This window comes from Sminthopsis crassicaudata, chromosome 6 (genome assembly GCF_048593235.1).
Source record: "Sminthopsis crassicaudata isolate SCR6 chromosome 6, ASM4859323v1, whole genome shotgun sequence".
Lineage (NCBI taxonomy): Eukaryota > Metazoa > Chordata > Mammalia > Dasyuromorphia > Dasyuridae > Sminthopsis > Sminthopsis crassicaudata.
This window is the reverse complement of record NC_133622.1, coordinates 122,626,169-122,770,347: the sequence shown is the minus strand read 5'-3', so window position 1 is coordinate 122,770,347 and position 144,179 is coordinate 122,626,169. Positions and strand designations below refer to the sequence as shown.

The following is a 144,179-nucleotide window of genomic DNA, read 5'->3' as shown; positions in this document are numbered from 1 at the left end:
CAGAAGTGAGTGCAAGGGACAATGTTGTAAAAATTACCCATGCAACTCTTGATCTGTTGCCTGAGCATCAGCCTAGTCAAGTTCAAAAAGTCTCATTGCCAGTAGATTGACCATCAGATAATGGATATTTTTTTTGCCTTATAGCAACTTATGGGAGCACCCATTAAGTTATGGATGAGTTTTGAAATTTGTCAATGGAAGATGCATTCACACTGACAAAATCACTCATTCTGTGTTATACTAGTAAGGGCTGCAATGAATACCAGGAATATATTGCCAGATACCTAGGGAATAGAGCATATGTGGGGCTGGAGAGGCTTCCACTAATTCCCTATATATTATTGTTTCTTGAAAATAAAACCATCCTGTTATGTGTCAAGGAAAAATTCCTAGTTCCATGTAGAACCATGTTTTCTCTAGTTCTTGTCATTTTTCTTCCTTGTACTATTTGTGACCTTTTTCAGCTTTTGTCTCTATATTATATGCTCCTGAAATCTAGAGAAGTATAAAAGTTACATATCATAATCTTAATGTGAAAAAATTTAGCATGAGATGTTCTTTATAAATATCTGATGCACAAGAAATGAAAGGAATTGGTGCAGATACGTAAAGCTTAAAAGCTGTAAGCCAATAGCTGTCTGCTCAAGAGATGTGAACAAGCAATTTCCAAAAGAATAAATATAAACTATCAGCAGCCATTTGATTACTAATAATGAGAACATTTAGATTAAAACTTTTCTGAAACTTCATATCTTGCTATTTGACAAAGATAACAATAGTAATGTTAAAAAGATTATGTGGGGGAAAGCCCCCTAAAGTAATGGTAGTGTAGTTGTGAATTGGTCCAACCAGCCATTCTGGAAAACAATTTGGAACCAGGATAGAAAAAATCTTATTATACTCTGCATAATTTTTGACCCAGTAATCACTATTTTGATATTGTCCAAGGAAGTAAAAAACAAAAAGGAATAATCCCAGATGCATAAATAATGGTATGGCTATAGTTTTTGTGGGAACAAAAATAATCATATCAATCTGGGTACCCACAAATTGGGGAATGGCTAATAAATTTTTTATGTAAATGTAATGAAATATTATGTTGTATAAGAAATTGCACAACCAACTTGGAATGATTTTCTTGAACTGATACAGAATGAAGTTAGCAGAAGGAAAAGAAAACTTTGATTAATGACTATATTAATATAAAGGAAAACAACTTCAACAGACACTGGAAGTCTGATCAGTGCAATGCAGAATACTGTCTTTGAAACATACCTCCTCCAAGGATGTTATAAACCCTATGTATAAAATAAGACCTGTATTGTCAGATATGGCTGATGTGTCATTTTGTTTTGTTTTACTATGCTTATTTGTTACAATGGGAGTGGTAATTTGGGGCAGGAGAGGGATAATTGAGAAGTGACAGCAATGTAAAAAATATCAATAAAGCATATATTTAAAAACAAACAAAAAAATTACCCATGCATATGCTCTGTCGATAAAAAACTATAATAAATAAATAAATAAATAAATAAATAAATAAATAAATAAATAAATAAATAAATAAATAAATAAATGAATAGATTATCCTTTCTTTAAGGACAGAATTGATTTTAGAAGTGACCTTCAGTATTTCATCAAAAATAATGAGCTTCAAGTTTTATCTGAGGAAATTCTTTCTCTTATACCTATAAATGTGCATGGGCTTCCTTAGATTAAAAAAAAATGGGGGACTTGGTCTGACCTTGACCCCATCTTGCTATCATTATATGCTTCTAGTTTCTTTCATTTCCATTCTTTTAACAAGAATAGTCTACAACTTCCACTTCCATTTTTTCACCAAGTACTTACTTTAATCCCCTCCAATTCCATCCTATCCATCATCACTGGATTAATCTTACTAACACATGGCTTTCATTATGGCACTCCTCTCCTGAGAAATCTTTTGACTCCTAGTTGCTTATAGGATGGAATACAAAATCCTTATCCTGAATTTCAAGACCTTCACAACTTGCTCTTAACTTTTCCCCTCAACCACAAATATTAACATGTATTCTATTTATTTTAGTCTGCTAATATTGTTTTTTGTGATTTCATATTACACTATGTTATATATCTACACCAGGTGTCATAACATGTATTTAGGGCAGCTAGGTGGCACAGTGAATATAGTGTTGGTCCTGGAGTCAAAAAGATTTAAGTTCAAATTTAGCCTTACTAGCTATGTGACCCTGGACAAGTCACTTAACCCTATTTACCTCAGTTTCTTCATTTATAAAATGATCTAGAGAAGGGAATCCAATCAAATGAAATCCAATTATCCTTGCCAAAAGAACCCCAAGCAGCATCACAAAGAGTTGGACACAATTGAAACTATTGTGTGTTCATGTATATACATATCTATACATTTTTACATATGTGTATACACAATATATACAATAATACATACACTTATATACACACAATATTGTATATAATTATAAACATACATTTAAATGTATGTATGTAAATATATGTTTACATATATACATAAATGTACTTGTATGTGTGTGTTTATGTGTATAGTCATTGGATGGAGCACTGGATCTGAATTAGAAAGATATTGGACTTTATTGTATATGTACACCAGGCATCATAATGTATGCATATGACAGCTAGGTGGTACAGTGGATAGAATGCTGGAGAGGGAGTCAGGAAGACAAGTTCAAATTTGGTTTTAGATACTCACTAGTTCAATCAGTTATTGGCTACATGATGTTGGGCAAATCACTTACCCTCTGTCTGCCTCAATTTCTTCCTTCTGTGATCGTTGTGAAATGAAAATGAACTAAAGGACTTTGTAAATCTTAAAACACTATATAAATTTTAGCTATTACTACTACTACTGCTGCTGCTATTACTACTTTTATTATCATGGTACTTCCTGTCCGGCAAAAGCAAAACCTCTAACAAGTTCTTTACTTGCCTTAGAAATAATTTCATCCTTTAAAAAGTAAAATAATCAATAAGGAGAAATTGTATTTTTTTTAATTCATTTTTCCAAATTATCCCCTCCCTCCCTCCACTCCCTCCCCCCGATGACAGGTAATCCCATACATTTTACATGTGTTACAATATAACCTACATACAATATATGTGTGTAAATACCATTTTCTTGTTGCACATTAAGTATTAGCTTCCGAAGGTATAAGCAACCTGGGTAGATAGACAGTAGTGCTAACAATTTACATTCACTTCCCAGTGTTCCTTCTCTGGGTGTAGTTATTTCTGTCCATCATTGATCAACTGGAAGTGAGTTGTATCTTCTTTATGTTGAAGATATCCACTTCCATCAGAATACCTCTTCATACAGTATTGAAGTGTACAGCGATCTTCTGGTTCTGTTCTTTTCACTCAGCATCAGTTGATGTAAGTCTCTCCAAGCCTCTCTGTATTCCTCCTGCTGGTCATTTCTTACAGAGCAATAATATTCCATAACCTTCATATACCATAATTTACCCAACCATTCTCTAATTGATGGACATCCATTCACCTTCCAGTTTCTAGCTACAACAAAAAGAGCTGCCACAAACATTTTGGTACATACAGGTCGCTTTCCGCTCTTTAGTATTTCTTTGGGATATAATCCCAATAACAGCAATGCTGGGTCAAAGGGTATTTCACAGTTTGATAACTTTTTGGGCATAGTTCCAAATTGCTCTCCAGAATGGCTGGATTCTTTCACAACTCCACCAACAATGTATCAGTGTCCCAGTTTTCCCACATCCCTTCCAACATTCATCATTATTTGTTCCTGTCATCTTAGCCAATCTAACAGGTGTGTAGTGGTATCTCAGAGTTGTCTTAATTTGCATTTCTCTGATCAGTAGTGATTTGGAATACTCTTTCATATGAGTGGATATAGTTTCAATTTCATCATCTGAGAATTGTCTGTTCATATCCCTTGACTATTTATCAATTGGAGAATGGTTTGGTTTCCTATAAATTAGGGTCAGTTCTCTATATATTTTGGAAATGAGACCTTTGTCAGAACCTTTACTTTTAAAAATATTTTCCCAATTTATTACTTCCCTTCTAATCTTGTTTGCATTAGTATTGTTTGTACAGAAACTTTTTAATTTGATGTAATCAAAATCTTCTATTTTGTGATCAATAATGATCTCTAGTTCTCCTCTGGTCATAAATTCCTTTCTCCTCCACAGGTCTGAGAGGTAGACTATTTTCTGTTTCTCTAATCTATTTATTATCTCATTCTTTATGCCTAAATCATGGACCCATTTTGATCTTATCTTGGTATATTGTGTTAAGTGTGGATCCATATCTAATTTCTGCCATACTAATTTCCAGTTTTCCCAACAGTTTTTTCCGAATAATGAATTTTTGTCCCTAATGTTGGAATCTTTGGGTTTGTCAAAGATTAGATTGCTATAGATGTACCCTTTTTTGTCCTTTGTATCTAATCTGTTCCACTGATCTACCGTTCTATTTCTTAGCCAGTACCAAATGGTTTTGGTGACTGCTGCTATATAATATAGCTTTAGATCAGGTACACTTAGACCACCTTTCTCTGAGTTTTTTTTCATTAGTTCCCTTGCAATTCTCGACCTTTTATTCTTCCATATGAATTTTGTTGTTATTTTTTCTAGGTCATTAAAATAGTTTTTGGGGAGTCTGATTGGTATAGCACTAAATAAATAGATTAGTTTGGGGAGTATTGTCATCTTTATTATATTCGCTCGGCCTATCCAAGAGCACTGAAAGTCTTTCCAATTATTTAAATCTGACTTTATTTTTGTGGCAAGTGTTTTGTAATTTTTCTCATATAATTCCTGACTTTTCTTTGGTAGATGGATTCCCAAATACTTTATACTCTCAACATTTGTTTGGAATGGAATTTCTCTTTGTATCTCTTGCTGTTGCATTTTGTTGGTGATATATAAAAATGCTGAGGATTTATGTGGATTTATTTTGTATCCTGCCACTTTACTAAAATTCTGAATTATTTCTAATAGCTTTTTAGCAGAGTCTTTGGGGTTCTCTAAGTATACCATCATGTCATCTGCAAAAAGTGATAGTTTAATTTCCTCATTTCCTACTCCAATTCCTTGAATCTCTTTCTCGGCTCTTATTGCAGAGGCTAGCGTTTCTAGTACTATATTGAATAGTAATGGTGATAGTGGGCAACCTTGTTTCACTCCTGATCTTACTGGGAAAGGTTGCAGTTTATTTCTATTGCATATTATGCTTACTGACGGTCTTAAATATATGCTCCTGATTATTCTAAGGAATAATCCATTTATTCCTATACTCTCAAGAGTTTTTAGTAGGAATGGATGTTGGATTTTGTCAAATGCTTTTTCTGCATCTATTGAGATGATCATATGGTTTTTATTAATTTGATTATTAATATGGTCAATTGTACTAATAGTTTTCCTAATATTAAACCAGCCCTGCATTCCTGGTATGAATCCTACTTGATCATAGTGTATTATCCTGGGGATGATTTTCTGAAGTCTTTTTGCTAATATCTTATTTAAGATTTTAGCATCAATATTCATTAAGGAAATTGGTCTATAATTTTCTTTCTCAGTTTTCGATAGACCTGGTTTAGGTATCAGTACCATGTCTGTGTCATAAAAGGAGTTTGGTAGGACTCCTTCATGCCCTATTTTTTTCAAATAGTTTATATAGCATTGGGGCTAATTGTTCTTTAAATGTTTGGTAGAATTCACATGTAAATCCATCTGGTCCTGGGGATTTTTTCCTGGGGAGTTGATTAATAGCTTGTTCTATTTCTTGTTCTGAAATGGGACTATTTAAGCAATTTATTTCCTCCTCTGTTAATCTAGGAAGCCTATATTTTTGGAGGAAGTCATCCATTTCACTTAAGTTATCAAATTTATTGGCATAAAGTTGGGCAAAGTAACTCATTATTTCTCTAATTTCCTCTTCATTGGTGGAAAGATCCCCCTTTTCATTTGTAAGACTAACAATTTGATTTTCCTCTTTCTTTTTTCTGATCAGATTTACCAAAGGTTTATCTATTTTATTGGCTTTTTCATAAAACCAACCCTTGGTTTTATTTATTAATTCAATAGTTTTTTTTTTACTTTCAATATTATTGATTTCTCCTTTTAATTTTTGTATTTCAAGTTTAATTTTTGGTTGGGGGGAGAAATTGTATTTTTAATCTTATTCTCACAAACAGAAAAGAATTGGTTTCTGGAATGTAATTTTTGAGAACCTGATGTTGAAGTGACCCCACAATTCTAATCATAGAGGAATAGATTAATCTGGCCATAATATGACATGCATTCTAGATTTGAGGAAGGGTAATTTCAAGAGGTTCATAAGGAAAGACAGGTAGGATCTCATGGAGTAAAATGCCTCAGGGAAACTCAGTCCAAGAGAGATAAGAAACATTTATGAGTGAAATTCTGAAGACATAAAAGGAAACAATTACAAGAAGTAGGGAAGATGAAAGGTGTCTAGAGATTGATAAGGATGCACAGGAGCTTTACCAAACAACATAGAGGAATATATGAGTGTCCTGTAAAAATAATAACAGTGTAAAAATCTGGAATGATCTGAGGCTGGTGCAGAAACTAAGGACTTGAAAATGAAGGTTCATAATTATATTTGGTGAAGAAAGAGGATAAAAGAAGATCTTTGCTTAAAGCAAATGGGATAATAGCAATACAATAAGGAGACAGAGAAGCTCAATTTAAATTTTATTTCTGGGGTTTTTTTCCCGCAAAGGAGCAAAATTATTTTTAAAGATGTTTAAGGTAGAAATGATGAAACAAAAATGACTATAAGAGAGTTGAAATAAGTAAGGATTCCCAGTTGCCCTTGATGAGTTGACCCAGATGAACTATATCTTCAGATCCTGAAAAATTTGGCTAATGAATTCCTGATCCATTGTCCATGACATTAAAAAGATCATTAAAAATAGAACTGATGCAGGACTAAAGAAAGCCTGTCCTAATCCTCAAAAACTAAATAAAAAGAAAAAAGGAAAAAGAATAGAGTCTGAAAACAATAGATCAATAAATTTGATTTCTATTGCTGGGACAAATTTTAAATGGATCATTTAAAAGATGGTTGGCAAACTACTAAATTAATTACAAAGTGCCAAAAGAATAGGTTGTGTCATAAACTCATTTGGACAAGATTGCTAATCTAATAGATGAGGAGAAAGCTGTGTTATAGTTTACCCAGATTATAGATAAACTTTTGGTAAAATTTCATACTCTTCTGGAAGAGATGGAGAAATATACATTAGATGATTCCAATAAAATGCAATCAGAGCTCACTGGATGAGTAGTTGCTAATGATTAAATGTCTATGAGGTAGAAGAACTCCAGTCAAATCCCCTAGTCATGTGGGCTTGGCCCTATGCTAGTGTACAATTTTATCAGTGGTTTATATAATGCCAAAGATGGTAGATTCATCAAATTTGCATATGAAATATAGTTGGAAAAATGTCTAATAGTAGATGACAGTCATGATCTAGCAAGGATCTAGCAAGCTAGATCATTGGGATGAATATAAAATATGAAAGTAAATGGAATAAATGAAAAGTCTTCTGGTAGTATCATTTTCAGTCATATCTGACTCTTTATGACATCATTTAGGGAGTTTTTGGAAGACATACTAGAGTGCTTTGCCATTTCCTCTCCAGCTCATTTTACAAATGAGAAAACTGAGGCAAACAGACTTATGTGATTTGCGCAGAGCCACATAGATAATAACTGTCTGAGGCCAGATTTGAAATCATGAAAATAATTCTTCTTGACTTCAGGCCCAGTACTCTATCCACTGCACTGCATAGCTGCTGTAAAACATCTTGTACTTGGGTATAAAATAAAATGATCTTTAAGATGGAGGGAGGTATGAATAGGAAGCAAATATTCCAGAAAAAGATCTGGGAGTATCACTACTGGGTCTGTATCACAAAGACATCATGAAAGAGATAGTCAAATCTGAATCCTGGAAAAGGACCCACATGTGCAAAAATATTTGTAGCAACTCTTTATGTAATGGCAAGGAATTGGAAATTGAGTAGATTTCCATTAATTGGCTGAACAAGTTATGGTATGTAAAAGTAATGGAATATTATATAAGAAATGATGAGAGAAAGAAAGAAATGAAGAGAAGAAAATAAAGGAGGAAGGAAGGAAGGAAGGAAAGAAGGAAGGAAGGAAGGAAGGAAGGAAGGAAGGAAGGAAGGAAGGAAGGAAGGAAGGAAGGAAGGAAGGAAGGAAGGAAGGAAGGAAGGAAGGAAGGAAGGAAGGAAGGAAGGAAGGAAGGAAGGAAGGAAGGAAGGAAGGAAGGAAGGAAAGAAGGAAGGAGGGAAAAAGGGAAGGAGGGAAGGAAGGAGGGGAAAAGAGAAGGAGGGAAGGAAGGAGGGAGGGTGGAAGGAAGAACAAAAACAGATAGATATAGATAGACAGACAGACAGATAATCTGGGAGCATTTATGAGCCATAAATTCAATATGAGTCAGGAGACAAAAAAAGAAAAAAAAATGCTGCAACTTGGTCTTCTAAAGCTATATTAGGTGGAACATTGATTCTAGAAATAAGGAGATGACAATTTCATTGTACCTTGCCCTTGTTATTTGTCATCAGAAATATTGTGTCTTAATATGCTTAAGAACCTCCAGTAAGGAAAGCATCTAAAGGAAGGCATCCATAGTGGCTAAATGCAAGTCATTTTTTGTTGCTGCCCTTATATCATAAGATGTACTATCACAACCACACTACATTGGACTTTGTATTGACAGTTACCATTTATTAAATTTTTAGATGTTTCTAAAGAAATATACTACTTTTTTTCTTAAGGATGGGGATTTCATGAAGCTTTCAAGGAGCATGGATACCAATAGAGTTTACTTCAAGAAATCTGCAAAATCTTATTTATTTCCAAAGAGAATTAGAGAAGAAAAGGATACTGAAGGTTACTGACTAACAAGTTGGTAAATGGCAATCCTGCCAACAGCTGCTTCTCATGGAATTTCATTGTTATAAACTGGCAATAAACAATATAAAGTATCAATTAAAAGAACTAATTATGCTTCATCTCCAGAAGAGATGAATTGAGGGGCTGGGAAAATAAGAGATGTCTTCTAAATTGTTATGTGGATTAGAGATAAAACTTGTTCTGTTTAGCTTCCAGAGGAAAACCCAGGAGCAAAGGGGAAAAATGGCTAAGAGTTTAATTGAAGCTGTTCAAAAGTGCAACAAACTGTCCTGAGACAGATTGAAGTTCTTCATGCAAACGTCTCAAAACCATTTGTTAAGTATGGTAGAGTAGAAAATTTTTTGTTGTGGTAGTTTGAACTTAGTGGCTGGTAGAATCTTCCAATTTTCCAATTCTGTGATTCTGTAACCTAAGTATTTTGATGACTGAATAAACTGATCAGTGTAGACACTTCTTCCTTCAGTGAAGAACAGAATCTATCCAAATTATGTAGAGCATGCTTGGTGATTGCTGTCCATATCCTCCCTTAGGTTTCTAAGGAATAGTCCAATAAACAGGAAGTATTTCTTTTTTATGTCAGAGATATAAATCCAATCTTTTCTGTTAGTTACTATATCTTCTTTGCTAATGTTTTATTCAAACTTTTTTCATTCAAGAATTGGTTTGTCATTTTCTTTTTCTGTTTTATCTCTCCTTATTTAAGAAGACCCTATGTTCCCCATAAGTTCCCTATGAAACAAATATAGATAATAAAATACACATCTTCATTTTTACAAACAATTTATGTTATATGAGAGTTAATTGTTCTTGAAATGTTTGATAGAACTCACCTGTTTGTCTTACCTGGTTCCAATACACACTTTGGGGAGCTCCACTATGGATTATCTAATTCTTTTTTTCTTAATCAAATTATTAAAATTCTTTACTTCATATGTGTATATGTATAATATGTATATATATATATATATATATGTGTGTGTGTGTGTGTGTGTGTGTGTGTGTGTGTGTGTGTGTATGTATAAATTATCACATATGAAAGTGTTATCCTCTCACAGTCCCTTATCTCTTTTGAGAGGACAAAACTGTATTTCATTATTTGTTCCCTTGGGCCAAAATTATCCATTATAGCTATTCAGAGTTCAACTTTGTTTCATCACTCTTCTATTTCAACAGAAAAAAAAAAAATTCAGAAGAATCCCTTTAGCCACGTACCATCACAAGCATACTACCTTGGACTTAGCATTAACAGTTACAATTTGTTAAGTTCTTAGATGTTTCTAAAGAAGTATGCTATATTTTTTCTTAAGAATGGTGATTTCCTGGGACTTTAAAGGACCATGGGAACCAATAAAGTTTACCCTAAGGAATCTACAAAACCTTCTTATTCTCTTTCAAAGAGAGTTAGAAGAAGAAAAGGATACTGTAAGTTATTGATTAACAACTTGGTGAATTATAATATTGCCAACAGCTGTTTCTCATGGATTTTCATTGTTATGAACTGACAAAAACAAAAAAGATTATGATTATATAGTATGAATATCTCATAGAGTATAGAAATTACAGAAAATAATGTTGTCTTCCTGTAAAAGCAACAACACACACATAACTTGTGCGTCTAATTAAACATGTTGGCTTAAGCAAGTATAATCTGACAGCAGCTATTTCACCTGGATGTCCCTGGAAGAGAAGATAATACTCAAAACTTGGGCTGGCAGGTAAACTACAGTACAGTATCTTGGAAGGGTGTAATAGGAAAGTATGAGGAACCTGTTCCAATGCTCATTCTTCATAAGTTGATCTGAGAGTCAAGGATTTTGTTGTTGTATTGCCAGGGACTTATTCTCCCTAAAGGAGAGGCTTTCACTGTGGAATTCCATAGAGACAACAGCTAGAGCAGAGGTTCTCAAACTATGGCCCGCAGGCCAGATGCTGCCACCTGAGGACGTTTATGCAGCCCACCAGGTTATGGCAAATGGGCTGAGGGGCAGAGACAGAGTGTGAGTTTTTGTTTTTACTATAGTCCAGCCCTCCAACAGTCTGAGGGACAGTGAACAGGTCCCCTATTTGAAAAGTTTGAGGACCACTGAGTTAGACTACAGTAATCTCAAAACAAAAAAAACAAAGGAAGTCTTACCAAGAGGAAGTCTCATCCTTTCATCCAGAATATTAATTTCTTTATTCTAATTGTTCTCTGTTGGCTATATTCATTCACACATGGAAGAATAAAAATTTTACTAGGGTAATAGGCAAAAAGATCATTTCTAGAGTGCAAGTAAGAACTAAGCAAAGCAGAAAAGGAGTCAGAAGAGATCTTGATTACAAATTTTCATCCCAAAGGAGGAAATGAAGTTATTCATAATAGAGGTCTCAGAGCCCCAGTTCTCTCAGGTCATCCCTATTCCTATTCTCATAGAATAAAATCTCAGGTGGGTCCCTAAATTAGGCCATGAATATTTTCTATAAGCTTGACCCACCTATGATCTACTGATACTCAGAATTAGGATCATGAGTAGGGAATTGAGTGCATTTGCTTGGGAAAAATGCTGGTAGAGGTGTAAAATGAAAAAGAAAAGGTAAATTTGTCAATCTGGGCAGTAGACACAAATAAAAGGGAAATCTGACCCCATGGTCTGAAGGAAAAAAAGAACTCAAGATTCCAGGCTTATATTTAATAGGTCATCATATTAAAATCTGCACTGAATTATAAATAGCAAAATTATTTTAATAATTTTTGTTTTAATTGAGATTTTACTTGCACAATAATATGAGAAAATCTCAAATGATTAAATAACCTAGGCCCTCCTAGAAGGAGCCAATGTGAGCATTGACTGGTTGGAATTAGTGGGACAATAACAATCTGAAACTACTGGCAATGGATCTTCTTTCTATGGGGGCTGTAGTTATGAATCAATAGATGTCTTGCAACATGAAACTTTACTGCCTTTATCTTCACTGATATTACTATGACTAAATTATATATTGTATCACTCCAGAGCACATACCAAAAGATAGAGATGAGAAAGATCATAAATCTACTGCTGGAAGGAAGTTTGGAAATCATCTTGGCCATGGCTCTTATTTTACAGATGGCAAATTTCCTTTAATGAATGCAATTCTACTTCATTGAGTGATTTTATTCACACAAAACTTATTTCTCCCTAGGATATAATAAAATTTTCACCTCAATGAGAGACAAAGTCAAGAAACAATATAATTCAGTATAAAGAGCTTAAGCTCTAGATTCAACTACTTTCTCTGTCATTTAAGTTACTATTGAGCAAGTCACTTAACTTCCTGGGGTCTCAGTTTTCCCATATATATAATATATATTACAGATGTTGGGGGATTTTTTAAACCTATTAATGTGTATTCAGGGAGGACTTGCACCTTTGTTATGAAGGCTTGCTCATTTTTAACCCTAATTGTTGTTGTTAAATGTCCCTTTCCATAGGGGGGGATTTTTTTTCAACTATAAAAGGAGTAAAAACTCCTGTTTCACCTTCAAATATCCATCTTAAAGGAGTAGCACTAACTTCAGCTGCTATTGATCCTCCTACCCCAGACATGTAGGTGTCTGCCTTAGTCTTTGGCCAGTAACTGGGCCAGTTGGCACCTCTAATGACTGTGCGATCTGCACCCGTGTCCACCAGTCCTTCTAATGCTATGCCATTTATATAGATGGTGAGTATAGGTTTATCAACTGTCACAGCTGCTGTCCAGTATATTCCTGGGTTTTGCTGCTTGGAGTGGGTGACTGTCACCAGGTTGCTTATTAGGTGTCTGTATCAATAAACCCGATGCTACTACTTCCCCTGGTTGATAAGTCACACATTGTCTACCTGTATTAGTGACTGGGATATCTACACATTCCCCAGTTTCCCACATCAGTGTATGAATGAACACTGTCTTGTAAGTACTCTCAGGAGGTGAAATGGTCAAGCCTACTGTCCCTGGAGGCAAGGGATCCATAGGTTGGAGAGGAACAGATTTCACCTCTCTAGAGGGTATCTCAGTTGTCCCAGCTGCATACAACTCTGTCCTCCCTAATTGTAGTCCCTTTCTCCCATCATGTTGCTTCCTGGCTGACTGATTATGTAATCCCTTTCTCCCCTCAGATGGCTTCCTGGCTGATTGGTCATGTCTGGGTATTGGACTTGGAGGCACTCTCTGGGTGTGGCATCGGTTGCTATCATGCCCCAAGTGTTTTTTGCCTGGGGCCCTGGAGCTGGGCCCCTCATCCCGTTTCCCTGAATCATTCTACACTCTGAGGCCCAATGGAGTCCTCTGTTGCATTTTGGACATGGGGTTTTGGGTCTTGTTCTCCCAGCCTGTTTTCTTACTCTGTTTCTATGCCAACTTTGAGCTTTCAGATGGCCTACTTTACGGCATTGAAAGCATTGTGGAGTCTCTCTGGAAGTCCCTTGCCAAAAGGGATCCTGTCTTCCTATGTTGGGATCTTGGGAAGTTTGCATCATAGCCTGGCTATAAAAAGTATTTGTGCCCACTGTGGCACAGCATCTTATGGTCTCCTCTAAAGGAGCATCCCTATTTAGTCCTAGTATAATCCTTCTACAAACCTCATTGGCATTGTCTCTAGCAAGTTGCCTTACCAAAGTGTCTGTTACTTCATTTTCATCATTAGTCCCGTGTGACAGCTGTCTGCAAATGTGCCACAAAATCAGCAAAGGGTTCATTTGGTCCTTGTACAATTTTTGTGTAGGTCTCATGCTTGTAGTTTTTACTGGGGAGAGAAGCCCATGCTTTGATAGCAGCAGCAGCAATTTGCTCAAATGCTGTTGTGGAGTAATTAATCTGTACTGAAGTATCTGCATAAGTACCTACACCTGTTAGTAGGTCACAGGTGATTGAAGTATTAACTCCACTTTGACTATTTTGTTGGGCTTGAATCCTACAGAGCTCACTATATTCAGAAAACCACAACAAGTTTTGTCTAAGTTCTAAGTACACCTTTGCAATGATTTTCCAGTCACTAAAGGTTAAAGTTTCATAAGCCAAATTGTGTATTAACATCTTAATATAATTTGATGTAGCCCCAAAGAGAGTGCAAGCTTTTTTCAGGTCTTTAAGGACATCCATATTAAAAGGAGCATATTTCTACTTTCTTGACCTGCAGAATTATACTGTTGAATCACGGGAAAAATTTGAAGTTTGAAACCATTATCTATTTCTTTTCCATTCTGGATAGCTTCAATAAGCCCTTTCTGTAATCTAGTTATGGGGGTTGGTGAATGCTGGGGGGGAGGTGCCGATGATATCACTGCCCCTCCCACTACTCCTCTTCTCTCCGTCCCTGTCCCCAAAGGTGAGTTGATGTGGGCTGATCAATATTCTGCTCTCTAGGTGGGGTTGAAGTCTCTTCAGGACAATCAGAGTCAACACACCCTAATTCCTCATTCAAATCCCCTTGCCCTCTGGCAAGGCCTTGAGTTTGCTTATTTTCTATCTTTTATTCCTCACACTTTCTCCTCTGTTCACTTTTCCTTCTCCTATAACTTGCCCAATAGCTTAAGCCTAATTGAATCACATTATATAGATAAAATATCTCTGCGGTAATTGAATAAGGCCCATTTTTTGTGTAAAATTCTTTCATTTCAAGTCCCACTAGCTTCCAGTTATCTATGCTTAGTTTTTCTTCCTTTAAGAACCAAGGGGAGGTGCGATTCAATGAGTCTAATACACTATCCATTTGTGGGCTGGTTACAAGTAATCTTTTCTTGTCAATTATCTTAATTATATCCTCTATAGGATTACTACTAGGGGAGGCTGGAGCAGGAGCAGGGGCTGTATCTGGGTCGGCTGAGGCCGAGGGAATATTTTTAGCTAACACCTGGCCCATCTCAGCTACTAGAGATTGCTGGTTTAGTCCTTAACAAGGTAAGTTCCTTATTTCTATTAGAATACTCATCTAATCTCTTGGTCACCTGAAGACTTCAGTGGAAGAAGGGTGCCGGCCCCACGCTTGGACGCCAAAATGCTGGAACTCTGTCTTCCCAGAAATCAGCTAGAGTCAGGATCATTAAACATCTTTATTCTTGATCTTTTACAGTCAAGGTCAGGGGGTTAGGCCTAGCTACCTCACACACACCTTCCTCCCTCAAACTCCAGGAGAGACTGAGTCAGCTTCTGCATCTCACTTCCTCTCCCTCCTCCTACTCCTCCCACACATGTCACTTCCCCCTCTTTTTCCCACCAATCAAGTCAGCACAGAACAGCTGGGGAGGGTCAACCTTCAAACAAGTTAATAGGGAACTGTCCAATTGGCAATTAGTCTCACGTGCTTCATTATCCAAGTTCTAGCCCTTTACAATTGGTCATTTTTGAAAAAAATAAAGAACAATAATTCATGAAATGTTAGTCACTTTGAAATTACATTGTAAATTTCTGCTTTTTACTTAAGCCAAATAGACACAAAAAAAATTTCATCTTCATGTGGTAAAAGTTCTCGCTTCTAGAATTCCAAGAAACTGAAGTTTTTTCCATTAAAATTAGGAACTTCAAATCTGTTTTCCCTTAGTTTGGAACTAAAACTCCTCCAAAGACACACAAAGGTTTTGGGTGCACAAATCTTTGCAGGTGTTAGGAAGGTGAATCTTCTCAAGAGCTGACAATATATAAAAATAAAATGACCAATATCTATTTAGCAGCATGTATATTTTTTCCAAGTGAACATCATAGATGGTAGATTCCACATTGAGCTTGTATGGGTCAAGATAAGCAAAAACGGTCTTACATCAAGGACACTCACATTCTAAGGGGGAGACAAAAGCTATGCGAATAGATATGTGAAAACTGGATACAGAATAGATACAGTGTAATATTAAAGGGGTTCTAAAAATGAGGAGAGCAAGCAGGAATAGCTTCTTATATAAGGTGAGATTTGATCTGAGTGTAGAAGGAAGTCAGAGATTCTAAGAAACAGAATTAAAGAATGAGTTTACATGTTTTGAAGCAATTTATCAACAATCAATTGAAAATGTATTAAGTGCCTGTTATCTGCTAAATGCTAGGGATACAAAAACAAAAATGAAAAAATCCTTGCCTGCAGGAAGCTTATGTTCTATCAGTATGATAATGCCTATGTGCACATAAATGTGGACAAAAAAAAAATTTATAAAAATAAAAATAAGGTCATTTCACCCTCAAGATTCCCTTGTATATATCCACACTTAATCTTCTTTATCTTCCTAAAATCACAGGATTACAGCTTTAGAGGTGGAATCCCCTCACTTTACAGATGAAGAAATTTTAGTCCAGGAAAACTGACTGGCTTGTCCAGGGTAATAGTTCTTTTAAATATATGAAACACCTTTGGAACCTAGGTCTTCCTAAATCCAAGTCCAGCCCTCTGTCCACTATATATGACATGTCAATTAGATCATAGATTCCCTAAAGGTGGAGACATCATTCCTTAACCTGCCCAAAAAGTATCCAGGGAAATGCTTCTAATGCTATGGATAACTAATAAGTATTAATAAAGTCAAATCTATTGGGTTTTGAGCCCACTTGATTTTCAGTGGCACAGTATTACAAGTAGCAACACCTTTGGAGATATTGAGTCAAGACATGTTAATTACTTCTACACTCAAATTCAAAAGTTTTTTTGGTTTTTTTTTCCTTTTCCTACACTACTTTTTTAAGGGAATTCAATTTCTTGTTGAGAGTAATTCCTACTTGATGGATGGCCCTGAACAGGAGTTATGTGATATCTGACCTTTGTGTGATAGAAAACATTTTTTGGAAAAACAGTGTCATGAACAATCCATCATGAAACAATCTTTCAATTTATCTGTTGTGACCTGGGTCTTCCAACATAAGTGTACTTCAGATAATGTTAGCTCTAGCTCAGATGAAATTCTGTATTTGTATTTGGCAACCCACCCAGCACTTGCCAGCTGGAACCTGGCCCCAATTGAACTAACAACACATATTGGAAACCAAGGTCCAAATAAGAAATGAGCTATTCCTTGAACATTGAACATGTGTAGGGATGCAGCAGATGTGGAAAGGCTGTTATGGCCAGATTCATCTCATAAGTGGGGGGGAGGGGATTGAGAGGGATGTAAATGGCCCTGATTGTACAAAGGGATCTGACCCTCTCAGCACCAGTGTCAGCTCAGCAATGGATAGAACTTTTCCCCCTCATTGAGTGGCCACATCAGTCACCACACTGCTTAGTTTCTAGAAATGTCTTTGGGATTTTTTTGGTTGTTTTTGTTTTGTTTTGTTTTTGCAGGTGAGAACCAACAGTAGGGAACAATCTTACTTGCTTAATAAGCCACTGATTTTTCACTTGAATGATATTTGGCATGTCAGACAACATAATTTAATTTTGGGTACTGCTTCACAAACTTAGAGGAGCCAAACTATGGGTTTGCAAGTTATTTGATAACTTAAAATACTTTTTTCTGAAAAACCTCTCTCTCTTGTCCTTCAAACACCTACAGCGAAGAATCTATTTGCAATAATAGCAGGCATAAGCCTTCCCACTCTCTTCCAGCAAAATACTTCAGAATTGATCTTTTTACTTTTTACCTGAACTCCACTTTGCTGAGCATTTGAAATATTTATATTCCCAGGGAGGTATCCAATTGATGTTGTGGCAGGTGACAAGGAACACAAATGTCACTCATTCTCTCATTAATTTGTAGGCAAATATGTACCCATTTTACTGAGTTTCTTAAATTTTTTTTTTCAGGAATAACTAAAATTCCATCCAAAAAGGAAATAAAGTCAAAACTGCGAAGTAGAAGCAAATATTGTGAACTCATAAGAAATACTACACTACAAAAAAGACAATAAAGACGTCAATGCCTCAAAGCTTTTGATGTTAAAGAGCCAATTAACCAACTAGGGATTGCAAGTATTTTGGAAATATCAAGCTTCCTATGAAGGGTACTGTTCTGAGCTTTGGGACTGTGAATCAGACAAAAGATACATTCCCCAATATGTCTTCTCCAGATTGCAACCATCAGGGATAATTCCAACTTAGTCAGCTGATCTTATTGTCCAGGATAGTTCATAGAGCAGAAGCCTTTATTTGTTATGTGATTTATTACATACAAGTGACTCAGTAAAATATAAATAGGCATATCTACCTTTGACAATGTTAAGGAGAAAAATAAGCTTTGAAGGGAGGAAGTTAAAGGAAAATATAACTTATCAACAAATTTGGGCTACTGGAAGAAAAGAGGTAATAGAGGTAGCTTGATGGGGTACAAAGGGCCCCAGATTGGTAATCACTTGCTGCATGACCTCATAAATCACTTACCTTCTTGGGCCCTAGTATTCTCATCTGTAAAATTAGGAATTTAGACCACTTGATCCCCAAATTCTTTCCAGCTCTAACATTCTATATTTGTGAAATAATTCTGAGACAAGAATCTATTACAGAGTAGAGTCGGATTAGGCAAGTAATGACCATGCTACCTATGTCATCATAGGAGTGTGGGTGGGAGTGGAGTGGATGGAGGAAGGGACTTTCATCTCTATATACCACTATTCCTGAACAAAGTCAAATTAGAAATCCAATGATCATAGAATTTAGAGCTGACGAGAGTTTCAAGGTCATCTAGTCCAAATATCTAACTTTGTAAAAGAATATCAGCCATGACTGCACAACTATTAAGTAGAAGAGTTCAGATTCAAATTTAATTCCTCTGATCCATAAAGTCAGCACTGTTCCTAATGCATAGTTTTCATCTTTCATTGTTCTTTTGGCACTATCATGACTTTAAAAACTGTGATTGAAAGGAAATTGATTTGAGAATTTAGGGGGAGTTCTGCCTAAATGCTAAAAATAATTAATTCAATCTTCTCCCTTCCTAAGGGAATAACAACAACAACAACAACAACAACAAAAATGTTACTCCAAAAATCTGAATTTGGCTTAGACCATATATGAGGAAAGGGAATTCTTTGTGCCTCCCAGAATACTGATTTCTGGGATGAAAAAAAGAAAGACAAGAAAAGACAAAAAAAATTATTTACTAAGCACCTGCTGTATGCCTGGCACTATGCAAAGTACTTCACAGATATTATGTCATTTTATCTTTACAACTCTGAGTGTAGGTAATATTATTGTGCCCATTTTACAAATGAGGAAACTGAGACAGGGGTTAAATGACTTGCCCAAGATCATCGATTTGGAAGATGCCTGAAATCATATTTGAAATCATGTTTTCCTGATCCACTCTTCCTCTCTATGACTAAGAGAGTCAGATATGCCATGGTGAAGAAGCATATCTCAGTTCTGTTGGATTCCTTGGGGAAGAAATATACTTCTCCACCAGTTCCCAAATCAACCTTCCCCCAATTTCATTGTCATACTCTTCTCTTAGCTCCACTGCCTTCCTTATGTACTTATACCTGACCTCGGGGATCAACTTGAAGTTAGTTCCATATATATGGTATTCAAGATCTCTAGCCTCTTAAAGCTATCAGAACTCAATTACTACTCTAGATTTAGTTGAGGTACTATCTCTACAACAAAGCTCCTAAAACTTAAACCTCCTATATGGGATCATGTAACTGAATGTGGGGATTGCAAAATTATAACTTGTTATCAGTAAATGTTAGGTTTGTATAACTATTCTATATATCTATATGCCTAGGGGTACATGAAAATTTCTCCTGTGAAAAGGGATAGTAAATAGAAAAAATTAAGAGGCCTTGCTCTAGACACATTTGTCAATCCCAGAAGGAAAATCAGTTATGTCTATTACCATGGTGGGAGTCCTCCAAAGCCAGTACAAATAAAAGTAATAGATTGATCAAAATAAAAATAAAATAATTTGGGGACTTCATAAGTAAAAATATATATTCTTTCATAAATGTACAGAGACAAAAGTCTACCTTAGAATCTTAGAGATTCAATTTATAGATAACGGACCTAGAGCATTTTCCAATCAAACTTTAGATATTACTTGATTCAATTTAAAAAGTATTTATTATTTAAACATAATGTGAGCCCTCTAAGGTCTTAACTATTTTTAGGCAGTTTTTGCTTTGTTTATTTTGTTTTGTTTAAAAATCTTAAGCTGTAGTATCCTTCAGCTTTGTGATCTTAATTCAAGCTCCAATATTGAAATGTAATTTGTGTTGGTAGGGGATGGATCGGACACCAATCATACACATATGCTTTCTCCCTTATTATTTTTTAAAGCCTTTTCAGAAACCTCCAAAGAACTATGTGCTTGTTTTATAGATGGTATTCTAATTAAGAAATTAGAAAAAAAAAAAAAAAAAGAAAAAAGAAAAAAAAAAAAAAAGGAACTCTGCTCAAAAGTGAAGAGTGGTGGTAATTGAAAAGATAGGAAAAACCTATATGGTTAAAAAGAGAAAAGGGTGTGGTTGGAGACTACTGAGACTGGGAAGTATTCTAAGAAGCTTTAAATGACAGGAGAACTCACAACTCCTCACTTTTTGATATCCCTGGAAACTCTATTCTTATGACTCTCTAATCGCTCACCTTCAAATGAGAAAATATAAGTGAAAAGTGCTATGTAAATATCACTTATCATTTCAGAGAAGTGATACGGCACAATAGAAAGAGCACTGATGACATTGTTAGACAACTGGGGTTCAAATCTAACCTTTGACACATTATCTGAGGACCTTTGGATGAATCACTCAATTCTCAGGTAGGTGGACTGGATGGTTTCCGAGTATGTTCCAGTTTTAGATATGTCATCATATCTAAAATATGATAAAAAATATCTAAAAATATTATCATCATTGTTGTCATCATCTTCACCACCATCATCATCACTAAAGATCCAGAAAACAAACCATTTGAAGTTGTCACTCATACTTTGGAGCTACAGACATCCCTGTTACAATAGTTGCAGAAATGAAAAGGAATGAAAAATCCCTGTTACTGCAATGAAGGAGACATATTTCTGAAGTCTGAAACTGTAGAACAGAATGTATTTTTCCATAGGAATACTCTTATAGGAAACACTTAGGTATCACAATTTAATGGCAAAAATGTTACATTTGAGGTCAGTGGTCAAGTGGTCAAGACCTGGTTGCTACTCACTGTATTATGATCTATTTGAGGTCTTCTTCATCTATGAAATGAAAGGATTAGGCTAGATTATACCAGATCTTTGTCATACCCAGGTATTCTGTGATTATGCTTCTTGCATTATGTATTTGCATTAAAACAGAAATAAAGGTATGCTGATAAATGTTTAGCAACTACCTCTGAAGGCAGTATCTGTTCTATTTTTGCATTTATATCTGAGCATAACGTGTAGCACACAATAAATGCTTTTAAAAATTGTTATCCTCGGGGTATGTGTGTGTATGTGTGTGTTGTGATTTGATACCTCAACCTAACCTCATTTTTAAATCCTTTAAAAAACCAAAGGATGCCTTTTTTAATCCTCAAGATTTTGATTTGTTTCTCCTTCAAACTTTGATTATTCCTTTGAAGTCTATGGAAAATGTAATCAAGCATTATTTCTTGGAAACAGAGGTTGAATGTATGAAATTCTTGACCCATAGAACAATATGATAAAAAGGAAACTTTTGGAGAGGTGTGTTTTCTACACACACAGTGAAATTCTACTATAGGTAATATCAGATTTTAGCAGTGAAATAAAATGTAAAACTACCAAGTCACATTGCCATATACTCCTTAGTATTTGGCACTGGCTTTATCTATATTCCTTCAGAAGTAAAAAGGGAATTGTTTTAAGCTGAGCCATGGAAGATCATTAGGAAATGCTTGCAATGCTCTGCAAGAAATTTGGACTTGGACTTTTGTTAACATCTTGTAAATCAAAAATGTGCTCCTCTGTACAGTAAAGTACACTATTACTTAGCAATGCAAAGCTATATAATAATAAATAATTTTTCTCCTTTGGGAAAAAAGTATTAAGTTTAGGGATAGCAGCAAGTTGAGAGTGGTGACTAGTTCTTTTGAATATAAGATTAAAACTCAAAAATAACCTGGACAAACCAGAGAAGTGATTAATTATTGCTAAAAAGAAGTCCAATTGCAATCAAATAAAACAAAGAACAGATAGGGATTATTAATGAGACAGGAGGAAATGAATCATAAGCTAAATCTGAAGGAATAAGACACTGCTGTTATTCCAAAGGCCAACAAGATACAAGAATGCAGTAACAAGAATAGAGCATGCAAAAGCCATGAAGTAATTCTCCCACCAGACATTGGGCAGGCTCTTATTAGAGCACTGTAACCATTTGGGGGATTTATAATTTAAGAGGGTTAAAAAGACTTAAAGTAAGATAAGAGAAAAAGAATCATGATGATTAAAAGGGTTGAAAGAGAAAACTATAGGAGTCATTGGGATTAATGAAGAGGGAAATGTTGCAGTACTTTAAAAGTGTCCAAATGATAATCAACATCTTTCCCCACACATTTTACAAAAACAAAGGCATACTCCCACATAAATTTATAGCCATGTAACAGTGTTGTTGAGTCATTTCAATCATGTCTGATTCTGTGTGACTTCATTTGGGATTTTCTTGGCAAAAATACTGGAATAGTTTGCAATTGTCTTCTTTTTGCTCATTTTACACATGAAGAAACTGAGGCAAATAGGATGCCTAGGGTCACACAGCTAGTAAGTGTCTATAACTGAATTTGAACTCATGAAGGCAAGTCTTCCTTATTTGAAGCCCAATGCTCTATCCACTGTACCATCTATCTAATTGTCTGCTTATGCCAATGTTATCTGATGATATCTGTTTTTGATTATGTAGACTTTGATTTGCCAGTGAAAGAAAGAGATTTATTAAAGGCTGAACTAATTGAGCACTTTGGGGAGAGTTCATATTTTATGGAAAGATTCAGTTTATCAATAATCAAAGTAATATATGAATTACTTCTGCTTATTTCAATTCAATTTGACTCAACAAATATAAGGCCTTAAAACTTACAAGATTGCTAATCTCTAAATATAAACATGCAACTTCAAGGTGGGACACTGTCCCTGATTACATTTTAATAGGTATTGTAGGGTATATCAAATATACACATAGATGTCATATAATACAAAATCAACCAACAAGCATTTATTCAGCACCTGCTATGTACTTGATATGTGTTAAGTATTAGGCATACAAATAGAAAGAATGACATAATCTCTATTTTTAAAGAATTTACATTCTAAGAAGTAAGATAATAAGCCTTAGTTGATTTTGATTATATATATATATCCTATAAATAATTATTCTTCAAGAAAATTCATATTGTTTATTCAGCCACATTCTATTTAAACTACCCAACCTCTCAGAAAGTTGGTGTCCTTTTTAATAACCTTTTTTATTCATATCCTTGGAATCTTGTCCTACAAAACTGTCATTTGTGTAGTCACATCTGTGAAGCTGGCAAAAGATATATTTTTAAAATTAATAACAACATAAAATGTATGTGATATTTTCCTTACTTAAAACATTGTTTATCAGTTGTAAATCAACATTGGCAATACTTATAAATCAGCCTGCCAGCTAAAGCTCCAAAATTTGGAATCTTTCTTTTAAAATCCAACTATAAAATTCATTTATAGACAGATAAATTCTTAGTCTTATTGAATTTGCTTGTATGGAACTGAAAAAATGTTTCCCAGCAATTAATATATCTATTAGAAGGAAATACATATATTAACTATGAATGAATGTCAGAATGAATATCCCTAATCCAATAATTCTAAGTCTAAGGAGACTTTTGTTCTAAATATAATGGTTAATTTTTTCAATCTTTATGAACTAGCTTCACCACTAAAACTGTGGTTTAAAAAGAAATTGAAAATGTTAGCAAATTCATCACTTGTGGATTCCACAAATTAGCAGTAAATCTGCAAATAAACAACAAAAGAGAAGTCTATTCACTTCTTTACCCTATATCTTTTTCTCTTCACTTTTAATCCAAGTGAGTGATAAAAAAAATTAACTTCATTGTTGTTCCTTTTTATCTTCATTTCTTCTATTTCCTGTATTACATCTTGGGAAAGGGTATATTAGGTTAAAAAATAAAGTTATGAGCAAGTAATATTTTTGTACTTTTCTGCTGATCAAGCATAAACTGAATTTGAAATCTAAATAACTTTGTACTTTGCAATTTCACCAAATGTCTTTATGAATGACAGGTGCATTTGAAATGTGCCTTAAATGACTCCTCAAATCATAGTGCCAATGAGTTTCCACTTTGTATTCAAATTGAATTCCCATTTATTGCTTTTATAATGAGTTCATCAATACCTATCAACTTTTCCCCAGAATCCTAAAAAAAAGTATTATGTCCTGGAGCATGGATACGAAACATTAACTGAGATTAAACTAATTAAAAATGCTTCTAACTAATTCCTTTTCAAAAGTCCAACTTCAGGGGTAGCTAGATGGTACAGTGGATAGAGCACCAGCCCTGGATTCAAGAGGACCTGAGTTCAAATTTCAGACACTTAAGACTTCCTAGCTATGTGAACCTGGGCAAGTCACTTAGCCCCAATTGCCTAGACTGAAAGAAAAAGAAAATCTAACTTCACAAACATATCAAACTGTGCTGAGATATGGCAATAACAAGGATGATGAAGATAATGATGGATGATAATTAAATTCTCATACAAGAAAATTTTTTTTAAAAACAGACACTTCTCACCTCTAATGCCCAGCTTACTGATATAATAATTTCATGATAGAGAAGAGAGAAAAATAAATGCATAATTTGAAAAGTTCTCTTGATATTTTCAAAAAAGATTTCACTAGATAGAGAGAAAGAATAGATTGGATCCTGAAACTACTTTCCACAGAAAAAGTCAAGCTTGGAGTAATGGGAAGTCTTCAAGAATTAAATTCCAGAAACTTAAAGGAAAACAGTTCCCAAAGTGAATTAAAATAATTAAGAAGAGGAAGGCTAAAGAGATAAAAAGGGTCAGTGTTGTAATTTTTTAAGAGAAGAAGCAGAATGGATTCTGCAGACTTTGGTCCAATGATCTTCACTTTGTTTATTGGCAAATTCTATATTATCTCATTAAAGCAATGATTAATGAACATTTAGAAAAGGGGGTGGTGATCACAAAGAGCCAACATAATTTCATCAAGAATAGGTCATGCCAAACTTGCATCATTTCCTTTTTTGTCTAAGTTTCTCAACTTCTAGAACTGGGACATACTATAGACATAGTTCAGAAAGATTGTTAAAACCTTTGATGAAATTTTTCATTATGTTCATTCAAGGTGAAGAGATATGGACTAGAAAAAAACTATAGCTAGTTAGATTTGAAAATGATTAAATGATTGGACTGAAAGGAAAGTCATTCATATTTTGGTGTGAGCTTAGAAAGATGTCTCCAGTGCAGTGTTAAGTGATTTTGTGCTTGACTTTTTACTATTTAATATTTTTATCAGTGACTTGGATAAAGGTGTTAATGGCATGCTTATGAAATTTTCAAATGATGCAAATTTTGGAGAAGTAACTAAATTACAAAGTGGGATAAAATGAGATATCTGTAAAACACTTAGGATAGTACCTAAGTGTTTAATAAATATTCTTCTTTCCCTTCCCAACAAGATTTCAATAGATTATGTGTTGGTTTAACACTCAAAAAAATGAAATTTAATAGAATAAGTTAAAAGTCTTTCTCCACAATCATCTTCTTTTGCCTCACTAAGATAAAGCTACTTTGAACTCTCAAAGACTGAATTAATATAGCACAAGCTCTGAAAAATTCTGCTTAACCTTTAATTCTGGTCCCAACAGTAGACTGTATTTGTTTTCAACATCCAGACTAACTTAAGTTCGTTGTTAAGAAACTGAAAACTGATGGATTCGTTAGCCATGGTAATCCCTGAAACAAAAAAAAAATATATGACCATTATGACAATCAATCATGAGTAGTTATAGAGGGAGAGTTATTATTTGTTTAAAAAAAAAAAGGAACAGAAAGTGCTAAAAATCCAAATGCTTTATTTTAAAATATCTGTGATCATAAACAATAGATAATCATATATATAATCAGTACTTTAAAAATGAAATTAGAGAGGAAAGAGATTTGAGACAGATAGAACCATTAGTGCAAATGAGAGAAGAGAAGAAAAAAAGGTATTTCCAATTGCATGGATGAGTGAGTGAATTAAACAATCAATCAAAAAGCATTTATTAAGGGATTTTACATATAGATATATACATACATACATTCAAAGAGAGAGGGGGGGGGAAGGAGAGAGAGAGAGGGAGGGAGGGAGGGAGAAATACCATTCTTCTAAGCCTTGGAAATACAAATAGAAAAACAAGATAGTCCCTGTCCTCAAAGAGATCACATTCTAATAGGAAGAGAACAGATACAAGTTTCAACCATAAATCAAATAGAAAGACCCAGGGGTCTTTGGTTCATTGGATATAATCAGAATATGGTAATGCATTATCCTTTTATTGCCTTTGATAAAATACCATGTCCATTTTAATTAATGTCCATTAACCCATTTAAAGGGCCAGAGAATTTGGTATCAATCACTTTCTTTTCTGAGTCTTCTATAATTATGCCTGCTGAGGAGATGGGAAGACTACAGGTCCTAAAGAAGTAGTTCCTAGGTCCCATTTCCACAAGAGTCTGCAAAACCAATCTAGAATCAGGATCACTGCTCTAAGAGATGCTGCCTTTCTCAGGACTTTTACACTTAACTGATTGATAGTTGGTGTTATGGATGGTGGAGATGTCAAACTCTTCATAAAATTAATTTATTTGGATGGTGGCTATTGAAATTAGGCTGAAAGCAGGATCTCTGCCAGAGACACCTGTGTTATTGCTCTTGAGCTCAGAGTCCTAGACTAACTTCACTGACATTTGAGGGGAAATGGAGGTGATGATTGTACTTTCACATCTCCTTCTGTAAAGGGCTGAGTCATTACACTGAGGTGGGACAATGGAGCACTTGAGGCTAATTACCGATTGCACAATACTCTATAAGAATATGCTTGGAAAATGGCCCTTCCCACTATCCTGTGCTGGCCCAATTCATTTGGTGTATACAGAGAATTGTGGGAGGGACTAGGAGGTGGAGTGAGACTAACCAGGGTCACTTATGTGAGAGAGAGATGAGGAGGTGAGGTCGCAGAGATCCTATCTGTCCACTCTCTTCACTTCTACCTCTAAAGACCAAGAATAAAGACTTATGCTTATCCTGACTCAGGTTGATTCTAAGGTATCCAGGATGCTAAAGCGGTTGCCACATCCTTCTGTCTCTCTCTCTCAGGATACCTTGTTGGTTCAATTAGACTAAATTATTTGCCACTTTAATGGCATTGGTGAGATAGTGATAATGATAGTGGCAATGGGAGTGCTTTTTCTTCACTAAATTTGCTCTCCTGAATGTTGGTTGCTGGTGTAGAAACATTGATATTGGCAAGACTCTTAAAAAAAGGAAAACTTCATGAAAGAAAAGAAGCATCAAAGAAAATCAATTCTAAGATAGGAAAATAGTAATATTTAACTATAAAGCATAAATTTAGGGAATAGAATCTAAATAAGTGAAGAAAGGCCAAAACAAAGAAACTTTGATCTTACTCTAAAAGATTTTCTTTCAGAGTTTGATTGTAGTTGTAATTTCAAAATGGAGAGTAACATTTTAATATATTTATATACATTAACACATACACACATGCACACACACTATATATGTATATATATATATATATAGTGTATATATTTTGTAGTTATTATACTTGACAAAGTATTCTGAATGCTCCTATTTGTAGATGGTGCTGTGATGATTGCATTAATTTCAGCACATTGCAGAACTTCCTAAGTGAAATCCATAAATAACTTGAATGATCTATGTATTTATATAGGGAAAATCAAACTGATGAAGGAAGTCTATTGTCCAGTCTACGATATGCAGTTGGATGGACAACATATTAAGCTAAAAAATCTAAAAATGGATAAAGAAACTTTGAAGCCAAGAGTAACAATGGTTTAAAGTACAAAATTAACTGCTAAACATTCTAGAGAAAGATGATGAAAGATAATGAGGAGTTATCTCAAATAATAGCAAAAGTGGTAGAGAAGAAGAGAGGTTTATAAAAAGCTTAGATTTCTTTTTTTAGATATTTTAGAAATCTATTTACAAAGATCATATGCTAAGAGAATCATTCTCCCCCTTGCTGGAAAGAATAGTTTTCTTATATCTCTGGAGAATGAATCAGGAACATTGTTTGCTAAATCTTAACATGTATGAATGTGTGTCTATTCACAAGACTATAATCAGAAATGCTAAAAAAAAATTCACTTTGGTGAAATCCAACAGAAAGTGAAAAATTAGATAACTTTGTTTCTTAACTCACTTCTCAGATCTTTCCCTAATTAAATGGGTATGCCCTCAAAGTTTTGTATGATTTTGAGTTAGAAGGGATCTTAAAGGTCATCTACTTGAAACATGTCAAATTCAAGGATTATTGGTCCCCTGTGGCCAGCAATAACTGCCCAATGTAACTCGAGCCAGATTAAAATGTAACAAAATTAATAAACATATATGTTAAAAAAAAAAAAAAGAAAGAAAGAAAGGAAACTTGGATTAAGACCTAGCTAAATCAGATTATTAGGTAAAATTGAAGGGACATTTTTGAATAGTCTCAAATTAAACTGGTTTGACAATGTTTCTATAACTATCTCATCATCATTAGTTATCAATGAAACCATTATATTTTGACTCTTAACATTTCAGTACTCTCTATATTGAGATATTGTCGCTGACACTTCAAAAGATAAAATAGGAAAAGTAAGTAGACTTGAATAAGGTAAATTTGACCCAAGATAAACTTGAATTTTACACAACATGAAAGGTGCTGAGGAATATATTTTTAAGACACCTTAAACAAGAAAAAGTGTAAAAGAATAAAAATTGTCATACATGGTATTCCTCTTATCCCCTCAAAAAGCAAGTGACCTCTTCTCTTCTTTACCAGTTTTGCTATTCTTTGAGATAACTCCTCATTATTTTTCAACAACTTCCTCTAGAATGTTTAGCAGTTATTTTGTACTTTAAATCTTTGTGACAAAAGTCTATACTTTTGCAAAGAGTAAATAGCTCTATAAATGTCATATTTATGGAGAATTTCTAAAATGAAGTCTTTCCTTAATGTTCATTAGTGCCCACTCTAGAGAAAATCCTATAAACATAATGAATGTGAGAAATTGTTTCATTTCTACTCAGGTGAGAAACTTTTTGCAATATGAAGAGTATGGCAAATATTTCTATAGATTCTCAATGTTTTATTGTCATGAAAGAAAATAGGTTTTACTCATGAAAGTAGATTTACTTACCACAAAACACTCACCACAAGAAGCCAAAAGACAATGAAAACTTTGATCTCTTTATTAAATGAAGTTATTATACTTTGATGCTCATCAAAGAATCCAAACTGTTGTTGTTGTTCAGTTTTTTTAATCATGTCTGATTCTTGACAATTTATTTGGAGTTTTCTTGGCAAAAATAAAGGAGTTGTTTGCCAGTTCTTTCTGCAGCTAATTTTATAGATGAAGAAAGTGAGGTAAGCAGGATTAAGTGACTTCCCCAGGGTCAGACACCTAGTAAAGATGTGAGACAGATTTGAACTCATCAGAATGACTCTTTCTGACTCCAGGCTCAACATTCTATCTGTATTATACCTAGCTGCCAACCAAATAATAGTAAAAAAAAATGTGTATGGAAAATGCTGTGTTTGTGGGGAAAATGAAAAGTTAAAAATAAAAGTTTTTAAAAAATTAAGAGATTTGATTAAGGGAAGTTTTTACAAAACTCAGTATAGATTACACCTATAATTTTCTCATATCATATGCCTTTATCACCTTTTACCGGGGCTCATTATATTCTGAATAAAAACTCCTATTAGATTGTTTATTAATACTCTGTCTCAATTCAAAGGCTAGTATTTCTAGTAACCCTATTATTCCTCCCTGATCAAGGTAATCATACACAGAAAAGACTAAAATCACTCTTCTAGATTACCTTCTCTAAATTACCTAATTTGTCCTTTTTAAATATGGTGACCAACTTTATATAGCACACAAGTATAGCAGTTTAGAAAATATGGAAAGAATATAATCCCATTTAAATATTACTCTAGAGATCCTTAGATGTTTCCTCTTTATGACCTCATTAAAAATATACTTTAGTTTAGGCAGGTAGGTAAGTGATACAGGGGCTAGATTTATGGGCCTTGAATCAGGAAGGCCTGGGTTAAAATCTCAACTCAGATATTAACTATATGACCTAAAACGAGTCATTTAACTTCAATTTCTTCAACTGTATAAAGGGGAGAAGGTGACAACTAGTTGGTACAATGGATAAAACAGTGGACTTGGAAACAACAAGATTCACCTTTATGAGTTCAAATTTGGCCTCAGACACTTAACAGTTTGTGTGACTGAACAAATCACTTAACCTTATTTGATTCAGTTTCCTCATCTGTAAAATGAAGGACATGACAAACCATTCTAGTATCTTTGCTAAAAAAATCCCAAAATGGGATCACAAAGAGTTGGATATTGGTGAAATAACTCAAACACAGGAACAATAAAATGGGCATACTTCCCAGGGTAGTTGTGAGGATCAAATAAAATAATATTTGCAAGGAATCTATCATAGGCTGGAATATCCTGTTCATTATTTCTTATAGCACAATAGTATTCCATTATAATCCTATACCGCAATTTGTTCAGTTACTTCCCAGTTGAGGGACATCCCCTCAATTTCCAATTCTTTGCTACCAGAAAAGAACTGCTAGAGATATTTTTGTACATATAGGTCCTTATACATGTCTTAATCATTTTGGGATACAGACTTAGTATCACTTAGGGAATGACTTTTTTTTTTTTTTTATAAATTTGACTCAGTTTTCTACATGCTTAAGAAATGAGGCCTTTATCATAGAAACTTGCTTCTAAATTTTTTTGTGGTTGCTATCACTAATGTTGTTTCCCTCTATGCTATTTCCTCTCTCTCTCTCTCTCTCTCTCTTTCTCTCTCTCTCTCTCTCTCTCTCTCTCTCTCTCTCTCTCTCTCTCTCTCTCTCTCTTTCTCTCTCTCTCTCTCTCCACCCAATTCTTCCTCAAAAGTGTTTTATTTCTGACTTTTTACCTCACCCAAACTTCCTCCCTTCTATTACCATTCCCCTTCTCTTGTCTCCTCCTCCTCCTAGTTTCCTATATGGTAAGATAGATTTCTATAATCAATTAAATATGTGTGTCTTTTCCTCTTTGAGTGAATTCTGATGAGAGTAAGGTTCACTCACTCCTTCTTACTTTCCTCACCTTCTACTCTGCTGTAAAAGCTTTTTCTTAAGTTTTTATGTGAAATAATGTACCTCATTCTACTTCTCTTATTTTCTCCCAATATATTCTTCTCTCACCCCTTAATTTTATTTTTTAGATATCATCCTTTATATTCAATTCACACCTATGCCTTCTGTATATATATATATATATATATATATATATATATATATATATATATATATATATATATATATACATATATTTATATATATGTATATATATATATATACTTCTAATTGCCATAATAATAAGAAAGTATTTACAAGTTGCATGTATCCTCATCCCATGTATAATGTAAACAGTTTAATAAAAATAAGTAATAAAAACACTAACGTAAACAGATAAAAATGTAACAGGACCTATATGTACATAAGTTCCTTATGATTTCCCTTTCCTGTTTGTTATTATGTTCTCTTAAGTATTACATTTGAAAGGGAAATTTTCCATTCAGTTCTGGTCTTTTCATCAAGAATCTTTGAAAGCCCTCTATTTCAGAGTATATATTTTTCCCTGAAGGATTATATTCAGTGTTGCAGGGTAGGTGATTCTTGGTTGTAATCCTTGTCTTATGGTATATCATATTCCAAATCAGTCTATTCTTTAATGTAGAAGCTGCTAAATTTTGTGTTATTCTCCCTGTAGTTTTATGATACTTGAATTATTTTTTCTGGCTGCTTCAAATATTTTCTCCTTGATCTTGGAGTTCTGGAATTTGGATATCTCTGGAGTTTTCATTGGATTCATTCATTCAGTGGATTATTTCAATCTCTATTTTACCTTCTAGTTCTAGAATATCAGGGTAGGTCTCTTGGGTAGTTTCTCTTTAAAAATTCTGGCTAGCTTCTTTTTTTGATCATGGCTTTTGGGTATTCCAATGATGTTTTAAATGATTTCCATTGGATCTATTTTCCAGGTCAGTCTTTTCTCCAGTGAGATGTTTCACACATTATCTTCTATTTTTTCATTCTTTTAGTTTTGTTTTATTGTTCCTTGATTTCTCATAAATTCATTAGCTTCTATTTGATCAATTCTTTTTATTTTAGGAATTATTTTCTTCATTGAGTTTTTGTACCAACTTTTCCATTTTTTCAATTATATTTTTTGAGGAGTTTTTTCTTTAGTGAATTTTTGTGCCTGTTTTTCCAGTTGGACAGTTCTGCTTTTTAAGGCATTCTCCTCATTGATTTTTTATATTTCCTTTACATTTGGCCTGGTCTGTTTTTTATTTGTTATTTGTTTCAGTATTTTGGAAGCTTTGGATGTAGGCGCTCTGACTTTGTTATCTTCTTCCGAGTAAGTGTTTTGTTCTTCCTTGTCACCATAATAATTTTTATAGTCAGAATTTTTCTGTTCTTTGCTCATTTTCCCAGCCTATTTCTTGATTTTTAACTCTTTGTCAAAGTGTGGCTTTGCTTCTATGTAGAAATAACAGGGATTTTATGTGGATGATAAGCTTCTCCAGATGCTCTCATTTGTTGTAATATTGTGCTGATTGCATAAAGCTCTGAAAAAAATGCTTATTAAACTAAATGAAAGTTAAAAACCACTGCCAGATCTCATTCATGAAATTCATGACTATTCACAAGAGATCAGAATATATTGATAAGTAATTGAATAAATTAATAAATTGGTAAGTAAACATAAATAAGATGGAGAAATTTCAATTAAAATAACTGTAGACAATATAAAATACCTTGAAGTCTGCCTGGCAAGAGAAACCTACGAACAAAATAAACACAGTTACAAAATTGTGTTTTTACATAAACAATCAGATCTAACAGTTGGAAAAAACATTAATTGCTCTTGGATAGACCGAGTCAAAAGAATTAAAATGATAATTCTATCTTGTTAAGTATACTTATTCACTGACATACCAAAAACTACCAAAAATATTTTATAGAGTTAGAAAAAAATGACAAAATTCATCTGGAAGAACAAAAAGTTAAGAATATCTAGAAAATTTGGGAAAATAAATGCAAAGAAAAGTGGCTTAACCATCTCAAAATATTTTATAAACAAAACAATCTGGTACTAGTACTATCCAAAATAGAGTTGTGGATCAATAGAATAGATTAGGTACACAATACTTTTTAATAAACTGACTATAACAATCTACTATATGATTAAAGTAGCCTTAAAACAAGACTGATAATTTTACAAAAACTGCTGGGAGCATTGCAAAACAGTATAACAGAAAATAGATACAGACCAACATCTTATACTATATAGCAAGATAATGTCAAAATGAACACACATTTATATATAAAATGTGATACCATAAGAAAATGAAGAGATCATGGAATGGTTTATGGATAAGGGAAGAATTTAGGACCAAACAAGATCTAGTGAGCATTATGAAACATAATAGATAATTTTGATTATATAAGAAGAAAACAGTTTTGAACTAACATAATCAATGCAATCAACATTAGAAAGAAAATTTAGAAAACTTGGGGAAAAAATTTCCAACAAGTATCTCTGATAAAATCTTAATTTCTCAAGTCAAATGTATAAAAATACAAGCCATTTTCCAATTGATATTTATAAAAAAACAAAGCAAACAAGCAATTTTAAGACTGCTGAAAGTACTTATCTATAATCACAGGAAAAAATAAACACCATTGATTAGAGAAATGCAAATTACAATAAATCTAAGGTATCACCTCACATCTATCAGATTGACTAATATGACAAAAAGAAAAGAGAAAATAATAAATGTTGGAGGGAATTAGGAAAACTGGGGATACTAATGCACTGCTGTTGGAGATATGAACTCATCCGACCATTACAGAACTATTTCAAACAATTTGGAACTATGCCCAAGAGGCTATAAAACTATGCATAACTTTTGAGGTCAGAAAGAGGGGGATCTATTTGTACAAAAATCTTTATTGTCACTCTTTTTGTGATGTCTAAGAAGTGGAAATCAAGAGGATACCCATCAATTGAAATGACTAAATGTAGTCTATGATTTTGATAGAATATAATTGTGTTATAAGAAATGACAAGCAGAATGACTTCAGGAAAACATGGAGCAAACTGATGCAAAATAAAATGAAACAAGGAGAACACTGTACAAAATAACAGCAATATTGTACAGTAAAGAACTACGAATGACTTAGCTCTTCTCAACAATATAATGATACAAGACAATTCAAAGGACTCATGATAAAACATGGTGTCCACCTCCAGAAAAAGAACCAATGTTGTCTGAATGTAGACTAAAGCATACCATTTTTCACTTTCTTTCTTTTTGCGTATGTTCAGGATTTCTTTTACAAAATGAATAATATGGAAATATTTTACATAATTGCACATGTATACAATCTATATTGAATTGCTTTCCATCTTGGGAAAGAGAGGAGGGGAGAAATGAAGAGTGAAGTGGGATTTGGAACTCAAATTCTTTAAAAAAAAAAAAAAGGCAAATGCTAAAAAATTATTTTAGCATGTAATTGGAGAAAAATAAACTACTGTTGAAAACAAGTAAGTAAATACAATGAAAATATGTCATATCATAATTTAGATGTAGCTTGGGGTGGAAAGTCCATTGAATTAGTCTGTTAATATATCTGTCTTAGACAGATATTATGTAACCTCAAAAATAAATAGAAGCAAGAGAGCAGGCTCAATCTCAATGATTCCAATTTATTCACTCATGTAAGAACACATTTTAAAGAACTAATTTCTGGGACTGTGGATCATAAGGCACCATGATCATTAAAGAATCAAAATTACAGATGAGTGAAAAGGAAAAAAGGAGATTTGTCATAAAATCACTGAATCTCTGATTATGACACAAGACATCTGGCAGCTGATAATATAGATAGAATATGGGAACAGAATTTAGGAATACCTGAGTTCAAATTTGTTCTTAGATACATGGTAGCTGTGTGACTCTGAGCAAGTCAAATAACCTCTGTTAACTTCACTTTCCTGGACTTCAAAATAGGAATAATAATGGTACTTATCTCTCACAACTGTTCTGAAAATCAAATAAGATAATATTTGTAAAACTCCTTAGTATAATTCTTGGCTTTATAGTAGTCAATGTACAAAGATTTATTCCCTCACTCTCCTTTCAGCCATGGAAGATGTCAAGGTCATCCACTGTGTCCTGGGCTACCATTAGTTGTTTGGATTTTTGTCTTGTCACTGGATTTTAATGTCTCTGGAAAAGACAGGCTGATGACTTTGTGCAACAGCTTCTGACCAAGTTGAGACATCAACCACATTATATCATTGGTCCTGTTAGAAAAGAAAAGATGAGCAACAACAACCAATAATTTGGAAGCTAGTCTTTAAGATATCTTGCCATTGTTTGGATTCCAATGGAGCAAAAAAAATAAAACAAAACAAAACTATTATCAATTATCCCTCATTCTCATAATACAATCTAGTCAAATAAAGTCAAGAAAAACTTATTAATTGCTAAATGCTGGAAATATAAATATAAGCAGAAAGTCCTTGTCCTCAGGGAGTTAACATTCTAATGCAAGAAAACAGCTTACAAAACAGGAGAGGAATATTGCCTATACAGTGAAATGGTAGTTAAAAAAAATATCTAGAGATTCAAGAATGCAGCATGGTTAAAAATGAAAACATAACTGGCCTGGTATACTTCTTTAAGTAGAGGTTCTGAGAGGGATCAGCCAATCAGAAAGAAAAATCACAAAGGAAAAGGATATTTACAATGTGAAAATTCCAGGAGTAGATTGAGCTTGAAAGGGGTCTTTCTGGAATGATAAAGTTCAGAAAGTCCAAAGAACAATCTAAAGAGTCTCTCTCCATTTCTTAGCATATATTTCTGATGAGATATTTATAACATTTCTCCTTTTTGCCTTTCTATTCCCTGTTGGTAACATTTTTAGTTTTCCAAATATTATGATTTTTCATAATCCACAACCATAAAATAACACCAAAATATATAGGCAATATATAAATATATTTGCAAAATTTACAAGTATATAGATATGATACAAATATACTTGCTATATGCAGAGAAGCATGGAAAAACTTGTATGAACTGATAAATAAGTAAGCAGAACCAGGAAAACAATATGCACAACAACAACAATGTAAATGCAAAAAACAATCAAAACTGAATGCAAAAGAATGCAAAGACAAAGATGAAAAGGAAGGAGAAAAGGAAGGAGGAGGAGGTGAAAGAAAAGAGGAAGAGGAAGGAGGACAACAAGAAGTAGAAGAACAAAAAGTTCAAGAATAAGAAAAAACAAAAAGAACACAAAACTGGGCTCCAAAGAAAAGATCTGAAAAGAATTTCCCCATTTCTATGGAGATCTAGGGCATCCACAAGTGTGAAACATTGCATATAATATCAGGTTGGTATTTTTTTTTCGTTGTACTGATTGGCTTTTCTCATTTCTCCACTTTTTTTCTTTTTTCTAAAAAAAATACAAAAACAAAAACAAAAAAACAACCTTATTTTTAAAAAAGAGAGACATGATTCTTCTGGGAGAGCAAAGGGAGGAATATAAGAAGAAATCTAGATAATGTAAATGAAAACAATATATCAATTAAAATTTATGTTTAGAGCACCAGCCTTCCAATCAGGAGGACCTAAATTCAAATCTGGTCTCAAACACTTAACACTTCTTATCTGTGTGACCCTGGGCAAAGTCACTTAACCCCAATTGCCTCAGGGGAAAAAAGTCTATGTTTAAAAATAAGAGACTTTGTTTCAAGAAAAGTTTTAGGTCTAAAGGAAAAAAAGAAAAAAGAAAAAGCATTACACAATTTTTCAAAGACAATCCAAAATGTGTTTTTCTTCCTGTTCAATTCAATTCAATTCAATTGTCTAATAGTAGTGCTTCCCCAAAGTATACAGAAAACTATGAGTTGTCCATTCAACTACATATCATAGTCTAGACAATAGTCATTTTATTACTCATTGGCTCATCCCATGTGAATATTTAAGCCAAAGTCTATTGAGTGATTATGAACTTCATTTGAAGAGAGCAATGTTCCATAACTTGAAGCAATTAGAACAGTATTATTCCCACACAGGAACATTCAGAGGCTCTCACCAGGTACATGGAAATCTTGTTCCATTCTGATTTTGACATTTTCTATGATGGTAGCAAATATTTTTGGCACATGTGTTTCTCTATTTTATTCCTTGCTAGACATGAATAATCATGTTATAATAGTTATACCATAGAGCTAAAACTGGGTGAGACCTTAGAGGTCATTGTTTCTCAAACTTTTGTTCTCGCTATCTCTTCATATCAGATGCTCAAATTATTGAGCATCTATCCAAAGAGTTTTTGTTTATGTGAATTATATTTATAATTATTTACCATATTAAAAATAAACACTAATTTTGAATATGTAGACCTCTGAAAGGATTTCAGAAAACCACCAGAATTCTCTGAACCACACTTGGAGAACCACTAATCTAATCCAACACTCCCAATTTACAGATTAAGGAACAGAGGTTCAGAGGAGTTAAATGACTTGCCCAAGTTCTTTTGTCTTTGAAGAAATCTTGATGGTTTTGGCATATTCCTGAGTAAGAATCATTAAGGTATGACTTTGTTCTGCCATAACAATTTTTTTTAATAATAACAAATTTCACAATAAGTACAGGGATATTTTGTATTTTCTATATTTTTCAGGCAATAGATGATTTAAAGATATCATTTGCTATAGAGCATTGTGAGCAACTGATTGCTCCTTTCTCAAATATTTGTCAAGGATTACTACAGTAAGTGTGGAAATTATTTTCTTAAATATTTTGTAGAAATTAGAAAGTAGGGATATGGATATTTCATAACCATCTTTTTAAAAATAAAAAGCTATTTTCCCAAGAGTTTTATATTATTTTATATTTTATTTTATATTATTTTATTATTTTTATTATTTTATATTATTCCCTCCTTGAAAAGTAGTCCCTTAACTATCCCCCCAAAAAAGATTGTTTCACTTCCTGTGTTGCCCTTTTTTGTGAATATCTTGTTCAACTTCTTTTCCCATATTTGTTTTATTTTTTTCCATTTTTTCATATTAGGGACTGTGGTCATCAGAATCTATGAAGTTAGAAAAGAGATATGAAGTCTACAGAATACAAAAGGCTATTAGAATATACATATGAAGGCTTTGATAGAGAAAATGGTTTGTTACAGAAATCTTAACAAATCTTTTCCATTTTCATTATTTTTATTATCCTCTTTTTAGTTTCATTCATAAATGCATTTGGAATAATTTGTTTAATTGGATCTCTCTCTAACCTTTCTCTAAATTTTATTTTCCCTGTATAATTTTTCATTGTTCTATGAGCCAATATTCGTTATAATGTTTAGCCAACTTCAATAAGGTTTTAAAAATGAATTTCTATTCTAAAATGACATTTCATTTCACTGGAATGTCATTTGGCAATTATTAGCTTAATTAGTTTCTAGACTCTTTTGCTCTTTTTATTTTACCAATTGATTTATTATATTTAAGCTTTATAAGAAATAAAAATAGCTTGTGTTAATATCTATTCTTTCATCACTTTCCAATATTGCAGCATTAATAGCACTTTAAAATCAGTCTCTATCATTGCCTCAATTATGCGCCATTTCTTCTCAGTTTTATTCTTCTAATATGTTACTTTTTTATTTTTGTTCTAACAAATCAGTGTTTTTAGTGTTTAGAGATAAAAAGAGTTGATTCAGAAATGGTTTTGTATTTAACTATTTTCTTTTAAAATATAATAAATTTAAAGTTTTTTGTGTGATATTATTTGAAATTCTTATCATTTTAGCTCTTACAGATAGATGAGCCCAACAATCAAATCCACCCACCACTACATATCCCAGGCAGCTAAAAAAACAAAGAACTGGACTTTTTCAGTCTGAGAGTGTTGATGATACAATCTATTTTAGGTATTCACACAATGGAAACAGTTACCATCATCATTTCTTCTCCCCTTTCTCAAGGGAATGAAGGATGTCTTCTCCCAAAGGAAAATCTCTCCCACTTCCCACATAGGTGCCCCCTTCATAGCTGATTTTGGCATGCATCAAAACCACATTATCTGTTGTTTACATCAAAGGTTTCTATGTAAGATTTCTCTAACTTCTTAACTTCCAAGATGCATATTTGTATAAGAGTTTTAATTATTTTTCTTGTATATGAAATTTTCACTAAAATACTGCTCTGATCCCACGTCATGACGTGGTGATGACCCCAGATTTGCAAGATTTACTTCATTTAAGTATAAGCTTAACAATAGACTAATGGCAGAGAACTATGCTAAATAAGCTTGAAGTCAATCAAAAAATTGAGTACAAATATATTGATACATGCATAGATAGATAGATAGATAGATAGATAGATAGATAGATAGATAGATAGATTGTTGTGCCACAGTTTCCTTTGATTATTCAGTTTCCCTAATTGTTCTACCTCAATTTCCCTGAATTGTTCTGCTTGGTTGCAACATCCCTCTTCCTAATCATCATGATCCAGATAAGGGGAAAGACCTTCTATCTTAGACATAACGACCCCACACCATCCCTACTTATCAGAATGTCCAGTGCCTCCCCCTATCCTGTAATAGTTCTTCATGATCCCAACTTATCAGAATGTCTGGTGCCTCCCTCCACCCTGTCAGAACTGGATGGATAGTCTGTTCCAGCTCTCAGTACTTTAAGTCTGCCCCTGCCACAGTGTACCCCCTGGTAACTTGGAGCATTGTGTATCTATACTTCATGGGAAGCCCAAACTAGCTACTGGATGCTTTGCACATCAGCCCTGGAGGCATCATGTCCCCAGCACAATCTCTTCCTTTCAAATAAAATAGTAAAACTCTCTAATCTCTATTTTGCCTCAGTTTCTCCAGCATTACAATATACTTACAAATATATTGTTACATAAATGTATTGATAAATTACAAATATATTGATTTATACATATATTGATATATATATACAAATATATTGATATATGCACATATATATATTATGTGTGTACACATACAGAAATATATATTCAAACTCATCAATCAGTCAAGAGATTGTTTACAAATATATGTGTGTGTGTTTGTGTACATACATATGCATACATATATACTAAGATTTTTGAGGACATACTGTATGTGTGTGTGTGTGTGTATATATATATGTATATATATATATATATATATATATATATATATATATATATATATATATATATATATATATATATATATATAGTCATAAAAACTTGTGAAACCTATCTACTTAAGCATAGAAGGGTCATGACTCATGGAAATAGAAGTCTCTCTCAAGCAAATTGTGGTCCCTCTGAGAAACTATATTTCCTTTTGATCTATGATCCCTTTCAGATTCTCAGCCCCTCTTGGGAAGTATATCCTCCCTAAATAAGTTGTCTTTCCGGGATGCCAGGGCCTTTGATTCAATTAGAAATCCTGGTCAAAAAGCACCTCTTCGAATTGTTGTTAATTCCAATAGGAGATCCGGGCTGTCCCAGACCCAGACTAAGACCCAATAAACAGCTTCTTTCAACTAAGATCTTTTGCAGATGGACCTTGGAAGCTCAATCAGCTGCCAGGACTTTCTGTCCACTGAGAACTGCATTCTCAGTGAAAAACTTCATTTTCCCATAGATATGCCACTATAGAAGTCTGTCTTCTGGTAAATTGATTTCAATCCAACAATAAACTTTCATTTTGAAACTAATATTTGGGAATGAGTGAATTCTTTCACTCTTAAAACCTGCAGCCGATTTAAAGGGTATTTTTAACAACTCTCTTATAGCCATTAACCTCTAGACCACCAGGAATCTAGACCACTCAACCGCATCATCTCTAGCTGTCTAATCAATTTTTTTTTTGATTCGTGAATACTGAAATTTGTATAAGAAGGCTTAATATTTATTTTTCCAGGGAAAATATTTCAGCATTTAATTCTTAAAATCTAGGATGAATATAACATGCTGATACTGGTTGTCAGCCAGGGACTAGCAGATAGGAGCCAGTGCACATGAACAGAAATGGGGGTGAAAGATACCAAATACTAAAATCAAGTCAAATAGTTGACAGATTACAGCACTGAATATCAGGAGATATCAACTAGCAATTAAAGTCTCAGACCAGCAGAACTCAGAAGCTCCATGGAATCAAAGTGCAAGCCATATCATGCCTTTGCCTATAGATACAGATATAGGATTTGGGACACAAAAATATCATGATGAGCCAAGGGGTCAGGAGACCATTAAAATGAGCAAGATTGGAATTTTCATTGAATGACAAGTCAAAATGTATAGAGCTCTGTGGAAAGAACCTCTGATGCCAAATCTGTTTATGCCAGACCATTCTGCTTAGGGATCTACATAATGTTCATTATGTAGAGATCAAATGATGAGATGTTTTGGGGTTTGTTTGTTTGTTTTTTTAGGACAAAAGAAAATGAAAACCTATTTTGTAGTTTAAAAAATATCTATGTAAAATACTAAATCCTCCAAGGATCACCCTAAAAGAGGAGGGTGAGAGATCACAGCTTTATAGATCTAATACTGAAAGAGTCCAAGAGGCCACTTAGTCCAATCCCCTGAAGCCTAGGGATATTTAATGAGTTATCCAATCAGATCACATAGATAATAAACATCAGAGGCAGATTCTCTATCTCTATAGAGAGCTACTATCTCTAGTTAATTGTTTGCAAATTAAGTACTTATTGGACTGTAAGATCATTTTCAAATTTTTATGAGGACTAATTTTTTTTGCTAATTATGTTATTTCATTACCAAATGGCCTTTGTAGCTACCCTTAGAAGTCTATTTAGCTTCATATACAAATTTACATAGGAAGTAAAATCAGGATCACTTTGTTTATGATAAGTATGGTCTCATACTATGATATGCAGAAAAATCTAATTTTAAAAGTCCCCATGACAAACAGAAAGATATATTTGAAACCTGTATCTAGAATGTTTCCATATTAATTAATTCTTCTAAGTCCAATTAGAAGATTTCTCTCTATTTTCATATTAATAAATCAAAAAGAATGTATTAAATACCTCCTATAATGCCAGATACTTTGCTATGTGATAAATATAAGGATTAACTTTAAAAGTCCCTATTTTTATATACATATATAGCAAGCTGTAAATAAGACACGATCAAGGCATTGGCTCTTCCCCATGTTAGTTTCTTCCACAAGTCTTTCATTCCCTTCAGAGACCTGAAGATAATCTGGAACAGTTTTTCATTTCTCTTATAATTGGAAGCAAAAAGACCAGGATTTCTTTTCCCTTAAGCTGTCACCAACTCCACCCCTCCAAAATTTCAGAACATTGAGTAGTTTCCACAAATGGGGAAATAGTCTTTGAGCCACAGGTAATATTCATTGGTAATAAATTCATTAAGGGAATTTGCTTTGTTTGATTATAAATATTTGTTAAAAGAAAAACTTTTTAGTTATCTTTCTTTTAGTGGGATTGGGCAATAGGGAAAGAAAATAGATTTATGTTATTTTTTTTTAATTAATTCAAAGTAAGGGGTACCACAGTTCTGAAATATATTAAATTTCAGATTGGGATTATTGTATCATTAATTTTACTTCATTGCTTTACTTGTTATAAAAGACTGTAAATATTTTAATATAACAAAATGCATCAATAAGGAATGTACAGTCTAGCTAGAAAAATAATAGGTGCATATTTAGGTATGTTCAAAATAGATACAACATAAAATAAAGGTAATTTTGACTAGGGAAGCAGAAGAAGGAAGGTTTGGGGAGCAAGGAAAAGATCCATTGTGGAAGATGGTGTTTGAACTGAGCCTTCAAGGTTCCTTCAAGGAAACTAGAAATTCCAGAAGGCAGGGATGAGCAAGAAATGTACCTACTTAATACCCACATACTAATTGCAGTGAGCCACACTGTTAGGTTCTTACTAAGTGCTAACAAGATAATGAGATATTAGGTTCTTACTAAGTGCTAAGTCAGTACTTGACAATTCTCTAGTTCCGGCCTTTACTGGGAGTTTTACTTGTGAATTCCTGGGGAAGAGCTTGCATGCTTAGGAGGAGCAAGTTCATTGGTTGAAGTAATTTTTCCCAGAAGCCCTTGCATTATCCCACGCCCATTCTCTGGGAGGATAAAAGAGGGCAGCTCTGGAGGAGAGACAGAGTTTTGCCTGGACTTTTGTAGGCTGCTCTCTGCAGGAAGGGAAGTCAGCTCCCTACGGGAAGAAGAATCTGTCCGAGAGATTTGAGTAGACACAGCAGATCTCCTCCCAGAGAGCGATCTGCAGCTTCTGGAGACAACAGCATGTTACACCATACCTGCAGTGAACAAGGATAAAGTAATCTTAAAGCATTTCAGTTACACAAAACTTCTTTTTTCTTTATTTTGAGCTAAATTAATCATTTTCCTTCTGCTTTAAATTCTTGTTATCCAAAAGAAATGATTCTGAAATCCTGGGTAAATAGAAGCTTCAGCTATACTAACATAAAAATATTTGAAATTATGTATTTCTTTGTATTGAAATTATTTTTAAAACCATGCAGTGGTTTTGGCATTTGAATTCTAAAATAGTCACATGGAATGATAAGTTCCAAGGTTTAGCCAATAAAGGCTCTCATCTGTATTTGAGACTAATTCATAATAATTCACACTATCTGGCACTCTATGAAAGTGAAATTCAAGATTTACAATACCAGTCAGAGCTATTTTATTAATTACACTTGCTTATTTTCAGACACTGGTTTCCTTTTTCCAAGTATGTATCTTAACAAGATTTGGAAAAATACTAAACTTGAAACAGTCAAATCACAGGAAAAAGACAAGAGATAGAGATCAGATAGTTACTTTCTGATCATGTGTGTATAAATGTAGGAGGGGTATACTGGTACTTAGTCATGCTTTAGGCACCATCTGCTATATTTTACCACATGGTAAATTGCTGAACCATATCTCCAGATCAGTACTTCTAAAATTATCCAATGAAATAATATTTGTATTTTTGGTTTTTTTTGGTTTTTAAAGTGTTTAGTACAGTGCCTATAGGACATATAATAGGAACCATATAGATGCTTATTCTCTTCTTTTCTCCCCTTCTTAAACTCCAATCTTTGGTCTGATATTGATCCATAATAATGTTTATTAATCCAAAAATATTTACTGTCAAAGGATGATGCATAGGACAAAGACAATAATCGGAGCAAGGAATTATCCAAGGGTGAGAAATTTCTAGCAGGAAGGGAAATTGAAGGTTTCTAACAATAGATACTATTTCTCTAAGGAAAGAGATAAGATGTGGCCTAAGCATGGTGGGCAGTAAAGCCTATGGATATGTGAAGTGTAGAGCTAGGTTAGTGGTGAGACAGAGTAGAGGTGAAGATGCTGACAGAAAGAGATTGTTCCCACTCCAGTAAAAGCTTGATTTTCTCTGGTTATCACTTACTGGACAGTGGAGAGATGCGTGATAGATATGAGTAAGCCCACACCCAGCACATATGTAAATGCTTTATGGAATAAAAAACCAGTATCAAAGAAATATGCAGTAGGGAAGATGAGAGAGTGATGTGGTTACAACAAAGGATAACCTGGTAAGGGAACAGCTTATGTGGTTCAGAGATCCTCCAACCTGCCTATTGTCCCACATCCAAATTCCACCTGGACTCAATCTCCCACCAATGTAAGCTTGGGTTCTGGTAAATGAACAATTTTACTTATTGCTTGTCTATTTATAAAGAGAGCCAATGACATCATGGATAATGTGGGGGGGCAGCTAGGTGGCGCAGTGGATAGAGCACCAGCCTTGAATTCAGGAGGACCCGAGTTCAAATCTGGTCTCACTTAACACTTCCTAGCTGTGTGACCCTGGGCAAGTCACTTAACCCCAGCCTCAGGGGGAAAAAAAACCAAACAAAAGATAATGTGTGTGAATTGGATTTAAGTGAGGCAGAACTGTACTAAGTTAAAATTCTATAAAAGAGAACTTTTATCACATGAGGACAAAATTCTCTTGTGTCTGGCTTAAGTGAAAATCAGGGAATTTTTCAATATAAGTTCAAAGTTCAAAAATATAAGTCAAAGTGATTTTGACATTTCATTTTTTCAGAAGACCAATGATATCATGGGGTGATGTCTTGACTTATGAATGAATTAGATTTAAATGAGTCAGAGTTAAACAAAGTAGACAACCAAGATGGCTAATCTGGGTGTGGTTGTTGTACATGCCACAGTTTCTTGAAGTCACACAATTTGATAAAAGAGATAAGCAGCCTTGAAAAGGGCTTATTTAACAAAATCTGAGAATCTAGTGTTCCCTGAACACTCCATACATCGCACAACCTTGCTAAATTTCAAACACCACCAGAGAGATAGTTAACAACTGGTTCTCAAAAGTGCTCAAGAAATGTCTCTATTATCATCTGGGTGATAGTTTAGTTCTTCAGGGTGTAGTTGTATTCTATTTCTTATTGCTATATAATAGTAATATGATATTAATGTTGAAAAGATGGAATTTTGCTTTCATGAGAAGCTTAAGGTCAATAAAGATGTTTTAAAATTTCTTGAAATCATTCCAGCTTACTCCCTTCCTCTTGTTCAACTCTGCAACTCATTTTCCATCTATATCTCTGTATCTCTGTCTCCCTGTCTCTATCTCTGTCTGTCTCTGTCTCTCTCTCTCTTTTAACTTGGCCAAATAAGCCAAAGATTTCCAGGTGCAATCCTATCTAATCCTGAAACTCCATTAACATTGTTCACTATTCTTCTATCTGACCCTGTCTTCTTCCTTGTTCATTTCTGCACCTTGCCCATCAACCTCTCATCCACATTTCCAACACAACACTAGCTTCTTACCATGAACCACAGGCTTATAATACCGCAGAGTACAATAATAAATCCAAGGAAAATGCATAATTATGTGTAAACCTTCATGACAAACTGTGGTAATGAGCTAAAGACAGCAGATGTTTTTCCATTAGGATTGTGCGGTGTTTATTTTGAAATAATTTTGTGAAGCTTGTTGTTTTCCTCTTGTAATTTCTGTAAGACAGATGTGACATCTGAAGTCAAGGGATGTTCTGAGAATTTTTTAAAGTAAGCATGTATCTTTATGAGTTTTTCTATTTTGCTTATTGAGTATTTGTGTCTTCTTTATTTCACTATTTATTCTATCTCCCTTTAATTCTTTTCTGACCTAGTATCAGATTGCTCTGATTTGCAAAGCTATGCCCCTTTGGCAAGTCACTTAGGCCTTAGTTTCCTCATCTATAAAATTTATAGGTTGGACTAGATGGCCCCAGAGATCCCTTCAAACACTAGCGTTGTAATCCCATGATCCTCTGGTCCCCTTTGTTCTAAGATTCCATATTGGAAAATGTTGAAATTTTTTTCAAAAAAAATTGGAAATAGTTTCCCAAATATTCAGGCACTCCAAAAGATGTTCATCAGCCTACAAAAGATGAATAAGTTTTACTCATATTTACCAATACCCTTCTTATTAATATATGTTGCTTCTTATTAATATATGTTGCTTCTCTCCAACATATTGCAGTGTTTCCCAAATACTAAACTAAGAGCAATAGCATCTGTGTACCCCAAGAAAGTTTCATAATCATGTTTCCATGGAAACTAAAGAAGATAGTGAAAGGAGAAATAGATTTCATTTCTGATGTCCTTCTACACCACTACCTAGTGCTATCTCATTGGGAAATGCAAAACAAAAAAGAGAGAAAGTTTATGGTTTTATGCTGTTATAAAGGCTTCCCAAATACACATGGAATGGCACCCCCACCAATATACTGATTGGCAACATGAACTGGAGGAATGAGAGATTCCATTTAACTAAGCATAGATTTAAGATTTCTTAAATCTAGTGATTTGGGTTTGAAATTTATCTGAATCCTTTCTGCCTATTTTCTTAACGCTGGCAAAAACACAGCTCTCTGGTGCTAAAAACACACTGTAAAAAGTTTTCGAGCCTTTTTTCATACATCAAATAACTCACTCAAGAACACAGTGAGTTATGTATAAAGGAATCAGAAAAACACAGAGATCATGTTTCACTAAAAACATACATGTGTTTTTACAGGAATAGAAAGGAGATTATTATTTTAGTAACAAAATAATAATATTGCCAATTCTTTTACTGAACATAAAAATTTGAAAAACAGATTTACTAACTAATATCAAAGGTATCTGAGTTTGCTTGAGCTTGGCAAATTATTGAGACAGGGCAGGGACTGGAGCTGTTGATTTTATTGTTTTAAAGAACTTCTTAATGGGGAAATTCACTCTACCAATTCAACAACAGCTATGGAGAGTTAGTATTCCTAACTCTCCGTGACTGCCATTTCTGGGCAAATTAGTTGTACTGTGACTCAAAGTTGTCAGTTCTAAGTCCCGGATTTCTTAGGGGATGTGTCCTGAACTAGCTCTTGTCTCAGCAACTTTTCTGGTTCTGCCAATTAGCACAGGTTCTTTTTCTTTTTATCAGGAAGTTAGGTCAGCTCCTTTTGGGCCCCTGTCTAAAATATCCTGAACCAACCCAGTCATCCTTGAATGCCATGTCATGCCACATCATCCTCAATAAGGTATAGGAGGATTAGCATTCCTTCCATAAATAAAGGCAAGTGTAGTGTAGAGAGTAAAACCCTGAGCATGGATCCATGGAGACCTGTCAGAATCATACTTCGCTTACTAGCTATGTGACCCTGGGCAGTTCATCTAATCTCTTAATAGGAAATTACTACTACTACTACAATAGGAAAAACTATTCCTTTTTCTATGCCTCACAGAAACATAGTTTTCTCAGCTATAAAATTAGGGGGATGGATTTGGTGACCAACCTCTAAAGCTCCTTCTACTTTAAATCTGTTATCCTCTGAAATATCCTTGAACCCCTTTGACAAGGACCGATTCTCAGAACAACTTTAAAATTTTATACAGAGAAAATGAATTATGTTGAAATATATTTATTAAAATATTAATTTTAAAAGTTCTTGGTTCCCAGTTTAGAAATGATCACTGTTTTAAAAATAAAACAAATGCCTCCTCCATTGATCAGGTATTCCCTTTGTATCTAATTACATTGGTTTCTCATTAACTTTTTGAAAAAATTTGTTGTTTTAGTGTATTCTATTGGCAGATTGACAAATTGTTTTCAAACTATCACTTAGTCTGTAAAAATTCTGTTTGGCCCTCAGAAGAAAAAATAGTGTAATCTTTATTTAGACATCAATATTATTTTTAACCATTATACATTCCACTTAACTATTAGAGATTAAGTATGTAATTCAATCCTGTATGTACAAGGAATAATTGAATAAAGGCACTGCTTAGCTGTGTGAATTAACACAAATTACCAATCCTCAATTGATCACCTAGTAAACAATGTCAATCTATCATAGTGAATGAATTGCCTATCCTCCAAATGAATACATGGTTGTCATGCCATACTACCTAAAGCAAATGAACATAGCTATGGGTGCTCCAGAAAATTAAAAGCATATTGGAATAAATAAGTATGAGGCAGAACACAATGAACTTATTATCTGATGCACTCACATTTTCTTTGAGCACTGATTACTTATTACTATTATTATTTTCTTGATAGGAAGAACATCAACTTAGCCCCCCATATGAAATGCTTAGATAGCTTTAGATTAATGTTTCTTCCAAATATCAATTCCCCTTATGCCAACTCCATGAGAAAGCACATTTAGTTTCCCAGACAAGCTTCCCCAAATGACCATCTCTGTGAAAAAGGAATTACCATCAACTAATCACTTAAATAAATGGTTTCAGTTGTGTCAGACTGGTGTTTGAGAAAATTTTTGTCATGCATTTTGTTAGGTTGCAAAACCTTCCTGAATGATGTTATGTTGACATGATTCCATAGAAGACAGGATGACTAGATTAAAACTGTCTGATCCTATTACTTTGGCATCAGTCATGCGATGCCATAAATCACAGAAAAGTACATCACAACTAACTCTCATTTCGGTCATTAAACATTCTGACAGCTATTTTTTTTCTTTTCCATTTGAAAGTAATTAAATGGACACTTACTCAATTGCTTGGATTGTTGTCTTAGAAATTAATTTTCCCACCAATTTTGTCACTGGAACAACATTGGCATTACCCCAGAAAACAGGACACCAAATATGTCTTTCCAAGAATAACAATCAGTAGTTAATTTCTCAGAAACCACAATCTCTGAGATAGGTTGAATAAACTGAGCAAAATGTTCTAACTTAAAAAACAATGAGGAAAGGAGAAAGAAACAAAGAAGATCCTGGTTTAAAGACAGACCATATTCTTCCCCCTCTGTCCTAATCAGCAGTAAAGGAGTAAAGAGACAAAACCAAGAAATCTGCTCTATCAGGATCCCAGAGAACTATATAACAATGAGAATAATTAATAATAATTCAATATCCGGAGATTGCGTTGGGATGACTCATGTTTTGTCACTGTTTTGATGTTTTAAAATTTTCATAGGCTTTTTTTTACAAGAGCAGCCGGAAAGGAAGCATGTAATAAGTGCTGTTGACTAATGTTGCAACAATAGTGAGTCATAGTGACACAGGTGCTAGGACAAAGATTGGACCCCTGATCATAATTAATTTTCCATGATACCAACTGCTCAATTAAATGGGCTATTGAATGCTTTGTGCTGAATGGCCTCATGGAATCAATAAATGCATGAATTCTTTCACTTTCCAGGAATGAGATTAGTTTCCCTATATATATATTCAGAACCTTCTTTCTATCACATTCTCTTTGTCTAGAAAAGTGGAGAAATCTTTAAAACTTTAGCATTAAAGAGAAATTATTAAAATTGAGAATTCAGCAATAAATATTTATTAGACATTTGGAGAGTGCCAAACATCATAAGAATAACAAATTATGGAAATTCCATTTGGTGTTTCTCACTCTATTTAACTTCAGGGAGCTTCCTCAAAATATCTCCATGTCACTGCACCCAGAAAACTCGTTTCTTCAAAACATCCACTTATTTGTTATTGAGGAAGTATGAAAAGGAATGAATTCATGTCCTATTTATCTATTTTGACTGCAAGATTACCAGACTATTAGATTTAAGCTGTAGGCAGAAACTGTCTTTTGCCATGTTTTGTAACTTCAGCACTTAGCATAATGCTTGGAATGTAGTAGTAGATGCTTAATCTATTGATTTATTGATTGGACAAGGGGCAGAACCTACCTTGCTTTTGTAAATACAAAAATGATCAATATAGGATTGACAGAATCTCAAAATTGAAAATATTTATAGAGGGTTTTATGTCATGGACCCCTTTGGTAATTTGGGAAATCCTTCTCAGACTTCTTCTCTGAATGATAGGTTGTTGGAGTTTTTGTTTACTTATAGAAGAAATTTAGTTAGAATTAGTGAAAATAAAGATCTAATACTTTTCCCATGCAAGTTCATAGACCCCATGAAATCTAAGAAGCCCTGATCTAGCTCAACTCAAAAAAAAAAGAGAAATAATGCCTTCTATTATATTTCCAACAAGTTTTCATTCAGTCTTTGTTGAAAGACATGGCCATCTTCATTAAGAAGAGGATCATAGATTTAGAAATGAAAAGGACCTCAGAAAACATTAGATTCAACCTCTCCATTTTACAAATTAGAAAAGTAAAGCCCAGGAAGGGAGTCTAAGGTCTTATACAGGTAAAAGGTGACAAAGTTGAAATTCAAACCCATCATTCTTTCCATTATTCTACATTGCCTTGGACAACACAGAAAAAAAACTATTATCTTTTGATAGAATAACAGTCATAACAACAAAACAATAAACTACTCGAATTTTTTCTGGGTGATATCATAGTTTAGTCTTTCCACCTGGCTGAAACCTTTTAGTGCTTGTATTATTGAATTATTGTAATAAAATAAATGAGAAATGAGTACGCTCACTTTGGAGAATCTTAAATTATCTCATCCTATTCTATTTTTACCTCATCTTTACTGTCCCCAACTACAACATGATGCATCTTTATGGTATTTTGATGTCAAGTTCCAGAGTTAGATGGTGAAGCTCTGTCTCAGTAAGGGTTACTTGCTCAAGAACACATAGTCAATAATTGGCTAGCCTAGTATTATAGAGATCAGAGGCTTCAAAGTTAGAAGGATTCTCAAATGTTACCTAGTCCAACCCTCTTATTTAACTTAATTAATACTTTCCCCATATAAGTTCACAGACCCCATGAATCTAAGAAACAGATTCAGCTCAACCTAAAGCTAAAAAAAATGTCCTCTATAACATTTCCAACAATTTTTCATCCAGCCTTTGCTGAAATACATGACCATTTTCAATGGTTGAAGAATCATACCTCATTTTAAAAATAAGAAAATTGAAGATTGGAGAAGGGACTTCTCCACAAACCCATCATAACCCACTTCTACAGCTAGCAGAATTCTGTAAGCTGAAGCCTTTTATCTAAACCCTGATCTTTAGCAGATAAAGATCAAGTTGTCTCTGAGTTTTCCCTCATCAAGCACTCTTCTCAATGTCTTCCATGAAACTTTGAAGGGAGAAATTGGATAAGAGATGTGATTAAATTTCTATGTGTTGCATTAATTTTGTGTTGAATTGTTTTTATATTTTTAAAATTATTTTAAAACAATAAAATGGTTATATACTAAGCCAAAGGTTGTGTAAGGAGGAAAATGGTTGCATTAGTGATGATATAGATTAATAAAATGAGGAAACGTCTGTCTATTGTTGGGAAAACTAGATGGTATAGTGATTACAGAACTAGTCCAGTCATCAGGAAAATCTGAATTCAAATGCAGCCTCAAACACTTGCTAGTTGTGTGACCCTAGATGAGTGACTTCTATCTCTCTCAGTTTTCTCAACTATAAATGAGAATAATAATAGCACTTACCTCCCCAGAATTGTTGTGAAAAAAGTGAGAAAATAATTATAAAGTGTTTGACACATAGTAGGCCCTTAACAAATTCTTCCTTATCTATGAGAAATATGATTTAGGACACCTGAATTATTGAAGATAAAGAAAGAGTTAAGAAACAGAAGCATGGGCAAGAAGGAAAGGCAGGATAAGAGACTTTTACTTGCTTATTTGGGGTTGGGGTTTTTTGCATTCCATATACTTTTTTCCTTAATTCCTTGAAAAGTAAAAGTAATCTTTGGGTCTCCATGTGCTTATAAAAGGTCACTTTGTCATATTTCCCATTTCAAAAAAAGTTGGCACTGAAGGGGTCTAAAGTTTAGCCAAAAAATATAAGTGTTCATAGTTATACAATTCCATGGGCTTTAAACTCTGAGATTCAGTAGTATCCTTCGGGTGACATAAAGGGAGAATTTAAGTCATTCTCTTCAATACTGGCTTTCCTTAAGAAATGTGAGTTTCCACTTCCAGTTGATCAATGATGGACAGAGGTAGCTGCACCCAGAGAAGAAACACTGGGAGGGGAATGAAAATTGTTAGCACTAATATCTGTCTGCCCAGGTTGCATGTACCTTCGGATTCTAATGTTTATTGTGCAACAAGAAAGTGATATTCGCACACATGTATTGTACCTAGACTATATTGTAACACATGTAAAATGTATGGTATTGCCTGTCGTCGGGGGGAGGGAATAGAGGGAGGGGGGGTAAATTGGAAAAATGAATACAAGGGATAATATTATAAAATATATATATATATATATATAATAAAAAAAAAAAAAAAAAAAAAAAAAAAAGAAATGTGAGTTTCTAAATAGCCAACCAATTGTTTTTTGGACATTCATTGCTAACCTCCTTCATTTATTTTCAGCTTCTCTCTTCCCCATATTATTATAAAAGGACAATATTTATGTGTTTAAGGTAAGGTATAGTATTACCCAAAGAGAAAGAAAACACTTCAGGTTTTGTGTTATATAGTTTTCTAAATTAAAATAGCCCCATACTATTCCAAAAGAGGATTCCATTTTAAAATATCCATCAATCTCAAGAAGACAGATTTCATAACATCTGGTCAAAAAAGGCCAGATTCTATAGTATGGAAATCCCTCAACTAATTACAGGATTTCTCTTGAGTGTGCTTATTACTAATTTATGACTTTACACCTCCAACATTCTGGGCACTCTTATCCTTTTAAATTCAAGTTCAGAATTGGGACAACATATGTCACACAGAATCACAAAGTAACCAAAATGCATTATTTAAATTCACCTCTAAATTCTCAGCAATATAATCTCCAAAGAATTAGGGTGGAATGAAAGAGTAAGATCTGAGAGGGATTTGATTTGAGTTAGGAGACTGTAGATATCTTTTGATAGAACTGGGGATGACCTGTTTCATTTAACTCTTCATTGGCATTCTCCAAGGGTAAAAGGGGATATTTTATTTCCAACATTCATAACTAGATGTCTTCACTTTCCCCTACTTCCTCTATCTCTTCCAAGGCCAACAACAGTCCAGGATATAAATCAATTCAATGACACAATTAAAACTTCAGTTGAAGAAATTTTAGCAACCTAGATAACATTAAGGTAATTCAATGCAAGTAAAAAGTTGAGAGACTTCATCAATTCATCAAGTATTTAGAAAGTTCTTATTATACATAGCATAGCTTTTTGTAATGGATAAAGAGTTGGCTTTAAAACTAGGAAGACCTGAATTCAAGTCCTGTCTTTTATACACAAGTCTTAGAGCAGTCTTAAACCCATTTCTTAAAAACTCAATAATAGCTATTATTATTATACTCTTTGGAGCATCTTGCATATTAGCTAAATGAGTCTGAGAAAATCACAACCTTTCTCAGCCTCAGCTTTCTCATATGTAAAATGAGGATAACCATCACATGTGCCTTACAGGATTGCTGGGAAGATCAAAGGAAGTAATGTTTATGAAAACTTTGCAAGGTTTAAATTGCTATACAAATATTAGATAATATTATTATCCTGGCTATGTGACATTATTAGATATAGATATAGATATACATACCTTCACATCTTCTTCTTAGACACTTCCTAACATTGTGACCCTGTGCATGTCATTTAGACTCTGATTGCCTGACAAAATGAAACCACTGGAGAAGAAAACGACAAACCCTTCTAGTATCTTTTCCAAGAAAACTCCAAATGGGATTGAACAAAAACATTTCTGTCTTTAATTCCTTTAGCATTCCTTTACATTTCCAGTGATATGATGAGAGGTCAAAGGACTTGCATGTACAATTTAGTGACTCCTCATATGATTCCAAATTGTTTTCCAGGACAATGGGACTGATTCACAGGTCCACCAATTGTCTATGCATATTTTGCCTTAAGCTCTTGAACATGTTCTAATTTCAGTGTTTATAATATTATTAAATTCATATTATAAAGGTTCCACCCACCACTGAGCTGATTTCAGAGTGGACTTGTCCCAGTAGGCCTGAGAGTGAGCTAGAAAAACATTTTTCTATTCTAGGTGTTGATGGTCTTTTTCTCCTACATTATTTTGTATTCATTTTCTTGCATTTGTTGTAATCTCCTAGTAGAATATAAATTCCTTGAAAGAAGGGATTTTTTTAGACACTCATAATTCAATTTATTTCTTGTTTATTTAAAAAAAAAAAAGCATCTATGTAGTTGCCACAGCAGCTGGCAGGGTTTTCTGGACAGACATGCAAATGTGCATCTTCACAAGGTGATCAGTATAGTCCTGTGAGAGACTAAGTCACCTTCCACAGGTCTGGGGTTAGATAGCTACATGTTTTGTTGATAGCATAAAAGGTAGCTTTAGCAAAGTTGTCTACAACCTCTTGCAGAAATATAGAAACCAATTCTAGCCATCATCAGGAGTTTCTTAGTTACAGGAGCTGAGACAATGCTAGTACTTCTAGGGGCTGAAGAATACCAAAACTGATCCTCAATGTCCAGTGACCTTACAGAGCACTGGGTGGGGCTTGCCAATCTTGTTCCTCCAGTAGCCACATCTCACAGGAACAATGGACAACTTGACCAGAATGATGACAGCATGAATATCTATGGCCACTTCCTTGGAGCATTTGACACCCAGGCCAACATGGCTATTGTAGTCTCCAGTGGCCACTAAAGCCTTGAACCTGGTCCATTGTCCAGCTCTAGTTTGTTTCTGCACAAGCATGATCTTCAGAACTTCACTTTTCAATGAAGATTCCAGGGAGAAGTCTAATATTTCAGACTCTTTGATAGGAGAAAAGGAAAGATAGATCTCTTCCAAAGGTTTGATCTTCATGTCCTTGACTAGCTGGACCAGCTTAGAACAGGAATGCACTCCTTGTCTTTGGCCTTTCCTCCCCAGCCCCATGGCCAGCCCAATCTTCAACTCTGGGCCTTGGGGCAGCCTGCTCTTCCACAACATCAACTTTGTCAGCCATTTGGTGCTCACTAGAAGTAGAAGTGAAAGAAGGGATTTTTTTTCTTTTTTTCTTTGCATGCTAATTTCTTTCAATGCCTTAAGTAAGGTACTTCCTAAATAGGCAATAATCTTAGTGCTAGAAATTCTACCACCATCAACACAAAAAGCTAAAGACAATCCCTACCAAGGACTTCACATGCTGATGATGAAGAAAATAGTAAACATTCAAGTAACCATGTGAGAGCAAGTTCATCACATCATGTAAGAGGTAACATTCTGCACTGGTAGTTATTAAATGGAAGAAGGTAAACTAGACTCCATAATTTTGGATAGATTCTTTATGGGGGATTTATTAATCAAATAACCAATCAACTAACATTTCTTAAGCACCTATTATGTACCAGAAACTGTGCTGCATCCTAGAAAAGCAAATAAAACAATAAAAGCATTGTCCTCAAAGAACTTACTCCTGTCAAAAGAAGGAATATTTATATATAGAAGTAATATGTACATATATATGTTAGGGAGAACAGAGAGAACATGGACATGAGGAGCATCTGAGCTGAGCTTCAAAGTGGACTAAAGACTTTACAAGGTATAATTGAAAAAGAAGTACATTCTGGGCTTGGGGACAGCCTAAGCTTTCATGAAAACTTGAGATGAGATGGAATGGGTGAAGAATAAGAAGACCAGTTTGGCTTGACCATAGAGTATGAGGGAAAAAAAATCGAATTTAAAAAGCCTGGAAAAGTAGACTCCTGTAAGGTTGTGCAAAGTTTTAAATGGCTGCAGTAAAATTGAATGAGTTCTGACATTTATAAGATACTGAAGTTTAAGCAGCTAAAATGCTGGAGGTTATAATTACACTATATTTGACCTATTTAGAGAGAACATGTTAAGAACTATATATCACATTTTAGGACTTTAAGAAGGACTTAGAGCTTGGTTAAAAAAAGTAAATGATAAAAATTTAGAAAAGGTTACAAAACTTTTTAGAGACATTTCAGTAGGAAAAGAAGGGGGAAGTTTGTTAAAATATTTGTAAGATTATCATATGGAAGATGATATAGGAGTATTCTTGGCCTGAGAGGCCAAGTTAAAATCTATAAGGAGGCAGCCTTCACCTCAACAGGTTGCTCCCTGAGGTCAAGAATTCCCCATTATTTGGAGATCTGTTAGCAGAGGCTGAATGATGTTTTAGAGAGGTTTTATGCTTCAAATGGGGCAACAATAGATGACTTTTGAGTTTCAATTTGAAGATTCTATAAATCACATGGAACATGGGACCACTGAAATTTCTGAGAATTTCGACTGAAGCCCTTTGCTACTTTTCCTAGGTTTGATTTAGTTATTCTAGGGATGATCACTATGCAAATATTGGTGAAAAACCCTATCCAGTAACAGCACTTTCTATTACCCTGATAATACGAGAATAAAAAAAAAATTCAGTAGGAAAAGTGTTTAATTAGAAAATTAAAGTGGGGGAGGGAGAAATGAGGGAGAGAAGAAAAAGAGACAGAGAGAAAGAGACAGACACAGACACACAAAGACAGACAAAGAAACAGAGAGACAGACACACAAAGAGAGAGAGAGAGAGAGAGAGAGAGAGAGAGAGAGAGAGAGAGAGAGAGAGAGAGAGAGAGAAGATGGAGAAGAAAGAAGAGAAGAGAAAGTAGAGTTATTTTTCTTCTTCATATACAAAAAAAGGCAGTAAAAGAGCCAATGAGAGATTTATGGCATAACTGTTTAGAACCAGGAAGATCAGGATTCAACTCCCATTTCCAACACATCCTGACTGTGTGACCCTAGTCAAGTCAATTAACTATTCATCTCTCTAGGCTAGAAGTGTCAAACATACTGACAGAGGGATACAATACAGACACAATATGTTAGAAATGGGAGTTGAATCCTGGTCTTCCTGGTTCTAAGGTCAGCTCTCTATATTATTTTCCTTGTTCTTCATTTTTCATCAGGTCATATGTTTTCCATAAAATATCTAAATCAAATTCATTGTTTTATTGCAACAAAGCACATTCACATATAATAACTTGTTTAGCCATTCCCCAGTTCATAAGCATTTATAGTTAGCAGCTCTTTGCAACCATAAAAAAGTGTCATTATGAATATTTTTGCTTTCTATCTTTGAATTTCTTGGTGTATAGGCAGCAAGACATGAGCATGAACAGGGAATTGAATAAGACCTTATGAAGATGTGTTCAAATCTGGCCTCAAATACTTGCAAACACCCAAGCTCTGAGACTCTGTGCAAGTCACTAAAGCTTCAGTTTACTTTTCTGTAAAATGAGAACAATAGTAACAAGTTACTTGAGGGATATAAGAAAGCATAGGATCAAATGAGATTTTACTTAAATATATGTATGTGTGTATGGTTTTGCAAACCTTAAAGTTTTATATTTAGAAGTGAAATTTCTAAGTTAGATAGTTATAGAAATTTAGTGTCTCTTTTAGAATAAATTTAAGTACTTTCCAGGATAATTGGACCAATTCACAGTCTACCAATCATGTATTACTGTATGTAATATATTGTGATATATTACATATCACAATTCCTCCAATATTTACTACTCTTATCTTTTCCAATTCGCTTGATTGAAACTACGCTTTCAACATTGTTTTCATTTGAATTGCTCTTTTACTAAAGCATTATTTCATATGATTGTTAAAAATTTACAATTCATTAGAGAATTGTTTGTTCATATCCTTTGACCATTTTATTTATAGAGAATGGCTTTTGGTCTCATATATCTCTGCTAATTGACTATATATATCTTCAATATTAGATATTTATAAGAGATATTTGACACAGTCTTTTTTCCTTCAATCACTTATCTTTATCTTTTTCCTCAATCACTTCATGTTCTTATTTTAGTTATATTAATTTTGTTCTTATAAAAGTTCTTTTTTTTATTTTTTTGAATAGAAATTTATTTATCTTTTGTAATATTCTCTATCCTTTATTTGGTGATGAATTTACAACAATAGAAAATTTTTAAATTTATTCAGAATTTCCAAGCCATTCTCTAATTGATAAATGGTCAAAGGATATGAACAGACAATTCTCAGATGAAGAAATTGAAACTATTTCTATAGGGTGCAGAGCCAAGATGGCAGAGAAGATACACGTGAATTTCTAAGCTCCCTTTTACCTTCAATACCAATTAGTTAAATCAACCTCAAAAATAACACTACACTGATAAAAATCACAAGGATTAGAAGCACAACTTACCAGCCGGAGAGAATCTAAAATTTCGTCAGAAAAGGTCAGTTCCAAGGGAAGGAAAAAAAAGACCAGCATAGACAGGGTTGGACTAGGGACTAGCACATTGTGCCAAATGGGCTAGGGAGAACTCTGGGATCAGAGAAGTTACTGAGATAGAGGAATCTGGCATAGGCTGATAGCTCTACTTTGCTTATAATTAGCAGATCAGAAGAGAAATCAAAGCCACTTTAAAAAACAAAACAAAACAAAAAGTCAGAAACTATAACTACCTCAAACCGAAAGTGACCTAACACCAATCTCTGCAAGGATGTGCAGCCTCCTTCTGCTGTCCTGGGCTTTTATTTGGGGCAGTTAAGTACATGAACAGCTGCGGGGGGGGGGAGGGGGGCACACAGCACAGGGCAGCCTCTAATCCATACTGCGGGCCTCAGCCTGAGGCAGCTAAACCGCCACAGCAGAGACTATGCTTCCCGGGCAGAGACTTCCAGTTTGAGTGCAGGGGCTTTTCGAGGGTCAGCTGCTAATATCCACAATCACACGGGGGGCTTTGGCCTGGGGTTGTGACGCTTTCACTGTTCAGCCTCCAGCCTCAGGGCAGTCTCTAGACCACACAGCAGGGATTCCTCACTGGAAACACAGATCTGTTAACCACCTCTGAGTCATTTCAGGGTGGGGAGGGGAACTCTCGGCTAGAGTTCTCTCTTAGCCTAGTCACAAGATTGCTGCATTCCATCCTATCTGAGAGGAAGCTGGTAAATTTCCTACCCAAAGAGCAGACCCCACAGAGTTTTAACAATGAGTAAAAAATTGAAGAGAACGATTGACACCTTCTATACAGAGAAAGAATGGATATCCAACCCCAAGGAGGCTAATATCACACAGCCTGGTCCAGATAATACCCTAAAGGGGAATTATCCCTGCCCCCCATCACATAACTCTCTCCTAGAAGAGAATATTAAAAAATTAAGAGAGTTAGAAGAAAAATGAGAAAAGAAAAGAGAAGCTATGATAGAGAATAACATCGTTCTGAAATTTGAGTTGGAAAAAATAAAGAATTCACAGGAAGTGCAGGGAAACAAAATTTGTGAGTTAGAAAAGGTTAAAAAATCACAGGAAAGTAGGAATTCTGAATTGGAAAAGATAAAAAATTCCCAAGAAAGTAAGATTTGTGAGTTGGAAAAAGAAAATAACTCACTTAAAAAAAAATTCCACAGAGCAAAATAATTCATTTAAAAATTCAATTGGACATATACAAAAAGAACTAAAAAATGTGAATGAAGAAAATATCTCATTAAAAATCAGTACTGAACAAATAGAAATGAATGATTCATTGAGAAACCAAGAATCAGTCAAACAAAGAAAAAAAAAATGAAAGGCTGGAGAATAATGTCAAATATTTAGTGGGAAAATCTATAAACCTGGAAAATAGATCTAGGAGAGATAATCTGAGGATCACTGGACTTTCCGAAAATTATGATGAAAAAAAGAGCCTAGATTCTATTTTACAGGAAATCATCAAAGAGAACTGTCCAGAGATAATAGAAACAGAAGGGAAAATAGGCATTGAAAGAATTCATTGAACACCTTCTGAAAAAGACCCTTAAAAAAAACTCCATGGAACATTGTGGCTAAGCTGCAGAACTACTAGACTAAGGAAAAAAATATTGCAAGCACCTAGGAAAAAACAATTAATCTACCAAGGTGCCACAATAAAGGTCACTCAAGATCTGGCTGCCTCCACATTAAAGAATCAAAGGGCTTGGAATCTGATATTCCAAAAGGCAAAAGAACTGGGAATGCAACCAAGAATAAACTACTCAGCTAAGTTGAGCATTTTCTTCCATGGAAGAAGATGGACATTTAATGAAACAGAGGAATTCCATTTGTTTCTAAGAAAAAAAGCAGATTTAAACAAAAAAATTGATCTCCAACCACAAGACTCAAAAAAAGGAGAAAAAGGTTAAAGGAACTCTTGAGAACTGTATTTCTGTTGTGGATATACAGAAGGTCCACATGTATAATTTAATTTTACTGATATAACATAAAAAAGGGAAGTAGAAAGGGAAAGGGGATGGTATCAGAAAATGGGAAAGGAGAGATAAAAAGAGGGAAACTACAAAGAAAATTTACCACATCTGAGGGAATTTAGAGAGGGGGAAGAACATTGTGTGAATCTTACTCACATCAGAGTAGGCTCAAAGAGTAAATAATTGAGCATAATAAGGGAAGGGTACAAGAAAGGGGAAGGGACTTAAAAAGAGGGGGGAGGAATACTAAAAAGGGAAGGAGGGCTGTGTGACACAAGTGGGGTCCATAAGTTTGATACTGGGGAAGGGATTCAGGGGTGACAAGGGGAAAAAAGCATAATCTGGAGGTAATATGATGGCAGGAAATAGAGAATTAGTAATTTTAACTGTAAATGTGAATGGGATGAACTCTCCCATTAAGCAGAGGTGGATAGCAATCTGCATCAAAAGTCAGAACCCTACAATATGTTGCTTACAAGAATCACATTTAAAACAGGGAGATACATACAGAGTAAAAGTAAAAGGCTGGAGCAGAATCTATTATGTGTCAAGTGAAGTCAAAAAAACCAGGGGTAGCCATCCTTATCTCAGATCAAGAAACAGCAAAAACTGATCTAAATAAAACAGATAAGGAAGGAAACTATATCATGCTAAATGATAGCATAGACAATGAAGCTATATCAATACTAAACATATATGCACCAAGTAGTATAGCATCTAACTTCCTAAAGGAGAAGATAAGAGAGTTGCAAGAAGAAATAGACAGCAAAACTATAATAGCGGGAGATCTCAACCTTGCACTCTCAGAATTAGATAAATCAAACCACAAAACAAATAAAAAAGAAATTAAAGAGGTAAATAGAACATTAAAAAAAAATTAGGTATGATACATCTTTGGAGAAAACTAAATGGTGATAGAAAGGAATATACTTTCTTCTCAGCAGTTCATGGAACCTATACAAAAATTGACCATATATTAGGACATAAAGATCTCAAAATTAAATGCAGGAAGGCAGAAAGAGTAAATGCTTTCTTCTCAGATCACAATGCAGTAAAAACTACATTCAACAAGAAGTTAGGGTAAATAGACCAAAAAGTAATTGGAAACTAAATAAGCTCATTTTAAAGAATGGGCGAAACACCAAATTATAGAAACAATTAATAATTTCACCCAAGATAATGGCAATGATGAGACATCATACCAAAATTTGTGGAAGGCAGCTAAAGCGGTAAAAAGGGGAAATTTTATATCTTTAGAGGCTTACTTGAATAAAATAGAGAAAGAGAAGATCAAGGAATTGGGCTTGCAACTCAAAAAGCTAGAAAAAGACCAAATTAAAACCCCCCAACCAAAAACTAAACTTAAAATTCTAAAATTAAAAGGAGAAATCAATAATATTGAAAGTAAAAAAAAACTATTGAATTAATAAATAAAACTAAGAGTTGGCTTTAGGAAAAAGCTAATAAAATAGATAAACCTTTGGTAAATCTGATCAGAAAAAAGCAAAGAGGAAAATCAAATTGTTAGTCTTACAAATGAAAAGGGGGATCTTTCCACCAATGAAGAAGAAATTAGAGAAATAATAAGGAGTTACTTTGCCCAACTTTATGCCAATAAATTTGATAACTTAAGTGAAATAGATGACTAACTACAAAAATATAGGCTTCCTACAGTAACAGAGGAGGAGGTAAACTGCTTAAATAGCCCCATTTCAGAAAAAGAAATAGAACAAGTTATTAATCAACTTCCTAAGAAAAAATCGCCAGGACTAGATGGATTTACATGTGAATTCTACCAAACATTTAAAGTACAATTAGCCCCAATGCTATATAAACTATTTGAAAAAATAGGGGATGAAGGAGTCCTACCAAAATCCTTTTATGACACAGACATGGTACTGATACCTAAACCAGGTAGATTGACAACTGAGAAAGAAAACTATAGACCAATCTCCTTAATGAATATTGATGCTAAAATCTTAAATAAGATATTAGCAAAAAGATTTCAGAAAATCATCCCCAGGATAATACACTATGATCAAGTAGGATTTATACCAGGAATGCAGAGCTGGTTTAATATTAAGAAAACTATTAGTATAATTTACCATATTAATAATCAAAGTAACAAAAACCATATGATCATCTCAATAGATGCAGAAAAAGCATTTGATAAAATACAACATCCATTCCTACTAAAAAACACTTGAGAGTATAGGAATAAATGGACTATTCCTTAAAATAGTCAGGAGCATATATTTAAGACCGTCAATAAGCATAATATGTAATGGAGATAAACTGGAATCTTTCCCAGTAAGATCAGGAGTGAAACAAGGTTGCCCACTATCACCATTACTATTCAATATTGTATTAGAAATGCTAGTTTTGGCAATAAGAGTCAAGAAAGAGATTAAAGGACTAAAGTAGGAAATGAAGAAGTCAAACTATCACTCTTTGCAGTTGATATGATGGTATACTTAGAGAACCCCAGAGATTCTAATAAAAAGTTATTAGAAATAATTCATAACTTCAGCAAAGTTACTGGATACAAATTAAATCCACATAAATCCTCAGCATTTTTATACATCACCAACAAAATGCAACAGCAAGGGATACAAAGAGAAATTCTATTCAAAACAACTGTCGAGAGTATAAAATATTTGGGAATCTACCAAAGAAAAGTCAGGAATTATATGAGCAAAACTACAAAACACTTGCCATAAAAATAAAGTCAGATTTAAATAATTGGAAAGACATTAAGTGCTCTTGGATAGGCCGAGTGAATATAATCAAGATGACAATACTCCCCACACTAATCTATTGATTTAGTGCTATACCAATCAGACTTCCAAGAAACTATTTTAATAATCTAGAAAAAATAACAGCAAAATTCATATGGAAGAACAAAAGGTCGAGAATTTCAAAGGAATCAATGAAAAAAAAGTCAGATGAAGGTGGTCTAGGTGTACCTGATCTAAAGCTATATTATAAAGCAGCAGTCACCAAAACCATTTGCTATTGGCTAAGAAATAGACTAGTTGATCAGTGAAACAGATTAGGTACACGGGACAAAATAGGGTACAACTATAGCAATCTAGTATTTGAAAAACCCAAAGATACCAACATTAGGGATAAAAATTCATTATTTGAAAAAAGAACTGTTGGGAAAACTGGAAATTAGTATGGCAGAAATTAAATATGGACCCACACTTAACACCATATGCCAAGAAAAGAACAAAATGGGTCCATGATTTAGGCATAAAGAATGAGATCATAAATAGATTAGAGGAACATAGGATAGTCTATCTCTCAGACTTGTGGAGGAGGAAGGAATTTATGACCAAAGGAGAACTAGAGATCATTATTGATCACAAAATAGAAGATTTTGATTACATCAAATTAAAAAACTTTTGTACAAACAAAACTAATGCAAACAAGATTAGAAGGGAAGTAACAAATTGGGAAAATATTTTTACAATTAAAGGTTCTGATAAAGGCCTCATTTCCAAAATATAGAGAGAACTGACCCTAATTTATAAGAAATCAAACTATTTTCCAATTGACAAATGGTCAAAGGATATGACCAGACAATTTTCAGATGATGAAATTGAAACTATATCTACTTGTATGGAAAAGTGTTCCAAATCACTATTGATCAGAGAAATGCAAATTAAGACACCTCTGTGATACCACTACACGCCTGTCAGATTGGCTAAGATGATAGGAAAAGATAATGATGAATGTTGGAGGGGATGTGGGAAAACTGGGACACCGATGCATTGTTGGTGGAGTTGTGAAAGAATCCAGCCATTCTGGAGAACAATTTGGAACTATGCCCAAAAAGTTATCAAATTGTGTATGCTCTTTGATCCAGCAGTGCTATTATATTGGGCTTATATTCCAAAGAAATACTAAATAAGGGAAAGGGACCTGTATGTGCCAAAATGTTTGTGGCAGCTCTTTTTGTAGTGGCTAGAAACTGAAAAATGAATGGATGTCCATCAATTGGAGAATGGTTGGGTAAATTATGGTATATGAATGTTATGGAATATTATTGCTCTATAAGAAATGACCAGCAGCATGAATACAGAGAGGCTTGGAGAGACTTACATGATCTGATGCTGAGTGAAAGGAAATCATTAAAAACTTCAACAACAATATTGTATGAAGATATATTCTAATTGAAGTGGATATCTTCAATATAGAGAAGATCCAATTCAGTTCCAGTTGATCAATGATGGACAGAAACAGCTATACCCAGAGAAGGAACACTGGGAAAGGAGTGTAAAATGTTTGCACTATTGTCTTTCTACACAGGTTACTTATACCTTCGGAATCCAATTCTTACCGAGCAACAAGAAATTTTCTTTTACACACAGATATTGTATCTAGAATATACTGTAACATATTTATTATATATGGGATTGCCTGTCATCTAATGGAGGGAGTAAAGGGACGGAGAGGAAAATTTGGAAAAATGAATACAAGGGATAATGTTGTTAAAAAAAAAAATTACCCATGCATATGACAGTATGTCATTTTAACAATACGTCAAAAAATTATAATTATAAAATTAATTTAAAAAAGAAACTATTTCTAGCCATATGAAAAGATGCTATCCTATGAAAAGATGTTCCAAGTCATTATTAATTAGAGAAATGCAAATTAAGACAACTCTGAGATACCACTACATACCTGTCAGATTGGCTAGAATGACAGGGAAAGATAATGCAGAATGTTGAAGGGGATGTGGGAAAACTGGGACACTGATATTTTGTTGGTAGAATTGTGAATACATCCAGCCATTCTGGAGAGCAATTTGGAACTATGCTCAAAAAGTTTTCAAACTGTGCATACTCTTTGATCCAGCAGTGTTACTACTACTGGGCTTATATCCCTAAGAGATTTTAAAGGGAAAGGGACCTGTATCCGCCAAAATGTTTGTGGCAGCCCTCTTTGTAGTGGCCAGAAACTGGAAACTGAGTGGATGCCCATCAATTGTTGAAAGATTGAATAAATTGTGGTATATGAATATTATGGAATATTATTGTAAGAAATGACCAGCAGGAGGATTTCAGAAAGGCCTGGAGAGACTTACATGAACTGATGCTGAGTGAACTGAGCAGGACCAGGAGATCATTATATACTTAAACAGCTGTACTATATGCTGATCAATTCTGATGGATGTGGCCCTCTTCAACAATGAGATGAACCAAATCAGTTCCAATAGAGCAGTAATGAATTGAACTAGTTACAGCCAGCGAAAAAACTTTGGAAGATGATTATGAACTAATTCCTCTATTTTTGACTAATCCCTCTATTTTAATCCCTAAAATGACTAATCCCTCTATTTTTGTCTGCCTGCATTTTTTTTGTTTCCTTTACAAGTTAATTATACACTGTTTCAAAGTTCAATTCTTTTTATACAGCAAAATAACTGAATGGACATGTATACACATATTGTACTTAACTTATACTTTAACATATTTAACATGTATTGATCAACCTGTCAACTGGGGGAGGGGGTGGAAGGAAGGAGGGGAAAACTTGGAACAAAAGGTTTGCAACTGTCAATGCTGAAAAATTACCCATGCATATATCTTGTAAATAAAAAGCTATTTTAAAAACTTCCTAAACTGTAAAAAAAAGAAAAAGAAAGAAAGAAAGAAAATTTATTTAGAATTTTAATTCTATGCATATGTGAATTTAGTCATTAATTTTCAAGATGACATTCTTCAGAAACAAAACAAAAGAATGTCTGTGGCCAGCATGTATCTCCCTATTTTATGTGTTACTTTACAAACAATTAGGAGTCATGAACAGAGTAATCTTTGTGGTATATGATTTTAACATATGAAGGGAGACCCCTTACCTGCTTGCTGGAAAATAAAAACTGTAAGACTGAATTTTGCTCAACTGCTGTCTTTCCTGTAATAAACAATATATGTATTGAAATATTGAAAGAAAGCAAGGATAAGAGAGAAAGTAAAGGCATGAAAAGGGAGAGAGAGGTAGAAAAAGAAGGAGGGACAGAAGGAAGAAACATTATTTTATTCTGGTTTTTAATTTTGATGTGTTTTTTTTTTAATTTAGATGGCCATCAAAGTCTCTGTGAGTCACAAAATAAGACATTCATCTTTTATTTACCTCACTAGAAAATGCTTTAAGACAACATGGAAAATAGCTGATTAATTGAATGGGATTTACAGTAATATGGATCCCATTAAAGTCTTAGAGTCCTTTTCTTAAAGTTTATATGTGCCCACTAAGCCTAAAATAGTGCATTTCCTGTCTATTTCAGTTTAAATCAGAATCAAAGTAAAATTTTCCTCTATTTTCTATTCTAGTGGGGAAATTATGAACCTGGACACCCAAACTAGGATTTTTTTTGACTGGAGAATGAGAAGCAATTACCATAAAAGAAAATTCAATACCCACATCATATATAAATGGGTATGTATGTATATATGTGCATTATAAACACAGATATATAACTTTTAGAAAAACACTTCATTATAAGTTTGTTATGCAATTGTTATCACATTTAAAAAACAGCATCCTTATTGGTTAGCTCAATCAAACAAATGTTTTAAAATACTCTATATTCTCCAATTTATTATGAATACATGTAACAGAATCATGTTATCTGGGGTTAGTTTCTCTTTTTCTTCTTAATGCCTTTTAGGCAATGTATTTTAGTGAACCAGGAGGGCACGGACTTAATAATCTCAGATAATAATTTCATATTTTATTTATCTCACCTAGTTATCTTAGAAAAACTCTCTGAAGCTTAAACAAATAATTAAAGAGAAATTGAGATGTTTTGCTAGTCTATGTGCATATAGAGAGTACTTCTTCAGATGTGGTGACAACCTTACATTGACTGTTTGAAATAGACAAATTGCAGTTACTATATCTACATGTAGATTTTGGGACTTAAACATGAAGAAGCTTTCCTTCCTGGAAAAATTCTTGTAATGCCAGAGATCAGGATAAGAGGAAGCAAAGGGACATCATTTCACTAAGAAAAACACTGTAATCTGACATTTTATCACCAGAACGAGGAGTACTGTGTTTTATATCAGACAAAGAAATTTCTGGATTCCTTCTCCTTTGCAGGATTAACAGAAAATGATTCACTCCAAGAAAATGCTTAATTATGCCTGAAAATCTAGCTCCCAATTCTAGGAGTTATGCACCAGTTATATACAGGCAGTGTGCCATGTTCTTTACAAATGTCTAATTTTATTATAGTAATAAACCTCAAGAGATCCTATTGTTATAATGCCCATTTTAATTAAGGAAACAAGCAAACATAGGGCAAGTGATTTGTTCATAGTCACACAGTCCCTGAAGCCAGATTTGGATTCAGATATTCCTGAATCCCAAACCAGATCTCTATCTATTGGATCACCTAGCTGCCTCATGAACAAAGAACAATAATAGAAGCTATCAGCAGAAAAATGTGCAGAACTAAGAGAAGAGATACAATGGGGAACAATTTCTAATATTTACCAGGTCACAAAAATATTCCCTACCTTGCTGTAAATTAAATTATATATAAATCATGGAGAAAAGGTCACTCACTGTTGTCTCCCATGAGAGAATATAAGCTCCATAAGGCCAAGGATAACTTCATATTGTCTTTGAATTCCTAGCAATAGGAATTGCCTGGAATCAATCAATCAATTGATTGATTGGATTGGAGATTGTCTTTATTTTTCAAGTCCTTTGAGTTCTCTTTTTTTCTAAAATTTTTATATTCTCTTTTTTATAAACAATTGATATATATTGTTTCCACACAACACTTTCCCACAGATATCCATACAAATTTCCCTACAAAGTATATTCCCTGGAAAATAGAAAGAAAGAGAACTTTGACAGTAGTTCATTGAATTTTGTAGTTGATCATAATTCTATTGCCTCTATATACAAACATTTATACTATTATAATCATTTTTATCATAAGGTTGGGGCTCTACTGATGATTTCAGCCATCACTACATCACACTGAGCATGTGTAACCACACTGAGCATTATATCACCACATTACCCTAAGTAATGCCAACTAGATTGATAGCGTCATTACATTACATTAAGTATGTGCTTAGAGAACCACCATTTCACATTGAATAGGTGCTTAACTATAAATACCCTGGATTTAAGTAACACCTTTTCAGAGTTCCTGCCTGCTACATGAATGTAATGGAATACTATGATTCTATAAGAAATGATTAGCAGATAAATTTCATAAAAACACAGAAAGACTTACATGAATGTGTAAATAGTTAAGTGAAATGAGCAGAACCAGGAGAACACCGTATACAATAACAGCAACATTGTGCATTGATTAATTATGAAAAGACTTAGCTCTTCTGGTAATGCAGTAAGAGATCCAAGACAATTCCAAGGAAGTAGAGATGGAAAGTGCTGACCATCCAAAAAAAAAAAAAAAAAAAAAAAAAGAACTATGGAGTCAATACAGAGCAAAGCATATTATTTTCACTTTTTTTTGTTTTTTTATTTCTTATGATTTTTCCCTTTTTTCCTTAAGTCTTCTTTCATAACATGACTATGTGAAAATAGGTTTAACATGATCGTACATGTTTTACTTAGATTACTGGATGTCTTGGGAATAGGGGGAGGGAAAGAAGGAAGGACAAAATCTTTGGAGCGCAAAAGTTTACAAAGATGAATTTTGAAAACTATCTTTATGTGGAATTGTAAAATTAAAAATTCAGCACCATTTAAAAATACTTTTGTATATGTAAGCCTCCTTCCCTTTTTCTTTTATCTTTTTGGGATGCAGTCCTAATAACAGTTATTGGTTCAAAGGATATGTATGGACAGTTTTATAGTCCTTTGGTTTCCAGATTGTTTTCCACAAGGATTGGACTAGTTCACAACTAATTTCTAATTTACCTTCATTCCCTCTAGTATTTGGCATTTCTGATAAGTATGCTGTATTAAATCAATACATCAGAGATGTATTAAATCAATAATGATTTAAAGCATATATGAACTTTATGTGAATTTATTCTTCTGAAAACTTCCTGTTCATATCTTTGATTCTTTATCAATTGAAGAATGTTTCAAATTTTATGAATTTAACTCAGTGTCCTATATATTTGAGAAAAGAGGTCATTATCAAAGAAACTTTCTCTGGACTTTTTGATATTATTTCATTATCCTTTAACAAAATGTAATTTTCCTGATTGTCTCTTTCAAATAGATTTAATTTTGCTTTTATCCCAAGTTCATGATTGCAAACTCTGCTCTCTTAATTTCAACTAAAGCATAGGATTTTGTTCCAGCCCTTCATTTCAACTTTGTTGTTTGTCTTTCTGTCCCAAGTGTGTTCCTTGTACACATATTGTTGGATTCTTGTTTCCAATCCATTCTGTTTTCTCCTTCTGTTCAATGGCATAGCCCCCCCATTCATATTTACAGTTATGATCACTACCTGTGCTTCCTTTCATTCCATTTTCTTCCATTTATATTTCTCTCATTGTTTTTATCCTGTCCCTTCTCAAATGTCTGTTTTGCTTTTGACCACTGACTTTCTTAATTCACTTTCCTCCTTAACATGTCCTCAATAGATTTCTGTACCCAACAAAGTGTGTAAATATTCCCTCATTGAACCAATTCCAACGAGAATGAGGTTCAAGTATTGTCTGCCATTCCTCTCTATTTCCCCTTCCACTGACCTTTCCTTTATGTGAGAAAAATTTTTCCCATTCTGCCTCTTTTTTCCCCATTCTCACAATACATCCCCCTTTTCAACCCTATATGAATTTTTTTGGAAATCATCCCAACATAATTGACTCAGACCCATGCCCTCTGTCTACGCAGAGTCTATTTAATTGCCCTATAATAAAAAAATATGTTAAAAGCTATATATGAATGTAAACAGTTTAACTTATGATTACTCTTTAATGTTTACAATTTTATGCTTCCCTTGAGTCTTCTGTTTGAATGTCAAATTTTCTATTTTATTCTGGTCTTTTCATCAGAAATATTTGGAAGTCCGCAATTTCATTAAATATCGTTTTTTTCCCTGGAAATATTATACACAGTTTTGCTGGGCAGATTACTAGCTTCTTTGCCTTCTAAAATATTTTGCCTCCCAAACCCTTTGCTCTTTTTTACACAGAAGCTACTAAAACTTCTATGATCCTGACTGTGGCTTTTTGATATTTGTATTATTCCTCTTTACTTGTAACATTTTCTCCTTGACCTAGCAGCTCTCAAATTTGGGTACAATTCCTAGGCATATTCATTTGGAGATCTCTCCTAGAAGGTGATTGGTTTTTAATTTATCTTTTACCCTCTAGATCTAAAATATTTAAGGACAATTTTTCTTTATAAATGTATATATTCTTATATATATTTATAAATTATTGAATATGATATCTAAGATCATTTTTATTGTTCTTTTCAGTTAGTTTAATAATTCTTAAATTCTTTCTTCCTCAATATATTTTCCAGGTCAATCATTTTTCCAATAATATTTCACATTTTCTATTTTTTTTTCATTCTTTTGACTTTGTTTCTTAAAGTCCCATGGACTCATTAGCCTCCACTTGTTCAGTTCTAATTTTTAAGGAATTGTCTTCTTCAGCGAGATTTTGCATATCTTTTTCCATTTGAGCAATTCTGTTTTTAAAGGAGTTCTTTTGTTCAGTGAATTTTTTTTTATATCTCTATTACCATTTAACTAATTATTTTTAAAGGGGATATTTTATTTAACATTTTTGTATCTTTTTTAAACCAAATTTTTAATTCTCTCATCATAATTTTCTTGTATTATTCCCACCATCCTAATTTTTTCTCTTTCACTCTTTATTTCTTTTTTTAAAATTCAGAAATTCTTGTTGACTTTTTTTTTTTGGTTAGCATTTGAGGCTTTATATCTGTTTTCACATTACTGTGTTCTAAGTTTATGTCTTGCTTTTCATGATCAAATTCTTTTGTTGTTTTTGTTGCTTACTTATTTTCTTCATCTTGAACTTTATATTAGATTTGGCTTCTGTTTACCTGAGATGCTATAGACATGTGGATCATTTCTTGCTGTAAGTAGAATAGATAGATCAAGGGATATGAAACTTTAGCAACTTTTCTTGTATGATTAAGTTGTTTTCTAGAAAGGAACCAATTCACAGCCTTACCATCAGTGAATAATATATCTATCTTCCCCCAGTCCCTTGAATAATGTGCTAGCTTCATGGGTGTGAGTTAAGCAATACTTCTAAATTGCTTTAATTTTCATTTCTCTAGAGTTTAGTGACCTGGAAGATGTTGGGATATAGTCATCAAAAGTATGCATTTCTTCTACAAATTGTATCCTTAAATAACTTATCTATGTAACTATGTAAATCTCTTTTAGGTTTTGTATTTCAGACTTTTATTAAAGATTTTTAATGGAAAGATTTCTTCCCTTAAAATTTATCTTTTATCCCAATAATAGTTATTGTTGTTATCATCAAATAGTCTCAGGTTCTTTCTTCTAGATAAAGTTCTTTTAAAATTATAGAAACCTAATGTATATAATTTGGCCGTATTCTAATCAAGATTCAATAATTCTCATCATATTTTTTAATTCAATCTTCTTTATTTTGTAGGGTAACTATTGCTTTTTAAAGATTTTCTGCCTTTTGTTTTCTACTATCTTTTGAAATTTTTCACTTAGTTCTAATTTTACTTTTATTCCTTTAATTTTTAAAATTAATTTTCCCAAGTAGACAAGTTTCATGATCATTTCATATTCTTTCCTGGTGTTCTAGCTCTAGCTATTAGAAATTTAATGTACTTATTTGTTTAAAAAAAAAAGTTCTGTAACTATTTGCTAAAAGTAATAGAAATACTTCAAAATACTTCCTTTTAGTAATTACTTTGAACAGAATGTTAATATAAACGTCTTTAAAAAAAAACATAATAGTCCCAAGAATTCAAAAGAACTTTTAAATAAATGGTAATGATATTAAATTATGACCACGCCAAGAGTTAAACACAAATATTTAGGAATCTTATATATGGATAGAACAAGTGGCAACCAGAGAATTGGTCAATTCCATTAATTTAGTCAGGTTTTACAGTGAAATTTTATGATGGAAGGAAAGGAAATCATTAACTTCAATATAAACATTAAACTGAATCACCCAATTCCCAGAGTCTTCTCCTCATTGATGTAAAATCTTATCTTCCAAGCCACTGGCAATTCAGGAAAAATTCAGGTACACAGTGTATAATCTAATGAGAGTCTCACAGGAATTCCCAAACATCAGATTAGCTGAATAACCACACAAATCAAGAGTATCTAATCATCAAATGCACAAAATGCAAATATTATTACTTTGGAAATTAACTCTTACCTGGTAGAAGGAAATATATTTGCATCTTAAGAATAAAAAGAGACACTAAAACTAAGATCAGCCACTGAACTGCAAAAAATTCATATGAAGTTTCAGCCTCACAACTAAGATACCTTTGTGAGTTTCAGGCAGCTCCAAAACTGATGAAAGCTCTATTTGTGCTGTACAGAATTTGGCAGGACAAAAATTATGCCTAAAAAAATTGAAATTATATAATTAAACTTCAATATTTTAGTAAGCCACAGACTACCAATTTTGTCACAATGAATCTTATTTATACTGTTTATTTTATACTGTTGGCTCTTCGGTAAAGTCATGTCATGGTTTATTTGCCCCAATTCCTGTCTTAATATTTAGGGTAATTGGAGAGTCACTGAGATAACTAAAGATTTGAATCAATTCAGTTCAATAATAATGTGCAAAGCAGCTGATGACTATAAAATATTTATAAATCCTAATTGCAAAGATGACCTTTGCAAAACTTTGTGTTCCACATTTCCCCCTTTTCCCCTCACCCCCTCCCCAAGATGTCAAGTAATCAAATATATGTTAAATATGTTAAAATGTTAAATCCAATATGTATTTATATATACATATTTATACAATTATATTGCTGCACAAAAAAAAATCAAATCAAAAAGGGAAAAATGAGGGAAAAAACAAAATGCAAGCAAACAACAATAAAAAAGGAAAAATGCTATATTATGATCTATACTCAGTACCTACAATCCTCTCTCTGGGTGTAGATGGTTCTCTTCATCCCAACTTTATAGGAACTGGCCTCAATCAAAGATTAACTATTTTAAAAGACAAAGGGGGAAAGATGGCGGAGAAGATACACGCGACTGTGTAAGCTCCTTTCTTCCCTCACAACCAACTACACATAATCAGCCTCAGAAATAGCGCTGGACTGATAGAATCCACAAGGACTGGAAGCACGATTTACCAGCTGAAGAGAATCTGGAGTTTCAGCAGGAAAGGTCAGCTCCCAGGGGAGGAAGAAGAGAGGCCAGCACAGACGGTGGGGTAGTGGCACACTGCGCTGGTCGCTCTGGGAAGGGCTCTGGGATCAGAGAAGCCACTGAGATAAAAGAATCTGGCACAGGCTGTTAGCTCTTCTCTGCTTATAATACAGCAGTTCAGAAGAGAAATCTAAGCCACTTTAAAATTTAAAACCAGATTGGATCTTCCCAGATCCCAGGGGTGACTCAGGAGATCTCGGCACTGTGGGTGTGGCCGACATAGGCAATCCAGGCTTTTACCTCGGGGTAGTTAAGAGATTGAAAAGTGGGCGGGGTGGTAACTCATAGTGCCTGGCTCGGCTGGCTGGAGGCTGTGGAATGGAAGTCCCAGAGAAGCGGAACCTTTGAACTAGGGACCGCGGTTTCTGGCAGACACTTCCAGTTTGAGCGCAGGGGCTTTTCATGTAACCTGCTGCAGACATCCACGCCCCACCGGGACGCATAGGCTAGGCTTTGTGTCTCCTTTACTGTTCCTTCTCAAACCTCAGGGAAGCCGCTAAAACACAGCGCCCTCAAGGCACAGCAGTGCTGATCACCTCTGAGATACTTCCAGGGAGGGGGTGGGGAACTCTCTCCCAGAGCTCTCTCTTAGCTCAGGAGCAGGGGCCACTGCATCCATCCGGTCTGGGAGGGAGCTGGTAAAGAAATAAATAAATAATTTCCTACCTCAGGGATATACCCCAAAAGATTTTTTAAGTATGAGCAAAAAGCCCAAAAAAACTATAGATTCCTTCTACACAGAGAAAGAGCGGCTATCCAACCCCAAGGAAGTTAACAGCAGAGAGTCAGCAGATAACAACCTAAAGGGGAACGATTCCTGCCCCCCATCACATAACTCTCTCCTTGAAGAGACTATTAAAAAGTTAAGAGAGTTTGAAAAAAAATGGGGAAAGGAAAGAGAAGCTATGAAATTGGAGTTGGAAAAAATAAAGAATTCACAGGAGATGCAGGGAAACAAAATTAGTGAATTAGAAAAGGTAAAAAAATCACAGGAAAGTAGGATTTCTGAATTGGAGAAGATAAAAAAGTCTCAAGAAAATAGGATTTCTGAATTTGAGAAGATAAAAAAGTCCCAAGAAAATAGGATTTCTGAATTGGAAAAAGAAAATAATTCTCAAAAAAAAAAAAATTTAGGGAAATGGAAAAAAATTCAATAGAGCAAAATAACTCATTTAAAAACGAAATTGGGCATTTACAAAAAGAACTAAAAACTGTGAATGAAGAAAATAACTCCTTAAAATTCAGGATGGAACAAATAGAAATGAATGATTCATTGAGAACTCAAGAATCAGTCAAACAAAACAAAAAAAAATGAAAAGCTGGAGAATAACGTCAAATATTTACTGGGAAAATCTATAGACCTGGAAAATAGATCTAGGAGAGATAATCTTTTGAACTTTCCGAAAACTATGACCAAAAAAAGAGCCTAGATTCTGTTTTACAGGAAATTATCAAAGAGAACTGTCCAGAGATAATAGAAACAGAACGGAAAGTAGATGTTGAAAGAATTCATCAAACTCCTTCTGAAATAGACCCTAAAAAAAGAACACCACGGAATATTGTGGCTAAGCTGCAGAATTACCACACAAAGGAGAAAATCCTGCAAGCAGCTAGAAAAAAACAATTTAAATACCAAGGTGCCACAATAAGGGTCACACAAGATCTGGCTGCCTCCACATTAAAAGATAGAAGGGCCTGGAACCTGATATTCCAAAAGGCAAAAAATCAAGGATTTCAATCAAGAATAAACTACCCAGCTAAGTTTAGCATCTTTTTCCATGGAAGAAGATAGTCATTCAATGAAATAGAGGAATTCCATATGTTTCTAAGAAAAAAACCAGACTTAAATAAAAAATTTGATCGACATCCACAAGACTGAAGAGAAACAGAAAAAGGTACACAGAACCCTTGAGAACTATATCTCTGTTGTGGGTATATAGAAAGTTCGCATGGATAATTTCATTTTACTGATATAAAAGAAAAAAAAAAAAGGAAGGGGTGTAGTAAAGGGAAGGGGGAAGTATCAGAAAAAGGGGAGGGAGTGATAAAAAGAGGGAAACTACATCCCAGGAAGAGGCATAGAAAATACACCATATCTGAGGGAATTTAGAGAGGGGGAGAATCATTATGTAAATCTTACTCTCATCAGAAGAGGCTCAAAGAGTAAATAATTAACATATTTGTTTTTCAGAGAATTTTCTCACCTCATTAAAAGGGGGGAAAGGAAAAGGGAAAAGGAAAAGGAGAATAAGAGAAGGGACGTGGAGGGAGGGGGGAGGGATACTAAAAAAAAAAAAAGGGAGGGCTGCATGACACAAGGGGGGTCTATAAATTAAATATTGGGGAAGGGGTTCAGGGGGGTCAAGGGAAAAAGCATAATCTGGGGATAATATGATGGCAGGAAATACAGAATTAGTAATTTTAACTGTAAATATGAATGGGATGAATGCTCCCATCAAATGGAGACGGATAGCAGACTGGATCAAAAATCAGAACCCTACAATATGTTGTTTACAGGAAATACACTTAAAGCAGGGAGATACATATAGAGTAAAGGTAAAAGGTTGGAGCAGAATCTATTATGCTTCAGGTAAAGCCAAAAAAGCAGGGGTAGCTATCCTTATCTCAGATCAAGCAAAAGCAGAAGTTGATCTAATTAAAAGAGATAAGGAAGGAAACTATACCCTGCTGAAAGGTAGCATAAATAATGAAGCTATATCAATACTAAATGTATATGCACCAAGTGGTATAGCATCTAACTTTCTAAAGGATAAGTTAAGAGAGTTGCAAGAAGAAATAGACAGCAAAACTATAATAGTGGGAGATCTCAACCTTACACTCTCAGATTTAGACAAATCAAACCACAAAACAAACAAGAAAGAAATTAAAAAAGTAAATAAAACATTAGAAAAACTAGGTATGATAGACCTTTGGAGAAAACTGAATGGCAATAAAAAGGAATATACTTTCTTCTCAGCAGTTCATGGATCCTATACAAAAATTGACCATATATTAGGACATAAAGATCTCAAAATTAAATGTAGGAAGGCAGAAATAATAAATGCCTTCTTCTCAGACCACAATGCAATAAAAGCTACATTCAGTAAAAAGTTGGGGATAAATGGACCAAAAAGTAATTGGAAACTGAATGATCTCATCTTAAAGAATGACTGGGTGAAAGAGCAAATTATAGAAACAATTAATAATTTTACCCAAGATAATGACAATGATGAGACATCATACCAAAATCTGTGGGATGCAGCTAAAGCAGTAATAAGGGGAAATTTTATATCTTTAGAGGCTTATTTGAAGAAAATAGAGAAAGAGAAGATTAATGAATTGGGCTTGCAACTTAAAAGGCTAGAAAAAGACCAAATTAAAAACCCCCAACCAAAAATTAAATTGAAATACAAAAATTAAAAGGAGAAATCAATAACATTGAAAGTAAAAAAACTATCGAATTAATAAATAAAACCAAGAGTTGGTTTTATGAAAAAGCCAATAAAATAGATAAACCTTTGGTAAATCTGATCAGAAAAAAGCAAAGAGGAAAATCAAATTGTTAGTCTTACAAATGAAAAGAGGGATCTTTCCACCAATGAAGAGGAAATTAGAGAAATAATAAGGAGTTACTTTGCCCAACTTTATGCCAATAAATTTGATAACTTAAGTAAAATAGATGACTAACTACAAAAATATAGGCTTCCTAGATTAACAGAGGAGGAAATAAATTGCTTAAATAGTCCCATTTCAGAAAAAGAAATAGAACAAGCTATTAATCAACTCCCCAGGAAAAAATCCCCAGGACCAGATGGATTTACATGTGAATTCTACCAAACATTTAAAGAACAATTAGCCCCAATGTTATATTAACTATTTGAAAAAATAGGGAATTAAGGAGTCCTACCAAACTCCTTTTATGACACAGACATGGTACTGATACCTAAACCAGGTCGATCGACAACTGAGAAAGAAAACTATAGACCAATCTCCTTAATGAATATTGATGCTAAAATATTAAATAAGATATTAGCAAAAAGACTTCAGAAAATCATCCCCAGGATAATACACTATGATCAAGTGGGATTCATACCAGGAATGCAGGGCTGGTTTAATATTAGGAAAACTATTAGTATAATTGACCATATTAATAATCAAATTAATAAAAACCATATGATCATCTCAATAGATGCAGAAAAAGCATTTGACAAAATCCAACACCCATTCCTACTAAAAATTCTTGAGAGTATAGGAATAAATGGATTATTCCTTAGAATAATCGGGAGCATATATTTAAGACCGTCAGTAAGCATAATATGCAATAGAAATAAACTGCAACCTTTCCCAGTAAGATCAGGAGTGAAACAAGGTTGCCCACTATCACCATTACTATTCAATATAGTACTAGAAACGCTAGCCTCGGCAATAAGAGCCGAGAAAGAGATTCAAGGAATTAGAGTAGGAAATGAGGAAATCAAACTATCACTCTTTGCAGATGACATGATAGTATACTTAGAGAACCCCAAAGACTCTGCTAAAAAGCTATTAGAAATAATTCAGAATTTTAGCAAAGTGGCAGGATACAAAATAAATCCACATAAATCCTCAGCATTCTAATATATCACCAACAAAATGCAACAGCAAGAGATACAAAGAGAAATTCCATTCCAAACAAATGTTGAAAGTATAAAGTATTTGGGAATCCATCTACCAAAGAATAGTCAGGAATTATATGAGAAAAATAACAAAACACTTGCCACAAAAATAAAGTCAGATTTAAATAATTGGAAAGACATTCAGTGCTCTTGGATAGGCCGAGCGAATATAATAAAGATGACAATACTCCCCAAACTAATCTATTTATTTAGTGCTATACCAATCAGACTCCCAAGAAACTATTTTAATGACCTAGAAAAAATAACAACAGAATTCATATGGAAGAATAAAAGCTCGAGAATTGCAAGGGAACTAATGAAAAAAAAGTCAGAGGAAGGTGGTCTAAGTGTACCTGATCTAAAGCTATATTATATAGCAGCAGTCACCAAAACCATTTGGTACTGGCTAAGAAATAGAACGGTAGATCAGTGGAACAGATTAGATACAAAGGACAAAAAAGGGTACATCTATAGCAATCTAATCTTTGACAAACCCAAAGATACCAACATTAGGGACAAAAATTCATTATTTGAAAAAAACTGTTGGGAAAACTGGAAATTAGTATGGCAGAAATTAGATATGGATCCACACTTAACACCATATACCAAGATAAGATCAAAATGGGTCCATGATTTAGGCATAAAGAATGAGATCATAAATAGATTAGAGGAACAGAGAATAGTCTACCTCTCAGACCTATGGAGGACGAAGGAATTTATGACCAGAGGAACTAGAGATCATTATTGATCACAAAATAGAAGATTTTGATTACATCAAACTAAAAAGTTTCTGTACAAACAATACTAATGCAAACAAGATTAGAAGGGAAGTAACAAATTGGGAAAATATTTTTAAAAGTAAAGGTTCTGACAAAGGTCTCATTTCCAAAATATATAGAGAACTGACCCTGATTTATAGGAAACCAAACCATTCTCCAATTGATAAATGGTCAAGGGATATGAACAGACAATTCTCAGATGATGAAATTGAAACTATTTCCACTCATATGAAAGAGTGTTCTAAATCACTACTGATCAGAGAAATGCAAATTAAGACAACTCTGAGATACCACTACACACCTGTCAGATTGGCTAAGATGACAGAAAAAAATAATGATGAATGTTGGAGGGGATGTGGGAAAACTGGGACACTGATACATTGTTGGTGGAGTTGTGAAAGAATCCAGCCATTCTGGAGAGCAATTTGGAACTATGCCCAAAAAGTTATCAAACTGTGCATACCCTTTGACCCAGCATTGCTGTTATTGGGATTATATCCCAAAGAAATACTAAAGAGGGGAAGGGGACCTGTATGTGCCAAAATGTTTGTGGCAGCTCTTTTTGTTGTAGCTAGAAACTGGAAGTTGAATGGATGTCCATCAATTGGAGAATGGTTGGGTAAATTGTGGTATATGAAGGTTATGGAATATTATTGCTCTGTAAGAAATGACCAGCAGGAGGAATAGAGAGGCTTGGAGAGACTTAAATCAACTGTTGCTGAGTGAAATGAGCAGAACCAGAAGATCACTATACACTTCAACAACAATACTGTATGAAGATGTATTCTGATGGAAGTGGAAATCTTCAACATAAAGAAGAGCCAACTCTTTTTTGTTGTTTGTGATTACTGCCTTAGCACCCTGGATACCTCACAATCAGCTGGAGTCAGGATAAGCAAAAGTCTTTATTCTTAGTCTTTAGTTGTAAAAGGCAAAGGGAATGGACACTTAGGAGCTCCATGATCTTACCTCTTCCTCTCCCCCCAGAAGTGGCCCAGGCTAGTCTCCCTCCACCTCCTAGTCCCTCCCACAATTCTCTGTATACACCAAACAATTGGGCCAGCACAGGATAGTGGGAAGGGCCATTTTCCAAGCATATTCTTATATTGTCCAATTGGTAATTAGCCTCAAGTGCTTGCTTAATTGTCTGACCTCAGTGCATTAATATCTCCTGCTTTCTTTTCTTTTAGAACACAGGTGGTCATGCCATCCATGACTTCTCAGGGAGGTGAGAACCCCAAAAAGGAGATGATCACGCCCTCCCTGAAATCTCAGGAAGGGAGATGTAAAGCATCAAAGGGTAGTGGGGATTGCTAGCGGGTTTCTGGGCTGAAGGGTCTTATTAGAAACAGATATACACAAACTCATCAGCATGGGAGGTTTTACAAAAGCACATAGCAATAACACACAAGCTATTAGTGATGACTCTCCCCATAGCCAGTGCAGGCTCAATGTGGTTTAACAAACATGAATTGTCCATGCAAGTAGTGATGTAACAAACAATAGGAATAACATAGTCTTGTAAAAGATTTCCAGAGGTCCTAGAAAGAGGGTATGTAAACAGTCATACATACACCTTCTTCAGCATCCAAGAGATAGTCCAAAACCAATCTATTGTCCATTACTTCATGTGTCAGGGAATCCAAAGATCCCTGCAAGTTTTTGAAGTCCTACAAGAGTCTTTTTATGTGTTAGGGAATCCAATGATTCCTGCAGATTTTGAAGTCCTACAACAGTTTCATCATTTCTCAGAAAATCCAATGATTCCTGAAGGTTTTGAAGTCCTATGACAGTCTTACCATGTCTCAGAGAATCCAATGATTCCTGAGGGTTTTGAAGTCCAACAATTTTTGATGTCCATGAGTCAAACACTATAACTGCCTGGCTCTTTCAGCAATGGAACCACCCGATGTTTCTTGGGTCTTCTCCTTCATTTCAAGAGTCTGCTACATTTCTCTTCGATGGACAAGGTGAATATGGCTTGTCCTTCTCCATCTGGGGAGATACAAGCAAACCCTCTCCCCCAAGCAGTTAACCTATCTGGTCCCTTCCATTCACCACTTTCTGGGTTTCTCCACATCACCTGATGATTATCTAAAGATAGTGGAGCTGCTTGCACTGGACACTGCCCTTCTGGTGGGTTATAAAACCTGTCTGCCAGAGCCAGTGCATCTTTGTCAAAAATCAAGAAGTTAATAGTATAAAGAGCTAGATTTAGAAGTTCTCTAGGTTTACCTGTGGCTCCCCCTTTCTTTTATTTTTGGAGGAGCTTCTTAATGTCTCTGTTTCTCCTCTCTATTATTGTCCTTAAGGACTAAAAGGTATGCTAGAGATGTACAAGATCTTGTACTGTGCACAAAAGTGTGCAAAATGTTTAGAAGTATATGCAAGTCCATGGTCTGTTTTTATTGCTTGTGGCACACCCATAATTGCAAATGCTTGTATAAGGAATTCAGTGACTACTCGGGCTGTCTCTTTTGCTCCTGGTATTACAAAAATGAATCCTGAAAAAGTGTCTACCATAGCATGGATAAAAGACAGACGACCAAAAGATTTATAATGGGTCACATCCATTTGCCAAATTTCATTAGGTCTCAAACCACAAGGGTTCTTCACTGGAGGGAGTGTAGGAGCATGGAAAGGAAGGCAAGCTGTACAGGCTTTTACTGTGCTCCTAGCTTCTTCTCTTGTTATTCCAAATTACAAACGTAAAACTCGGGCAGCCTAATGATATTTAAAATGAGATTCTTGGGCTTCTTGAAATAAAGGAGTAATGGCCAACATGGTTAGAAGACTATCTGCCCTTAAATTACCATCAAAAATAGGACCTGGAAGTCCACTATGAGAGTGGACATGCAAGATATAAATCTTACCTGGATGCTTTCTCACTCACTCTTGAAGTTCCTTAAAGAGTTGATATATATTAGAGGCTACAAATTTTATTTGGGCTGTGGCAATTCTTTGTACCACACCTACTGAATAGACTGAATCAGATATTATATTTATATCTCCTGGATAATAAGTAAGAGCTAGAATGATTGCATACAATTCATTCTGCTGAGTGGACTGAAAAGGAGTTCTGACTACTCTCTTTATAGTTAAGTCACAAGAATATACAGCGCAAATATTATGTTTGGATGCATCTGTAAAGATAGTTGGTCCTTTAAGAGGAACTTTAGAAACCTTTTCTTCAAGAATCTATCACCAATTATGTAACAGTCTGGTAATCTGTAATGGAGACCCATGTGTAAAATTTGGAGCCATGGTTAATAAAATTTGCCACTCTGGGATGGTTTCACAGCACACATTAACTTGTGCATTAGTATAAAAGGTGTATATCTTGTCAGGTCTTATCCCAGATAATTATACTGCTTGCTTAATGGCCTTTAATAAAATTCTAGCCACAAGTACTGGGTAAGGAGTAATGCTTTGTCTGGTTGTGCTGGGAGGGTCACCCACTTTATCACACTGTCTCCTTGATGAAGGACTGCTGTGGGTGCCTCTTGTATAGCAAAAACTGATATTTCCATGGGTTTTTGAGTGACTCTTTCCACCACATTGGATAAAGCCAGTTCTACTTCTCTCAAAACCTCTTGAGCTTCTTTTGTAAGCTAGTATGGTGAATTTAAAGCACTGTTTCCCCTTAAAATATCTGTGATTGCTAGGGGGGAGGTGCTGGTGATATCACTGCCCCTCCCACTTCTCCTCCTTCCTCCATCCCAGAAGGTGAAGTTGATGGGGGCATGTCAAGAACCAGTTCCAGTTTAGGCAGGGTTGAAGCTGTGTGGTCAGAGCAAGAATCATCACACCCTTCATCCTCACTTAACTCCACATGCCCTCTAGTGATATTGCTATTAATCTGTTCATTGTCTTCCTCTTTTTCCTCACACTTCCTCATCTGGCTGTTCTTTTTTTTTTTTTTTTTTTTTTAATTTTATAATTATAAAAAAAAATTTTTTTGACAGTACATATGCATGAGTAAATTTTTTTATAACATTATCCCTTGTATTCATTTTTCCAAATTTTCCTCTCCCTCCCTCTACTCCCTTCCCTAGATGGCACGCAATCCCATACATATTACATGTGTTGCAGTATAACCTAGATACAATATATGTGTGTAAATACCATTTTCTTGTTGTACAATAAGCATTAGATTCCGAAGGTACATGTAACCTGGGTAGATAGATAGTAGTGCTAACAATTTACATTCAATTCCCAATGTTCCTTCTCTGGGTGTAGTTGTTTCTGTCCATCATTGATCAACTGGAAGTGAGTTGGATCTTCTTTATGTTGAAGATATCTACTTCCCTCAGAATACATCTTCATACAGTATTGCTGTTGAAGTGTATAGTGATCTTCTGGTTCTGCTCATTTCACTCAGCATCACTTCATGTAAGTCTCTCCAAACCTCTCTGTATTCATCCTGCTGGTCATTTCTTATAGAGCAATAATATTCCATAACATTCATATACCATAATTTACTCAACCCTTCCCCAGTTGATGGACATTCATTCATCTTCCAGTTTCTAGCCACTACGAAAAGAGCTGCTACAACCATTTTGGCACACACAGGTCCCTTTCCCCTCTTTAGTATTTCTTTGGGATAAAAACCCAGTAGTAGCACTGCTGGATCAAAGGGTATTTCACAGTTTGATAACTTTTTGGGCATAATTCCAGATTGCTCTCCAAAATGGCTGGATTCATTCACAAATCCACCAGAAATGCATCAATATCCTAGTTTTCCCTCATCTTCTCCAACATTCATCATTATTTTTTCCTGTCATCTTAGCCAATCTGACAGGTGTGTAGTGGAATCTCAGTTATCTTAATTTGCATTTCTCTGATCAGTAGTGATTTGGAACACTCTTTCATACGAGTGGAAATAATTTTAATTTCATCATCTGAAAATTGTCTGTTCATATCCTTTGACCATTTCTCAAATGGAAAATGGCTTGATTTCTTATAAATTAGAGTTAGTTCTCTATATATTTTGGAAATGAAGCCTTTATCAGAACCTTTAACTATAAAAATATTTTCCCAATTTGTTACTTCCCTTCTAATCTTGTTTGCATTAGTTTTATTTGTGCAGAAACTTTTTAATTTGATTTAATCAAAATCTTCTATTTTGTGATCAATAATGATCTCTAGTTCTCCTCTGGTCATAAATTCCTTCCTCCTCCACAGGTCTGAGAGGTAGACTATCTTCTGTTCCTCTAATCTATTTATGATCTCATTCTTTATGCCTAAATCATGAACCCATTTTGATCTTATCTTGGTATATGGTGTTAAGTGTGGATCCATATCTAATTTCTGCCATACTAATTTCCAGTTTTCCCAACAGTTTTTTTCAAATAATGAATTTTTATACCTAATGTTGGTATCTTTGGGTTTATCAAACACTAGATTGCTATAGTTGTACCCTTTTTTGTCCTTTGTACCTAATCTGTTCCACTGATCAACTAGTCTATTTCTTAGCCAATACCAAATGGTTTTGGTGACTGCTGCTTTATAATATAGCTTCAGATCAGGTACACCTAGACCACCTTCCTCTGACTTTTTTTTCATTATTTCCCTTGCAATTCTCGACCTTTTATTCTTCCATATGAATTTTGTTGTTATTTTTTCTAGGTCATTAAAATAGTTTCTTGGGAGTCTGATTGGTATAGCATTAAATAAATAGATTCGTTTGGGGAGTATTGTCATCTTGATTATATTCACTCAGCCTATCTACCAGCACTGAATGTCTTTCCAATTATTTAAATCTGACTTTATTTTTGTGGCAAGTGTTTTGTAATTTTGCTCATATAATTCCTGACTTTTCTTTGGTAGATGGATTTCCAAATATTTTAGGCTCTCGACATTTGTTTGGAATGGAATTTCTCTTTGTATCTCTTGCTGTTGCATTTTGTTGGTGATGTATAAAAATGCTGAGTATTTATGTGGATTTATTTTTTATCCAGCAACTTTGCTAAAGTTGTGAATTATTTCTAATAACTTTTTATTAGAATCTCTGGGGGGAAAAAAAGAACCCCTGGGGTTCTTTAAGGATACCATCATATCATCTGCAAAAAGTGCATCTGGCTGTTCTTTAAAAAATGTTTTTTCTATAACTTGCAGGATTCTTTAAGGCCAATTGTATTATGTTGTATATATAGAATGTTTCCTTGGAAATTGAATGAGGACCTTTATCAATGTAGAATTCACATAATTGTTCTCCTACCAGCTTCCAATTATCTAGCCCTATTTCTTCTTCCTTCAAGAACCAAGGGAACATGCTTTTTAATGTACCCAAGAGTCTATCGCTCTGCACCCAAGTTATAATTAAGTCTTGTCCCTTTATCAACTTAAGCATGCTTTCTATAGCGCCCCCTCGGGGTGGGGGTGGGAGTGGGGCTGGGGTTTTTTCCTAATATCTGCCCCATTTCGGCTAGAAAAGGTTAGTAGTTTAGTCCTTAACAAAGTAAGTTCCCTGTTTGTCTATTAAAATACACACCCCATTTCCTGGTCCCCAAGAGCTTCTTCATTGAAATTAGGGTCCTTGGTCCCATGTTGGGCATCAAATGTGGTGACTGCGTTAGCACCCTGAATACCTTAGAATCAGCCAGAGTCAGGATAAGCAAAAGTCTTCATTCTTGGTCTTTAGCAGTAGAACTGAAGGGAATGGCCACATAGGATCTCTACGACCTCACCTCTTCCTCTCCATACAGAAGTGACCCTGGCTAGTCTCCCTACACCTCCTAGTCCCTCCCACAATTCTCTGTATATACCAAACGATTGGGCTAGCACAAGATAGTGGGAAGGGCCATTTTCCAAGCATATTCCTATAGAGCATTATCCAATAACTAATTAGCCTTAAGTGCTCGATTGTCCGACCTCAGTGCATCAACTCAAGAGTTTGCTTGTATTTTGTTTTCTTACTCATTTACCTTCCTTTTTGATCTGATTCTTCTTGTGCAGCAAGAGAATTGTATAAATATGTTTACACATATTAGATTTAATATATATTTTAACATGTATAACATATATTGGATTGCTTGCCATATGAAGGGGTGGGGAGAAAGAGGGAAAATCTGAAACACAAGCCTATGCAAGAGTCAATGTTGAAAAATTATCCATGCATATGTTTTGAAAATAAAAAGCTTTAAGAAAGAAAGAAAGAAAGAAAGCATTCCCAAAGAGTACATAGTCAATAATTCTTTAGAACTTTGAAACTTGTAATAAAATTAAACTATTTATGATGAATTTGTGAGTATATAATTTATGTATATATAGTAGTAAATAGAAAAATAGATTAATAATATATTATAGTTATGTACTTATGACCATTTTTTTAGTTTTTCACATATGTGTGTTATTTATGATTTTCTACAGTATGCTGCCTATTTCCAAAAATTTCTGTTTAATTATCACTGGAATAACATAAATGTGAAATCTGTGAAAAGTAGAGGGATTACTGCACAAGTGAAATCACAGATCTAGTCACTGTCCCTTAATCTATATTCTTTCCTTATAGAACATAATTCCTTTGAGGGTTGGAATTATGTTATTTTGTCTGTGTTCCAATATCTAATACTGGGTATTGAACTTTCTTGATAGTCCAAGTTTTGTGATTTCATCAATACAAAGAATTCCCAATGTAGGAAATTTATCCACAGATTCAAATTGGCAACATATTAAAACCTAGAATTTCAGAGACTTGCCTGAGGCACTGACCATCAATCAATCAATAAATATTTGTAAAGCATTTACTATGTGACAGGTCTTGTGTTAAGCTTTGTAGATACAAAACAGTGGTCGAACAACAATAATAAAATAAGTCCAAGTCTTCAAGGAATTCCAAATATATTTGGGTAGACAACAAGCAACAACTATGTATAAATAAGCTATATACAGGGTAACTAAGAAATAATTAACAGAGGGAAGGCAGTAGATATAATAAGAGTTGAAGAAGGCTTCCAATAAAAGATGAGAATTTTAGCTGCCATATAAAGGAAACCAGTTGGCTGAGATAAGAAAGGAAAGCTTTCTAGGTAAGGGGAGCAACCAAATAATATGCTTCAATTAGAGAAGTAGAGCACATTCAATTATTACTACTTACTATTTACTACTTTTCACTTTGTTCACAGTCACTTAATAAATGTTTGCAGAATTGGAATTTTCTGTGATTCTGTAAGAAATAAGATGGTCCAGTGTGTTAACCTTTGTATTCTTTTCTTATCTATGCTTGTTTGTTATGGGCCAGAACTAACTTATTTGAAACAAGGATTTTTACAAGGTGCTAAGTGGAATTAATAAGACAATGGTTATCTAGTTTAGCATGGTGATTAATAGTTCTCTAGTTCAATACATGTACTAAGTACTTAATATAGTTCTACAGGATTCACACCTATGATGATGTAATTATAATAGAGTATATAATAGTTAGCAGGGATTCAGAGACAGATTCACTCCATCTCACTACACCAACACCATGGTGGCAGAGCTCTCCTTAGCTTCTCCACTGAAACCAAGACCCTGGAAGGTCTCAAGAAAGCTAGTCCTGGCCCCAGGAAAGGAAACTAGATTGTGAAGGAGATAATAAAGAATTTGGACTTAACACCTGGCTATTCTGTGGTGATTACTCTACTGAACCGAAGGCTGCTCAAGACCTCCAGAAAACCAACTAAGAACACTACACTTATTAAGCATTGTAGCAGCAGTCAGAGTTAAGGTAGATGATATAAGCAAAATAATGAGCAAATGTACTAATATTAATTGTCTTACATGTCTTGATCTTATACTTTGGAAGTCATCAAATTCAACAATTCACTCATTTGAAACAGGATTCCTATATTTAAGATCAACAAGTCCATGGAGTTCTGTCTGTGGTTTGTTGTTTGTTTTTTTTTTTTAATAAGTTAAGTTTTGTTTCAATAAACAAAAAATTTTTCTGCCTTCTCTTTCTTCTCTCTGCCATCATTGAAGAAGGAAAGAAAAGGGAAAGTAAAGCAAAGCAAAAGATGAGGAAAGGAAGAAAAGAATAGAGGAGGAGGGAAAAAAAAGAGGAGAGAGAAGGGCAGAGAAGGAGAAATGAAGAGGAGAAATTGAAGGGATAGAAGAAAGAAGAAGGGAAGGACAGGGAAGATTAGATACATGATGGATAGATAGATAGATAGATAGATAGATAGATAGATAGATAGATAGATAGATAGATAGATAGATAGATGATAGATAGATTAGATAGACTTGTTGAATCTGGGAGTCAGGAATACTCATCTTTTTGAGTTCATATATAGTCTCAGATAATTCCTACAGTATTATCCTGAGTAAATCACTTAACCTTGTTCACTTCAGTTTTTCTTCTGTAAAAAAGGCTAGAGAAGGAAATGGCAAAGCAACTGAAAAATAACAATAGTGACAGTGACAGTAAACGTGTGTGTGTGAGAGGATGTGTGTGTGATTCTAAATCCTGAGTTCATCACATCTCTGTCAGGAAGTGAATAACCAATTTCATCACTACTCCTCTGTTATAGCATCACACTGATCACAGTTCTAAATCTTCCTATTTTACATTTACATACTGGACTGTAAGCTTTCTGAAAACAGGGAATATAGTCTTATTTACTATTGAATCTCCTTCAAAGAATCATTTAAGATGATAATTCTTTAACACTCAAAATTTATGTTTTTTTGTTTTGTTTTTTTGTTTTTCCTGAGGCTGGGGTGAAGTGACTTGCCGAGGGTCACACAGCTAGGAAATGTTACGTGTCTGAGACCAGATTTGAACTCGGGTCCTCCTGAATTCAAGGCCGGTGCTCTATCCACTGCGCCACCTAGCTGCTCCCAACACTCAAAATTTAAAAAACATTCTTCTTTTACCAACCTTTTAAGCTAATTAATGTAAGTATTATTCCCCCCCCCCCATTTTAAGGATGACAGAACTTTTAATTCAGAGAAAGAAAATTATTTGCCCAAGGTCCCATAGTTAGTCCCTTAGAACACTTAGCCCAGTCTTTGAAAGTTCATTCTTGCCTATTTACTAACGCGAAAAGCTCTCCCCTTCCAGATTTAACGACAAGTTAAAAGAACATTCAACTAGAACTTAACACTGATCACAAAAGATTGCTATTTTTGTTTTTGTTCTTTATCTTTGAAGAGGACCATGACAGGCAGCTGATGCCATGATATCAGTGAACTGGATTTAAGCAAAGGAGGGCTGTGCAAGATCATCTGCCTCACTTTCCCCTCCAGAGCCATCTGGGTCCAGGGGCAAAACCAAAACCAATCTGATTCTCATTGGCCTCATTGGCTCATTCTTAATAGGTCCTAGGCCAAGTCCTATTTGGTTGTTGTTTAGGTTCTGATTGACTCATATTGGATGTAAATAGCAATCGTTTCTGCTTTGGCCATAAACCCTGAGGATCTTTCTCCCCCGCTTCCTGGCAACCTTCCCCCACCTCATTCATTCATTAATTTATTTTTATTTTTATTTTTTTTGACCAGATGAAAGAGGAGATTTTTTTATCTCAATTACTGACTAGCCTTAATCATTGAATGGGTGTGGCCTCAGTCAAATAGAGACCTATTGAAGACCACAAAAGACAGCTTCAGTGAAGCCATCTTTCTTTACTTATTTATTGAAGATATATGTATAAACAATGGTGGAAAGAATCTATTTGTAAACTGATATTATCTAATAGTGACAGCAGGGGATATGATTAAGAAATTGATAGATATAAAAATATACCAGATACTATACAACACTTAATTATATATTCCCTGGAGAACTTTTGATCGTTCTTTAAAGAGCTGATGCTGGGGATCTTGATGGCACACAAATGTCCTTTTCTATTATTAAAAACTATAAATATAGTTGTATTTGTGTGTATATATTTTAATTTCTCATGAAAGTAAAATCATTACTTCCTTAATGTAGGAAATCTCATTTGACTCAGTTCACATCATAATTTATTTTATTAAACAGATTTTAATTTTTTTCTGGGCTTTTTAAATTTCCAGATTTTTCAGAACTTTATAAGCTAAATTCTGCCCTTATCTATGAACATGCAGTCAAACTACTTATGCTTCATTGAGGGCTAAGTCTGGATCCCAAAGTCTGAAAGTTTCTGAAGTTCTGAATTTCTTCTTCAGATAGAAGATGTTTGATGTTTGAGTTTGAAAAGTCAAATAAACACCCAAACTCTTGGTTCCTCAAATGATATTAATACTTGGTCATTGCATGGTTGTTTTCAAATATTAACTAATTAGCCCACACCACATCTTAATGAAGTCACTCATTATTATTCCTGTTTCATAGATGAGGAATAGTTACCACAGACTGAGTCTATTTAATTTGCTTAATTTCTTGCAAAGGTTTAGGCATAAAGATGTCTTTCAAATTAATAAAGAGTTCTTCCACTACATAAAATTCCCAATCCCTATATTTTTGTCTGCCTACATTTGTTACTTCCTTCACAGGCTAATTGTACACTGTTTCAAAGTCCGATTCTTTTTGTACAACAAAATAACTGTTTAGACATGTATACATATATTGTATTTAACTTATACTTTAACATATTAAACATGTATTGGTCAAACTACCATGTGGGGGAAGGGGTTAGGGGAAGGACGGGAAAAGTTGAAACAAAAGGTTTTGCAGTTGTCAATGCTGGAAAATTACCCATGCATAAATTTTTTTGTAAAAAAAAAATTTTTAATTTTTAAAAATTTAAAAAAAAGAAAGAGTTCTTACTGGCTATCTCTAGGACTATTAATTAGTTAACTGTACAGTGTCAGTTTGATTTTGCCTGAGAGAGGTTGGACCTGTGACAACTACTATAAGGAACTTCCAAATAAAAATAATCCCTTAACCACTATAGTCTGGCAACATCTATAACTTAATAGTCTTAGCTCCCTATAGCACTGAGAGTCACATATTTGCTTGGAGTCACATAGCCAAAATGTGTCAGCCATTAACTAGAACTCTGGTCTCCCTGACTCTGAAGATGGCTTTTCTATGCATGCTCTTCTATGCATTATACCCACTCTCTGTAGCCTGTGTACATAATAATGTGGTTTTTTTTTTATTATAATGCGAAGAAATGAACTTCTTTCTTTCCAAGTAAAAGGAAGGACAGAGATCAAACAAATGACTTAACATAGTAAAAAAAGTCACTAGACTTTTGGAAGTCAGGAGAAACGTGTTCTGCCACCAAACAGATATTACTTTAAGCAACTCACTTAGCTTTGCCAAGCCTCAGTCTTTCTGTCTATAGAAGTAAAGGATTTAACTACATGCTCCCTAGGTTCCTTATCATTTCTCATATATTTTGATTCTACAAAAGATATCTTCTTAGTCCATTCCATTAACCTTCTAAGATTTCTAGACAATCAAAATTCAAATTTTGACTTCTTCCTGGACATTACATGATGCTTCATTGCCTTGAAAGACACAAAAGTTTGTCAATAATCATGACAGAGACAATGCTTTGGGAACAAGCAAGTCAACAAAGCTAAATCTCTATGAATATTTATTTTTTAATGCTGTGAGGCAAATTAATGCAATTTATTTCCACTGATCAGCTTCTTGTTGAAATGATGACAGATCACTCTGAAAGAAAAGGGGGAAAAAAATCTGCCTCAAGTCAGAAGGCAAATTCTGTCACTATTCATGTCCAATAATCTTAATACATATACTTCTCATTCAGAAGAATGTGGGGCTTGGGAGGGGGGAATTGTTATTTCATTTCTGCATTAATGAGGAAGCTAATGGGAAAAGTCCAGGATACATCATCTTCAATATTCATAGTAAGATATAATTGAAAACACATTTTCTTGCTTACTTGGAACTTCACTCAGGACATCCAGGTATTTCAAGACATGAAATGTCTTTAATTTCATTACTAAAGTTTCTCCTCCTACTGATGCCAATGTTAACTTTTCTACTTCTTAGTAAAAAATCTTTGATATTCATTCCATTACTAAAAAGAAAAAAAATTTAAATCCATTGTCATGTAGCCAAAATGGTAATGAATCTTTCTGAATTTACCTGTGCAGGTTCTTGTGTGATATATTAATTAATTTATACTCAAAGCCTTTACAGTTTGGTAAGACTTGGCAAAGCTTTACCATACTATCAGAACATTCAGAAATGTGGGAAGTCAATGCCATATTATAATAAAGCATCAAAAGAGAATATTATCAGAAACAAGAATACCATTCTACAAGAAATTTATAAGTATAAAATAAATTTCTTGGAGGAAGGCATTTTTTTGTATTTGTATTCCTAATGCCTATCATAGTAGCTGGCACATAGTAAAGTGCTTAACAAATGGTTGTAGATTGATGAAGCAAAAGATTTTGAAGAATACCCTATGGTGACTGTAATATTTTTGCTAATATTTTGTTCTTTTTCAAGACCTGTGAACCAGTGAATGTCCCTCCATCAATGCAAATGGAATCGATTGTTCTGCAACTTATAGTCTTAGAAATTTGTTCAGGACTCATGTAGCCAGTTGAATAAGAAATTTAAAATTTCATATTAGAATTATAAGCTCACTCAAATCTAACAGGCCTGAGCTTCCAAATTATGGGAACTTGACCATTCCATGAACTCTGTATATTTTTGACAGTAGATACTAGGAACTAGCCATTCCTAGAAATGTTTATGCTCCAAAGAAGAGTGGCTCCCTCCCTGGGCATAGACAATTAATAAAGAACTGTCAAGATGCAGACGATATGGAACGAGTCAACTAGTGAAGCCCTCCAGTACCCCGCACCTGCACAGATGTATGTGCCAAACCTTTATATAATTTTTTGGCAGAAAGTCTTCTTTGTCTAAAGACATATAAAAAGTCAGGACCCCATATTATGGCAGAGCCTTGCCCGTGAAGGGACGCCTTGCATGGGAAAATCTTTACACAACTCAAGTTGAGAAGGCTGAAAAAGAGGGGCTCCCAGCCGTTTGAAGTTCTTGCGGGTTCCCTTGAGTTGGTGATGTATTCTCTTCCTCTATCTGCTATAATTGTCATATTGTTAATTGTTCTTATTTCTATTTGTTTTTTTATGCAAATGTAAACTATCTATACCTTGTCTTATTTGATTAAAACTTTTTACTTTTACTTTTTAACTGAGCTTGAGAGTGTCATTTATAGGAGCGAATCCGAACTTTTCTTTAAAATCATAATACACCAGTATTTGACAGAAGCAGGACTTGAACTCAGTTCCTCCTGATTTCTAGGCCAGGTTTCTAACCAGTATGCCTTCACCAGGAAAGTGTCAAAGAGAATCTATTTATTTTCTACATTTTTCATGGTGAATTCATTCCATGAAGAGTTCAATTTTTAAAATTCGACACAGAATTACTAAAAATCTATTTAAAGTTTTCAAGAAATGTGTTATTATTGTTTTCAAGAAATAAGTAGTATTGCCAGTTCTTTATCTTTCTCCAAAAAGTACAATGTCTTAAAGAAAATCCATTCACAAAATTATTACTTTACATCTTTTTCTCAGTAATTCTGAATCACTAAAAAAAGTTTGTTTACATTTACATCACACACCCCTCATAAGGTGAACTTATAAGGAGAGTTGATTAATAATAGTAATAATAGTTCACATTTATATACCATGTTAAGGATTACAAAGCACTTTACTCATAATGGCCCTATGGGTTGGATAGTACAATTATTATTCCTATACATTAGTGGAAACCAGTGATCTGAGGATTAAGCAACTGCCCAGAATTACTCTGGGATTTAAGCTAAACATGGCAGAGTTAGCTTCATTTTATACTCAAAGGTAATAAGAACCTGTCTCTTCCAAAGCCATTTGTTCAGCTTACATTTCAGGAGTCATGATAAAGAAGAAACAAAAAAAAAAAAAAACCTAAGGAGTATCTTTTATAAAGAATGGAACAGAGAAACACTAAAAAGAACTTGACAAAAACCTCTCAACCAAGTTCACACAAACCTAATTTCCTCCCTCCTAATATTAGAAAATAAAGAGTATTTTCAGATGTAGTCAAGCAGCTTTACCTCTGACAATGAACTACAATGAACTCCTGATTGGGTGGGGGGAGGGGGGGTACACTTTAAAACAGTAAGTCTGTTTTTAAATTATTAAATATTTGTGAGGATCAGAGTATTGAAGGATCATATGATGAAATGTTAATGATGATTTTGAGCTTCTCTGTATATGTATGCATACAAATGCATTAGCATTGCTTAAATTAAAAGGGTTTTGAGATTTTTTAGAGTTTATTTTCCCTGTTTTACTACTTATATTTTAAATTATTGATATCACCTTAGCCTTTAACATTTTGTGTCTCAAATTCATTATGTTTCCATATAATTAAAGTTGTGTTTTTTGTGGACCACTATCAATAAAATAACCTTTGGAGAAAAAAACAGAGTATTTTATTATCATGTAAATTATATATAATAAATAGTTAAATAACAATAATGAATGTTAATTAATTTTAAATTTAATTTAAATAATTAATAATGAATTAATAAAGACTATTAAATGGATAAACAAGAAATTATACTGTATAATAAGCAATAAGAATAAATCATAGGATAATAATAATCTGTAGTTTGAAATAGCCCTTGAAGTAAATTAATCCAAACCCTTCATTTTATGAGAAATAAATTAATATCTAGGGATGTTAGTGACTTGCCCAGAATCACACGTGTAAGTAACAAAGTTTGGATTCAGAGATAATTTTTCTGAATCCAAATCCAACACTCTTTTCATTCTGCCACTGAATTATGAAACACTATAGTCTCAGATAAATTAGAATCAGAAATCATACATAGCTCAATAGAAACTTCTTGCAAACATAAGGCTTGTTTTGTTACTAAAGACAACAAAAATGATAAGCCAATTTAAAAAACAACAACATCGTTTTAACCAAAAAAGGAGACATATAGCAAGAATGGAAAGATAAAAAATAGACTGCTTCAGTTACATATTGCTATCTCCTTCTATATAATAAAAAGATCTTCTACTGAACTAGAGATATAAGAAAATAGGAAGGAGAATCATGGAGGTTGATAAGGTATTTTCAAGGAGTTGGTATCCTCTGATGAAATTATAAATCCATGAAGAAATCATCATGAGTTATAAATAGATCTATATTTACATTTGTTTGAAAATATAAGCCAGATTGAAAATATATTATCACTTTCACTGAAACACCTGAATGTGTGAACTTATCAGTAAGATTTCCAACCAACCTTTGAAAAATAAATAAAGCAGTAATTTTGTGGGACCTTATCACTATGGTTATCTAATTTGAGGGTATGAGAATAGCTACTGGAATTGACAAATAATCTTCTTTCCTTTCCATCTCTAAAACTATGATCCTATGACCTACTTTACCTTCTAATTCAGAAATCAGTTTTAAAATCTCTTAGCCAAGTTAGAAGTAATTTCGTCAGTACATCCTAGAATTCTGATCTGCTCATAAGACAGAATTAGACAAAGCTACATTATTACCAGTGGGAGGAGGGGAAGGGAGTATTGGCTAAATATTTCAAGATGTCTCTTGCATATTTTGTTGTTCCATCACAAATCTTTCAAATTTTGAGTCTACATAATACTGGAAAGAAATTTAAATTACAATAGTACAATGCTATTTCTTGTTGGCAAGTAAAAAAGTTTTCTAACTCATGTATGTTTTACCAACAATCCTATGTAATAATCATTTGTAAAGTAAACATAACATTTTAAGAATTTTTTTTTATTTGTTTTAATCCTAACCCTCTATAACTATCTTAGCCTTTATTCTTAGATACACCACTCTTTTCAGAAGAGATTTAACACCTCCATCTCCACCAAATTCCTAGAGGCAGCTAATTAGCACAATGAATATTAGACCTAGAATCAAGCAGATAAGTTCAAATTCAGTCTTAGACACTTGCCTCTGAAGAAGACACTGTCTCAATTTCTTCATCTGTAAAATGGGGATAATAACAGTACCTGCCTCGCACAGCTTATGAAATAGTATTTTTAAAGCACTCAACATACATTAAAGTGCTATTTAAATGATGATTTACTCTCAGTTTTTGTCTCAGTTTATGTGTCCAAAGGGCTATAAAACTGTGCATACCCTTTGATCTAGGAATACCACTGCTACCTCTGTATCCTAAAGAGATCACAAAAGGAGGAAAATTTGTACAAAAATATTTATAAAACTATCAATTGGAGAAAGACTGAACAAGTTTGGTATTTAACTATGATGGAATATATATATATGCATATATATGTATATGCATGTACATATATATATGCTATGCTTCAAAAAAGAAAAAAAACAGAGAAGACATATGAATTGATGCACAGTGAAGCAAGAAAAACCAAGAGAATATGTACACAGCTAACAGAAATATTATAATGATGATCAACTGTGAAAGATTTAGCTACTCTGAAGGATACAGTGACCTAAGACAATACTGAAGGACTCAAGATGAAAAATGCTATCCACTTCAAGAGAGGAATGACAAAATCTGAATGCAGGTTAAAGTATAATTTTTGAGCAATACAATCACAAATAGGTAAGGAAAAAAGAAGCAAGAATACGTGTAAAATTTAAGTATCAAAGGATTCTGTATTTGCCCTGTTGGTTTGGTTTGCAAGATATAATAAAGGATAGAATCTCTAATTTGATTAATGTTTCAAATTCTCTCTATCAATGCAGCTTAGAACCTCTTCTATAACTTGAGATAGTATGGGTCAAGGGTTACATAGCCACTATTATTCAGAGAGGAAACTTGAACACTGGTCTTCTTGACTTCAAGATGTCATCCTGTGTCTCATGATATCATATAGTTCATCTTATCTAGTAAGATGCCACATCCATAAGCTGTCATACACTCAGGATCCTTACCTGCATCAAGAAAAAATGGCAAATAGACTATTTTCAGAAGCAACAAAAGAATGGTTTGAATATAAAACTAAAAAATAAACAGTTCCAATAACCTTCTATATATGTGCTGTTTATCTTCATAACTGAGATAGTCATGAATTAGATCATAGTATCTGAACTAGAAGAGACCATAGATCAGGGGTTCTTGATGTGACGACAGATCCCCAATGGGATCTATAAATATATTTCAGGAAGTCCTTGAACTTGGGTGAGAAAAAAATTGCATTTTTATTTCAACATAATTATTTTCATTATCATCTTGTTTATTTAATTTTATGCATTTAAAAACATTATTCTGCAAAAGGATCCCTTAGATTCATCATTCTGTTAAAAGAGTATATGACACCAAAAAATGGTTAGGAAACTTATGTTAGAGTTCATTTCATCTCCCTCATTTGACAAATGAGGAAATTAAGATATACCCAGAAAGATTATGTAATTTTACCACCAACAGGTGTTATGATTCTTTTGACTACATCAGAAGACATATAAATATACTCTGATATAAATGCAAGTTAGTCTCTTTGTTAAAGAAAATAATGGAAGAGCTTAGAAAATGCTGCTCTACCTTCTGGCATATATAAAGGAATGAAGGCTTAGATAGAATGGAGAAAATAATTGAGGGAAAGCACAATATTACAAAGAAAAGGTGATAATTTGCAATCAAGAGATTGGCAGAGAGAACATGACACTTAGGAGAAAGACAAAATCTCCTATACTAGTATAATTATTTATCTATCTATGTATATCTTTATCTAGTATCTATATATTAACTATTTACATATAACATTGCTACATTAAAATAATAATTATAATATCAATATAACATTGGTACCATTATATTAATAATATTGCTTATATAATATTAATTGATATGTAATATAATTCTACATTATATAAAAAGCATTAATAATTATATTATTATATAATTCTTATATATGTAATATATTAATTGATATGTAATATAATAATTCCATATCATATTAGAATATATAAAGCATTATATATAATATATTACAATATCTATAAATATCAGCTTGAATCTTTTCCTATCCAAGTAAAATCCAGAATCCAAAATTGTTGAGTCCTCTTTCATGCTCTGTAGAATAAATTAATAATTAGTAGGAAGTACAAAATATTCAGAAGTCAGTGGATAGTAGATAATTCTTGACCTGAAATCAGATGCTTAGAGATTAATCCTGCCTCAGACCTTTGTGACCTTGGGCTTACTCTCTGTCTGCTCCAATCTTCTCAACTGTAAAATGGCTTATAAGAATATCATTCACCTTCAATGGTTATTGTGAGGATCAAATAATGTATTTGTAAAGTACTTTGCAAAGTTTATATAAATGTTAACTAAAAGAGACAGATACATAATGGTGATTAGTGATTACATGCTAAAAAGTATAAATCTCTCATCATAATTTTAAAAGTCTGCTGTCTTCCTAGAATGGATATTTGAGATGTGATAGAGATTCTCTTAAGATTTCCAAACCCGCAGACTCTTATATACTCTCCTGATCAGAAGAAGACGTAGAAAGTTCTGGCTGGAGCTCAGTACAATAAACTGAAGAGCAGATTCCTTCTGGGCTGAAGGGTCTTATACCTCACCCAGAGTTTCCCCACTGACTATGACCCTTTACAATGGGGCATAGTCAAAACCAAGAGATGGATTATATTGTTCATGGCAAGGAGGCCAATATCTCTGGATCACAGAGGATGTCAGAGAATAAAGTGTAAAAAGATCAGAAATATAAATTCTTTCATTAAACCTTTCCCAAAATCTCAAGCAAAAATGATCTTTCATAACTTTTATCATTCATATTATTTTCATATTCAACTTTGTATTGCAGTTATTTAAGTATATGTCATATCTCTTATTCCAAATTATGAGATAGCTATATTAGCACCTTTCTTTGTTTTACTTATTCTAGGCTAGATGTCTGATCATGACCATTATTGCCTTTCTTTTATATTATGAGCTAAGATGACACAGTCATTCTTCAGGTTTCCTTTCATTGTCATCAATTGATTAATTCATAAAATATTTATTCACCTATCTATATTCAAATATCTATTAGGTGCCAGGATATATAGAATACTATCACAAACACTATGAAATATTCAAAGATGAATAAGACACCATCAATTATTCTCAAGAAAGGTACAATCTAGCAAAAGAGACAATATTCCTTGCCTTAGCGAGCCAGTGGACTATTTTCCTTCCTATCATTCAAAGCCCAACTCAAATATAAATTTTTCCATTAAACTTTCCCCAAAATCTCAACCAAAAATAATCTTTCATAATTTTAATCATTTATATTATTTTCATATTCAACTTTGTATTACAGTTATTTAAGTATATGTCTTATCTCCTATTCCAAATTATAAGCACTTTAAGAGCAGGGAAAGTTTCTGCTCTCTTTATATCTCCCTCCATATTTTGTTCAATGTTGTACATAGTAGTTAATTACCAAATTCCTATTAAGTTTGTTAATCAGAGTAAGAAGAACCTTATTCTATTCCATGGAGGAAGTGGGACAGACATGTCCTAGGTATTCCCTCCAAAAGGTACATTTAGTGGTACTGTGGATTTCATCTTCCACAAATTCTTTATTTTCTGAATTCTCTGTTTCCTCTTTCACTTCACCACCTTTTTAAAAAAAATTATATTTTTCCCCACTATGTATTGAGATACATAGGGTTAATCTGGTTATATGCCTATCTGCCTTTAGTTCTCAAATATATTATAAGCTCCGTGAAAGCAGAGAAAGTGGCTTTTTAAAAGTGTACTCTCAAAGGCCTACTAAAGAATTGCATCCCCTGTAAGTACTTAATAAATATTTGTGGACTACATTCACTACAAAAATCACAATGGTTCCAATAATAGCTTTTCTACAAGTTCAAGGAACCAGTCATCTTTATAAACTTCTTCTTAGATTTGATCTTCCTCAGTTGATATTTTGCAGAGCATCTCCTTTCAGATTAAGAGCTCTGTTTCCAGCACTATAATCCAGACTTTTTCCATTTGGAAGGAAGAATCTCCAGATATTGCATTTCCCCCGTCTCTCCCCGTTTCTACCCCATTTAATAGCTCTCTTCCCTCCATACTGTTCTGTCATATGTACTGTGACTTGGGAAAATGCAATGCTGTTTTCCTCTACAAGATTTACAAAATAATTTCTCTGTCTGACAACAAGCTACTTCATGGAGGGCCACCAGATGTGCTTTGTGAATGTCATAGCCCAACACATCCCTCCATAGGGAACAAGAAAATGAGTTGTGTGTACATTAGTCTTGGCAAGCTGTCTCATGGCATTGATTACCTTTCTAGTCCCTCAACATTTTGTGACATTTGATTAATTTGCAGCTTATTTTTCTATTTTATTAATGTCCCTCCTCTATTGTGAACTTTTGTTTTATTATAAAAAGTCTTTTTTGTCAGATAATTAATACCATTTTCCACTCCTTCAATATGCCCTTAACTTGGCTGCTAGTCAACACTGCCTTCTATAGAAGCCATTGAGGTGTTTAGTGGTTAACAAGTTTGCTCAATCAAAGAAGGGTGCCAAGTACCAGCTGAGTTCATTGATTTTTTATTGATAGAATTTTTAATCAGGTTTGGATTTTCTTTTGATTTTAGTATACAGAAAAGGGGGTTAGAGATAGCCAAGTGAGTTAGTAGAAGTAAATTAGGAAGGCAAGAGGAGCCAGAGATTTTATACAAGGTTATTAACCAGGATAAGTCACAAACACAAAAGCAAAATAACACAACCCTAACTTTTCAGAAGCAATTTGAACTGAGATAGTATAAACTTATTGTTTTCCATAATTCCAGCAAATTCCTTTCATTTTGAGTTACTAACTCAGCTGCTCACAGATGCTGCTAATGATATGTCACCCTGTTCTTCTCCAGTCTCAAATGAATCTCTGCTGAGACCTGATACATCTCAAGAATTTACCAAGTGCCTAGTATGTGCAAAGTATTTATTAAGTACTGGGAATACAAAGCTAAAAATCAGACAGTCTTTGTGCTCAAGGCACTCCCAACCTAGACATGGGAAACAACACTCACATGCACACATACACATGTGCATATATGTGTGTCTGTATATATATATATGTGGATGGATTTATAGATACATAGATATTTATAAAATAGATACATGATTTTGAGAGAAAGGTATAATAACAGTTCTTAGGATGAGGAAAGATCTCATATAGCAATGGAATGAGCTTTGAAAGAAACTATAGATGTGAAGAAGCAGAGGTGACATGGAAGTAAATTGCCTTTCCCATTTCTAAAGATTTCCTCAATTATTAGAATACATGTAATTTACCTCAAATTATACATTATTTACACATACACACACATACACACACATGTACATATACACACATCCACCATAGTCTCATTTCACCAACAAGGGTCTCCAGAAACCTTGGAGCTGTAAATGCTATTAACTTGGGTTTGGGGTAGTCTCAATGTCCAGCCATGCAACAGGGAGTTATCTCAGACCCCGTAAGACACAAGTTGTTTCAGGAAGCAATAGCACAGGCCCAAAGTCAAACCTGGAATCCTCTATAAACTTTTTCACTGGGTGAAAAAGATTGAGAGATTTCTAAGTTTTCTGACTTCCTCAAAGTTATTGATGAGACTTCACCTTTGGAAAGGTGACCTTCACTATATTTCAATCAGATTAACGATCAGATTTGCTTTCCCAAGAGATGTAATACAGCTTCTAAGAATATCAAAAACCTCAAAAGACCATTCTAAAGACCATACACTACAAATTTATCTTATGCTATCTCAACTGGGCAATCTGCACTGAAAAAAGCAATCCTTTTACACCTCCCTAACTCATTATCCCACTCAACACAGCAGGATTTGCCAAGTTTTTTATGCCTCCTCACCTCTCCCATGCCTTCCCTTTCCCCTATAATCTCAGATGAACTTTACCTTATACTTACCTTATACCTTTTACTGAAAAATGTCCACTAATTGGCTCTTCTCCTTTTCTATCTTTGCTTTCATCCGTGACTCAAATAATGAGGTAGTCCTTCTCCTTGCCAAAGCAAAGCCATCTAAATGCACAATTGATACAATTTCATCCTTTCTCTAGACAATTGCCCCTTCTATCATCCTCATTTTCTTTAGTCTCTCTCTGATTACTTGCTGCTTCTCTTCTGATTAAAAATATTCCTACAATGGCTTTCTTCATTCTCAAAAAAGAAGAAAAAAAATTACACCTCTCATATAATCCAGCCATTTTATTAACTATCATCCTATATCTCTCCTTCCTTTGTGGCTTAACTCCTTGACTACAATAGATGTCTTCACTTCCTTTCCTCTCACTTTGTCTTTAACTCCCAACAGTCTGGCTTCTTGCCTCATCATTCAAATGAAACTGTTCTAGACAACTTTCCTCATTCTTCTTTCTTTTTGACCTCTCTGTGACTTTTAATACTGTCAATAACTTGTTTCCTGATATTCTCTTCTATCCAGGTTTTTGTGACCTACTCTTACCATGATGCTTCTCCACATCTGACTTCTCATTCTCAATCTCTTTTGCTGAATCTTAATCTAGGGAATACCTAACAATTATGGGAATGCTTACTCTCTCATGAGTTCTCTTCTCTTCTTTCTCTCTATGCTACTGTATTTGGTGAGCTCATCAACTACTATGGATTCAATTGTCATCTTTATGCTGATGATTCAACAATCTGTCTCTGAAAATCTCTCTTCCCAAGTTATTTTCCACATACAATTTATGAGATTCAAAAATAAAATTTATAATCCACAATAAATAATCTAGGTAGCAGTTTTTATTTATCAAACAGAATAATAATTACTTAATTTTTGAGGAACCCTAGAGAATCATTCCTATACTCCAGTCAAGGTTTGGGGATTTGGGAGACTGCTGTTAATTGAATTAATCAAAGGGCTCTTGCCCTTGTCCAATTACTACTCTAAATTTATCTTCAGCAATACAATCCCTCATACAATACTTTTTATTTAGTTTTCCTTTAAAATGAGTTGAGTCTTTGAAAAGAAAAATATTCTAGATTAGGTCATTGAATAAGATTTTCAATTCAGGTGAAATATTAGGCAAAAACAATAAAACTTCCTATGGTTCCTGTACATTGGCTTTCTAATCTTTAGTCTATTCGTTCAGCTTCATGAAACCATGCTTATTTTAGTCCATTGGATACTGGCACCTCACTGGTACTCAATTATCAGAGTAGCCTAAACTTTGGATGCCATCTACTCCCCTTCTTTGATCCCCTATCCCCAGATAAATTTTCTTCTTGCCCCAAAATTTCCTTAGTAACGATCAGTTATGTCTTGGGTGATACATGGAATTATCTGTTATCACAGGAATGAACTATGAGAGTACTGCTTCCTCTAAGTCTGTATTGGACCCTCCCCATGATTTTTTAACCATGATTGGAAGTCACCAGGTAAGTCACCTTAGTCCTCTATTATCAATAAATATGTATTAGTTGCTATGTGCTAAAAACAGAGTAAAAAGAAAAGTAAAAGATAGTCCCTACACTTAAGGTATGTGTGGTGGGCGTAGGAAAATGGGTGAGAGGGTAGATAAACAACATGCATACTGAAATGGGAAAAAGACTGGCCCCCTCATCCCTGGGTCAAGAGCCTCAGGCTTACAGGAAAATGTTGCTTAAACTAAATTAAGGGAAGTGTTATGTTCAGACTGAGCCCTATACCCCGGTTCATGAGACCCTAGATTTTCTGAGAAGTGTGTGTCTAACAGAGTCAGGACAACATTGCAAAACATGTCGACAGGTTTATGTTGTGTGCTCACTCTCGTCCAGACATTTCCACATTGTAAATGAGAAACTGTGTCAGTAATTTCCGAAATTTGTAACCGCAAAGCTGTACCAGGATGTGGCAAATGGGTTTAAAAGTGTACCTTGCGAGACTTCCGGCCAAGATGGCGGCGTGGAGGCAGACAGCTGCTTGAGCTCCTCGTTTTCTCTCAGAACTTACTTCATGACAAGCCTCTGACTTAATGCTTGACCCAGAAAGAAATCCACAAATTATCACCAAGAGAAGACATCCTTGAAAGTCGCCAGAAAAGGTCTGTGTTTGCTCTGGGGAGGGTCAATCAGACTGGGCGCAGACTGAGGGCAGACAGCCAGAGCAAGACAGGCAGCTCACACAGCTCAAACCGGAGGGGGAGGGGTGTGATCTCTGCCGTTTCTGCGAAAGGGCTTTTGCCCCAGTGTGGATACTCCGTCTTGGCAGCAAGCCAGGAGCAGCAGAGAGGGTGTAAACACTGGAGGTGAAGATTAAAACCCCAGAAAGCCAGCATCTCTCAGAGCCCGGCCACCCCCAACCCCCACCTGGACTGACTCAGTGCATTCTCAGAGCCTCAGAGTGCAGACTCAGTACAGTCATTGCTGTTCTGTTAGTGGCTCTCTGCTGCCCTACCCCCAGTCTGTAGAGGAAGCCCATTAATACCATCCAGCCCTATCCCCCGCAAAACAGACCAATTGTTTCTCTTGTCAGTTTGTTTTCTTTGATTCCTACTCTGACAAAATGAACAAAAAATTCAAAAGGGCTCTAACCATTGACAGCTTCTGTGTGGAGAGGGAGCAGACTTCAAATGCTGAGGAGACTAGGAACAGAATGTCCCCAGATGTATCCCCTGGGAGGGATATAAGCTGCTCCTCAATACAAAAGAACCTCATAGAGGAAATCAAAAAGGCTCTCACAAGAGAGCTGGAAGAGAAATGGGAAAAGGAAAGGGAAGCTTGGCAAGAGAGCCTGGAGAAGTCATCCCATGCATTCAAAGACAGAATGGATAAAGAAATCAAATCATTGAGAAACAAGATTAGTGATCTGGAAAAAGTAAACAACTCCAAGGAAAACAGGATTAGTGAGCTGGAAAAGATAAACAACTCCAAGGAAAACAGGATTAGAGAGCTGGAAAAAGAAATCAGCTCTCTAAAAAATAAAATGGATAAAATGGAAAAAAATTCCATAGAGGATAAAAACACAATTGGAAAATTACAAAGAGATATAAAAAAAGTGAGTGAAGAAAATACATCATTGAAAATTAGACTGGAACAAGTAGAAATGAATGACTCAAGGAGAAACCAAGAGGGAGTCAAGCAAAACCAGAGAAATGAAACAATTGAAAAGACTGTCAAGTACCTTACCAGAAAGACAACAGACCTGGAAAACAGATCCAGGAGAGACAATTTGAGAATAATCGGACTCCCTGAAAAATGGGAGGAAAAAAAGAGCTTGGACACCATTTTCGAGGAAATTATCAAAGAGAACTGCCCAGACGTTTTGGAAACAGAGGGTAAAATAGACATTGAGAAAATTCATCGATCACCTACTGAAAGGGACCCTAAAATCAAAACGCCAAGAAATATAGTGGCCAAGTTCAAGAACCATCAGACAAAGGAAAAGATATTGGAAGCTGCTAGAAAAAAACAATTCAGATATGGAGGATCCACGATAAAGATAACACAGGATCTAGCAGCATCCACATTAAAAGAACGCAGGGCCTGGAACATGATATTCCGAAAGGCTAAGGAACTTGGTATGCAGCCAAGAATAACTTACCCAGCAAGAATGAGCATCGTTTTCCAGGGAAGAAGATGGACATTTAACGAAATAAATGAATTCCATCTATTTTTGATGAAAAAACCAGACCTACATAAGAGGTTTGATCTTCAAATACAGAACTCAAGAGACTTCTAAAAAAGGTAAAAAGAAATCTTGAGAACTATACTTCTGTCAAAAAAATATGTAAAGAACATATGTACAATTTGTCTTAGAAACTAGAGGTGGAAAGGAGATTATATCATAAAAAAGTGTAAAGTGGTGGTACTACATCTCATGAAGAGGCAAAGGTAACCTATTATATCTGAGAGAAAGAAAGGAGGGAGATGAACATATCGTGTATCAATAGACATATTCGATTTATGGTGAAACTTCTTCCACTTCATTGAAAAGTGAAAGGGAAGGAGTAAGCTAAGGGGAAGGGAATACAGTAATTTCGAGGAAAAGGGGTAAAATAAGGGGAGGATCTTTAAGGTGGGGGAGGGATCCTAAAAAGGGAGGGCTGTGAAAAGCAAGTGGTGTTTACCAGTTTAATACTGGATAGGAGGGTAAAAGGGAAGGAAAGGGGAAAAGCATAAGCAGGGGTTAATAGGATGGCAAGCAATATAGAATTAGTCCTTCTAACCATAAATGTGAATGGGGCAAACTGCCTCATAAAGAGGAAGCAGTTAGCAGACTGGATTAAAAGTCAGAATCCTACTATATGTTGTTTACAGGAAACACACCTGAAACAGGATGAGACATTCAAACTAAAAGTAAAAGGGTGGAGCAGAATCTATTATGCTTCAGGCAAAACCAAAAAAGCAGGAGTAGCCATCCTCATCTCAGATCAAGCAAAAACAAAAATTGATCTAATTAAAAGAGATAAGGAAGGGCATTATATCCTGCTAAAGGGAAGCATCAATAGTGAAGCAGTATCAATATTAAACATGTATGCACCAAGTGGTGCAGCATCTAAATTCTTAAAAGAGAAATTAAGAGAGCTGCAAGAGGAAATAGATAGCAAAACTATAATAGCGGGAGATCTCAACCTTGCACTCTCAGAATTAGATAAATCAAACCACAAAATAAATAAGAAAGAAGTCAAAGAGGTAAATAGAATACTAGAAAAGTTTGATATGATAGATCTTTGGCGAAAGCTAAATGGAGACAGAAAGGAATATACTTTCTTCTCAGCAGTTCATGGAACCTATACAAAAATTGATCATATACTAGGGCATAAAAACCTCAAAATCAAATGCAGTAAGGCAGAAATAGTAAATGCATCCTTTTCAGACCATAATGCAATCAAAATAACATTTAATAAAAAGCCAGGGGAAAATAGACCAAAAAATAATTGGAAACTAAATAATCTTATACTAAAGAATGATTGGGTAAAACAGCAAATCATAGACATAATTAATAACTTCACCCAAGAAAATGACAATAATGAGACATCATACCAAAATGTGTGGGATACAGCCAAAGCAGTAATTAGGGGAAGTTTTATATCTCTACAGGCCTACCTGCATAAAATAGAGAAAGAGAGGGCCAACGAATTGGGTTTACAACTAAAATTGCTAGAAAAGGAACAAATTAAAAACCCCCAGACAAACACAAAACTTGAAATTCAAAAAATAAAAGGTGAGATTAATAAAATTGAAAGTAAAAAAACTATTGAATTAATTAATAAAACTAAGAGTTGGTTTTATGAAAAAACCAACAAAATAGACAAACCCTTAGTAAACCTGATTAAAAAAAGGAAAGAGAAAAAGCAAATTGATAGTCTTGAAAATGAAAAGGGTGAACTCACCACTAATGAAGAGGAAATTAGAACAATAGTTAGGAGCTACTTTGCTCAACTTTATGCCGATAAATTCGATAACTTAAATGAAATGGAAGAATACCTTCAAAAATATAGCTTGCCCAGATTAACAGAGGAAGAAGTAAGTAGTCTAAATAGTCCCATCTCAGAAAAAGAAATAGACCAAGCTATTAACCAACTTCCTAAGAAAAAGTCCCCAGGACCAGATGGATTTACAGGTGAATTCTACCAAACATTTAAAGAACAACTAACTCCAATGCTATATAAACTATTTGAAAAAGTAGGGATTGATGGAGTCCTACCAAATTCCTTCTATGACACAGACATGGTACTGATACCTAAACCAGGTAGATCGAAAACTGAGAAAGAAAACTATAGACCAATTTCCTTAATGAATATTGATGCTAAAATCTTAAATAAGATATTAGCAAATAGACTTCAGAAAATCATCCCCAGGATAATACACTATGACCAAGTGGGATTTATACCAGGAATGCAGGGCTGGTTTAATATTAGGAAAACTATTAGTATAATTGACCATATTAATAATCAAATTAATAAAAACCATATGATCATCTCAATAGATGCAGAAAAGGCATTTGATAAAATCCAACATCCATTCCTACTAAAAACGCTTGAGAGTATAGGAATAAATGGACTATTCCTTAAAATAATAAGGAGCATATATTTAAAACCTTCAGTAAACATCATATGTAATGGTGATAAACTAGAACCTTTCCCTGTAAGATCAGGAGTGAAACAAGGTTGCCCACTATCACCATTACTATTCAATATAGTACTAGAAACTCTAGCCTTGGCAATAAGAGCCGAGAAAGAGATCCAAGGAATTAGAGTAGGAAATGAAGAAATCAAATTGTCACTTTTCGCAGATGACATGATGGTATACTTAGAGAACCCCAAAGACTCTGCTAAAAAGCTATTAGAAATAATTCAGAATTTTAGCAAAGTCGCAGGATACAAAATAAATCCACATAAATCCTCAGGATTTTTATACATTACCAACACAATCCAACAGCAAGAGATACAAAGAGAAATTCCATTCAAAATAACAGTCGATAGTATCAAATATTTGGGAATATATCTACCAAAGGAGAGTCAGGAATTATATGAGCAAAATTACAAAACACTTGCCACAAAAATAAAGTCAGATTTAAATAATTGGAAAGACATTCAGTGTTCTTGGATAGGCCGAGCGAATATAATAAAGATGACAATACTCCCCAAACTAATCTATTTATTTAGTGCTATACCAATCAGACTCCCAAGAAACTATTTTAATGACCTAGAAAAAATAACAACAAAATTCATATGGAAGAATAAAAGGTCGAGAATTGCAAGGGAACTAATGAAAAAAAAGTCAGAGGAAGGTGGTCTAAGTGTACCTGATTTAAAGCTATATTATAAAGCAACAGTCACCAAAACCATTTGGTATTGGCTAAGAAATAGACTAGTTGATCAGTGGCATAGGTTAGGTTCACAGGACAAGATAGTGAATAAAAATAGCAATCTAATCTTTGACAAACCCAAAGATCCCAAATTTTGGGATAAGAATTCATTATTTGACAAAAACTGCTGGGAAAACTGGAAATTAGTATGGCAGAAACTAGGCATGGACCCAGATTTAACACCACATACTAAGATAAGATCAAAATGGGTCCAAGATTTAGGCATAAAGAACGAAATCATAAATAAATTGGAGGAACATGGGATGGTTTACCTCTCAGACTTGTGGAGGAGGAAGGAGTTTGTGTCCAAGGGAGAACTAGAGACCATTATTGATCACAAAATAGAACATTTTGATTACACCAAATTAAAAAGTTTCTGCACAAACAAAACTAATGCAAACAAGATTAGAAGGGAAGTAACAAATTGGGAAAAAAATTTTACAGTTAAAGGTTCTGATAAAGGCCTCATCTCCAAAATATACAGAGAATTGACTTTAATTTATAAGAAATCAAGCCATTCTCCAATTGATAAATGGTCAAAGGATATGAACAGACAATTTTCAGATGATGAAATTAAAACTATTTCCACTCATATGAAAGAGTGTTCCAAATCACTATTGATCAGAGAAATGCAAATTAAGACAACTCTGAGGTATCATTACACACCTGTCAGATTGGCTAAGATGACAGGAACAAATAACGATGAATGTTGGAGGGGCTGTGGGAAAACTGGGACACTGATGCATTGTTGGTGGAGTTGTGAAAGAATCCAACCATTCTGGAGAGCAATCTGGAATTATGCCCAAAAAGTTATCAAAATGTGCATACCCTTTGACCCAGCCATACTACTACTGGGCTTATACCCCAAGGAACTACTAGAGAAGGGAAAGGGTCCTGTATGTGCCAAAATGTTTGTGGCAGCCCTTTTCATAGTGGCTAGAAGCTGGAAGATGAATGGATGTCCATCTATTGGAGAATGGTTGGGTAAACTATGGTATATGAATGTTATGGAATATTATTGTTCTATAAGAAATGACCAACAGGAGAAATACAGAGAGGCTTGGAGAGACTTACATCAACTGATGCTGAGTGAAACGAGCAGAACCAGAAGATCATTATACACTTCAACAATGATACTGTACGAGGATGTATGCTGATGGAAGTGGATTTCTTCAACATAGAGAAGAACTAATCCAATTCCAATTGATTAATGATGGACAGAACCAGCTACATCCAGAAAAGGAACACTGGGAAATGAATGTAAACTGTTATTTTTACCTTCTGAATCCAATTCTTCCTGTGCAACAAAAAATTCGGTTCTACACACATATATTGTATCTAAATTATACTGTAATATATTTAACATATATAAGACTGCTTGCCATCTGGGGGAGGGGGTTGGGGGAGGAAGGGAAAAAAATCTGAATAGAAGTAAGTGCAAGGGATAATGTTGTAAAAAATTACCCATGCATATGTACTGTCAAAAAATGTTATAATTATAAAATAAAATAAAAAATTTAAAAAAAAAATAAATAAAAATAAATTTAAAAAAAAAAAAAAAAAAAAAAGTGTACCTTGCTAAAGGTTCGAGGCTGATCTCTACTAGCCTGTCTAGTGGGGTCAGTCGCCAGATGGCTAATAAATGATGCTTTAAATTGAATAATCTGGTCTGAGCTGTCTATCTCTGGCAGCCCATTTCACAATTGCATACAAATAATCTATATACTGAATAAATTGGGAATCATAAATAGAGAAAAGACACTAAGATTAAGAGGAATTGGAAAAGGTTTCCTGTAGAAGGTGGGATTTGAAGGAAATCAGGAAGCAGAGACAAGAAGAGAAGGCATTCCAGGTATGGGAAACCATAAATAAAAATAGAGCTGAGAGATACAGCACCATGCTCAAGGAGCAGCAAAGAGGCCAGCATACACGAGGGAATATAAGGTATAAGAAAACTGAAAGGGGGAATTAGCACAAGAAGAGTTTTGAATGCCAGACAGAAGATTTTATATTTGATCCTGAAAGCAATGGGGAGACACTAGAGTTTATTGGATAAAAGGATGACATGGTTAGACCTGCATTTTCAAAAAATCTCTTTGATGTCTGAATAGAGGGTGACCTGGATTGAAAAGAGACTTGAGGCAGGCAGACCCACTAGCAGATTATTGCAAAACTTTAGGCTTGAGGAGGAACAGCCCATACTGGAATAGAGGCAATGTCAGAAGGAGGAAAGGGAGATATTTGAGAGATGTCACAAAAGTGAAATCAATAGGCCTTGGGAAAAATTGGATTTGATTGAGATGTTCAAATGGCACCTAGATAGTAAGGCTGTCACTGGAATGATGGTGATAATCTCAACAGTAATAGTTTGAAAGGGGGGAACATTTGAGTGGAAAGATAATGAGTTCAGTTTTGGACACACAGATCATATATGTGATATCTACTTCTAGATATCTAATTGAAGAAGTCAGTAGAAAGGTGTGGACTGAATCAGTAGATTCAAGAATGATCAACACAGATGATCACTAAATCTATCTCAGGTCTTATCCATCCAGTAGTACAAAATAACGTTTACTAACTAATGGAGCCACCATATAAGAAAGTAGTTCTGAGATACACATTTCTTTTTTTATATATTTTAATAGTTTTTATTTACCAGATATATGCATCGGTAATTTTACAACATTGACAACTGCAAAACTTTTTGCTCCAATTTTTTCCTTCCTTTCCCCACCCCCCCAGATGGCAGGTTGACCAATACATGTTAAATATGTTGAAGTATAAATTAAATACAACATATGTATACATGTCCAAACAGTTGTTTTGCTGTACAAAAAGAATCAGACCTTGAAATAGTGTACAATTAGCCTGTGAAGGAAATCCAAAATGCAGGCAGACAAAAATAGAGGGATTGGAAATTCTATGTAGTGGTTCATAGTCATCTCCCAGAGTTCTTTCGCTGGGTGTAACTGGTTCAGTTCATTACTGCTCTATTGGAACTGATTTGGTTGATCTCATTGTTAAAGAGAGCCATGTCCATCAGAATTAATCATCATATAGTATTGTTACTGAAGTATATAATGAAATCCTGGTCCTGCTCATTTCAATCAGAATCAGTTCATGTGAGTCTCTCCAGGCCTTTCTGAAATCATCCTGTTGGTCATTTCTTACAGAACAACAATATTCCATAATATTCATATACCACAATTTATTCAGCCATTCTCTAATTGATGGGCATTCACGTAGTTTCCAGTTTCTGGCCACCACAAAGAGAGCTGCCACAAACATTCTTGCACATACAGGTCCCTTTCCCTTCTTTAAGATGAGATACACATTTCAAGAATTAAACATCTCTATTTACCCACCCTTTTCACTGACTCTTCCAGCATTATTCATATATGGTTGAAAGGAAAATAACTGGACTTATTTCAATTCTCTACCTCCATGAGCAGTGTTTCCTTTTACAGATAAGAAGAAATGGGTCATCATCTTTTATATTGATTCTTCAAGATTATTTGATAAGTGAACAAAATTGTCAAGTGAAGGGCATATTTCTTCCTTAATTGGTCAATGGGACATTGAACAGGGCCTTTAGTGTAACTCTACTACAGAAATAGCAGACTCTTTGACTCTTAGAGATATCCTCAGTGCCCAAAAGGTTATCAAACAGTGTATACCTTTTGATCCATCAGTGTCTTTACTAGACACTTTACAAAGAGATTATAAAATATATGCAAAATGTTTATAGCAGCCTTGTTTGTAGTGGCAAGAACTGGAAACAGATTGGATATCTATCACTTGAGGATTGACTGAATAAGTTATGGTAAATGATTAGCAGGCTGATTTTAGAAAAGCCTGGAAAGACACTGATGCTGATGCTGAGAGAAGTGAGTAGAACCAAAAGAACATTGTAGACGGTAACAACAAGATTATGTGATGTTCGACTGTGATGGACTTGGCTCTTTTCAACAATGTGGTTATTGAAGGCAATTCTTAAACTTGGGATGAAAATTTTCATCCACATGCTGAGAGAGAACTATGGAGATCAAAGCATAGTATTTTTACCTTTTTGTTGATTTTTCTTGCATAACATGACAAACATGGAAATATGTTTAAAAGAATTGTATATATATTTAACCTATATCAAATTGTTTACTGTCTTTGGTAAGGGGGAGGGAAGGGAGGGAAGGAGAAAATTCTGCAATACAAAGTTTTACAAAAATGAATGCTGAAAACTATCTTTTTATGTATTTGGAAAACTAAAATACTATAAACAAAAGATTTTCCTTTTTATTCACAAACTTGAATGACTTACATAGTTAATTAATCAGGATAATCTAGTCCATAGTCCTTATAGACTCTTAATAAGAGGCAATTGGTGACCTAGGGAACACAGTAATGAGACTCAAATCAGTAAGTTGTTGCAGTTATTGTTGTTGTTATCTTCAGTCATATCCAGATCTTTGTGGCCCCATTGGGTGTTTTCTTGACAAAGATTCTAGAAGGGTTTGCCTTATCCTTTTCTGTTTCATTTTACAGATGAAGAAACTGAGGCAAGGAAGGTTAAGGGACTTGCCCAGGATCACACAGCCAGTACAAGTCTGAATACAGTTTTGAACTTACCTTTCTGATTCCAGGTCCAGTGCTCTATTCACTGTGCCACCTAATCTGGTCTCAGATATTTACTAATTTTGTAACCACTGGGCAAATCATGTAATCTCTATTTAACTCAGTTTTCTCAATTGCAAAATGAGAATCATAATAGCAACAGGGTTGTTGTGATGATCAAATAAGATAGTATTTGTTGTTGTTTTAAGTGCTTAACATAGCCTGCACCTAAAAGATGCTATGTAAACATTTATTCTCTTCATTTATTGTATCTTCTATAGGAGAATTCATTTCCTTAATCAGATTTTGTCACAATTCCTTAGTTTCACCCTTTTCTTCTTGATAAGACCAAGATATTCATCTAGTATGGATGGTACTTCCTATTTATAGATCAGCAAAATCTTAATCTCATGTCCTTTAAAATAGTGATAAAGCCTTAGTCAAGAAAACTTAGGTTCATGTGCCACTTCAAACATATACTTATTGTGTTATTCTGGATATAACTTCTCAGTTTTCTAGGGAACGCTCTAAGTTTTGGAGGTTCAGAAGGGGTCACAGCCTGCACTGGCACTAAAAGTTTCCTATATTCTCTATACCAATGACACCACAGGTCCAGCTCGGATACCCTTTTTGATAAAAACTGACTTTTTTTTAGTAAAAACCATTTAACAAATATTGATTGAGAGCCTGCTGTGCATATAGTCCTTAAGAGACTATTTTACTTTTTAAGCACAAGCCCAGCTAAGGATATAATAAAACATAACTTCTTCAGTGCCTCTTTCCCTTCATTCTGGGAAGACTCAGGATTAGCCACAAAGTACTGCAATGTTATTATTCTATCATTTCACCCAAATTTATTGCACTCATGTTCCTGAAAAGCATTTGTTATCCTTTATTCCCTTAAGGGACAAATTGCCTTTGAGTCTACAGAGCACAACACCACAATTGCCAACCATTCAATGGTATTACTAAATGGTTTGGTAGTCTTAACTGGACCAGATCCAGTTATTTCTGTTGTTAAAATTAACTGAAATAGACTAACTTGAACATAAATTGTTTAGTGGCTAACCATGCTGATGGCAGAAACAACCACTGTGACCAGAAAAAAGTCAAACTGGAGGAGCCATATAGATTTATTTAGCCACGGGTGAGCACAAGGATATAACCACATGGTACCCTTTTTGGTTATCAGAGAGGTTGAATGAATGACCCAAAATAGAAGCATTTCCAATCTTCCAAGTCATTTCACCCACAGCCAGAAGCCAAGACAGTTTCAAAAGGAAAGGCTACACTTCTTTTTTTCTTTGACAATAAAGATTAATCACTCACCTAACTCATCTTTCACAAAAATAAATAATTCCATCTTGGCAGATGGTGATGGGAAAATGGGAAGAATAGGAGAACTCTCAGCAGGACTTAAGCTTTGCCCTCACTGAACTCAGAGTATTGAAAACTCAGAGCAAGCCTCTGAGTGGTCTTTAAACACTAAGTGAATTTTGAGAGTAACAGCTTGGAAGCTGCCTTGCTTATTTACAACCCAGTGCTATTCCCTTAGCACACAGCCTTTATCTTTTGCTTTTCTATACTCTTGAGAACTTTTAACTATGAATATTTGGCTAAATCCTGGGTAAATAAATAAATCATTAACTGTAGATCATAACCCATAGGATGAAAATGGATTCTAATCTAATTCAGCAATTTGAAGTAGCAGGGCTCATACATAGTAATCTTCTAGGAAAGAAAGGTCACCTCTTTCTCAGGTACAACTTAGCTTCTGATATCATCCTTCCTGTCTTCAGAAACTAAAAATTCAAGTTGTAGTGTCCCATGGTTTCTATTCTTAGATGTTCTTAGGCCAAGATATCAAGATCTTATCAGAAGCTGTGGGCTCCCAAAAGAAACAAAATCTCCTCTAGGACAGAAAAATAAATGTTTAACAAGTCTCCCAGGAAGTAACCAGTGAAGCTCTCAAAATTGGAATTATTTGTCATAATTTAAAGATATGGATTCATCCTTGCTTTGAAGGCAGCTCCCATGGAGTCATCTTTTCAGTTTTCCAATCATTAAAAGCATTTTAATAATCCACATCCTCAGCTCCCCTTAAAAAGTCTTTCTCAAAACAAACCAGATTCCTATCCAATGGGGAATAAGAGCAGACACAATTTTCTGTAATTGGTAAAGGAAAAAAGTAAAAAAAAAAAAAAAAAAAAAAGGCATAATTGAAACACTCTGAGATTTGGAAAAGACAACAAATCATTCAGAACATCAAATGACTTTCTTTTAACTTAACTTTTAACTTAATAATAAAATCATTACTGCATTGCTAATTGATTGTGTTTCAGTTATTTCGAGCTTTCTTTTAAGGACAGCTGGTTCACTGTGATCCTGTTAAGAAGTATTGTGGGACAAAAATGAGGTTTGAATATTCTATTTGGTGCTGTTCATAGGCTAAAGAAATAAATAAAGTCTGTGAGTAGAGGAATGTTCCAGGTGAGGACTACGGGACATTTTAAGGCCCAGTATTTATTTGAGTCAATATTTATTAAATATTCATGGTTTGATTTTGTTTAACTAGTTCCATGCTTATTGCTTCATATGCTTTGAGAAATTTTGTGTTTTATACTAATCATAACTCAATTTACATAATATTTCTAAGTTTGAAAGATTACAAAATACTTATCATACATTAACTTAACTTTGTGTACCTTCCAAGACACATATTGGGCTTTTCTGAAAAAATATCCCAGCTTGAAAGTACTCTTAATTGGGTCTTGTTCCACTCAAAGCTAACTAAAAAGTCCCCATCAGTGTATATATTCACTAATCAGCAGTGTAACACAATTATTGCAAAGAAGGTATTTAATGAACTAGCATAATAAGAAAAGTAAAAATAGAACACCCCACACACACACAATAACAGAGTACACTTTCCCACAAATGCAAATACCTTAAATGGGAAGCATGACTACACATAAGTATCACACTTGAGATTCACACATATAGGATACATCTAATACATGCAATAAATAGAGAAGGACATGGAAAATATATATGGCCAGAACACATGGTTGGAAGAGCAACTCAAACCTCAGTACCTGTAGTTTATATCTGTTTATATCTGTGGTTCTAGTGATATCATGGCAGTTTTCTCTTAGCCTGTTTTCCCTGGTAGCATACACTTTGCTACCATCTTTTAGTGCTCCCTACTTATATATCTCACTTTTCTTTGGGTAGATCAATTACCTAAATCAGAGGCTATTTGGATAGAATCTGTCTCTTGACCTCCCTGTTTGGAAAGGGGTAAATCTTACTTTTTTATTTAGAGTTAGGATTTCTGTGTTGTTTTCATTGCTGCCACCTACTTAGTTTGAACTTTAGCTGAGCTAATATTTCTCCATAAGAGGAAGAATAGGTTCCGTCATCCCTTTTTAGCTTGATCTCAAGGGAAAAGGGTATTGTCTCTGGAATCAAAAGACCTGGATTCAAATTCTACCACTGATATTTTAAAACTTGAGCAAGTCATTTAATCTTAATCACAGAAAGTCAACAGCCTCACTCTCTCTCTGCCAAAATCATCAAAGTCCAGTGGCAAGACATAAGTCAGGATAATTGTTATGTTTCCCAGGATGCAACGGACATCTTGACATCTTCAATATCTGATCAAGCTCTAAGTGTTCCACAACATCTGCTTCAGCAGCCTTCATGGCCATTGGATCAAATTGTTCCCATCCATCCATTCCATCAGGAGAATTCTCATGATTGGAGTAGATATTTCCCTAATTCAGCAATGGGCTAGAGGCTCATTGATTACTCTCAATCTGGTTTAGGCTGTCTGCTAACATGATTTACCAAAGTACATTTGCTATATAGCTTCTTGGAGTTAAAGTGAAAGTTGGATGAAATTGGTCACAATTGGATAGGCTGCCCTGAGAAGAGCTTGTCAAGTCTTTACATCAGAAGTACTAGTCCTCCCTGGACACTCCAGACATTCTATTTCCCCCAGATGTCAAAAAGCAACAAGAAAACTGGAGAACTGTGTTCAAATCTCATCTCCAACACTTTCTATGTGCATAATATTAGACAAGTCATTTAAGCTCTCTAACCCTAAGTTTCCTTATCTGTAAAATGAGATGTGTGATTTGTGAGGTTCTTTCTAATTCTAGAAGTATGTTCCTATGACCCTTTTTTCCTCCAATGTCCTAAGAGGGAATGTAAATAAGGTCTAAAAGTATGATCCTAAACATCTGGCCTTTTAGAGGAAAGATAGATCTTTAACGTATCCAGTCATTTTCCAGAGCACATTCCATGTATCCTGAACAATTTTCCTCTCTATTAGGAAAGAAATCTGCATCTTTCCAGAATCTTGTATTTCAGTTACCAAGTCCTTTTGGAACCTAGAACAGTCATCTTCTTAAATCAGTAGTTTCAAGTGGGGGTTGAATCCTACTCTCTTCTTTAGTGTTAGAATTTGCTTTTCATTCCCATTTAAATTCCAGTGGGGATTCTAGGACTTTAAACTCATTTCATTGGTAGAGAAAGGAAGAGAAAGTTCTTCCTAACAAATCTCACAAGAATTAATAATGTTGGGAAAAGATTTAAATCCAAGTCTCCCTAAATCCAAGTCTAGCCTTCTATGAACTAGGCCACCATTTAAAAAAATAATAAATACGTAAAGAAAGACTTAGGAATATATGGCCTTAGAAGTCATTTTGCAATCCTAAAAGGATTGTATGTCACTGAATATTAGAATATTTTGATCCAGATCTTTATCCTATATAACTATGGGAATTATTGTTGCTCATTAGAATGATGTCATATAATTATCTACACAAGTTAACATAGCCAAAAAATGTTCTTTATTGTTCAACATTTAAACATGTAGAAGCATACAATGATGTTATATGTTTATTCAACCATCTTAGTGTCTAAAGGAAGTATTCTTCACAGGCCATTGTAAGCCTATATGGTCTTGTGTGTCCAGAAAAAAAGATCAAGAAAAAGGAAAACAGGTTCACTGCCTAGGCAATATTACATCAAGTGTGATAAAAATTCTTTAATCGTAGCAGGCTATTATGTGACTACAGTGCTCAGGTATACAGGCCTAGGTTTCTATCACATAAATATATAGGAATATATACCATAATACAAAGAAAATATTAAATGTTTATGAATTATCTCAAATCACTTTTCAACAAAGATTCATTAATTCCCTACTGAATACCTAGATCTTGTAAAAAATGAAGGATACATATGTGATACAAATTCTGTCCTTACAGAGCCTACCATCTTACTGGATCCTCAAGTAACAACTCACTTAGAATCATACAAAATAACATTGCTCTTCTTTTTAGTTTTGCCCTTTGAAGTAGACTAAAGGGGAAAAAAACCTTCACTTTCAGTGATCTAGAGTTATTTCTGATAACCCACTGAAACAAAGAAGAGCAAATTTTGGAGAGCATAGGTCTTTGTTTTTATGCAAACACCAAAACTTCAGTTGCAAAAAATGCTTATTATTACTACTTATTAAGAATCAACTATTTGCAAGGTAAGAAATACATTTGGGTTTGTTTGTTTGTTTGTTTGTTTGTTTTATCTAGACCTGAAATTTTACTAGTATAGGGAATGGTCAGTAAGAAAACTCCCTCTTTATTTACAAGATTGTCTGTAGCACAGAGGTTAAACGCATGTGTAAGAGGTTACACTTGAGCCCATATCACCTTGATTTGAGGTTAGGAATACAAATCCAAAAATAAAACAATCTCTATCTTCAAGGACATTTTATTTAAAGAATAGAAATAAATACAAGGGTAATTTTTTTTTTTTTGAGGTTGAGGTTAAGTGACTTGCCCAGGGTCACACAGGTAGGAAGTGTTAAGTGTCTGAGACCAGATCCGTACTTGGGTCCTCCTGAATTCAGGACTGGTGCTCTATCCACTGTGCCACCTAGCTGCTCCCAAGGATAATTTTTTTGAGAGAGAGGAAAAGATTTCAAGAAATTCTTTATTTAGGATCAAAGATTTAGAACCAGAAAAGGAAAATTTTGTAAGTGAAACAGAGACCTGTACTATTTAAACCGATTTGTCCAAAGTCAAAGAGGAAGTCACAGAACCAGGATTCAAACCTTCTGACCCTTCATGGAGTTGTCACCAAGTGAAGCCTTGAAGAAAAATTAAAACTTTGAAAGGTTGATGTAGTATGAGAATGTTTCTGGACAAGAGGGATTGTGTGAATGTGTGGAGAGAGAAGAGGGATATCTAATTTTTTAAATAACTAGTAGTCTCACATTTAGCAGAGTACCTAGCACATAGCACATGCTTAATAAATCCTTATTAACTTATTGACTTGAGTTGGCTGGCAGTTGGTATAACAAGCATCAAGTCTAGTGACTTCATAATTGATGTATTCAACATTTAATGCATAATATCAACATCACAGTGACTAGTGCACACTTAATAAATACTCATTGACTAATTAACCATCTAATTTAAAATAACAATGTTAACAAAAAGGAGAAATCCCCTGATCCAGACTACTCTACCATCTTCCAAGGGTTTCTATGCCTCTAGTGAAAATAGAAATATTCTCTGAAAAGCTCCAGGACCCCTGGGTATGCATATGCGGAACCTTCTTCACCAGGAGCCATTTTTGCCTCACCACTGCTCCATTCTGCCTATAAAGCTGTTGTACTTTTCTGTTTCTGAGGTCACCATTTGCTGTTTCTTCTCAAAATGGCTGACAATTGCTGTTGGATTCCTCCTTTTCCTCTGAACTGCTATAATTTACTAGAGCCTACTTCCCTATTGGAGCCAGGGATTCTACTGTCTCAAAGAATTTTATCACACTTTTGTGAGATTGCGCAGGTAATTGAGACTAATCATTCAATCAATATTATCTTCAATTCTTTTGTTGAGTTCATAACCACATCCAATTGGCACAGAAATTTGTCCTTTAGGGAAAAGACCACTTTTTTTAACCCATTCTATTCTCTTTTCCCTTTCCCCTACCTCCAGTGGAAATTCCTCTAGGCATACTTGACATTTGGCTTGGGGCAAGGAAATCCCTCTCAGTTGCATTGATGTCCCTGGCAGCTAGCATCAGATATTTTCATACTACTCTGGAGCAAAAGAACTTCAGAGGTGTTCTGGAAGTAGCAAGGCAGAATTGGCAATTTTTATCATGCATTTTATCATGCATTTTGTGACTGCCCTAGTCACTATCTTTTTTACACAAAGTCTAAAAGAATAACATTTTCTTAATATTCTTCATTCTTTATATTCATTCAGAGACAGCAAGGTAGCACAATAGATACAATTTTGGGCTTGGAAGAAATAAGACCAAAGTTCAAATCCTTCCTCAAATACTTAACCTAGCCATGTGACCCTAAGAAAATAACTTAACTTCTATTTGCCTCAGTTTCCTCATCTATAAAATGGAAATAATAACACCACCTACCTTCTAGGATTGTTTGAAGATCAAATGAGATAATATCTGTAAAGTGGTTAGAACATTACCTGGCACATAGTGGCCATTATATATGTCTATAGTCTATATTCTAACTATATTCATAATTTATCTTCATCTGATATAATACTGTTTCTTTCATTGTTAGTCTAGCTGACTGCATGTTTTAAAGCAATAAGTTAAAATCTAGAGATTTGGGAACTATGTTATTCAAAATCAGAAGGCATGCTTCCCTGAAAGAAAACCATTTCTCAAATAATATAGATTCAGATTATACAGTGCTATATTTATTTATTTGATGACTTATATGGAGTTTATTGTCATGGGATCTAAAATGGAAATATCCTCTAGAAATACCCCAGAGTTCCCTAAAGAACTGATATAATTCATCCTGAGCTTCCAGTTAGTTCTGACATTTTCCATTTATTTGGCCTTGGTCCTGATACATAATATTTGGTTCTGTTTCTGCCTGTCACAAGTAATATATAAACACTCACAAACACACACAAGTTGTTTTAAAGTCATATTACATCTGTAATTCAAATCAACAAAAGGCAAAGAATTTCAGTCATTTCTTGTAATTTCTTTATATGGATCTGTTGTGGCAGATATTACAAAATATCAAATGTGGGTCTGCAGCCTCTGTGATATCTGGCTCCCTTTATTAACATGCTGTTTGGGGGGGGAGGGGGAGTTGGACTACCCTGGACTGTGTTCTATCTGTCTTTTTATCTGAAGGATTGTCATGGATTGGGCCCCATTATTTGACAGGTAACATGTTTGAATCTATGAAAAAATAAATTACGTTGGGCACAGATACACCTACAAATGTAAATATACACTTACAAATCATGAAATATATCCTTTACCTAACTAAAATCTGACTCTTTAATTTAATCATCTTGATAAGTGAATCTTAAAATCTTCTACTTTGGAGGTTCAGATCCCAAATTTGAGATTCTTGCTTAAAATTTATCTGGGTATAGGTGCATCTGAACCTCCTTTTCATTTCTGTACCATTTTTGTACATTAAGCCTCAACCATCAAAAAAAAAAAAAAAAAGAAAAAGAAAAAGAAAAAAAAAGTAATCCTCTTAATTTGCCATGATCCATTTATTCCAGACCATTGCCTTTAAGGTCAAACTTTGCATCATTTGTATTTCTTCTATTAAATTATTGATTCTAGATTGATAACTGTTACCCACTATGCACCCTCTTAGTCCTGTAATCCCAACCCTGTTATGTCCTTGTCCAGATGCTCTTGACCAACCCTGTCTTTGTGTTGTGTGAACTGCCTCTCTTAGTCAGCCACCATCTTGATGGTAAAAGAAGTTTTTTCACTGCATTGGATGGGAGCTACAGCCTTGGGCCACCAAAGTAGATAAGAATACAGTAAGCAAAAGAGGAGCATTGAGAAAGAAGTCTGTTCAACTTCTGGGATTTGATGTTGTTCTTCCAGGAAATTTAGGTGTGCTACAGTTGCTGACTGGCTTTCGTGTCATTCCTTCCAGCAGTTAAAATATGTTCAGAGAAAACTTGCCATTTTCATGATGAAATAGCTCTTTCTTCCAACAACAACAACAACAAAAATGGTAACAATTTATCTCATCAGAAAAAGATGTGACTTTTATTATCAGAAAGCTAGGGTTACAGATCTGATAAGCTCTTTAGTCCTTACTAGAAAAAAAAAAAAAAAAAGTATTTTTCTTCATTCAGTCAAAAAGAGAAAGATAGTAGGCCTTTTGAGAATGAATTGATATGTGCCTACTTAGGTGAAAAAGCATACAAAAATGCATTGAAGCTAAGGCCATATTTGATTACTTCCTACATTATATATTTTCTGAGTAATATTCAGGTTATTTGTTGTATTGTTTGTGGGTTGTTGTTTTTTGTTGTTGTTGTTGTTTTTTTGTCTTTCCATCCTTCTTGAATCAAAGTACACCTAAATAGCTTTAATACTATTATTATTCTTTGATAGATAATAATTTCTCATGATTTGTTTTTTAAAAATCATGGTGCTTATGCATTGCATTTTATTCAGTCTTTAGTGGTTGTCAAGAATTTTGCACATGCTCGTTGGAAATTAACGCACATCCTAGTGCACTCTCAATCACTTAATCAAAAAAAAAAAAAATTAAAAATTTAAGTACTGACTATGCCCCAGACACTATACTAGAGACTAGGGAACCCAAAACAAAAGTGAGATAGTTCCTACCTTCAAAGAGTTTACAATACATTTAGGGGGAAACAACATGTCTACTAAATAAATACAAATTTACCATCTATATACCATCTACACATGCACAAACTTAAGGAGGGAATTCATAATTGGGAGAATTTAAAAAGGCCTCTTAAGAAGGGGCACTTAATACCCTTTGATCCAGCAGTGTTTTGCTTTGGGCTTGTATTCCAAAGAAATCATCAAGGAGGAAAAGAGAACCACATTGCAAAAATATTTGAGGCAACCCTTTTTGTAGTGGCAAGAAACTGGAAACTGAGTGGATGCTTATCGTTTGAAGAATGGCTGAATAAATTATGGTATATGAATATGATGGAATATTATTGTCCTATAAGAAAGGATAAGCAGGATGGTTTCAGACAGGCCTGGAGAAACTTATATGAACAGATGTAAAGTCTGGGCTAGCTCCCTAAAGGGCTCAGAATCAGCCAGAGTCGGGATAAGCAAAAGTCCTTGCCCCACGTTGGGCACCAAAATGTATTGTTCTGTTTTTTCTAAATTGTGAATCGTTTTCTTGGGAGCAAGTTTCTTGGGGAGCTTCTGGAGGCAGCCTTGGCTTTAGTTCCAGTTCAGTAATCCCAAATCCAGCCAGGAGTTAAAGTCCGGATCCTTTATTGTGTCCTTCAAAGCCTTGTCTCCTTTACTTGGGGCTTGGCTAGCTTTCTTGAGGCCTTCCTCTCTTTTTGGTTGCCCATGAGTTCTTGTCAGGACTAGCCAGCACGAACGTCAAAGTGGGAATGAAATCTTGACTCTGCCTCCAAAAGTGTGGGATTTGGGTTTCCCAGAAGTCAATCCTAGATGTGAATCTCCCGGCAGTCCATGAGCAGGCTTTTCCTTTAGACTTGTGAATTTCCTGGACTTGCGAATCCACTAAATCCTGGCTCTGAATCTCCTCAAACTTCCCCAAAGTTCTCCCTTTGACTCACTCCTGATTCCCAGAGAGTGGGCTTTTATATCCTCCCAAAGAATGGGCTTGTGGGTACTCCCTGGGCTTGTGGGAGCTCCTTAAAGGACCAATGAGCTAGCTCCTTTAAAGGTGTAAACTCTTTCAAAGATTTGAACTCTTTTAAAGGTGTAGACTCCTTTAAAGGTTTGAACTCCTTTAAAGGTATGAACCAAGAACCTTGTCTAAAGTTCTGGCCCATAACATCTATAAGAATCCTAACAAACAGATGCTAAGTGAAATGAGCAGAACCAGGAGATCATTATACACAACAGCAAGATTATACAAAGATCAATTCACATGGATGTAGTTCTCTTCAATAATGAGATGATTCAGACCAGTTCCAATGGTCTTCTGATGAAGAGACCCATATACATGCAGAAAGAGGACTGTGGGAACTGAGTGTGTATCACAAAATAGTATTTTCACTCTTTTTTGTTGTTTGCTTGCATTTTGTTTTCTTTCTGATTTTTTCCTTTTTGTTGGATTACTTGCCACCTAGGGGAAGGGATGAGGGGGAAAGAGGGAAAAAATTTGCATACAAGGTTTTGCAAGGGTGAATGTTAAAATTATTCATGCATATATTTGAAAATAACAAGCTTTAATTAAAAAAAAAAAGAAAAGAAAAGAAAAAGAAAGAAAGCGGCACTTATGCTGAGCCTTAAAAGATCCTAAGGATCCCAAAAAGCAGAGGTGAGGAAAAAGTGAATTATAAGTGGAGGGAACTCTTAGGTTGATTCAAGAGTGATTGCACACCCAAATATTCCCCCTCCCATATTTCCTTAATTTTATGATTTCTATCTTGGCCTCCTCACTAATTCTCCTTATAACCAATTTTCATCACTGTCTTAGCCTCAGGTAGATTCCCACATTCCTCCTATCAGGCCTTAAACATAGAGTTTCAGAAGTGCCAAGGGCCAAAAGATTGCCAGGCTTCTGTAAAAAGGAACCCTAGATAGAGCAGCCTCCTGCTTATGTTTCTGCATCACAGCCTTTCAGTGACTTCATAGGACACAATAACATGAGAGGTCCAACAGTTGAGGGCTTTATCAAAATTAAGCTTTATAACCCATTTTCAATAATGGACCTCACTGTTTTTCTGCCTAAATTCATTTCCCAAAGATTTACATACTCCTACCTTTCCCTCCCCTTTTATATTGAATTTCTAGCTGCAGAAATATAAACTCCCAAACCATCTCTAGCTATCCTTTTTCTTATGTCCATCCAGATCAACCTATTGCCACAATGTCTTACTCTTTATTTGACCATTCTGTCCATTTGATCCTCTGAAATTCCTAATTCATAATAAACAATCTCATCTTGCTCTGCTTCCTCTGTTCCATCTTCTGATGCTCCTTAAGAATTGGCTCCCTCCTGATAAAACCACATACCTAGCCACTTTTTTTCCCATTGATTGGTTATATTTTCATTTAGGTACTTGCTCTCAATTGCCACTTCAGAACTACAATCCAAATTTATCATCAAAACCAGCCTCTGGTAGCTGGTATTGTCCAGACCTTCTCCCTCTTTTCTCAGTTCAGAGCCTGGCACATAATCTGTCTCTACCCCAAATTCTGCTGTCATTTTAGGGGAATACCTCAAATATTCTAACTTTTTGTTTTCTTAATCTACTACATTATTTAATATTCCAAACCATTTTAGCTACATTTTTGCACCTTTACTTGCTTTTCTATTCCTTCTAACCTCTCCAGAATTTGGTTTCCAATCTAAACAAATTAAACCAACTATCCCCTAAGTTATTGATACTCTCTATCAAATCTATCTTTATGCTTGTTCTACTCTTCATCAAATCTGAAAAAAATGTTAACTATCTTCTCCTGTTAGATATTCTTTTCTGTGTTTCCATGATGCTCTTTCATGGTTCCCCTTCTGCTTCTCTGACCACATCTTCTCAATCTCTCTTGCTGAATCTTCATTCATATCACACCCATTAATCATGGGTGTCTCTCAATATTGTGTTCTAGTTCCTCTTTTCTTTATATAAACTCATTTGCTCTCATCAGCTCTCATGGTTTGTATTATCTTGTCTCTAAAGATGATTCTCAGATTTTTAAGTAATACTTTAGTCTCTCCTGAGCTCCAGTTTCACATTACTAATTGCCTATTGAGCATTTCAAATTGGATATTTTCTAAGGATTTCAGATTCAACATGTTCAAAACAAACTTCATTATTTATTCCCAAACCTATTGCTTTTCTGAACTTCCCTATTATTATTGAGGATACTACCATCCTTCCAATTATTCAGATTCACAATTTTTGTGTCTTCCTCAGCTCCTTTCATTTCCTACTCACATAGAATTGGCAGTCAAATCTCAGAATTTCCTTATTTACAACAAATCTTTCATCCTTTACCTTTCTCCAAGTCACACAGATACCCCTGAAATTCATGTTCTTCTCTTCTCTCACCTGGACTATTGCAATGACCTAATTCAGTCCCTGGCACATAGTAGGTGCTTAATAAACATTTGTAGAATCGAATTACTTGAATTTTTTGCCTCAAGTATTCACTATAATCCATCCTTCACATAATTAACAAAGTAATTTTCCTAAATTGCAGGAATGACCATGTCACTGTTGTGCCACAATTCCCTTTTATTGTCCTGACTCAGTTTCCCTAATTTTCCTGCTTCAATTTCCCTAAATTGTTCTGACTCAGTTTCCCTAATTATTCTGCCTCAATCCCCTTAGTTGTTGCAAACCCCTGCTCTGATTAGTTAAAACTGATATAACTCAGGGGTTATAAATTGTCAATGTGTAAACTCAAGATAAGAGGAACTCCAGACTTCCTTAACTCCCAGTTTGTTAGAATTTATGGTCCTTCCCCCCAACCTGTCAGAACTGGATTGATGGTTCCTGCCTGGAGATTCCATCCCCCTGCCTTTCTTTCATATGTATAAATATGTCATTAAGAACTCACATTGGCTGCTGAATGCTTTGAACATTAACCCTGGGGGCATCATGCCTCCAGCACAATCTCTCCCTTTCAAATAAATTATTAAAAACTCTCTGATCTCTATCCTGCCTCAGTTTCTCAGTTTCAGCAATTACATCACCCCCTGCTAAATAAACTCCACTGGATTTGAAACTAAATCCTTGGAATCCAGAGTCAGTGCTCTTCTCACTAAAATATGCTGCTTTCTTCTCTTCTAACCCATTATTTTATAGATAAGGAAATTAAGGGGCAGCTAGGTGGCACAGTGGATAGAGCACCAGCCCTGAATTCAGGAGGACCCGAGTTCAAATCTGATCTCAGACACTTAACACTTCCTAGTTGTGTGACCCTGGGCAAGTCACTTAACCCCAGCCTCAGAAAAGAAAAGAAAATTTAAAATAAAGTAGATAAGGAAATTAAAGTTCAGAGAAATTTAAAAAATTCCAGGGGAGGATTCTGGGAAGATGAAGGAGTGAGTTGGTAAATTTCAAGCTCTCCAGATCTCCCCCAAAATAGAATAAATGTGCTCCTCTTGGGGAAACATAGACTGTTGAAAAATCAAGATAGAGCAAGAATCCTCCAGGTACAGCCTGAGAAGATCTGAAAAAAGACTAGAGGCCAGGGATTAATCCTTGTGAAGTGCAAACACTTCCTGGTTAGCTCCACACAAAAAAATAGTGGGAAGCCCCAGGGTGAGCAGGATGTGGGGACTCTTTGTGGTGTCTGGGTCTAAGCCCAGGAAGACTGAGGAACCTTGGCTGATTAGAAAACCAGGCCCAGCTGTGCTGCAGAGACTTGGCCCTGCATGAGAAGGAACCAGCACTATGAATGCAGAGGCTGTGGGGCAGGGCTGCTGCAGCTTCAGGCACTTCTGGAGGAAAGAGATCTTGGTTTGGGGTTCTTGGTCAGAGGAAAGAGCTGAAGGGAAGCTTGAAGCACTATCTCTTCATCCCATAATTAGAGAAGCTTACACTAATATCTCTTATTTAAAAAGAAAATAGCTGGCAAAGAAGAAAAAATACTACCATAGAATTTTACTGTGGGAACAGGGAAGACCTGGGTTCATCTTCAGAGGAGGACACTGAAGTAAAAAGAGTTGCTTCTATATAAAATGGCTCCCTGCCCAGAAACATATTGATAGAACCCAAATTTTTTTTTAAATCAAATAAGAGACATTGAGGAAAAACGAATACATAGATAGAAACTATCCAAGAAAAACAAAAAGATTATGAAAAAAAGTTAACCAACTAGAAAAAGAGATAGAACCTCAAAAATGAAAATAACTCTTTGAAAATTAGAATTGGACAAGGAGAATCTCACAAGCTATGGAGAAATAACAAAACAAATTCTAAAGAATGAAAAAATAGAACAGAATATGACTTCTCAAGGAGGTGAGAACCCCCCAAAAGAGGTGATCACACCTTCCATGATTGCTCAAAAAAGGGGCAAAAACACCATTAAAGGAGGTGATTACACCCTCCCTGACGTCTCAGGAAGGGAGATGAAAACATCAAAGGAAATGGGAAATCAAATCAGATCAGCAGGTTTCTGAAGGGTCTCATTTGAAACAGGTATACATAAATCCATCACTATGGGAGGTATTACACCTAATTATATAAATTACATAAGCACATAGTAATGTGCTAGTAGTGATGTAACAAATAACATGAATCAACATAAGGATTTATACATGTCCATAAGTCCTAGAATTAGTCCAAAACAAATCTATTGTCCATTACTTCACATGTGTAGAGAATCCAATGATTCCTGCAAGTTTTTTTTAATGTATACTTTTTAAAAATTAATTTTATAACTATAACATTTTTTGACAGTACATATGCATAGGTAATTTTTTTTACAACATTATCCCTTGCACTCCCTTTTGTTCTGAATTTTCCCCTCCTTCCCTCCACCTCCTCCCCTATGGCAGGCATTCCCATACATATTAAATATGTTATAGTATATCGTAGATACAATAAACGTGTGCAGAACAAAATTTGTTGTTGTGGTTTCAAAGGAAGAATTGGATTCAGAAGGTTAAAAAAAAAAAAAAAACCTGGGAAGAAAAACAAAAATGCAGTTTACACTCATTTCCCAGTGTTCCTTCTCCGGGTATAACTAATTCTGTCCATCATTGATCAATTGAATCTGAGTTAAATCTTCTCTTTGTCACAGATATCCACTTCCATCAGAATTCATCCTCATACAGTATTGCTGTTGAAGTGTATAATGATCTCCTGATTCTGCTCATTTCACTCAGCATCAGTTGATGTAAGTCTCTCCAAGCTTCTCTGTATTCATCCTGCTGGTTATTTCTTACAAAACAATAATATTCCATAACATTCATATACCATAATTTACCCAATTGATGAGCATCCATTCATTTCCCAGTCACTACAAAAAGGGCTGTCACAAACATTTTGGCACATACAGGTCCCTTTCCCTTTTTTAGTATTTCCTTGGGATATAAGCCCAGTAATAGCACTACTGGATCAAAGGGTATTCATAGTTGGATAACTTTTTAGGCATAGTTCCAGATTGCTCTCCAGAATGGTTGGATTCTTTCACAACTCCACCAACAAGGCATCAGTGTCCCAGTTTTCCCACAGCCCCTCCAACATTCATCATTATTTTTTCCTATCATCTTAGCCAATCTGACAGGTGTGTAGTGGTATCTCAGAGTTGTCTTAATTTGCATTTCTCTGATCAATAATGATTTGGAACACTCTTTCATATGAGTGGAAATCGTTTCAATTTCATCATCTGAAAATTGTCTGTTCATATCCTTTAACCATTTATCAATTGGAGAATGGCTTGATTTCTTATAAATTAAAGTCAATTCTCTGTATATTTTGGAGATGAGTGAGGCCTTTATCAGAACTTTTAACTGTAAAAATGTTTTCCCAATTTGTTACTTCCCTTCTAATCTTGTTTGCATTAGTTTTGTTTGCACAAAACCTTTTTAATTTGATGTAATCAAAATTTTCTATTTTGTGATCAATAATGATCTCTAATCCTTCTTTGGTCACAAATTCCTTCTTCCTCCACAAGTCTGAGAGGTAAACTATCCTATGTTCCTTTAATTTATTTATGATTTCGTTCTTTATGCCTAAATCTTGGACCCATTTTGATCTTATCTTAGTATGTGGTGTTAAGTGTGGGTCCATGCCTAGTTTCTGCCATACTAATTTCCAGTTTTCCCAGCAGTTTTTGTCAAATAATGAATTCTTATCCCAAAATTTGGGATCTTTGGGTTTGTCAAACACTAGATTGCTATTTTTATTCACTATCTTACCCTGTGAACCTACCCTATGCCACTGATCAACTAGTCTACTTCTTAGCCTATACCAAATAGTTTTGGTGACTGCTGCTTTATAATATAGTTTTAGATCAGGTACAGCTAGGCCACCTTCATTTGATTTTTTTTTCATTAATTCCCTTGAAATTCTCGACCACTTGTTCTTCCATATGAATTTTGTTGTTATTTTTTCTAGGTCATTAAAATAGTTTCTTGGGAGTCTGATTGGTATAGCACTAAATAAATAGATTAGTTTAGAGAGTATTGTCACCTTTATTATATTCACTCAGCCTATCCATGAGCACTTAACATTTTTCCAATTATTTAAGTCTGATTTTATTTTTGTGGCAAGTGTTTTGTAACTTTGCTCATATAATTCCTGGCTTTCCTTTGGTAGATAGATTCCCAAATATTTTATACTCTTGACATTTGTTTTGAATGGAATTTCTCTTTATATGTCTTGCTGTTGCATTTTGTTGGTAATGTATAAAAATCCTGAGGATGTATGTGGATTTATTTTATATCCTGCAACTTTGCTAAAGTTATGAATTATTTCTAATAACTTTTTATTAGAATCTCTGGGGTTCCCTAAATATACCATCATCTCATCTGCAAAGAGTGACAGTTTGGTTTCCTCATTACCTACTCTAATTCCTTTAATCTCTTTCTCGACTCTTATTGCAGAGGCTAGCGTTTCTAATATAATATTGAATAGTAATGGTGTTGTGGGCAGCCTTGTTTCCCTCCTGACATTACTGGGAAAGGTTCCAGTTTATCGCCATTACATGTGATGTTTACTGATGGATTTAAATATATACTCCTGATTATTTTGAGGAATAGTCCATTTATTCCTATGCTCTCAAATGTTTTTAGTAGGAATGAATGTTGGATTTTCTCAAATGCTTTTTTTGCATCTATTGAGATGAACATATGGTTTTTGTTAATTTGGTTATTGATATAGTCGATTATGCTAATTTTTAGAATTTCAAGTTTTGTGTTTGTGTGGGGTTTTTTAATCTGTTCCTTTTCTAGCATTTTTAGTTGTAAGCCCAATTCATTGACCTTCTTTTTCTCTATTTTATGCAAGTAGGTCTCTAGAAATATAAAATTTCCCCTTATTACTGCTTTGGCTGCATCCCACACATTTTGTATGACATCTCATTATTGTTATTTCCTAATATTGAACCAGTCCTACATTCCTGGTATAAATCCCACTTGGTCATAGTGTATTATCCTGGGGATGATTTTCTGAAGTCTTTTTGCTAATATCTTATTTAAGATTTTAGCATCAATATTCATTAGGGAGATTGGTCTATAATTTTCTTTCTCTGTTTTCAACCTACCTGGTTTAGGTATCAGTACCATGTCCGTGTCATAAAAGGAATTTGGTAGGACTCCTTCAATCCCTATTTTTTCAAATAGTTTATATAGCATTGGAGTTAATTGTTCTTTAAATGTTTGGTAGAATTCACATGTAAATCCATCTGGTCCTGAGGATTTTTTTCTTCGAAAGTTGGTTAATAGCTTGTTCTATTTCTTTTTCTGAAATGGGACTATTTAGACTATTTACTTCTTCTTCTATTAATCTGGGCAAGCTAAATTTTTGAAGGTATTCTTCCATTTAATTTAAGTTATAGAATTTATTGGCATAAAGTTGGGCAAAGTAACTCCTAATTATTGTTCTAATTTCCTCTTCATTAGTGGCGAGTTCTCCCTTTTCATTTTTAAGACTAACAATTTGCTTTTCCTCTTTCCTTTTTTTAATCAGATTTACTAACGGTTTGTCTATTTTGTTGGTTTTTTCACAGAACCAACTCTTAGTTTTATTAATTAATTCATAGTTTTTTACTTTCAATTTTATTAATCTCTCCTTTTATTTTTAGAATTTCAAGTTTCGTGTTTGTATGGGGTTTTTTAATCTGTTCCTTTTCTAGCATTTTTAATTGTAAGCCCAATTCATTGACCTTCTCTTTCTGTATTTTATGCAAGTAAGCCTCTAGAAATATAAAATTTCCCCTTATTACTGCTTTGGCTGCATCCCACACATTTTGGTATGACATCTCATTATTGTCATTTTCTTGGGTGAAGTTATTAATTATGTCTATGATTTGCTCTTTCACCCAATCATTCTTTAGTATGAGATTATTTAGTTTCCAATTAGTTTTGGTCTATTTTCCCCTAGCTTTTTATTGAATGTTGTGATGTCCTGTTGTCTCTTAATTGTAATACTTCTCTGGGAGGAGGTTTCTTTTCAAATCTTTTTCTCTGTGAGCAGGTTTCTTGGGAGACTTCTGGAGTCTCCAACCAGAGCCAGAGCCAGAGGTAGAATCTAGAATCCCCCTCTTCCCGAATCTTGGCTCTGAATCTCCTCCAGCTTCCCGGAAGTTCTCCTGGGAAGTCTTGTCTTTGACCCAATCCAGACTCTTCTTAACCCAATCCAGACTGCTTCCTTCCTGACTGCCCTCCTCTTTTATCCTCCCAGAGAATGGGCTTGTGGGTACTCCAGGGACTTGTGGGAACTCCTACAGCCATTTGAGTTTGAGATTTTTATGTCCTAATATACGGTCAATTTTTGTATAGGTTCCATGAATTGCTGAGAAGAAAGTGTACTCCTTTCTGTCTCCATTTAGTTTTCTCCAAAGATCTATCATATCAAACTTTTGCTACCCTTTAGCAAGATATAGTGCCCTTCCTTATCTCTTTTAATTAGATTAATTTTTGCTTTTGCTTGATCTGAGATGAGGATGGCTACCCCTGCTTTTTTGGCTTCACCTGAAGTATAGTAGATTCTGCTCCAACCTTATATCTTTATTCTGTATGTATCACCCTGTTTCAGATGTGTTTCCTGTAAACAACATATTGTATGATTCTGGCTTTTAATCCAGTCTGCTAACTGCTTCCTCTTTATGGGGGCGTTTGTCCCATTCACATTTATGGTTAAAATGACTAATTCTATATTGCTTGCCATCCTGTTAACCCCTGCTTATGCTTTTCTCCTTTCCTTCTGCCTTACCCTCCTCCCCAGTATTAAACTTGTGAGCACCACTTGCTTTTCACAGCCTTCCCTTTTTAGTATCCCTCCCCTCCTGAGAATTCCTCCCCCTATTTTACCCCTTTTCCTCACAATTTCTGTATTCCCTTCCCCTTAGCTTACTCCTTCCCTTTTCACTTTTCCCCCCCTACTTTTCAATGAAGTGGAAGGAATTTCACCAAAAATCGAATATGTCTATATTTTTCTCTTTAAGCCAATTCTACTGAGAATATGATACACACTATGTTCATTCCCCTCATTCTTTCTCTCAGATATAATAGGTTAACTTTGCCTGTTCGTGAGATGTAGTACCACCACTTTATCCTTTTTTCTGATATAATTTCCTTTCCACCTCTAGTTTCTAGAACAAATTATACATGTGTTCTTTATATATCTTTATGGCAGAAATATATTTCTCAAGATTTCTTTTTAACTTTTTAGAAATCTCTTGAGTTCTGTATTTGGAGATCAAACTTTTTGTTTAGATCCAGTTTTTTCATCAAGAATAGATGGAATTCATTTATTTCATTAAATGTCCATCTTCTTCCCTGGAAAAAGATGCTCATTTTTGCTGGATAAGTTATTCTTGGCTGCATACCAAGTTCCTTAGCCTTTCAGAATATCATATTCCAGGCCCTTTGATCCTTTAATGTGGATGCTGCTAGATCCTGGGTAATCCTTATTGTGGCTCCTCCATATCTGAATTGATTTTTTTTCTAGCAGCTTGCAATATTTTTTCCTTTATTTGATGGTTCTTGAACTTGGCCACTATATTTCTTGGCATTTTGATTTTCAGTAGATGATTGATGATTTTTTTTCAAATCCTTAATTTTTTCCAGATCAAAAGGAGTGTATCTTCTCCTTTGTTGACATGAAGAGTCAAGCTCTTCAATCACAGGGTATGCATTTATTTTTAAATCAGATATATCCTGTCCTTCTTTCTTAGCCTTAACCAGTGCCTTTTGTAATCTTGTCATAGGCTGCTTCATAGATGGTGCCCCTTTCCCTCCTCCTTCTCCCTCCACCCATGAAGGATTAATTGAGGTAGGTCAGGGGTTGGAGAATGCCCTAATTTTTCCTGCTGTGAAGCACCACACTCAGAATTGTACTTACCTCCATTCTTATATGATTCTTCCTCCTTTTCACCTAGTGTGTCTGAATCCTCCCTCTCCTGCTTTTTCTTCTTTTTCCTTATTCTATAACTTATATAATTTCCTAAAGCCAGTGGTATTAAATTATATGTATAAAGTGTTTCTTTGGAAATTGAGTCAGGTCCATTATCATTGTAGTATTCACATAGTTGCTCTCCTACTAATTTCTACTCATCTGGATTTAATTCTTTTTCCTTAGAGAACCAAGGAGATGTATACTGTACTGTTTCTAAAAGTTCAATGATCTGCTCCCAAATTACAATCAAACTTTGGCTTTTAATGAGTTTAACCAAGCTTTCAACAAATTTTCCTTGATGTGGAGAAATCTGCTTTCTAAACATTTGTTCCATTTTAACTGGAATACTACTTTAGCCTTTTATAAAGTTTCCTTCTTGTACTCATCCTAATTTCTGGGTCACAGATGAAGCTTATTGGCCCCACATTAGGTGCCAAAATATAATGTTCTCACCAAAATGTAATGTTCTGTGTTTCGAGTTTTATTGGGGATCTCTAGAGGCAGCCTTCATTTCGGTTCAGTAATCATCACACAAGTAGCCAGGTGTTAAAGTCCAAATCCTTTATTGTCTTCTTCAAAGTCTTGTCTTCTTTTTTTTGCCTCATTTTGCTGAAATTCTACTTTAGCTCTTTAACAAAGTTTCCTTGTTTTACTCAACCTAATTTCTAGGTCAGAAAGACTTTTCCACTTGATCAGGATCAGAGGCTTTTCTGCTGGAATCAGGATTGCGTCTGTCTCATGTTCGGGCGCCAAAATGTGAAGTCTTGTCTAGCTCCCTGAAGGGTTCAAAATCAGCCAAAGACAGGATAAGCAAAAATCCTTGCCCCACGTTGGGCACCAAAATGTGATGTTCTGTTGTCTCTAAATTATAATCATTCTCTGGGAGGAGAACTCTTGGGAAGCTTCTGGGGAGGCAGCCTTAGTTTTAGTTTCAGTACCAGTAATCCCCAAAATGCAGCCAGGAGTTAAAGTCCAGATCCTATATTGTGTCCTTCAAAGTCTTGAATCTTTTCCTGTCAGAATGTTTCCAACCAGCTTCAGTCTCTAGCTCCCTCTGAATCCAAAGCCTCCAGCCAGCACAAAGGTAGATGTGGGAATGAAATCTTGACTCTGAATCTCCTAGAGTGTGGGAATCAGACTCTGCCTCCGAGAATGTGGGATTTGGGGTTTCCCAGGATTCAATCCTAGTTGTGAATCTCCCCGAAGTCCATGAGCAGGCTTTTTCTTTAGACTTGTGAATCTGCTCTTGTCCAAGTGTCCCCAGCCAGCACTATAATAGAATCTTGAATGACTCCTCCTTCCTGAATCCTGGCTCCTTATATCCTCCCAGAGAATGGGCTTGTGGGTACTCCATGGGCTTGTGGAAACTCTTTATAGAACCAATGAGCAAACTCTTTTAAAGGTGTAAACTCCTTTAAAGGTTTGAACTCCTTTAAAGGTCTGAACTCTGAGCTAGAGAATTGTTAAGTACCAGACTTAGCACCTAGTAATAATCCTAACACTGAGTATATTTTCTTTCTCTCCCTCTCACCCCTTTGTCCATGTATCCCTGCTGCAGTCAGAGAAGGAGGAAAAGAAGAAAAAGAAAGACTTTCCTTTATAAATTATCCTCTTAATCCTGGGGAGGCCTTAATTTAGTTGAATTTGTTTAATTTAATTTACATACACACAAAAATCATTTATGTCAACATTGGCGTTATATGTTGGTCACATCTAAAAACCTATATAAAGTTATGAAATATGAAGCAATTATATCAAATAATGCAGTTAACCTTCATATAGCATTTGTTTTATATACTAAGTATCTTTGCAATCATGTGATTTTCACAATAACAACCATCATTATTAGTTCTCTTTAAAAATTAAAAAAATAGATGGAAATAAAATAATTTGCCATAAATTACATAGCTAATACATATCCACAACTGAAACAGAGAATGGTGGTTTTGCCAAATTCAGAGATTTACTGGCTTTCTCACTTCACACTGCAATGCTGGGTACTGCCAGGAGCACCCAGATTCTTCCCAGGCAATTGCTGGGCAGAACCTTCTGAAGACTAGGGTAACTGGTGCCAGGATCTCCCTTTGATGGAAGTTCCAGGAACTAGAACTCAAGGAATGCTGACCCCCCCCCTCATCCCCACTTCCCCAAGCAGGGTTGGGGGGGTGGTCAGGCAAGGGGGGTCCCTATAGTTCTTTCTTCTTCCCCCATTTCTACAGATGAGGCAGAATTTGAGTTTCCCTAAAGTTCTTCACCATTCTCTTTTCTTAATCTAATCTGACATGAGAGGGCTTAACAGACAGAGAGACTTGGGCTGCATTGATCTTATTACCAATCCCCACAACTGAGATGAACTCAGGACTCAGGGAATGGAACATGCTGAGTGTTCAGGGTTGTGGAGAGGGTCCCTTAATAATTTCTGAAGTGCTTTTCCAATGGAGCAGAAGGGACTCAGAAGAAGATGATTTAAAGGTTAGCAGTTTATCTAATTTTTTTTTCTTTTTCACTCCCTTCTTTCAGAATGGGATAAATTCCTGTTTCCCCGATGTCTTAGCAATCTTTAAATGACTAATTGCCAAACTCCTTAATTGTTGCTCTCAAAACTTTAAGAATCTGGCTAAGATGACAGGAAAAAATAATGATGAACATTGGAGGGGATGTGAGAAAACTGGGACACTGATGCATTGTTGGTGGAGTTGTAAAAGAATCTAATCATTCTGGAGAGCAATCTGGAATTATGTCCAAAAAGTTATCAAACTGTGCATACCTTTTGATCCAGCAGTGGGCTTATATCCCAAAGAAATACTAAAGAAGGGAAAGGGACCTGTATGTGCCAAAATGTTTGTGGCAGCCCTTTTTGTAGTGGCTAGAAACTAGAAAATGAATGGATGTCCATCAGTTGGAGAATGGTTGGGTAAATTATGGTATATGAAGGCTATGGAATATTATTGTTCTGTAAGAAATGACCAACAGGAGGAATACAAAGAGGCTTGGAGTGATGCTGAGTGAAATGAGCAGAACCAGGAGATCATTATACTGTATGAGGATGTATTCTGATGGAAGTGGATATCTTCAACATAGAGAAGATCTATTCTGTTCCAATTGATCAATGATGGACAAAATCAGCTACACCCAGAGAAGGAACACTGGGAAATGAGTATAAACTGTTTGCATTTTTGTTTTTCTTCCCAGGTTATTTTTACCTTCTGAATCCAGTTCTTCCTGTGCAACAAGAGAACTGTTCAGTTCTGCACACATATATTGTTACCTAGGATATACTATAATATATCTAACATGCATAAGACTGCCTTCCATCTAGGGGAAGAGGTGGAGGGAAGGAAGGGGAAAAATTACCCATGCATATGTACTGTCAAAAAAAAGTTATAATTATGAAATTTAAAAATATTTTTAAAAAACTTTAAGAATCTGCTAAGATGTTATTTTAGCAGTTCTATCATTTTAATTAGCTAACTTTATTTCTGTAGCTCCCAGCTTTGCCAGAGTCAGAGTCCATAGGAAAGTCAGGCTGTTTTCCCTTTTAAGATGGGAGTCAAAGATGAAAAAAAAAAAAAAAAAAAAAAATCTTTCCCAGTGCTCTAACTAGAGCATAGAAGTTTTTTTTCTTTTGTTTTGGTTTAGTTTTTTTTGTTTGTTTGTTTTGTTTTACTGGCTGCATTTTAAATCTTTCCAGATAACAAAATCTACTCACAGAACAGACATGACACAGACACAGACAAAAATGACATGTAACAGGACTGTCCCATCCCCACAAAACAGCAATATCTTAGCATTCCAATCTTGTAGCCAGCTACAAAATACGATATGATATCTGGTTGTAGTTTAGATTTTTGCTCCAAAGATTTGGATTAGGACTACTCCTCTATTTTCCCTTCTGGGGAGAGCAGCTCCAATTTAATGATTGGTGATTCTGTAAAACACAGATCCAGCTTCTCAATGGGATCAACAAGTCTGGTGAGGTCACTTCCCTTCCCACCAAGCAGTCATGAAGATGCTGTTTATCAGGACTTCCTTCTAGCTTATTAGGTGCCACCCCTTTCCTTGGTCCCTTTCAGCCTAAGGACAGCCCAGGGGCACAAGCAGGTCTCACACAAAGTGCTTACCTCTGGATTATGCACATATAAGTTATCTGAATGTCTTTTTGGCCTTGGGCTTCTCTGGAGACTTTACTTTTGCTTTCTGTTTTTATCAAATTCCTCCACCTTGGGCTGATACTTCACAGAGTAGGAGGCTGGAAGTCCAATCCCAAGGATGGCTGAAGAAAATCTCTCAACTGATGCCTGTCCCCATATCAGAATTTCAACCATTTCTCTGCAAAGTTATGAGATCCTGGACGAGACCACAGAAACTTTGTGGGATGGGGTACTAGACCCTCCCTTTACCCAAATTGACCACTCGGAGGTGTCTGCAGATACAAACAGAAAGCCTTTATTCAGTTCTTGCAAGAAGCAGGCCAACACATTCACTAGGCAATCTAGCAGGGTGTGGCACAATATAAAAGCAGAAACTGTATTATATAGCTAAAAACCACAAGTCCTTCTGTTGACGTTTAAATTCTTTGGTTGAACTGAATCCTTCAGGAACATGGAATAGGGTTGTTGATCAATGTACAATAATATCTTCTTTTTTGGCGTGAGGAACCTGAAACTTAGGCCTAATGTCTAAGCTACTTTACCTTATAGTTTCTGAGAAATCTTCACTTGTTCCACTCATTGAAAACAGAGCAATGATTTCTCTTGTGCAGCAAGAGAATTGTATGAATATGTTCATACATATTGGATTTAACATATATTTTAACATGTAAAACATTTATTGAATTGCTTGCCATCTGGGGAAGGGTGGGGGGAAGGAGGAGAAAATCTGAATCACAGGGCTATGCAAGGGTTAATATTGTCAAATTATCCATGCATATGTTTTGAAAATAAAAATAAAAAAATTTAAAGAAAAAAAAAAAAAACATACCTTCCGAATACAATCCTTCCTTTGCAACAACAACAACAAAATTCGGTTCTGCACACATATATTGTACCTAAGATATACTATAAGATATTTAATATGTATGGGAATGCCTGCCATCTAGAGGAGGAGGAGGAGGGAAGGAGGGGAAAAATTCGGAACAGAAGGGAGTACAAGGGATAATGTTGTAAAAAAAAAAAAAAAAAAAAATTACCTATGCAAAGGTACCTATTACTTATGCAAAGAAAATGTTATAATTATAAAAATTAATAAAATAAATAAAACTGAAAATAAATTGCAAAAAAAAAACAAAAACAGATTAAGAAGAGAAAATACATTTTCTGAAACATTGTGCAAGTTGTGACCAAAAAAAAGAGCCTTAACACAATTATGCAAGAAATAATCCAAGAAAATTGTCCTGGAATGATAGAACATGAGAAGAAATTAAAAATTAAAAAAATTACACTGATCATCACATAAACAACATCTTTTATGGAAAACACATAGAAATATTATTGCCAAATTTCAAAAAAAACCCAGTCAAAGAGAAAAATTTTGCATGAAACAAGAAAATATTTCAAATATATTGGAGCTACAATTAGAAGTGTGCAGAACTTATCAGCAGCCACAGTAAAAGATTGCAGGTCCTGGAATCATATCTACTGACAATCACAAGAGGAAGGCCTGCAGCAAAAAATATATCCAGCAAAATTATAATATTGAACAAGAAAAAATGAACATTCAACAAACTTGCAGATTTTCAGGACTTTCTATCAACCAAACTAATCCTACCCTAATCAATAGAACCAATATCAAAGATCAGTTGCAAATTACTCAACATAGACAAATCATGTTTTTGTTTTTGTTTTACATAGGAAACACCCTTCAAAATCTATAAAGAAATGTTAGGATCCTGGGGGATGGGACCCTTAATGCCCTGCTGCTCTGTGGGCTGGCTCTGGTCCAAGGTGTGGGCCACCTAGAATGCTAACCAGCTTCTTCTCCCAGCCCTCGGGACTCCCGAGACATCCTTACTCGGTCGAAATGTTTCTCCCTCTCCTGGTATCTCCCCACTAGGTCCCTTGGTGCCCATCTACTTTGAGGAACACTTTTTACCCAATACCTTCTTCAGGATGATAACCAGCATACTACTTGCCATCTCCAGGGACTGCTGCTCTTGCTTCCATCAATATCCACCACAGTTACCCCTAGGAGTGAAGTTCAGGGACCAGGAGTCACCCCAGAAGAAGAGATGTCATCACTTTGGAAGCCAGGAGAAGAGATTGGTATGTCTGAGCCAGAGTCAGAGGAAAGAACCCAGAATTCATTGAAGCTGTGTTTAGTCAAAGAAGTCTATCTGCTGGCACTGCTAGTGCCGCAAATGCCCTGATCACTGGGATACAGACATCTGTGCAGAGTTATTCCTGTTGGTCATATGGGTGCCTGCCTACCAGCTGGCTCTGGTGTTAGGAAGTGCCTCCAGCCCCCTTACTTACATTCTAGCCATGGACTTCTGCAAGTCACTAACTGGTTTGGGTGTCCTTTCACTGCTGGGTACCTTTTTGGGACCTATGTGATGGTGTTGACAGCTCTGAGCTTTTGTGCCCGCCCCCCCCCCGCCACTGGGCACCTCTTCAGGTATAGTCCTTGTGGTGTTATCATGGATCCTGTGCTTGGGCACTTTTTCCTATGTGAAGGTGGCAGTTAGCTCACTCCTTCATGGTAGTGGCCGAAGTGCACAGGTGGCAGCAGGCATTGCAATCCAGACACGTTCTCTGATTAGGGCTCTTACCATGTTCCCTACAACAAGCATCTACCAGGTCTTCCACCACAGCCAGGACTCTTTGGACATGTGTGGCCCCTGATGATTCCTTAGGGGGTTTGTTTGGTTTTTCTTGGGAGAGTCCTTCCTTCTCTACCTTCCACATTCCCAGGAGTAAAGTTCCTCCATCCCTACTAGAGCAACATGTGCCTTTTTCCTTTCAATGGGGTGAGGTGTCATCCCTCACACAATTCCCATCTCTCAGGGATTGGCTTAAGAAGGAACAAAAGAGAGGGATTCTGTCTCCTCCTAGGAAGCTTCCCTATTGCTCCTTTAGGTCACTTTCCTCTGGGTCCTAGAAGTGAACTAAGTCCAGCAAATATTTCCAGAAACCAGCTGCATATAAGCCCTTGGGGCTGGAGAAGATGACAAGTAACAATTGCTGTGCTGAGCATATGGAAGTAGGTGACATTCTACAGAATGTTCCTCAGATTCAGACTCCAAGTCTAGTTATATCTGTAGTTGTAGAATAAAAATGCTATTTTCTGTCGGAATTGGAAAAAAAAAAAAAAAAAAAAGAAAGAAGGGGGAGAGATGGGCAAACAGGGAAGGAAGGGGTGAGGGAAGAAGACAAGGGAGGGATTTATGGGTGGAGGAGGTTAAGTAATAGCAAGGCAAGTTAAAGAGCAGAATAAAAATAGAGTCAGCAGGCATAGAAAATCAGTAAAAATTTATTTTATGCCACTGGGGCCTGGTGGATAAAGTACAAGGCCTCGAGTCAGGAAGACCATCTTTTTTTTTAATCCCTTTTCCCAAAGTCAGTATTGGTTCAGTGGGCAAGTGGTAGTGGTATTAACAGCAAAAGGTAAGTTGGGGGAACAAGAAGAGGTTTTGCAGGAAAGAATGTGAGGTTATTCCCATTTTACAAATAGAGAAACTGAAATTCAGAAGTTCAGTAACTTATCTGATGTAACATAAATAATAAGAATTAGAAGTCAGATTTTCCTAATTCCAATTCTAGCATTCTTCTCCCCCAAATATACTAGTCCTCTTGGCTTACTTTCTAATGCCACTGACATCCCTTTCTCTTACTCCCTTCACCTAATCACCCATCAGGGTTTTGTTTTGTTTTTTTTTTTTTTTTTTTTGTTTTGTTTTTCCCCCTGAGGCTGGGGTTAAGTGACTTGCCCAGGGTCACACAGCTAGGAAGTGTTAAATGTCTGAGACCAGATTTGAACTCGGGTCCTCCTGAATTCAAGGCTGGTGCTCTATCCACGGTGCCACTTAGCTGCCCCAACCCATCAGGTTTGAGATAGGGATCTCATTAGTTTTTTCTTCAGTCCAGAGGACCTCAGATAGGGAAATTCCTTCTATTAATGCAAGTTAGTAACTCGAGTCTCATATAGTTGCTTACAGCCCTGAGAGGTTAAGGAACTTTTTCAAGGCTGACCAGAGTGTGTCAAAAGCAAGATTTGAAACCAGGTCTTCCTTGCTTCAAAAATAACATTTGGTTCACTATACCATAGCACCTCTAATTACCCATCAAATCCTATCAATTATATCTACATAATGTTTCTTATACTTGTCTAGTGCTTAGCATAGTATCCACCATTTGGCATAATGCCTGGCACATAATTAGTACTTAATAAATGTCCCCTTCTTTACATTCTCATTACTCCTCTAATTCAAGTCATCTTTGCTTCTTGCTTAACCCATTGAAATATCTTCCTAACTGATCAGCCTACCACTACTGCCATTCCATTTCAACCTGTCCCATTCATAAATAGAATAATGAGTACAGATAGTTCTACTTTATATAAGTGGACCATTTCATAGACATCTAGGTAAAGAAAATATGCACAATGCAAATTTGCCCCTGCCCATGCTATATAAAAAGGCATACATAAGTTAACTTTATACTTTATATAGTCATAAAATTCATAAAAATACAGATATACTAAATATTGTACCATAATAATAAAAAAAAATTTTTGAAAAGTAAAGTTAATAAGGTATGTACTGTTCTGTACAGTAAAGTTAACAGAAGTGTGAAATATATTACCTCTCTAGAAACTGGAAGATGAATGGATGTCCATCAGTTGGAGAATGGTTGGATAAATTATGGTATATGAAGGTTATGGAATATTATTGTTCTGTAAGAAATGACCAGCAGGAGGAATACAGAGAGGCTTGGAGAGACTTACATCAACTGATGCTGAGTGAAACGAGCAGAACTAGGAGATCATCA

At 34.8% G+C, this 144,179-nt stretch overlaps 2 pseudogenes; one reads left to right on the top strand and one right to left on the bottom strand.

Annotated features, from left to right (window-relative positions):
- Positions 1 to 54,726: 54,726 nt before the first annotated feature.
- On the bottom strand, positions 54,727 to 126,329 carry LOC141547292 (small ribosomal subunit protein uS5 pseudogene; annotated as a pseudogene).
- A 13,135-nt stretch (positions 126,330 to 139,464) lies between these two features.
- Positions 139,465 to 142,034, top strand: LOC141547291 (solute carrier family 52, riboflavin transporter, member 2-like; annotated as a pseudogene).
- The last annotated feature ends 2,145 nt before the right edge of the window (positions 142,035 to 144,179 follow it).